The sequence below is a fragment of the Trachypithecus francoisi genome, unplaced genomic scaffold (assembly GCF_009764315.1).
Source record: "Trachypithecus francoisi isolate TF-2019V2 unplaced genomic scaffold, Tfra_2.0 Lachesis_group4, whole genome shotgun sequence".
Classification (NCBI taxonomy): Eukaryota; Metazoa; Chordata; class Mammalia; order Primates; family Cercopithecidae; genus Trachypithecus; species Trachypithecus francoisi.
This window is the reverse complement of record NW_022681469.1, coordinates 382,860-519,365: the sequence shown is the minus strand read 5'-3', so window position 1 is coordinate 519,365 and position 136,506 is coordinate 382,860. Positions and strand designations below refer to the sequence as shown.

General features: G+C 46.0%; 1 protein-coding gene across 12 annotated transcripts; it reads left to right on the top strand.

Moving 5' to 3' along the window:
• Nucleotides 1–27,063: 27,063 nt before the first annotated feature.
• WDR60 (WD repeat domain 60) lies at nucleotides 27,064–124,636 on the top strand. Of its 12 annotated transcripts, XM_033195092.1 has the most exons (27): nucleotides 27,064–27,278; nucleotides 38,774–38,910; nucleotides 39,284–39,337; nucleotides 40,678–41,098; nucleotides 45,187–45,269; nucleotides 45,851–46,198; nucleotides 58,195–58,250; nucleotides 60,650–60,704; nucleotides 64,444–64,512; nucleotides 75,058–75,135; nucleotides 75,691–75,910; nucleotides 79,292–79,394; nucleotides 85,408–85,537; nucleotides 87,571–87,682; nucleotides 88,816–88,904; nucleotides 91,296–91,425; nucleotides 94,846–95,018; nucleotides 96,256–96,418; nucleotides 98,897–99,010; nucleotides 99,112–99,173; nucleotides 99,703–99,754; nucleotides 103,293–103,353; nucleotides 106,865–106,964; nucleotides 107,156–107,287; nucleotides 119,437–119,660; nucleotides 123,098–123,324; nucleotides 123,957–124,636. In XM_033195092.1, exons 2-26 carry the CDS (start codon nucleotides 38,845–38,847, stop codon nucleotides 123,294–123,296), a joined length of 3,294 nt encoding a protein of 1,097 aa, XP_033050983.1. In that variant the 5' UTR covers nucleotides 27,064–27,278; nucleotides 38,774–38,844; the 3' UTR covers nucleotides 123,297–123,324; nucleotides 123,957–124,636. The 12 variants fall into 12 exon arrangements, with proteins under 12 accessions (XP_033050983.1, XP_033050982.1, XP_033050988.1 ...); XM_033195091.1 differs by lacking the exon at nucleotides 123,957–124,636 and having other exon boundaries at nucleotides 123,098–123,704; XM_033195097.1 differs by lacking the exons at nucleotides 38,774–38,910; nucleotides 123,957–124,636 and adding an exon at nucleotides 31,613–31,904 and having other exon boundaries at nucleotides 123,098–123,704.
• Nucleotides 124,637–136,506: the final 11,870 nt, after the last annotated feature.

The following is a 136,506-nucleotide window of genomic DNA, read 5'->3' as shown; positions in this document are numbered from 1 at the left end:
CAGGTAAAACATTGCAGAGTCTAAACGCTCAACTCCAGGCAAGGGCAGTAAACCCCAAGGAAGGGGTGGAAGTGGTTTCCCTTTTCTTACTCTTCACAGTCCCTGGTTTGCTGCAGCAGCAAATTATATTATGTAGATTGTAAATATGCGACCGGTTAGTGCTCCTAACACCACCTTTCATTCAAAGCTAAACCTCAACACAAAAGCAAGTAATTGCCTTGTTGACGCAGAAAGGAGCCTGTGCTTTTCTTTTGCAGCTTTCCTCTACTGGAAAATTGTAGGTTCACATCCTACAAAGACTTGCATAAATATAAGCCCCGTAAAAAATTCTGTAATCCCAGTACTTTGGGAGACGGAGAAGGGCGGATCACGAGGTCAGGAGATCAAAACCATCCTGGCTAACATGGTGAAACCCCGTCTCTACTAAAAAAAACAAGAAATTATCTCGGCATGGCGGCACGCACCTGTAGCCTCAGCTGCTCCGGAGGCTGAGGCAGGAGAATTGCTTGAACCCGGGAGGCGGAGGTTGCAGTGAGTCGAGATCTCGCCACTGCACTCCAGCCTGGGTGACAGAGTGAGACAACATCTCAAAAAAAAAAAAAAAATCCTGTGCCATGTGCCATCCAGTGGTTGACCCAAGGATGTAAACTAGACTGAAGAGAATTTCCCGTGTTGCATACCAGTCAGCCCGAGTGTCCTCAGCTTCTCTCTGTGTGAGTCCCGGGCTTCCAGCCCCTCCCTGTGATTAACTGCCTGCGGAAAGCAGATCCTAAGGCCCTACCACAGTTCAATCTTACAGGTGTCCAGTCTGACTGCAGGTCCAACTGGGCTCTTAGATTTTTGCTAACATTATAACCCCTCAATCTCCTGTGATCTTTCATGACCCCTCCATCCTTTCCTTCTTGTAACAAGAAAAAGTCTTGTAGACAAGGAAAAGTGCTGCTTTCTCTGGAGTGTCATTCCGAGTGCTCCGGTGCACAGCTGCGAAGTTCCAGCCTCCTGGTTTCAGAGGAAAGTGCTGTCTTCTGCTTAGGTTCAACTCTTCTTGCTTTTGGGTCCTCCCCAACACCTCTAAATATGTCTCATTGTGGAGGGTGGGAGCACGTGCTCTGCATCTCTTGCTTTTGGAGGTTATACCAGCAAATTAAATACACCGGGAACAGTGAAAGCCAGGTTTCTTGCTGTTGGAGAAGGTAAAAACATGGAAGAGGGATGGCTATAAAGAACACTGAGGGATTGGATTGGAACTGCAAGTGGTAGTATGAACTCGTTTTTAAAAATATATACAGATATTATAAAGATAGTTTTATGTTTGTGCATGCGTGTGTAGGTATATGTGCATATAAACACAGAAATATTTTCTAGTTCTGTCTGCTGAGTATCTAGACGCAATGGTACCCCAGTACCAATGATCACAATTGGCCCCTAGATCTTAAATTCTAAATAAAGTTTTCCAACAAAAGGAATCAGGACTCTTTGGAGAAATGGTTAATTTCAGGGCTGGAGTGAACGTACAAGATGATCCTGAATTATTTTGTTGTTCAAGGAAGTGAAGAAGTGCTCAAAGATTCACAGGAGATCAAAGGACATGGAAAGTAGCTGGAGGGAGTTCTTGCTGGTGAAATCTAGGACAATTTGAGCAACAAAACAAAGAATGATACTGGCAGATTACCACTGAGTGAGCAAAATAGTCCACACTGATGTAGATAAACCAGTGATGAATGCAGGGAAAATAGTGGAGAAGGGGAGGTTCTTCTTTATAGTAGAATGTGAACTAATAAATGGAGAAGGAATTATGAGAATGGAAATCATCATTTACCAATCACTATAGTGGGGTTGTTGCAGGAGTGAGCTATAAATGGAGGCTCAGGGGGGTAAGTGGAGATTTGATGAGGAATGAGAGTGGATATCTTTCTTCAGCATACTTTTCCATTACAAAGAGGAAAATTGAGACTTTCTGGTGGGGAACACCAGCAGACACCAGCATGGCCAGGTAATGTGGCACCTGTCACCAGTGGAGAAAAGTTGAAACTTTGAGTCCCTGTGTGGTGTGCTGAGAAGAGCACAGCAGCACGCCCGACACTTCTGCCAGAAACCACGGCCTCAGTCTAGCCTAGGGAATATCAGACAGACCCAGAAGGAAGGCCATTCTGTTTTCTTTATTACTGTCATGAGCCAGGAACAGTGGCTCACGCTTTGGGAGGCTGAGGCAGAAAGATCACTTGAGGCTGGGAGTTCAAGACCAGCCTGGGCAACGTAGTAAGACTCCATCTTTACAAAAAAAAAAAAAAAAAATCTTAAAATTGCCCTGGCATGGTGGCATGAGCCTGTAGTCCCAGCTACTGAGGAGGCTGAGGTAAGAGTATCGCTTGAGCCCAGGAATTCAAGGCTGCAGTGAGCTATGACTGCACCACTGCGGTCTAGCCTGAGTGACAGGGAAACCCTTTCTCAAATAAATAAATAAATAGTCATAAGAGACAGGATGAGACTAAGAATTGTTCCAGATCGTATGAGACTGAAGAGACATAACAACGCCTTGCCATGTATGTTCCTAGGAGGTCCCAGACATGGGACAAGAAGTGTGGGCACAGTTGGTGAAGCTTGGGTGGGATCTATGGGTTGGACAATGTGTTGATACTGATTTCTGCATTGGAACAACCCTTCCAACAACTCCTCCACCTAGTGGAGGTGATCCTTGTTTTTAGAGTATTTGGGGGGTGCCATGGTTTGAATGTGTCTTTTCCAAAATTCAGATGTTGAAACCGAATGGCCAAGGCCTGGTGTGGTAGCTCACTGGTAATCCCAGCACTTTGGGAGGCTGAGGCAGGAGGATCACTTGAGCCCAGGAATTCAAGACCAGCCTGGGCAACACAATGGGACCCCGTCTCTACAAAAAATTTAAAAATTATGTTGGCATGGTGGCATGTCCCTGTACTCCCAGCTATTCAGGAGGCTGAGGTGGGAGGATCACTTAAGCCCAGGAGATCAAGGCCGCAGTGAGCTCTGGTCACGTCACTGCACTCCAGCCTGAGCCACAGAGTGAGACCCTATCTCAGAAAAAAAAAAAAAAAAGAAAGGAAAAGATACTTAGTGGTCAGTGTGATGGTGTAAGGAGGTGAGGCCGTGAGGTGACTAGGCCATGAGGCTCCTCCCTGTGGATGGAGGTAGTGACCTTGCAGACGAGGTTTCTGGCCAAGTGAGCACTCAGCACTCCTCCCCTCACCAACAAGGTGCTGTCTTGGAAGCAGAGGAGCCCTCACTAGACATCAAACCTCTTGGTATCTTGATCTTGGATTTCCCAGCCTCCAGAATGGTAACAAATAAATTTCTGTTCTTTATAAATTACCCTATCTCAGGTACTTTGTTATAGCAGCATGTGGGTGCCGAGGCAAGAGACTGAAGGCACAAACTGTGTCAGTATAATAAAGAAAATAGAATAGTTATAATACAAATTAGATATAGAGATGATCATGGACATTATCAATCATTAGTATAAACATTATTAATCATTAGCTTTTACTATTTCTCTTTGTTGTATTACTCATATTACCAAGGAATAACTGGCGGGTATAGGGTCAGATACTGAAGGGACATTGTGAGAAGTGACCTAGAAGGCAAGAGGTGAGCTCTCTTGTCACGCCTGCATAAGGGCCGCTTGAGGGATCCTTGGTCAAGTCGTAACAACAGTGCCTGGGAAGGCACCTGTTACTTAGCAGACCGCAAAAGGGAGTCTCCTTTCCTTGGAGGAGTCGGGGAACACTCTGCTCCACCAGCTTCTTGTGGGAGGCTGGATATGATCCAGGCCTGGCCGCAGTCATCCGGAGGCCTGAACCCCTCCCTGTAGTGCTGTGCTTCAACGGTCACACTCCTTGTCCACCTACATGTCCCTCCCATACTCCTGGTTCCTCTTTGAAGTTCTTAGAAGATAGTAGAAGAAATAGTGAAAGTCTTAAAGTCTTTGATCTTTCTTATAAGTGCGTAGAAGAAAACGCTAACGTATGCTGCCTTCCCTCTCTGCTTCAGCTACCTAAAAGGGAAGGGCCCCCTGTCCTGTGATCACATGCCTTGCCTGACCTTATCAATCACTTGGACGACTCACCCTCCTTTCCCTGCCCTCTTGTCTTGTATTCATTAAATATCAGCACGCTCAGACATTGGGGGTCACTGCCAGTCTCCACGTCTTGTTGGTAGTGGTCCCCTGGACCCAGCTGTTTTCTCTTTATCTCCTTATGTCTTTATTTCCTACAATCTCTCGTCTCTGTACACGGGGAGAACACCCGCTAAGCCCTGTAGGGCTGGACCCTACAGCAGTGCAAAGTGGGCTAAGATAGGAAGTGATGAATAATCATATTTGAAGCTCTTTCTCAAATGATTCAGAAAAAGACTAATGATAATGAATGTCTGTGTGTAGTAGATGATAGAGAAAAGTGGAGCAATGTGTGAGGCTAGCAATGGGAATTTGGGTGGTGGAGATAAGAGAGTTTTGTTTTTGTTTGTTTGCTTGCTTTTTTTTTTTAAGATGGGGTCTTGCGGCCGGCCATGGTGGCTCATGCCTGTAATCCCCGCACTTCGTGAGGCCGAGGTAGGTGAATCACCTGAGGTCAGCAGTTCGAGACCAGCCTGGCCAACATATTGAAACCCTATTTCTACTAAAAATACAAAATTAGCTGGGTGTGGTGGTGTGTGCGTGTAATCCCAGCTACTCGGGAGGCTGAGGCAGGAGAACCACTTGAACCAGGGAGGCAGAGGTTGCAGTGAACAAAGATGGCGCCACTGCACTCCAGCCTGGGCAATGAGAGCAAAACTCCATCTCAAAAAAAAAAAAAAGATGAGGTCTTGCTGTGTTGCCCAGGCTGGTCTTGTACTCCTGGGTTCAGGCAGTCCTCCCACCTTGACCTCCCAAAGTTCTGGGATTTCAGGTGTGACTCACCACGCCCGGCCAGAGACAAGGGAGCTTTTTATACTTGCATATGTTCCCTAAGTTTGAAATTATTTCAAAATTTATTGTTAAAGCCCATATTTCAATCAAATGGCCAATTAAAAATGCATATTTGATTGAATCTCTTCCCTGCTTATAAAATATTTCCTTTTCTGAAGGTATGAAGTTAAAGCTCCTTAGTGTGACAGAGCTTTTCAAAATGTGACCGGACTTGTCTGGCCACAATTCCAGCCACTTTTTCCTATGTGGTGTCATGCTGCCAGTTATTCCCAAATCACTGGATATGGTTTGGATGTCTGTCCAAATCTCATGTCGAACTGTGATTCCCAATGTTGGAGGTGGGGTCTGGTGGGAGGTAATTGCATCATGGGAGCAGATCCCTCATGAATGCTTTTGCACCATCCCCTTGGTGTTGAGTGAGTTCTCGCTCAGTTAATTCACGTGAGATCAAGTTGTTTGAAAGAGTCTAGGACCTCTCCCTTCTCTCTCTTGCTCCCTCCCTCACTATGGGACATGCCTGATCCCACTCTACCTTCTGCCATGAGTAAAAGCTACCTGAGGTCTCACCAGAAGCTGAGCAGATGCTGGCACTATGCTTGTACAGTCTGCAAAACCCTGAGCCAATTAAACCTCTTTACTTTGTAAATTACCCAGCCTCAGGTATGTCTTTACAGTGACACAAAACGATCTAACATACCATCTCCGTGCCTGGACATTCTTCTTGTCCTGTTGGTAAACTGCTATTCACATTTCAAAGTCCAATGTGTGTGTGTCCACCTTCTGGACGGCTTTTGTGGTGTCTTCCTCACCACAGCAGTCATCTCTGTACCTTGTGCTCGTCACTGAAATCACCTTATATACTGAATACAGCTCCGCTTCTTTGGGCTTGTCTCTTTTTGGAGATGCTGGTCCTCAGGAGCCCCAGAGGCAGCCCTGTGCATATGAGGCGGATCCCCAGTATTCTTGGGGGAAGTTTGAATTTGATGGTACATATTAAAATCCCCAACTAAAGCCATATGTCAAGTCACAAGCTCCATTTTAGTTTTTATCAGTAATGAGGATGGTATTTTGCATGGCTTAGCAAATGCCAAATGCATGGGTCCTCTACTTGGATCTTCTCAGGTGAAGTCAGGGTGTTGGCTGAGCTTGTTCTCGTGGGAGCTCAGGATCCTCTCCTAGGCTCGTTTAGTGCATTGGCAGAGGTCAGTTCCCTACAGGGTTGTGGGACTGAGGTCCCACTTCATGCTGGCTCTTGGCCTTCCGTGTGGCCCTCCACAGGCCTCTCGCAACACGGCGTTTGCTTTGTCTTCTTCCAGGACGGCCCATGTGTTCTCTCTGACATGTTGGCTTTGTTTTTTTAAGATCAGGCCCACCAGGATCATCTCCCTTTTGACTAATTCAAAGCCAGCTGATTAGTAGACTAATCACAGGAGTGACAGCCCATCACATTCACAGGTTCTGCCCACCCTCAAGGAGAGAGGACTATCAAGAGTGTGAACCACAAGGGAGACTTCTACCTGCACTACCTCGTAATTGGTAGAGAGACGAGGAGCATTGACTGGCCTTCTGAAATTCCAAAAAGTAGTTCAATTATGGTTTTTCTGTAATAGTGGATAATTTATAAATTTATAAAACAGGGTTATAATTTTGTCATTCCATACATTTTCATCTTTCCTAAATGCTTATAATTCAGGTAATAATGTATAATCACCATAATAATACAATTATTAATAACTTTAATAACTGAGAGTCCATTCTCACATGGCTATAAAGAAAAACCTGAGATTGGGTAATAGATAAAGAAAAGAGGTTTAATTGGCTCACAGTTCCTCAGGCTGTACAGGAAGCATGGTGGCTTCTGCTTCTAGGGAGGCCTCAGGGAGCTTCCAGTCACGGCAGAAGGGAGAGTGGCAGTGGGCATCTTATGTGGCAGGAGGAGCAGCACCTAGAGAGAGGGGGAAGGAGCCACACTTTTAAACAACTAGGTCTCACGAGAACACGCTATCGTGACACAGTACCAAGGGAAGGGTGCTAAATGATTCATGAGAAACTGCCCTGTGGGCCAGTCACTGCCCACCAGGCCCCACCTCCAGCCCTGGGGATTGCAATTCAACATGGATTTGGGCAGGGACACACATTCCAACCGTGTCAATAACATTTACTGAGTGCTTGGTTTGCACTGGGCACCATGCTGGATTCTTTGAGTGCTCGGTTTGCGCTGGGCACCATGCTGGATTCTTTGAGTGCTTGGTTTGCACTGGGCACCATGCTGGATTCTTTGAGTGCTTGGTTTGCGCTGGGCACCATGCTGGATTCTTTGAGTGCTTGGTTTGCGCTGGGCACCATGCTGGATTCTTTGAGTGCTCGGTTTGCGCTGGGCACCATGCTGGATTCTTTACTGAGTGCTTGGTTTGCTCTGGGCACCATGCTGGATTCTTTACATAGTTACTCATGGAATCTTCACAGTTGCGCTACAGGGTGGCTCCCATTTTTATAGAAGAGGAAATAGAAGTACAATGTAGTCAAACAAATTGCCCAAATCACATAGCTACTGAGAGACCATCAGGGTTATGGACTCAGGCAGCTGGACTCCACTGCCAGTGTTAGGCCAGTTCGAGATCCTTCCACTTTGTGTAATCATCTTGCTTGTGTTAACATTGTAGGTAGGCTTCGTGCAGTACTGTGCATACAGACATTATGCTAATATAACTCTATAACACCTGACTGCAAAACCCAAAGAGGATGGGAGAGGAAGGTGGTTGCTTTTTTTTCTTTTTTTTAAAGAGATGGGGTTTCTGGCCGGGTGCAGTGGCTGGCGCCTGTAATCCCAGCACTTTGGGAGGCTGAGGCGGGCAGATCACGAGGTCAGATCAAGACCTTCCTGGCTAACACGGTGAAACCCCGTCTCTACTAAAAATACAAAAAAATTAACTGGGCGTGGTGGCAGGTGCCTATAGTCCCAGCTACTCGGGAGGCTGAGGCAGGAGAATGGCGTGAACCCGTGAGACGGAGCTTGCAGTCAGCCAAGATCTCACCACTGCACTCCAGTCTGGGCGACAGAGCGAGACTCTGCAAAAAAAAAAAAAAAAGAGAGAGAGAGAGAGAGAGATGGGGTCTTGCTCTATCACCCAGGCTGGAGTGCAGCCCCCACCTCAAACTTGGCTCACTGCAGCTTCAGCCTCAAACTTGGCTCACTGCAGCCCCAGCCTCTTGGGTTGATCCTCTTGCCTCATCCTGAGCAGCTGGAACTGCAGGCACATCTTACCACACCTGGCTAATTGAAAAGAAAGTTTTAGTGGAGACTGGTCTTACTCTGTCGCCTAGGCTGGTCTCGAACTCTTGTGCTCAAGCAATCCTCCTGCCTCAGCTTTCCAAAGTGCTGGGATTACAGATGTGAGCCACCTCATCCTGAGGTGGTTGACTTTTGTGACAAACTTGCTTGTTATTGTGAAAAAATGGTTTTTGGCCAGGCGCAATCCCAGCACTTTGGGAGGCTGAGGTGGGAGGATCAAGACCAGCCCCGGCAACGAGGTGAGACAGTGTCTACAAAAAAAGTCAGAAATTAAGAAAAAATGGTTTTGGCCGGGCGTGGTGCTCACGCCTATAATCCCAGCACTTTGGGAGGCCAAGGCAGGTGGATCCCTTGAGGTCAGGAGTTAAAGACCAGCCTGGCCAACATGGCAGAAACCCTGTCTCTAGGAAAAATACAAAATGTAGCCAGGCGTGGTGGTGGGTACCTGTAATCCCAGCTCCTCGGGAAGCTGAGGCAGGAGAATCGCTTGACCCAGAAGGCAGAGGTTGCAGTGAGCTGAGATCGCCACTGCACTCCACCCTGGGTGACAGAGCAAGACTCTGTCTAAAAAAAATGGTTTTGATTGTTTCTATCATAAATTATATATCATGCAATTATAAACTAGTTTATAGTCTGCTGAGGGAGATGGAAATTAGTGTTTAACATTATACAAAAGACGACCTGGGAGAACGCTCACACGTGAATCAGATATGGGCCCCAGTGGTGGAGGTTTTCAGTGGAGTGGTGCTGGGCTGACCCTCCGGAGACCAGTGGGCCTCGGCCCGTTGTGAGCTGCAGGGACACCTGCTCCAGGCCGACAAGAGCCTGTGCTGGGGCCATGTGGCCAGAAAGAGTGCCATGCTTTATCGGGAACCACAGCCAGCCCACAGGCTGGAGCAGAGAGCGATGCCCACGGAGGCCACAAACCTCCTGACTGTCCCGGGGTTTCACTCCCTCTCCGCCAGTCCATCCTGCAACATACAACCACAGCGTGCTTTTCCCATTTCAGTGACTTACACTTTAAATTTTAATCTTTGTATCACAACATTCCAGGTCCTTTACAAATGCGATCATGCCTACTTTTCAGCCTCATCTCCAATTGTCCCCCAACTCCCAGTCACAAAACACATGCCATGTACCATAGATTGTAGGCCTGCAAATATATGTATATATATATATATATTTGACAGAGTCTTGCTCCGTCACCCAGGCTGGAGTGCAGTGGTGCGATCTCAGCTCACTGCAACCTTCACCTCCCAGGTTCAAGCAATTCTCCCCCCTCACTCAGCCTCCTGAGTAACTGGGATTACAGGCGTGTGCTACCATGCCCAGCTAATTTTTGTGTTTTTGGTAGAGACGAGGTTTCACCGTGTTGGTCAGGCTAGTCTCAAACTCCTGACCTCAGGTGATTCTCCTGCCTCAGTCTTCCAAAGTGCTGGGATTACAGGCGTGAGCCACCACGCCTGGCCCCACATAGTATTTTATTTAGTTTTCTATCTCTAGCATTGTATCACTTCCTAGGGTATCAAATGAACTCCTTATGTCACCTAGTGAATAAAAATGAGGGAAGAAATACTATAAGGTGGAATGTAACTGATTGGGAAATGAGCTCTTCAGAAAATAATTGTTCTAGGTCCTTCTCTAGTCTTAAATCCATTTATTCAGCAAATATGGTGGAGCACAGTGAAAAAGAAGATAGTGTCTCAAAGCTCTGTGGATGTTGCTCATTTGGGAAACTCTAGGTTGCTCTGTTAGGCAGTGAGGGAGTGCCATAGAAGTGGGGTTGACATGAGGTTCACATTCTAGATGGCTGTCTGCTGCTGTGGGGAAGAATGTGCAGATTTAGGGTATAATTCGGAAGTCCTTTGATGGGAGCTTGTGACTGCCAGTGGAAGCTCAGGAAGCGGATCTTAAGAGCTAGACCTGGGGCATCCACGTTGTGTGTGACATTTCCAGATCCTGTGGCTGGCAGGTTTTTGTTTGTTTGTTTTTTGAGATGGAGTCTTGCTTGGTCACCCAGGTTAGAGTGAAGTGGCACGATCTCGACTCACTGCTAGCTCCACCTCCCAGGTTCAAGCGATTCTCCTGCCTCAGCCTCCTGAGTAGCTGGGACTACAGGCGCCCGCCACCATGCCCGGCTAACTTTTGTATTTTTGGTAGAGACGGGGTTTCACCACATTGGTGACGCTGGTCTCGAACTCCTGACCTTGTGATCCACCCGCCTTGGCCACTCACAGTGCTGGCATTACAGGCGTGAGCCACTGTGCCCGGTTGAGGCTGGCAGTTTTATTCCTCACATTCAACAAAGAGTAGGCAGTTCTTCTAGTGTCACCATTTCCTCAACTGACATAGTGTGACCTCCTGGTTAGGAAGGTGGGCTTTACCATCAGCCCGTCTACCTGCCTGAGTGACCTTGGGCAAGCTAATTAGCCTTTCTGGCCTGCAGTCTCCTCATACACTTATGGCATGAGAATTAAGCGAATTACCAAATGGCCAGCACTGAGTTTGGTGCCTTGCTTGGAGCGGTCACTAAGTAAATGATAGCTGTCACAGACATCATCTTTCCTGCCTTCCTTTTCGTTCATGTCAAGTGCTGACGAGTGGAAGTGAAGAAGGTCATAGTGACGTGTCTAACACCAGAGTGCAGGAAATGAGAAAGGCTTATTGGTTCTGCTCTTAATTTCTCTAAGACAAAGAGCTGAGTTATTGGCCTTTGTGTCTGAAGCGAGTAGAAAGATTTATAAAACTGTAAGCTGATTCATAGTAGTATTTGAGTTAAAATAGTGTCTGCAAAGCAGGCACCATATCGTGTATCTGTATTTTCTGTCTACAGGAAGACCATGGAATCAAAGCACAGAGTGCTAGTAGATGTCTACTCAGATGCTCCTTAACACAGGATTTGAGATTCTACTCTCTGTGAGGACAGTAAGTGGAATCTTCTCTAAGTAACACCCACATACTGGAGCAAATGCAGATTATATGAACAGCTAAGTATCAACAGGATCTGCACTCCACCTTGCTGAAGATTGGCTTTTTTTTTTTTTTTTTAGACGGAGTCTCGCTCTGTTGCCCAGGCTGGAGTGCAGTGGCACGATCTCAGCTCACTGCAGCCTCCACCTCCTGGGTTCAAGTGATTCTCCCACCTCAACCTCCTGGGTAGCTGGGACTAGAGGTGTGCGCCACCGTGCCCAGCTAATTTTTTTCTGAGACGGAGTTTCACTGTTGTTGCCCAGGCTGGGTTTCAGTGGCGTCATATCAACTCACTGCAACGTCCGCCTCTTGGGTTCAAGCAATTCTCCTGCCTCAGCCTCCTGAGTAGCAGGGATTTCAGGCACCCACCACAACGCCTAATTTTTTTTTTTTTTTTTTGTATTTTTAGTAGAGATGGGGTTTCACCATTTTGGCCAGGCTGGTCTCGAACTCCTAACCTCAAATGATCCACCCACCTCAACCTCCTAAAGTGCTGGGATTACAGGCGTGAGCCACTGCACCCAGCCTCATTTTTGTATTTTTTGTAGAGATGAGGTTTTGCTATATTGGTCAGGCTGGTCTTGAACTCCTGACCTCAGGTGATCCACCCACCTCGACCTCCCTAAGTGCTGGGATTACAGGCTGAGCCACCATGCCTGGCCAAGATTGGCTTTTGTGTTTAAGCTAAATTACAAACTAAAACGCAACAGAGGCATATCTCGGTAGATTTCGAGGTTTACTTTGCTGAGGTTGAAGACATGCCAGGGAAAAAGAGACACAAGTTACAGTAGGATCTGTGTCCTGTGCTTTTTCCAAAGAGGGTTTTGGGAACTTTAATATTTAAAGGGGAATGTGCAAGCAGGAGGGTTGGGAAAAAGGAAGGAGAAAGGAGAGAGGGTAGGCAGTGAGGCAGTGGTTACATTCCTGTGGGGCACTGGTCAGTGTGAATCTACTTTACATGTGAAAAGAAAGGAGTTGGGGGAAAGTCAATCATGCATTCTTCTCCAGCTCAGTGGATCTATATTTTGCATGAAATAAAGTAAGCATGTGAATTATAGCCATTGGTTTGGGAACAAAAAGAAGGCAGTCTCTCTCTCTCTCTCTCTCTCTCTCTCTCTCTCTCCTCTCTCTCTCTCTCTCTCTCGTTCTTCTTTCATCTTACAGGAAGTTTTTGCCTGACTCAGTTCCCAAGCTTAACTTTCCCCTTCGCATAGTGAGTTTGGGGTCCTGAGATTTTCCTTTCACAAAGGGAAATACATTTGAGATGTGGAATACTTGTCTTAATGTTTCTTTTCTCACCTGTCTTGTGTTCGTTAACCAAAATGAGTGACTGAGGCAATAATCTCAATCAATCTAGTTTACTAAGCCAGATCTGAAGGGCACCTTTGGGATCAATGTGGGTCACAGAGGCAGATGTGGTTACTGCCCCGAGAGGTTTTCAGGAGGTCTCTTGTTTACTCATTTCCTTAAAGGGGGAGAGCACGTGGGAATTGGGGTGGGTGGGTGATAAGGAAAATGGTCACATTCTTGTGAGACTTCATTTAGTGCTAGTAAATCTATGTTTCAAATGAGATAAGGTAAAAGTTTTAAGAAAAAAATGGAGTGGCCGGGCGCGGTCGCTCAAGCCTGTAATCCCAGCACTTTGGGAGGCCGAGACGGGCGGATCACGAGGTCAGGAGATCGAGACCATCCTGGCTAACACAGTGAAACCTCGTCTCTACTAAAAATACAAAAAACTAGCCAGGCGAGGTGGCGGGCGCCTGTAGTCCCAGCTACTCGGGAGGCTGAGGCAGGAGAATGGTGTGAACCCGGGAGGCGGAGCTTGCAGTGAGCTGAGATCCAGCCACTGTACTCCAGCCTGGGCGACAGAGCCAGACTCCGTCTCAAAAAAAAAAAAAAAAAAAAATGGAGTAAAGGAAGAATCAATTATGCGACCCTTTCTGGAGAGGTGGAGGAACAATTGCTCTCTTTTTTTTTTTTTTGAGATGGAGTTTCTCTCTTGTTGACCAGGCTGCAGTGCAGTGGTGCAGTCTCGGCTCACCACAACCTCCACTTACCAGCCTACCAGCTATTCTCCTGCCTCAGCCTCCCGAGTAGCTGGGATTACAGGCATGCACCACCACACCCAGCTAATTTTGTATTTTTAGTAGAGATGGAGTTTCTCCATGTTGGTCAGGCTGGTCTCGAACTCCTGGCCTCAGATGATCCACCTGCCTCAATTTCCCAAAGTGTTGGGATTACAGGCATGAGCCACCATGCCCAGCCCAATTGCTCTCGTTCTATCTTTGTTCTGCACCTGGGAAGATCAGCTTGTGTAAACCAAAAATAAAATTCTAAGGTCCCCCAACCATCTGGATGGACCTCTCCTCTTGGCCAAGGTCATTCCAAAGTTAACCTGAATAATTCTTTCTTTCTCTATTTTCTTTTTTTCTTGCTTTAAATCTGCTGTTACTTTTCTTCTGAGATAAAAATCACTGTTTGAAATGGAAGAACATTCCATGCTCATGGATAGGAAGAATCAATATCGTGAAGATGGCCATACTGCCAAGGTAATGTATAGATTCAATGCCATCCCCATCAAGCTACCAATGATTTTCTTCATAGAATGGGAGAAAACGACTTTAAAGTTCACATGGAACCATAAAAGAGCCTACATTGCCAAGACAATCCTAAGTCAAAAGAACAAAGCTGGAGGCATCACGCTACCTAACTTCAAACTATACTATAAGGCTACAGTAACCAAAACAGCATGGTAAAATAGACCAATGGAACAGAACAGAGCCCTCAGAAAGAATACCACACATCTACAACCATCTGATCTTTGACAAACCCAACAAAAACAAGAAATAGGGAAAGGATTCCCTATTTAATAAATGGTACTGGGAAAACTGGCTAGCCATATGTAGAAAGCTAAAACTGGATCCCTTCCTTACACCTTATACAAAAATTAATTCAAGAGGGATTAAAGACTTAAATATTAGACCTAAAACCATAAAAACCCTAGAAGAAAACCTAGGCAATACCATTCAGGACATAGGCATGGGCAGGACTTCATGTCTGAAACACCAAAAACAATGGCAACAAAAGCCAAAATTGACAAATGGGATCTAATTAAACTAAAGAGCTTCTGCACAGAAAAAGAAACTACCATCAGAGTGAACAGGCAACCTACAGAATGGGAGAAAATTTTTACAATCTACTCATCTGACAAAGAGCTAATATCCAGAATCTACAAAGAACTCAAACAAATATACAAGAAAAAAAAAAGGTCAAAAAGTGGGCAAAGGATATGAACAGACACTTCTCAAAAGAAGACATTTATGCAGCCAACAGACACATGAAAAAATGCTCATCATCACGAGCCATCAGAGAAATGCAAATCAAAACCACAATGAGATACCATCTCACACCAGTTAGAATGGCAATCATTAAAAAGTCAGGAAACAGTAAGTGCTGGAGAGGTTGTGGAGAAATAGGAACAGTTTTACACTGTTGGTGGGATTGTAAACTAGTTCAACCATTGTGGAAGACAGTGTGGCGATTCCTCAAGGCAGTAGAACTAGAAATACCATTTGACCCATCCATCCCATTACTGGATGTATACCCAAAGGATTATAAATCATGCTACTATAAAGACACATGCACACATATGTTTATTGTGGCACTATTCACAATAGCAAAGACTTGAAACCAACCCAAATGTCCATCAATGATAGACTGGATTAAGAAAATGTGGCACATATACACCATGGAATACTATGCAGCCATAAAAAAGGATCAGTTCATGTCATTGGAGGGACATGGATGAAGCTGGAAACCATCATTCTCAACACATATCGCAAGGACAAAAAACCAAACACTGCATGTTCTCACTCATAGCTGGGAATTGAACAAGGAGAACACTTGGACACAGGAAGGGGAATATCACCCACCAGGGCCTGTCATGGGGTGGGGGGAGGGGTGAGCGATAGCATGAGGAGATATACCTAATGTAAATGATGAGTTAATGGCTGCAGCAAACTAACATGGCACATGTATACATATGTAACAAACCTGCACGTTGTGCACAGGTACCCTAGAACTTAAAGTACAATTAAAAAAAATCACTGTTTGGATCTAACTGGTTTATTGTTGTTGTTTTCGTTGTTTTATAAACCAGTAAGTTTGTATTTATATCTCATGGCTAGAGTTCTGAAGTAAAAGCTATAGGTTTTTTTTTGTATGATGAGTGTGTTGTGTATTTTTGGCCACAAGATACCAAATTGGTTTAAAGGTAAAGAGTACTCGTAAATTAAATAGTAAGCCCAAATGCTTCTCAAGTTCGCATGACTTAAGTAAAATCTTTAATTGATAAGTTGGTTTTAAAATTGTTGGTAAAGTAATATTAGTAATGGAGGAACTGGCAACATTTTTGTTTGCATTTATTGATCAAGTGGTTTCATACTTAACCCTGCAGAATACTATAAGGAGTCAAAATTTGCCATAAGGGTTGTAAAACTCTAAATCAAGCCTAAAATAGAATGATTGTTGCTTGTGTAATTTTTGAAGGCATTTAACATTGTAGTTTTAATGAAAACAGCCAAATCTCAAGTTACTAGTAAAATGCCTATGTACTTAACCTTAACTTTATTGCTTAGGTAAATGCCTGCAATTCACAGGCTATACAGATGGTTTACAGGGAAATAACTTTAAATGATGACTATCACAGTTTTCATAAGTAATCTAGATAAACTATTAAATAAATTAATCAGGTAAATGTAACAGAACGAATGCTTGTAAACAAACTTGTCATAATTTATAATTTAAAGTTATATTAAATAATAAATATTAATTAAATGTCTGGGATTTCCAATTTAAAAATTATAGGAGAACATTAAAAAATGTGTTCTTATTAGATGGTGAATAATTTTTGTCTACTTCAAAGGTTATCTAAAGGTTACATATAAAACCATGTGGGCTGGGCGTGGTGGCTCATGCCTGTAGTTCCAGCACTCTGGGAGGCCAAGGCAGGCAGATCACTTGAGAGTAGGAGTTTGAGACCAGCCTGGGCAGCATAGTAAAATCCCATCTGTAGAAAAATACAAAAATTAGCTGGGCGTGGTGGTGCACACCTGTAGTCCCAACTGCTTGGGAGGCTGAGGCAGGAGAATCACTTGAACCTGGGAGACAGAAGTTGTAGTGAGCTGAGATTGCACCACTGCACTCCAGCCTGGGCAGCAGAGCAAAACTCCATCTCAAAAATAAATAAATAAAACAAAACAAGGTAAAAGGAACCAAGAAATAGGAGAGTTGTAAAGAAAGTTATAGGTATAAAGATGATTTTTTGGTAAGAAGATAAAAGAAAAGTAAGTTTTTATGAGAAAGAATCTTATATGGTGAATTTTTGTCCTAAAATGAAATGGTTGTTCAAGAAAGAGGGATATTTAAGACAAACCAGAAAGCTCAGCATGTTGTGAATGGTCTATGTAAGTAGCAATACAGTTAGCAAAAAAAGGAAAATTTAAAGTTATATAACTAAATTGACTATAATTAAAAGAAATTATAATAGTCTTTGTAGATATTGGATTCATTGAAATACACTTGTACAAAACTAAAGAATTGGTTAGAACAAGATTTTTTGAAAATACTGAATTACTCTTAATGCAAGAAGTCCTTAAGTTTTAAATTCTATAATCTGTTTCTCTTTGAAACATTCTTTGGATTGATGTCTCAGAAGCACAACTTCTACTGTACCCTGCTGCTTCAGCTCTTTTGAGAAGGCCTGGGATAGTAACTCTTTCCTTCTCCTTTTATTGGCTACTTTACCTTTTGTTGGCTTTTTAAAAATTAATAATCTAAGGTAAGGGAGAGAATTTTTGAAAACAGGCAAATGAAAAATCTTTTGGATCTTCCTTTATCTGTATGTCTGTAATATCTGTATGTTTATATGTGTCTTGTGAAAGTGATAGTTCACTACCAAACTATGTGAAAGAGTTCTCATTAATTGACTTAAAGAAAAGTAAGTGCTTATCAGACTCATAAAAGCTAGCTCTGATGCCTTTTTGTTCATGTCACTTTAGTAATATTTGGTAAAATTAATTTGGTAAATTTAATCTCAAAATTCTGTCCAGTAGTTTAAAATCTTAAAGTCATGTAATGTTAAATTAAGTAACCTCAGTTTTTTTCACTGGGAATTTGGGTTACTAAGAATTAAACTAGTAGCAGAGTAAGTGGTGTTTCTGGTGAAGTTTATACAAACACAAGGATGTGGCTTTTGCTAAAGAAAATGTATTTTTTTCTAGTTTAAAGACTATTTAAAAGTCACTTTATATAGTGACTCTTAAACCTTAAACTCTTTAATATTTCCTTTAAAATAAGGAAAAAATTATATAGATGAAACCAAATGGATACAGAAAAAAAAAAAGGCGTGGAATGAGAAACCTTTGCCTCCTGGGTGGCCATGTGGTCACACTTCTTAAGGAGCTGCAGCTGGGCTACATTCTGTTCCTGAAGGTAAAAGCTACCAGTGGGATTCAGAGACAGATCATACTCATACTCCCAGGGAGTTAGCTCACTGAATGCATAAGGAAATTCAAAATAATAAAAAGCAAAATATTCATCCTTTGGTTATTGTTTTCTGTAATAGCTAAAAGGAAAGTAAAACAGTGCTGGATTGGACCTTAACACTGGACCATGCTCCCATGTGGATCTGTCTCAGCTCAGTCACTAGCCTCAAAGCTACCCAGAAAAGGAAAAATTTAGCCAAGGCAACAAAAGTGACTTCTAAGACCTGTGGTTACTAAGAAGACAGTCAGTGTGGGGGAAGGGCAAAGTCAAGTAACTATTAAAACTAGAGGGTATGATGTAAAGGATTGTTCTATTTTTAGATTGGTATCATGAGCTTCTTGAGAAACATTATAATAGATTGTAAAAATAACTACTGTATTGGACAGTATCCAATGGACAGTATCTTTCGTTTTAAAGACAGATGTGGACAGTATCTTTAAATGCTACAGAATGAAAGAGCATGATTGGGTTGATGTAGGACCCACAGCTCCCTATTAAACAATCCCTGAGGGATATATGTGATCCAATTGCACAAGAGGTTATTCCTGAGAGAATGAACAGCCTAGTGGACTGGATAATTGTCACTGTAAAGTCTGTTTGCCCTGAGAAGGGAACTGCTCAACTCTCCCTATAAAATGCTAAGTGGAGCACCCTGGATGAAGCAGCTGATATGCTTTATATACAAACCATGTGGGACTGGATTTGTGATGACTGGGATATTCTCCCCCTGAATATGTCTATTACCCAGGTCATGGTAAATGTTGAGGGTAAAAGGGCCCATTTTATGTGGGCACCTTCGGTGATACTACTGCTTGAGAAGCCTTACCAAATTTTCTGTCCCCCATGAGTCTTACAGATGCTTGATTAAACATTAGGGCAGTTACAAAAAAAAAAAAAATGGGAAAGGCAAAAGAGAGTTAAAGGACTCGCCCCAGAAGGGTGGTGGAAATCTTTAGATGGTTTTTAAGAAATGAAATAGGGCCGGGCGCGGTGGCTCAAGCCTGTAATCCCAGCACTTTGGGAGGCCGAGATGGGGGGATCACGAGGTCAGGAGATCGAGACCATCCTGGCTAACACGGTGAAACCCCGTCTCTACTAACAAAAATCCAAAAATCTAGCCGGGCGAGGTGGCGGGCGCCTGTAGTCCCAGCTACTCGGGAGGCTGAGGCAGGAGAATGGCGTAAACCCGGGAGGCGGAGCTTGCAGTGAGCTGAAATCCGGCCACTGCACTCCAGCCCGGGTGACAGAGCAAGACTCCGTCTCAAAAAAAAAAAAAAAAAAAGAAATGAAATAAATAAAATGAAAACTGATGGGGTTAAAACAAAGGTCTTTATGACACCATCAAAAATTGGGTGGACCAAAGGGAACCCCTGCTATTCCCCAGCATGAAAGGGCCCCTCACAAGTTTTCTGTGTTTGACCCAGATTGGAGAAATTTCAAGAAAAATCAAAAGGCAAAGGTTATAATGAGAACGCTTACATTGAGGCATGTTAAGATGATTGACAAAGGGCCTGAGTCCTTTGATCAGCTCCCCGTTGGGAACCCAAATCCCTTTTTACTAGAAAAGGTAAAATGGTCTGTGGGTAGAGAAGAAAAGTTCCTGGCATGGGAACATAAACATGTACAGATTTATAGGACTATGAAATTTAAGATGTTTAAATAAGTTTTATGAAATGTAGTTGTGACTCTTACCTAAATGTCATATGAAAATGGATATTGTATCTGGCTGAGGGAAGTTTCCCCTATCTAGAAATATCAAACTGAAGGCATGTCAGTCTGCCCTTTGAGCAATGTTGATTGTATTACAGGATCTTTGGGGGTTTGATTTTCTGGCTAGAAACCTCTGTGACTGCTGTGCCTTTGCTCAAGATCTTTCCCTGCATCCGGGAAGAATGAGGTACACAGACAAGTGGAGGGTGAACAACACTAACATGAACTTTGTTGAGTGTAACAGCAGCTCAGAGGAGACACACAGTGGATAGCTCGTCTCTGTAGGCAGGTCATCTGTGTGGAGTCTTTAGTTCTTACAGAGAGGAGGCCCCGGAGAAGGCAGCTGTGCTCTGCGGCTGGTCGTCCTGATGTCCACAGCTCTCAGTGGAGAGGAGGCCCCGGAGAAGGCAGCTCTGCTCTGCGGCTGGTTGTCCTGATGTCCCCAGCTCTCAGTGGGGAGGAGGCTCTGGAGAGGGTGGTTCCTCTCTGCTGTCAGGTTGTCTCTCTGCAGCTCTCAACAGAGAGGGTACTCTTCTTCCTCCTCTGCCCTGCTGTGGCTGAGCCCAGGGCTTTTATGGACCTCAGAGGGGAGGAAGTGCATCCTGATTGGTCCATGGGTGGCCAAGGGCAGCCCCAAAGAGGCACATGAGCCCCCACTCTGGTGCGTAGGACTGGCAGCCTGGTCTCCAGCCTTCGGGTCCTCCCTGACCTAGAGGTGGGGCCTTACTGGGGGCCTGGCCCCTTTTGCCCAGCAATCAATCTGCCTCCCACTGCCATTCATGGCCCCAACCCCTGCTCAGAGATTGGAGTAGGCGCTAGGAGCAGAGAGAGGCCAGGCAGTGGGAGCAGACACCCCTGAGCCTGCAGAGATGGGGAGCGGGGAGAAGAGGTCTTTCCTGGGGCCCCTGAGGGTGCAGCCTACAGAGACACAGGGTCCTGCACCTGGGAGGGTGGCCACAGCTGCACCTGGGAGGTCCCACCCCACCAACTCAGAAGGGCCCAGGGCTCTTGCTTGTTCTCAGCTCCTACCTACTTCAGGAAGTGGGAGGCCCAGGTCTGCAAGTGCAGGTCCAGCTGCTGTAGCTGCACCTGGGAGGGCAGATCCTGTTTGTTCCCCGCCACTCCATGGCAAAAGCACAGGGAGGCACAAATCCACAGCCACAGTTTAGGAGGTTGTGGGAACACCCACAGAGCTCCCGTCCCAACTCAGAAGGGATGTGGCTCCAACCAGCTTCATGGAGTATGCAGCCCCAGCCAGGCCTCCCTGCTGCAGCTGCTGTGATGGCATCAGCCACTGCCATCAGTTGTACATGTTAAATGGGAAGTAGTAAGACTGCCCGAGCCCGCAGAACGTAGGGTAGAAGCTGGAGTTTTGCTTGGGACAAATCCTCCACTTCATAGCCCTCTGTGGAGCATTTACTGGGGCTTATAGCAGAAACCTATGGGCACTTCCCGATGACTCCTGGGCCTTTGGACTGGAGAGTTTCCACTTGCTATGGAATGTTAACTGAAGCTATCCCTATGCTAATAGGACTAATGGTGCCAAAAAAGGAGTTCCATAATAAAATAAAAATAGTTTGCATAGGATCTTGTTGCCTGGGGCTGCAAAGAGGAGATGCTCATGAGTAGGGAGCTGTTTTTCCCCAGGACTAACTGAGAAGCTGCTGGAATCTACGGAGCCGGATAAACAGCTCTCATCCAACAAGGGCTGCTTGCTCGTGAATGACAGTTTCCAGAGGAACAAATGACATCTTGTTTGGCAGTCTGCTGCTCTTGTTAAACAAGAGTCAAGGAAGTAATTTTCTTTTGAGTTATTTACAGTTTAGAGCAATTGGGTTTTGTGAACAAATTTACCTTTCTATCTGAGTTTGACTAAATTTGCAAGTTATTTGTGATTTTATGATACATTTAGTAAGAGCCTGGAGACACTGGTTATTTTACCAGGGCTTTGACTAGAATAACGTATTTTTGGCTGGGCATGGTGACTCACACCTTCAATCCCAGCATGTTGGGAGGCTGAGGCAGGTGAATTGTTTGAGCTCAGGAGTTCAAAACTAGCCTGGGCAACATGGCAAAACCCCGTCTCTACAAAAAGTACAAAAATTAGCTGAGTGTGGTGGTGGCGCCTGAAATCCCAGTTACTCAGGAGGCTGAGGCAGGAGAATTGCTTGAACCCAGGAGGCAGAGAGGTTGCAGTGAGCCAAGATCGTACCATTGTGCTCCAGTCTGGGTAACAAGAGCAAAACTGTCTCAAAAAAAAAAAAAAAAAAGAATAACGTATTTTTAGATAAAGTTCTAGCAAAGCCAACTTAAAAAGAGCCTTTATAGTCAATTGGTTCTTGCTGCACTTTATGCAAATAATCAGGCCAAGTGTAATAAGACTAAGACATATTTTTCCATAGAAATTGGTCTTACTATAATGTCTGTTAGAAGAGGAGAGCTAGAGAGAAATTGAGTCAAATGAAAAGTGTAACACTTGTTACTGATGACAGTCGTGACTTCTGTTTTTGAGTGCAGATTGAATCACGAATTATCTCTGGGCTGCAAGAATCCTCTAAACAACACCAGGCTATAATTTTTCTTCATATGTATAGTTGGTGCCCCAGCAGAATAGGTTCTTTTTTCTGTTCTAACACACAAATACCCTTTGATTGTCAAATTATTAATGTTATTTATCTCTTCTTGTTTTACCTCCAAGGAAGCCAGAATCATGGAATTCTGGAGAGATGTGGTACTGGCCCCTGGGCATTCCACTGTGCCTGCCTGGTTTTCATGGCCAATGCCCCGCTGCTAAGACTATACAAGCACCCTCTCTCTAGGACCAGGGACTTTAGCAGAATAGCTGGGTGCCTGAGATTGTAAGGGCTGGTTTTGTTTGTGTTTGTTTGTTTGTTTGTTTTGTTTTAATGGAGTTTTGCTCTTGTCGCCCAGGCTGGAATGCAGTGGCCTGATTTTGGCTCACTACAACCTCTGCCTCCTAGTTTCAAGCGTTTCTCCTGCCTCAGCCTCCTGAGTAGCTGGGATTGCAGGTGCCCGCCACCACACCTGGCTAATTTTGTTTTTTGAGTGGAGACGAGGTTTTACCATGTTGGCCAGCCTGGTCTGGAATTCCTGACCTTGTGATCTGCCCGCCTTGGCCTCCCAAAGTGTTGGGATTACAGGTGTGAGCCACCGCGCCCAGCCTGTAAGGGCTGGTTTTGAGGGAGAGAATTAGTTCAGACCGGCCAGCCGTGGTGGCTCATACCTGTAATCCCAGCACTTTGGGAGGCTGAGGTGGGTGGATCACAATGTCAGGAGTTTGAGACCAGCCTGGCCAACATGGTGAAACCCTGTCTCTACCAAAAATACAAAAATTAGCCAGGCATGGTGGAAGGGTGCCTGCAATCCCAGCTACTCAGGAGGCTGAGGCAGGAGAATCGCTTGAACCCTGGAGGCAGAGGTTGCAGTGAGCTGAGATCGTGCCCCTACACTCCAGCCTGGGGGACCAGAGTGAGACTTCATCTCAAAAAAAAAAATAAAATAAAAATTAAAAAGTTTATCAGCTGTTATAGGACAGATTACTAAAGGACCATAAAAAGCATTGCAGCACAACAAAAGTCTCTAAAAATCCTTAGCTTAACAGGTTTTATCAATGCTTATGTTCTGTATAGCTGATTACTGTAAGTCTATAACTAAAACCAAGATTACAGTAGTTCAGTCAGGTTTGTACCTGTGCCCTTGGCTTTTTGTTGGCTTTTTACTTAAATTTTTAAGGGTTAATGAATGCTTGTCTGTGTCCATTCCCATTTGGCCTAGAACATTTTAATTGGCTACAAGTCTTTTGACTCTAAGTCTCTTGGCAATAGGGTGTCCTATCAAGAGACAGGACAGATCCAGGGCAGGCCGCCATGTCACCCTGGCAATGCTATGGAACAAAATAAAAGCTCGGTGGCCACTGGTGTTGCCTCTGACAAATGTTGGCCACAGGGGAGGATGTAAACCAAAAATAAAATTCTAAGACCCCCCCCAACCATCCGAATGGACCACTCCTCCTTGGCCAAGGGCATTCCAAACTTAACCTGAAGACTAGTTCAGGACATGATGGAAAGAGGGAGACGGACATGCCTCATGATACCCTCCTCCCTTTTTGAATCACAGATGGAACGGGGTTAAGTCTGGTAAGAAGCATTTACAATCGATTCTCTCTGAAGCCTGCTACCCAGAGGCCTCATCTGCATGTGGTGATCAAGGTTTTCTTGGTCTCCACAACCTGTGGTAACCCATACATTCCTTTCTATTTATTTATTTATTTATTTATTTATTGAGACAGAGTCTCGGCTCACTGCAAGCTCTGCCTCCCAGGTTCACGCCATTCTCCTGCCTCAGCCTCCTGAGTAGCTGGGACTACAGGCACCCACCACCATGCCCAGCTAATTTTTTGTATTCTTAGTAGAGACGGGGTTTTACTGTGTTAGCCAGGATGGTCTCCATCTCATGACCTCGTGATCCACCCACCTTGGCCTCCCAAAGTGCTGGGATTACAGGCATGAGCCACTGTGCCTGGTCTTTTCTATTGATAATAACTCTTTCAACTAACTGCCAATCAGAGACTTTTGAATCAGACTGTGACTTTGAAGATGCCATACTGTCCCACCTTCTTGTCCCCCCTTTCCAGATGAACCAATGTACATCTTAGATGTATTGATTGATGTCTCATGTCTCCTTAAAACTGTATAAAACCGACTTGTACCCTGAACACCTTGGCCACATGTCCTCAGGCTCTCCTGGGGCTGTGTCATGGGCCATTGGTCACTCATATTTGGCCCAGGATAAATCTCTCCAAGTATTTTACTGAGTTGACTCTTTTTGTCCACACTTGTAATCTACTTTATCAGTGTGAAGTTGAACAGTCTTTCGTTTTAGACCTTAGTTTTTATGAGCTGCACTTGTAACCGCCCAACAGGTACTCCTTGCCTGCTGCTCAGACAGAGCTGATTTATTAAGATAGGGAATTGCAATGGAGAGAGAGTTTAATTCATGCAGAGCCAGCTGTATGGGAGACCAGTTTTTGTTTGTTTGTTTGTTTTGTCTTTTTTGAGATGGAGTTTTGGTCTTGTTCCCCAGGCTGGAGTGCAATGGCGCAATCTCGGCTCACCACAACCTCCCCTTCCCGGGTTCAAGAGATTCTCCTGCCTCAGCCCCCGAGTAGCTGGGATTACAGGCATGTGCCACCATGCCTGGCTAAGTTTGTATTTTTAGTAGAGATGGAGTTTCTTCATGTTGATCAGGCTGGTCTCGAACTCCTGACCTCAGGTGATCTGCCTGCCTCAGCCTCCCACAGTGCTGGGATTACAGGCATGAGCCACCACGCCCGGCCCAGAGTTTTGTTAGTGCTCAAATCAGTGTCCCCCAAAATTTGAGGATTGGAGTTTTAAGGATCATTTAGTGGGTGGGGGGGTTGAGAAGTGGGGAGCGCTGATAGGTAGGATTGGAGATGAAATCGGGCAGTCGAAGCTGTCTTCTTGTGCTGAGTCAGTTCCTGAGTGGGGGCCACAAGACCAGATGAGCCAATTTATCCATCTGGGTTACACCAGCCGACCCATTGAGTACAGGGACTGAAAATGTCTCAGGCACCAATCTTAGGTTTTACAATAGTGATGTTATCCATAGGAGTCATTGGGGAGGTTTAGAATCTTGTGGCCTTTAGCTGCAGGACTCCTAAACCATAATTTCTAATCTCATGGCTAATTTGTTAGTCCTCCAAAGGCCATCTAGTCCCCAGCAAGAAGGGGGTTTGCATCATTCTCAGCAAACTATCACAAGAACAGAAAACCAAACACCACATGTTCTCAGTCATAAGTGGGAGTTGAATAATGAGAACACATGGATACAGGGAGGGGAACATCACACATAGGGCCTGTCGGGGGTTGGGGGGATAGGAGAGGGAGAGCATTAGGAGAAATACCTAATGTAGATGATGGGTTGATGGGTGCAGCAAACCACCATGGCACATGTATACCTATGTAACAAACCTTCACGTTCTGCACATGTACCCCAAATTTAAAGTATAATAAAAAACAGAAAAAGAAGGGGTTCATTTTGGGAAAGGCTGTTATCTTTCTTTCAAAGTTAAACTATCCTACAACCAGGAATGGACAAGGACAGCTTGGAGGTTACAAGCAAGATGGAGTCAGGTCAGATCTCTTTCACTGTCATAATTTTCTCAGTTCTAATTCTTGCAGAGGTGGTTTCAGACTTAAACTGTAGATCTAAAGTTACAATTGGCATGTCTTTATTTAAAGGAGGACACACATCTTGAAAGGTTTCCAGGCCAGCAAAACATTTACGCCTGGGAGACTTGTGGCGGCCGAGGTGCCCCGCCCTGCCTTCATGGGGGCCTGGCTGGCAGGAGCCTTGCAGCTTGCGAAGCAACAGCCGTGCATTTGGAAGAGGGTGTTGGGTGACTCGGCTTGTAACCACCCAAGGGGTTCACCTTGCCCGCTGCCTAGGCAGAGCTGATCAAGATAGGGGAATTGCAATAGAGAAAGAGTAATTCACGCAGAGCTGGCTGTGCAGGAGACTAGAGTTTTATTATTACTCAAATCGGTCTCCTCAAGCATTGAAGCATTCAGGGATCAGAATTTTCAAGGGTAACTTGGGTTGGGGTAAACCAGTGAGCCAGGAGTGCTGATTGGTCAGAGATGAAATCATAGGGAGTCAAAGCTGTCTTCTTGCCCTCATCAGTTCCTGGGTGAGGGGCCACAAGGTCAGATGAGCCAGTTTATTGATCTGGGTGGTGCCAGCTGATCCATGAAGTTCAGGGTCTGCAAAATATCTCAAACACTGATCTTAGGAGCAGTTTAGGGAGGGTCAGAATATTGTAGCCTCCACCTGCATGACTTCTAAACCATAATTTCTAATCTCGTGGCTAACATCAGTCCTACAAAGGCAATCAAGTTCCCAGACAAGAAGAAGGCCTGCTTTGGGAAAGGATTGTTACCGTCTGTGTTTATAAACTATAAACTAAGTTTCTCCCGAAGTTAGTTCAGCCCACTGCCAGGAAGGAACAAGCACATCTTGGAGGTTAAAAGCAAGGTGCTGTGGGTTGAGTTACATCTCTTTCACTGTCTTAGTCATAATTTTGGAAAGGCGGTTTCAGGCTTTCAGGCCCAACTTTCCCTTTGGCTGAAGGAGTTCAGGGGTCCTGAGATTTTTTGATTTTCCCTTACGTGTTGTATAAAAATAGTCTGTCAACGTTGAGTCCTGCCTACCTTACTGCTTGTTTTTCTCAAAAGACGACATATGGGAATATAATCGGTTAAGTGTAAAGCCTTATTCAAATGTAAAGCTCTTCCCAAGATCTGCTCTCCCTTTTTATCTTCCCCGACTGTCGGTCCGGTCCCGCGGGAATCCGGGGCGGGTTGGGGCGAGACGAGAGCCCCGGCACCCCAAGTCAGGGTACTGCACCTGCCCCTTGGGGAGACCAACGACCGCTCGGTCCTCTGCTGCTCCTGCCTGGCGGTTGCTAGGAGCCCAGGAAGCGCAGGCGCATTGGGAGGGGCCGCGGACCCGCCGAGCAGCGACCACTCGGCCTTCTCCTGCTCCTGCCTGCCAGGTGTTAAAATGCCGGGAATGCGCAGGCGCACTGTGAGAGACCGCAGGGCACGCTGGGCAGGGCCGCTCGGCCCTCTGCTGCTCCCGCCTGCCGGTTGCTAGGCGTTGGGACGCGCCTCCCGAAGTGTGCGGGGCTACAGGTGGCCTCCTTGGGGTGGGCCGCGCCTGGCCGGGGCCGAGGACACCGCGGCTGCCCGGGGCCTGCGAGAAGCAATGGAACCCGGAAAGGTCGGTGGGGCGCTGGGTCTGGGCGAGGGGTGGTGGAGCTTCGCGGACTCCGCCGAGCGTCGCTAGCAGCGCCGCCGCCGCCCTCCCTCTGCGCAGCGGTTCTCTTGACCGGGCCGGGGCTTCCCGGAGGAGCCGCGGTGCCTCCGAGGCAGGAAGGCATATGGAGGCGCAGCTGGCCGTTGGGGCGAGGGCTGGCCGGTCTCCGGGCTCCCGGCGGTCGGGAGAGGCGGTGTGTGCAGCCTCAGCCCTGCGGTCGCCGCCGCGGCCGGTCTCTCGCGCCCAGCGTGGGGGCGGCCTCGGCCCCTGCTGCGGGGCCGGGGTGGCGGAGGAGCCACGTTTAAAATTTTATTCAATTTTAGCTGATTTAAGTTTAAATATGACTTGTCACAGTTTAAGAGGTTGAGAGTGCAGCCTGGGTGCCTGAGTTTGAATTCCGGCTTTTGTTTTTACTTGTATGACCTTGGCAAAATTACTTAACAGCTCTTGTTTCCTAGTTCATTCAGTGGGCACAATAATAACGGCAGCATTATAGGGTGTTTAAGAAGATTAAGTGAGATATTATGTGTAAAAGTGCATAGACTAAACCAATGCCTGCTTTCATTAACACTCAATAAATGTTAGATATTACTGTATTATTCTGTTGTGTATTGATTCCCCACCAAAAGATGAATAATTTAGTTTGCATACATTTTCTTCTACCTTCACTCCTATTATTTTTCCCCTATCACTTACCTTTATGTGTTGAATAATATTCCTTAATTTGTATTTTCTGTTACATCAACCTTAGGGTGTTTTGTTGTTGTTGTTGTTGTTTTGAGACGGAGTCTCACTCTGTCACCAGCCTGGAGTGCAGTGGCGCGAACTTGGCTCACTGCAACCTCCGCCTCCAGGGTTCAAGCGATTCTCCTGCCTCAGCCTCCTGAGTAGCTGGGATTACAGGCGTGCGCCAGCACGCCCAGCTAATTTTTTGTATTTTTAGTAGAGATGAGGTTTCACCATGTTGGCCAGGATGGTCTCGATCTCCTGACTTCGGTTTTTTTTTTTTTTTTTTTTTTAAGATAATTCCCCTCTGTCGCCCAGGCTGGAGTACAGTGGCCCGATCTCTGCTTACTGCAACCTCCAACTCCCGGGTTCTAGCGATTTTCCTGCCTCAGCCTCCCGAGTAGCTGGGATTACAGACATGCGCCACCATGCCTGGCTAATTTTTGTATTTTTAGTAGAGATGGGCTTTCTCCATGTTGGTCAGGCTGGTCTCGAACTCCCGACCTCAGGTGATCCGCCTGCCTTGGCCTCCCAAAGTGCTGGGATTACAGGCGTGAGCCATCACGCCCAGCCAACCTTAGATAATATTTTTTAACTTTCCCCTAGTTAAGATTAGGAAGCTACTGCCCTACACTCTACATTTCTCCCTAAACCCACTAATTTCCTGACCCTGTCTGGTGTCAGGGTCAAAGGGGTCATCTTTTCTTACATTCAGTTAATGTACCACAATGGTTTTTGCTTCATATTTGGACCATGTCTTTCTTAAATGGCCCTATTTGCCTTTTTTTTTTCTTTTTGGCAAAAAAGAACATATGCTGTTTAAAATTTTTAAACCCTAGGATGTCTTCTAGCTTATTAATGTCATATCTGTTTAATGAAATCCTCTTAAAAGAAATTCTTCTAAGAGCTCACTATGTTCTCATCAGGACAAACTGTTTTCTAGACCTGCACAGAGCTATGACCTGGGAGTTCTTTCTCATTGTGCTTCCGGGTTAGGCCTACTGTTTCTTGGATCAAGTGTCTTCCTCTTTTTTGAAATCTCCCTGCTTTTTCCAATGGAGTATATCCTCACATACCTTTTTCTTTTCTTTTTTCTGAGACAGAGTCTTGCTGTTTCACCCAGGCTGGAGTGCAGTGGCGTGCTCATGGCTCACTGCAGCCTCCACGTCTCAGGCTCAAGCGGCGTTCTTGCCTCGGCCTCCCAAAGTGCTGGGACTACAGGTGTGAGCCACCATGCCTGGCCTATCGCATACCTTTTTAGACAAGAGTATATGTGGGAAGAAAACTGTATGCCCTAAGAATATCCTTATTATACTGATAGATTGTTTAAGAGTTTGGCTCAGCATAGAATTCTAAGAGCGAAATAATTTCCCAGAACTTTGAAGATGGTATACTTTTTGTCTTCTAGCAGTGTGTTTGACTGATGAGATATCTTTGTGAGTAACATTTTCTTTCTCTCCAGAAGATTTAGGATCTTTATCTGTGATGTTCTGAATATGGATGTAGTTTGTTATAGATCTTTTTCCATTTGTTATTTTTGACATTTGACCATCACTTGGGGTTTTATTCTGATACATATTTAATGAATAAACTTCTTTTTTTTTTGAAACAGTCTCGCTCTGTTGCCCACGCTGGAGTGCAATGGCATGATCTCAGCTCACTGCAACCTCCACCTCCCAGGTTCAAGTGATCCTCTTGTCTCAGCCTCCCAGGTAGCTGGGATTACAGATGTGTGCCATCATGCCCAGCTAATTTTTGTATTTTTAGCAGAGACAGGATTTCATCATGTTGGCCAGGCTGGTCTTGATCCGCCTGCCTCGGCCTCTCAAAGTGCTGGGATTATAGGCATGAGCCACTGTGCCCGGTCAGTAAATAAACATTTTTAAAGTAGCAAAAACAACAGAACCTCAGAGCTGGATATTTCATGGCAACTAATCAATTCCTGTAATAGGTTCTCAATTGCAAATCGGTCTTTAACTTTTTAGAAAGTTAACCCATGGGTCATTATAATCTAATTATATATCTATTATGCTGTGATAGAGAATTAATTAGTATAGTCTATTTCATAAGGTAAGGGGAAGGATAAAGTTTTCATGAGACTGTTGGAATACAATTGTATTGGATTATTTTGGTATTAGAGTTTTTTTTTTTGTTTTGTTTTTTGTTTTTTTTTGAGATGAAGTCTTGCTCTTGTCCCCCAGGCTGAAGTGCAGTGGCGTGATCTCAGCTCACTCCAATCTCCGCCTCCTGGGTTCAAGCAATTCTCCTGCCTCAGCCTCGCAAGTAGCTGAGATTACTACAGGCACGTGCCACTATGCTGGGCTGATGTTTTTTGTATTTTTAGTAGAGACAGTTTCACCATGTTGGCTAGGCTTGTCTGGAACTCTTGACCTCAGGTGATTCGCCTGCCTCAGTCTCCCAAAGTGCTGGGATGACAGGCGTGACCCACCTTGCCCAGCTGGTATTACAGCTTTTAGTACACACCAAGCTTTTCTTCAGTTTGTTTCATGGTGCTTAGCTGCTCACATAATTGATATCATGAATATAAATAGTTTTATGTTCTTTATTTGTACTGAGATCATACCAAGTTTCAGTATGTCGTAGCTGTTGAAAAAAACTTAATGGTGTCTTTGCAGGCTTTATACCTGCCTGCATGGTGACAATTTTCTTTAATATTAGCTCTTTAAAAACTCTTTAATTTATCTTACTTACAATGCATATGACTATTAATTTTTATGGTCAATGAAAATTTTAGAAATTTCTAAGTTTTTTTGTTACATACCAAACAATTGATAGGTAATGTGTGTTTATTGTTATGAAATTTATTTATCATAGCTTGAAAAATGTAAACATGTATGTTTGTGTTTTAGGTTATTCTTAGTTTAAAATAAATTTCTACCCTTTTTATTTTGATGTGAGATATGTACTAGTGATGTGAACTGTTTACGTACAGTGCAATGCCGTTTCATTCTGTTTTTAGAAAGGCTGAATGTTTTAGAGGAGATAGGGTGGGATTTCCAAGGCTGGTCCTCACTAATCCGCTTGTGGGGTTCCTCCTGAGAACCGCAGAGACTCTGGCGTGAACTCTCCATTCAAAGCCCTGTGCTGATTCTTGACGAAAGTTTAACACGGCTCCTAGCAGCCTAAGGCTCAACTCTGGGACAGCCCAGCTCAGGGTTGTCTGGAAGAGCTCAGGGCTATCAGAATAATTTACTGTTTTAGCCAACAACTGAGGATAAGTCCCTGACATCCTTTTTAAAGAGAGTTTAAAAGGTCTTAAATTATGAATCCTTCTCTGTCCCTTTGAGATGTCTCTAAATCTGCAATTCAGGAGTGTCTTTGAAAAGAGCAGAAAGGACAGGAGGGCCTCTGTTCCGGTCTCTCTGGGAAGATAGAATCCTAACTACTGTAATTATATCAGCTAGCAGACACAGCGAGCCGAATCTCAGTTACACTGACCAGCCTTTGTAATTTTTCACTTGAGCTCCCCTAGTCCAGGTTCTCCCCTAAAACACTCGCTCACCTCAGTGCAAACAGAAATGGAGCTCAGCTGTTTCCTGTCCTGCTTGCAGTTACAGAATGAAATCTGTTTCACCACTCCAACGTCTGGCATCCCGTTACCCACACTTCTCATCTGTCAGCCAAGTCTAGAAAGGAATCAGCCTGAGGTCAGCTCTGTCTACAAAGTAGACTCAGCGCAGTCCGCATTTTAGGCATCTGCCGCTTTGACATAGCAGCTCGCAAATGGGACTTGAATCTGCAAATACATGCATACCGAAAACACGGGTGCTCCCTGCAGCCACATTTGTCACACAGAGTGCGGAGTGTTAGAAACAGCCGGTGTGGTCACCAGCCAGGGCCTAGGTGGGTGAATTACGGTGACTGTAGGGAATAACCTTGAATTCAGCGATGGAAACTGATCATCCTAGTTTTCTTAGTTTCCGTTTTCTTGGGAGCACTTTTCCTACCAGGGAGCGTCAGTTACACAGTCAGGTAATAGAGTGAAGACCTGGATAGGCTGCATTTCATAATTTGGCCCTAAGTAATTTGATAACTTAAAAATTATAGTGTAAAGAATTTTGAAAAAAAACGAGGACAGCAAAAGGTAAATTATGTCTCAGTCCTAAAGGTGGGAGCCAGCCTTGCACTCTGGGTCTTTTAGCGTGGTCCCTAGTTTGGTGCGTTGCCATACCTGGTGAGTGAAGCACACTGCTCTGGCCGTTAGTGGCCCTGCTCATTCCAGTCTGTAAGTCTGAGAATTCACGTTGGTGTCGTTAACCTAAAGAAAATTCAGGCAAAATTAATTATAGAGACGATCAGGGCCACAGCCTGGGAAATACTGGCAGGTGCTCCAGAGAACAGAGGAGAGGCTCGAGTGTTGAAAGAGAAAAGGGCAAATCAGCAGAGGGGAGGATTACAAAATACTTTGTCAAGAATTCCCATTGGTTTACAGAAGTGACATTGATTATTGATGATTGATTGGTTATACATCACTGAACTGTAGGTTATGAGTTCTGGTGTCCAGTGTATGACATTGGTAGGTTAATTTATGGCTATTGGCCAGGTGTGGCGGCTCATGTCTCTAATCCTGGTACTTTGGGAGGCTGAGGTGGGAAGACTGTTTGAGGATAGGAGTCCAAGGCCAGCTTGGGCAACATAGCAAGACCCTATCTCTGAAGAAAAAAAAAAAAGCCTGGGCATTGTGTGCTATTCTGTGGCCCCAGCTGCTCAGGAGGCTGAGGTGGGAGGATTGCTTGAGCACAGGAGGTCGAGGCTGTAGTGAGCTGTGATAGCACCACTGCAATCCAGCCTGGGTGGCAGAATGAGACCCTTTCTCTAATAAGAATAATAGTAATATGGCTGTTGGTGGTGATGCTGAGTCAAGAGATCATAAAGCAGGCGGCTTATTTAGCTCCAGGTGTGGGGTGGGGAGAGCGGGTGGTCATTAGTTCCGGGTGTAGGGTGGGAGCGGGACGTCCTTAGCTCTGGGTGTTGGGGGAGAAGCGGGACACCCTTAGCTCCGGGTGTGGGGTGGGGAGAGCGGGTGGTCCTTAGTTCCGGGTGTAGGGGGGGAGCGGGACGTCCTTAGCTCCGGTGTGGGGTGGGAGCCGGACGTCCTTAGCTTTGGGTGTTGGGGGGGAAGCGGGACGTCCTTAGCTCCGGGTGTTAAGGGGGGGAGCGGGACGTCCTTAGCTCCGGGTGTTGCGGGGGGAAGCGGGACGTCCTTAGCTCCGGGTGTTGGGGGGGGAGCGGGACGTCCTTAGCTCCGGGTGTTGGGGGGGGAGCGGGACGTCCTTAGCTCCGGGTGTTGGGGGGGGAGCGGGACGTCCTTAGCTCCGGGTGTTAAGGGGGGAAGCGGGACGTCCTTAGCTCCGGGTGTTGGGGGGGGAGCGGGACGTCCTTAGCTCCGGTGTTGGGGGGGGAGCGGGACGTCCTTAGCTCCGGGTGTTGGGGGTGGGAGCGGGACGTCCTTAGCTCCGGGTGTTGGGGGGGGAGCGGGACGTCCTTATTTCCGGGTGTTGGGGGGGGGAAGCGGGACGTCCTTAGCTCCGGGTGTTGGGGGGGGAGCGGGACGTCGTTAGCTCCGGGTGTGGCGGGGAGTGAGACGTCACCACTGTCACATTTCAGTGACTCTGGATCTAAACATTTAAAGGAGCTCACATTCCTCAGATTAGTTTCTTTTCTTTCTCAGTGTCATGCAGGAAACAGGATGACGATGTCTGTGGACGTCAGTGCTATACCACTGGGTCCATGTAGGTGAATGTCACAGGGCTGGGCCGCCGTGTCTTCGTCGTGTAGGGACTCAGGCTGGATGGTGCCTTTGCTGCTTTGCACAGAGCTAGTGGTCATCCTGAAGGTCCAGAATGGATTTATGGTGGTGGCACTGGAAGGAAGAATGGATTTAGAAACATGTTAGAAGCAGAAATAGTGGCATCTGGTGACGCTTTCATCTGTTTATTTTTTAATAGAGATGGAGTCTCGCTGTGTCACCTGGGCTGGAGTGCAGTGGTGTTATCACAGCTCACTGCAGCCTTGACCTCCTGGGCTCCAGTGATCCTCCCATCTTAGCCTCCTGAGTAGCTGGGACTACGGTTGAACCACCGTGCTTGGCTGAATGTTCTTTTTTTAATAGAGATGGGGTCTTGCTGTGTTGCCCTGGCTGGTCTTGAACTCCTGGACTCAAGTAATCTTCCCACCTCAGCCTAGTAAAGTGCTAGGATTACAGGTGTGAGCCACCATGAAACCTGGCCCAAAATAACTTCCTTTAAACATTTCTTAATGTGTAATTAACTAGTTCAAATCAGTATTTAATTTTAACCTCTGACGAGTGCTTTCTAAAAGAGGAGGCTGGGTTGGAAAGCAAGGGGAGAAGCCCACTGTCCACAGGTGGCTGCAGATGCCAGTGGCACCTTCTTGCTGGAGTCCACCCAGCTGTCGGAGGTTATGTGGCAGGAGCAGTGAGCGTCAGGTCCAGGGGTTTCTGCTCTTTGGCTTACAGAGCGTGGAAGCCCGCACACCCACTTGGAGTGTGGGTCTGATGAGATGGCACAGGGGTGGAGTTTGATTTCCATCTGGGCCATGAGTGTCCTCCCTGCAAGTGATGTTTTGGCTCCACCACCTCTGATGGTGCACCTTGGAGGTGATTTCAGCCCAGGTTTACTTCTCCTTGGATTTCAGGATGAGATGAGAGTGGGGAAAAGAATTCCCTTAAAGCCCTGCATTGAGGGGAAGGGGAGTTAAATCAGTTTGATCTGTTTTGTTCGGGAGGCAAATCAAAGGGATGTAAACATTGTTCAGGGTTCTTACTGTACAGTTCTTAAAAGAGTTTTGTTATGAAAAGGTTCTGATGATTTAGTTGATGTGAATCAAGCGTAAATCGAGGGACAGAGGCCCTGGGGAGTTGGTGCTAGGCAGCCCCTTAACTCCTGTTTGCTCGCCATGTGCACGAAGGATGCCGGCCCAGGACACATGCTTGCAGATGCTGAAGACCGCAGGCTCCAGTTCTCATCCACTAGTGTGTGGGCTGAATCATGCTGATGGCTTTGTTGCCTAGCTCTCCTGATGTCTCGCCCTGTCCCCAGCTTGAGATTTGTTCTGATGGGAGTACTGGGGAACTTTGCCCATCGGTTCCATACTTGAAGAGTTGATTTTAAGCATGGATTGCTGGACTGCTCCATAGGGCAGAGTCTGAGGGCTGGTCAAGTTGGTCTATAAAAGGCCTTGGCAGAAGCATGTGGTTTACATGTGGCAAGTGGGGACCAACAGCACCGGAGCAGGGAAGCTGTAAATCGTTGTTGAACAATTTGAAACTCTAGAGAGGGAGACAGCATGGATAGAAAACTTGAGGGTAAACAGTCCATATTAGCTGAGTTTTAAGTGCTCCAAAGTAGTCAGCATTCTGTGCATTTAAGAAAATGGCCGTTTTTTTTCTTCCTGAAAACTAGAGAGACCAAAGAAAAATCCTGTGATCTCTGTGAGAGACCTCTTGTCTTGAGGGTTTTTAACTTTATCCGCATCAGTAATGTTAACAGCCATTAAGAAACCCCACTGGATGGGTTTGTGACATACTTACTTTTCACATTCTGAGCTGGTGGCCTTGTGCCTTCCCAGTGTCCCCTGAATGTCCTCAGCATCCCCTGTGTGTGGCACCCATGTCTCGTGGTTGAACTGTCCCCTAATGTTCTAGGTGTCCCTTCTCTGTGGTGCCCACGTCCCCTGGTTGGACTGCCCCTTCATGTCCTGGGATCCCCTCTCTGTGGCACCCACGTCTCCTGGGTCTCCTTGTTGGACTGTCCCTGAGTATCCTGGGCGTCCCCTCTCCGGTCACTCGTGTCCTGGGTTCCATTCAGCCCTTTTGTAGGTCCTATATTAAACCTTTCTGTAGAAGTTAACTTTAAATAAAAAGAGTTGGCCAGGCACGGTGGCTCACACCTGCAATCCCAGCACTTTGGGAGGCTGAGGTAGGCGGATCACCTGAGGTCGGGAGTTCGAAACCAGCCTGACCAACATAGAGAAACCCCATCTCTACTAACATTATGAAACTTAGCCGTGCGTGGTGGCGGGCGCCTGTAATCCCAGCTACTCGGGAGGCTGAGGCATGAGAATTGCTTGAACCTAGGAAGTGGAGGTTGCAGTGAGCTGAGATCATGCCACTGCACTCTAACCTGGGTGACAGAGTGGGTCAAAAAAAATTATTTAATATATTTATGAGGTATTACAGCTTTTTTTGTTTGCCCTAATTTTCCCATGACCAGGAAGAATTTTAGTGGCTTGCCCATGAAAAGTTTCCATTTTTCATTTGGACTAAATCTGTTTTTTTTTGAAACAAACTCCCAAATGCTTCCTGTATTTGTACCTTTAAGGAAGTATTTCTCCAAGGGAAGAATTAGATAGTTATGGTATATTCTCTGCAGGAAATCATCCTTGACTGCTTTTGCTTAGCTGAAGTTAGGTTTATCATCAAGCTCTGTTGTACCAGGGTTGTGGGGTTGTGGGGTTGTACCCTGTGTTGTTGGAGTATTTTACTGTGGTGTGGTGATACGCAGTTAGGGTTAGCATGAAGCTCTGTTGTACTGGGGTTGTAGGGTTGTACCCTATGTTGTTGGAGTGTTACTGTGGCGTGGTGATAAATGGGTAGGTTTTACCGGGGTCGTAAGGTTGTAGCCTGTGTTGTTGGAGTGTGTTACTGTGGCATGGTGAGAAGTGGTTAGGTTTGGCATGAAGCTCTGTTGTAGTGGGGTTGTAGGGTTGTACCCTGTGTTGTTCGAGTGTTACTGTGGCGTGGTGAGAAGTGGGTTTTACTGGAGTTGTAGGGTTGTACCCTATGTTGTTGGAGTGTTACTGTGGCGTGGTAATAAGCACCTGTGTGTTCTGCACTGAGGTTCTGCTCAGGCCTCAGTGCAGCTGTGGAGCGGGAGCAGCACAGAAGAAGGAGCTGTGGCTGCACTGGCAAAGCTCATGCTCCCCTCAGGGAGACCAGCATGGATCTTGTCGGAATCACCATCTCGAGGGTTGCCAGGAGGCGGTGGTGCAGTGTGACAGGAGGCGCCCCAGCTGGGGGCGAGGGTGCAGAAGGGGAGTCCCAACCTTGCCTTAGAGCACAGTCAGCCCTTCCTGTCCTCCGGTTCCTGTGGGTCGGGGTTTGGGGGTGGCATGGGGGGACGTTAGGGTGCAGTCCTCACGCTCTCTGAAGGTTGGGTTGGGCTTAGGGGCCCTTCTGAGGTGTGGGCTGGTGCCGGCCTCTGCCTGGGCCTCCCCAGGAGTGCTTGGGCATCCTTGTGCTATGGCAGCTGCGTCTCCCAGGGTGTGCAGTGAGAGCAAGTGGGCGCCACAGCCAGGTGGAAGCTCTGGAAGGGACCCTGAGCAGGAAGGCACACAGCTAGGCCTCCACCCCGCCCTCCTCATCAGAAGTGTGGCCGGGCGGGCGGCTTGAGCTCAGCAGTTTGGGCAACGTGGCGGAACTCTGTCTCTACAAAATACAAATATTAGCCAGGTGTCATCCCAGCTATTTGGGAGGATGACTTGAGCCAAGATTGCGCCACTGCACTCCAGCCTGGGTGACGGAACCAGACCCTGTCAGAAAAACAAAAAGACGACGATGAAGAAGAGTGTGACATAGAATCTGGCCCACATTCACCGGAAGGGGAATCGGCTTGACTTGTAAAAGAAGGGTTGTTGAAGAGTCAGTGGAAATGTTTTAAGACCACGGCACCTTGTTATTTTAGTATTCCCCCTCAGATTCTTAGAACGGTTGGATACCTGGTGAGCCGGCTGCCTGGATGCCTCCTTTCCCGGCACACACAGTGTGGATTCTCTGACGGCTGGTGGTGAGGCACTGCGACGTGCTCAGCAGTGCTGCTGACAGAGGACTAAGACAGGCCTTCCTTTCCGGAAGGTGAGGACTTAGCTGGAGGGATGTCATCACTCTTGAAAGGTGGATTATCCAGCGAGGAGCAAACGCTTTCGTGGTAGAGAACAGCAAACATGAGAGGAGTTGGATGGCATTTTTGGGCCTGGGGCCTTTTTTGGGTTTTATCTGCGCAGCCCCGGCTCTGCAGCAGTGCTCGGTGTGTGTGAGGAGCTTGGTGTTTATTTGCTGAATACAAGTACAGGGCCCGTGAGGGCCAGAGAGACAGGTGAGCTTGGGGGCCCACCGGTTACCCAGTGCAGCAGACGGGTGTGACCGGGTGTCCTCAGGGATGGGCAGGCTTTCCCTGGCGACTGTTGAGCGTTCACTCCACAGGGATCGGTTCTGTTCCTGACGTGTGTTGGCGCTTGGCAGGACTCCAGAGCTGAAAGCTGCTGAGCCTCGCGATGCCTCACTGTGCTCATTAGAAAAATGGAGCTGATAGCCTTCTTAGTAGGGTTATGAGAGTGAAATATTGTGCTTGACTCAGGATAGCATGTGGTACGCACCAGATGCTAAACTCATTTCTGTCTGTCATACATCCCAGCTGCTGTTGCTGTGTAAAGGGCCGTGGTGTGAGACAACAGCCGCCGTCTAATTTTCTCACATACTCTGTGGATCAGGAGAGCTCACAGCAGCAGGCTTAGTTCTGTCGCTGATACCTGGGGCCTCGGCTGGGGAGACTCGAGGTTCGGGAGGTGGTGACTCATGGGGGGCGGCGGGAGCTGTGCCTCTCACGCACCTGCCCTGGGGTTGGCTGTGAGGGACCCTCCGGGCTGTGGCATCCGCAGGGGCCTCTCCCCAGGGCTGCTTCTCTTCCTCACAGGGGAGTATCTGGATCTGTGGCCCAGGAGGACCAGGTGGAAACCCATTGTCCTGGGAGGCCCACGATGCCTTATGTCCTGGTTGAGCCCAGCAGCCGCGGAAGGAGCACAGACTCCTTCTGTGCGCAGCAGTTGGGACGTGAGTCTGTTGTGGCTGTTTTTGGAAAATACAGTCTGACACAAGATATTTTAAACCCACAGAATATTTGTCCTTCCTCTGTTGTTCAACTGCTGTTGTAACTTGTTTTCACTTTTATTTTGTAATATTTAATAGTTTTTGAAGTAGCCAAAGGGATACATTTTATAATAATGTGTCATTTTAGACTAGTGAATAATTTTTAAAAATCTGTATTTCTGTTACCTTTTATTCCAGGAAGTAGAGAGTATTTTCTGGCATGTCAAGAATTAACTGCCATTGATTTAAATGGCCTAATGGAAAAGCTGCTCACTAGAGCACAGGCAATTAATTATTTTAAACTTTAAACCTTCTAACTTTATACTTTTCTATTTAGAGAAGAACCAAAGATGATACCTGGAAAGCAGATGACCTCAGAAAACATCTCCGGGTAATGACTGTAAAGATTTGGATTGGGGTCTGTGAGGGACTCGTGTGGTTTTCTTGGATCCACTTTACCTGGTACACAACACTGTGTAACTTTGGTTACGTGTGCCTCACTGCAGAAGTACTTTCAACTCAGAGGTGAAGGCGTGCAGCTCACAATCCCTCCGGAATGTTTGTTAAGCCAGGTGGACCCTCCCACCGCTCGTGGGGCCCTGCCATGTCTCAGGAGCCTCTGCACTGCTCCGGGATGGGGGTGCTGGCTTCAGGGGCTGCAGCGGTGGGGTGGGGAGAGGGGCTGTGGGACGGCGGTGAGAGGGGGAGAGGGGCTCTGGGACGGCGGTGGGGTTGGGGGAGGGGCTCTGGGACGGCGGTGGGGTGGGGAGAGGAGCTTTGGGACGGAGAGAGTCCTCGTTTGTATGGGGCCCAGGTGGTTTGTGTCTTAGCAACTTTAAAACACAGCTTCGGTATCTCTCTTTTAACACATGTAGTATTTTATTTATTTATTTTTAATTAATTTTACTCTATGTTTTAGAGATGGGGTCTTACCCTTTTACCCAGGCCAGAGGGGAGTGGTGAAATCATAGCTCACTGCAACCTTGACCTTCTGGGCCTAAGCTGTCCTCCCGCCTCAGTCTCTCGAGTAGCTGGGACTACAGACATGAACCACCAGGCCTGCTACTTTTTAAATTTTTTAATTTTTGGGGTAAGATGCGGATCTTGCTGTGTTGCTCGGGCTAGCCTTGAACTCCTGGCCTCAGGCAATCCTTCTGCCTCAGCCTCCCAAAGTGCTGGGATAGTAGGTGTGAGGTACCATGCCTGGCCCTACTTATTTTTTTTTAATTTTACTTTATTTTTCACATTTAGGGGTTATAGGTGCAGGTTTCTTAAATGCGTATCTTGCGGAGTGGTGAAGTCTGGGCCATTAGTGCACCTGACACCTGAATTGTACCTGACACCCGAATTGTACCTGTCACCCAAATTGTACCTGTCACCCGAATTGTACCTGTCACCCGAATAGTGACCATTATACCCAATAGGTAATTTTTCACCCTCTGATACACATAGTATTTTAGATTTGATTTGCCGATAAATGTGAATGTCCATGATATCAGGGGTGTGGGTGGGCAGTTGTAGAAATCTAAGCTTGACTCCATGTCCTTTAGTGTTCTAAGAACCTCCATGCAGGCCCTGACCCGTCTAGGATTGGGAACAGATTGGAAAGCAGCTGAATGCAAATATGTTTTAAGGTCCTTCAGCTCTATGTGCTTCTCACATTCAGGTATTAAAAGTCTAATGGAAATCTGCCTTCCTGGTCACGGAGGACCCTTTGTTCTATTGTTTTAGGCCATCCAGTCAGGCGGTTCCAAGGAAGAAAAGAAGCACAGAGAGAAGAAGCTGCGTAAGGAGTCTGAGATGGACCTTCCTGAACATAAGGAGCCGAGGTGCAGGGATACCGACCAGAATGCCAGGAGCAGAGACAGGGCGGCTGAAGTCCACACTGCTAAGGAGAGTCCTCGTGGGGAGAGGGACAGAGACAGACAGAGGGAGAGGAGAAGAGACGTAAAAGACCGGGAGAAAGAAAAGCTGAAGGAGAAACATCGAGAGGCAGAAAAGTCTCACAGCAGAGGAAATGACAGGGAAAAAGGAAGAGACAGAAGGGCCCAGAAGGAAGAGCCCCGGCCGACCGCAGCCCACCACAACCTGCTGGGCCAGCAGACACATGACCGGCAGCTCCTGGAGCGGGCGGAGAGGAAAGGCCGCTCAGGTGGGTCCCCGTTTGCCTTCCTGCAGGGCTGTTTCGCTGCTGGTGACAGGTTGATAGCTCACTCCCTCCCCTCTCTCCCTCCCTCCCCTTCCTCCCCTCTCTCCCCTCCCTCCCCTCTCTCCCCTCCCTCCCTCTCTCCCCTCCTCCCCTCTCTCCCTCCCCTCCCTCCCTCCCATCTCTCCCCTCCCATCTCTCCCCTCCCTCCCCTCCCTCTCTCCCTTCCCTCCCCTCCTCCTCCCTCCCCTCTCTCCCCTCCCTCCCTCTCTCCCTTCCCTTCCCTCCCCTCCCTCCCTCCCCTCTCTCCCCTCCCTCACTCCCTTCCCTCCCTCTCTCGCTCCCCTCCCTCTCTCCGTCCCTTCCCTCCCCTCCCTCCCTCCCTCTCTCCCCTCCCTCACTCCCTTCCCTCCCTCTCTCGCTCCCCTCCCTCTCTCCCCTCCTTCCCTCCCCTCCCTCCCCTCCCTCACTCCCTCCCCTCCCTCCCACCCCTTCCCCTCCCTCCCCCCCTCTCTCTCCGTGTCTCCCTCCTTCCCTCCTTCCCCTTTCCTTTTTTTTCTGGTCAGGGTCTTGCTCTGCCCCCAGGCTAGAGTGCAGTGGTGCCATCACAGCTCATGGCAGCCTCAGCTTCCTGGGCTCAAGTGATCCTCCCACCACAGCCTCCCAAAGCATTGGCATTACAGACGACAGCCACTGTGCCCAGCTGGCTCTATTTGTTTTAAAAGTTCTTGCTGTTTGGGACATTTTCCTCTTTTGAAATGTTCATTCATTATTTTTGTTTTCTCTCATAGTTTTCACAAATGTTTTATCTTTGAAGTCAGATATTCTCTCTCTTGTGGGGTGTGTGTGTACTTTTTATCATTGTTGCCTTTTGGTATTTTAAAAACTCATTCAGGCCAGGTGTGGTGGGTCATACCTGTAATCCCAGCGCTTTGGGAGGCTGAGGTGGGAGGATTGCTCCAGCCCAGGATTTTGAGACCAGCTTGGGCAACATAGGGAGACTCCATCACTACAAAAAATAAAAAAGTTAGCTGTGTGTGGTGGTGCTTGCCTGTAGTTCTAGCTATTTGGTAGGCTGAGGTGGGAGGATCCCTTGAGCCCAGGAGGTTGAGGCTGCAGTAAGCTATGATTGTGTCACAGCCTGGGCAACAGAGTGAGACCCTGTCTCAAAAGAAAAAACGAAAACTCAAAAAACCATTTAGCTAGCCAGGCGTGGTGGCTCACGCCTGTAATCCCACACTGTGGGAGGCCAAGGTGGGTGGAACACCTGAGGTCAGGAGTTCGAAACCAGTCTGGCCAACATGGTGAAATCCCATCTCTACTAAAAATACAAAAAATTTAGCCAGGCATGGTAGCATGCGCCTGTAATCCCAGCTACTCAGGAGGCTGAGGCAGGGAAATTGCTTGAACCAGGGAGGTGGAGGTTACAGTGAGCAGAGATTGTGCCACTGCACTTCAGACAGAGCCTAATTAATTTTAACAGTAGCTGTCCTACTATTTAATGTTCGTTTCAAAATGATTGTTTTTGACGTTTTTGGTATTTATTTGCGGTAACATCTTTTGTTCTCAGATCACCCTTTTTTTGGCTACCTGCTCGTTTTTTCAATGTGGTGTTGAAAGGAATTGTACTGGAAAGACTTTTGAAAACTGATTGCAGACTAGACTCTCTCAAGTTCTTTCCTCTGTATGTCTCTTCTCTGTATGTCCTTTCTTTCCGTACCGCCCATCTGTGCAGTGTGGCCTTTATCCAGGACTGGGTCCCCAGCCCTCTTCTCCAGCAACCCCTTGCCCTTGCTGGCTGGATCTAGTCTCATGGTTTTCAATACTGTTTGTCTCTGTCCTCGTTTCCAAGTTTTTACCCCCAGCTGGGCATTGTCCCTGAATTCCAGGCTTGTGTATCCCCTGTGTTTTGATGTCTAATAGATAACACAAACGCAGTGTACCCCACACGGAGCTTCCGGTAGCCCCTCCACACCGGCTGCGCTGCAGGCTTGCCCATCTCAGTCGATAGCACCTGCATCCTCGCGTCCTGAGGTCAGAAGACCTGGGACGTATCCCGATGCCCCGCTTTCTCTTCCAGTCTCTCGGAGAGTCCTGGGGTTTCCACCTTGAAAATTACCTGAAACGGGGCTCTCCCTCTGTAGCCCAGACTCCTAGAGGTGTGCTCAGTGCGTGGTAAATGCCTTTTTTTTTTTTTCTGAGGAGTCTCGCTCTGTCGCTCAGGCTGGAGTGCAGTGTTGCAGTCTCTGCTCACTGCATCCTCTGTCTCCTGGGTTCAAGCAGTTCTCTTCCTCACCCTCCCGAGTAGCTGAGATTACAGGCGCACACCACCACGCCCAGCTGATTTTTGTATTTTTAGTAGAGACGGGGTTTCATCATGTTGGCCAGGCTGTTCTTGAACTCCTGACCTCGTGATCCACCTGCCTCGGCCTCCCAGAGTGCTTGGATGACAGGCGTGAGCCACCGCGCCCGGCCTGGTAAATGCTTTTTGAATGAATGCACTTTGCCTCAGTGATCTTTGAAAGTTTAACTTTGCCCTGATCTTTTGAAGTGTCCACTCTCTGAATTTTACATCTGATGCCTTTTTTTGTGTGCAGATTCAGAAGTGAAAGTCCAGCTTTCCTTGTTGGATGATGCTTTGGTGTCATCCGTACCTGCCTGGCTCTCTTTGCCCCCGTCTCTCTTGCAGGTCACGCTGGGCCTTGGTGCTTCAGCCTCCCCAGCCCAGGATGGATGCTGTAGCCTGGTGCCCTGGGGGTCCTTGTTTATTCAGGGGCCTCTGACTTCCTTGGTCCCCTCAGCAGTGGGGGTGTCAGGAGGTATGGGGGCTGCTCTGGGTCCTCAGTGCAATCCAGGAGGGCAGGCATTTCCCTGGAGCTCACATTTGGCTAAAGTGTTTGGCTGACTGGGCTCGTTCTCCTGTTCAGACTAAGCTCTGCTTCTGCATGATGCGCAGAAACCCTGAAGCTATATGAGTTTGGTCTGGTGCCCTCTTGAATTTCCAAGGGTTACTCAGACATTTGCCTGGTTGCTTCAGCAGCAAACTGAGCGAGGCAAGAAGTCTCTCTGTTCCTTAGTGTTCGAGTCTGTCCTCATCCTGCTATAAAGAAACACCTGAGGCTGGGGAATTTATAAAGAAAAGAGGTTTAACTGGCTCACAGTTGTGCAGGCGTACAGGAAGCGTGGCTGCGAGGCCACAGGAGACTCACAGTCCTGGGGGAAGGTGAAGGGAAGCGGTCATGTCTTACAGGGCTGGAGCAGGAGGAAGGGAGGGAGCGGGGAGGCGCCGCGGAGGAGAGCGAGAGTGGGGAGGCGCCGCGGAGAGAGGGAGCGGGGAGGCGCCGCGGAGAGAGCGAGAGCGGGGAGGCGCCGCGGAGGGAGCGGGAGCGGGGAGGCGCCGCGGAGGGAGCGGGAGCGGGGAGGCGCCGCGGCGGGAGCGGGAGCGGGGAGGCGCCGCGGAGGGAGAGGGAGCGGGGAGGCGCCGCGGAGGGAGCGGGAGCGGGGAGGCGCCGCGGAGGGAGCGGGAGCGGGAGCGGAGCGGGAGCGGGGAGGCGCCGCGGAGGGAGCGGGAGCGGGAGCGGGAGCGGGGAGGCGCCGCGGAGGGAGCGGGAGCGGGAGCGGGAGCGGGAGCGGGGAGGCGCCGCGGAGGGAGCGGGAGTGGGGAGGCGCCGCGGAGGGAGAGAGCGGGGAGGCGCCGCGGAGGGAGTGGGGAGGTGCCACGCACTTTTAAACAACCAGATCTTGTGAGAACTCAGTATCACAAGAACAACACCGGGGGAAATTCACCCCCATGATCCAGTCACCTCCCACCAGGTCTCACCTTCAGCACTGGGGACTACATTTCAGCATGAGATTTGGGTGGGGACGCAGATCCAAACCATATCACTTAGATTGCCATTTTCATCTCCTTCTTCTTTTTAAATTTGATACTAGAACTCTTCATTCTTGAATTGGAGACGTGTTTTAGTTGAAGAATTTTTTAAATACTTATTAATAAGCATAAAATGTGCAATACCATCCGTAGCAAGATGTTAAAAGAGCTTTTTGATGTGCTAACATTTGGGAGTATTAAAAATATGTTTTACTTCTTGTAGTAAGTAAAGTAAGAAGTGGAGAGAAAGATGAAGACTCTGAAAGAGGAGATGAAGACAGAGAAAGAAGATACCGAGAAAGAAAGGTATACGAAGCAAGGCCTGGGGAAAGGTTTTCCAAACGTTGCCAAGTAAAGGATATTTTAAACATTATTGTTAGAAGCATTTTTAGAAAATGTCCTAAGCCAGGATTTCAGGCCTGGAAAAGGCCTCCAGCACTGTGTGTAGTCAGTTTCTTTCTCCCCATGGTCGAATGTGTTTTTCTGATTCTGTATAAAATGGTGTAGTGTCTGCATATAACCTACGCACATCCTCCTGGATGCTTTAAATCATCTCCAGATTACTTAAAATCCCTAATGCAATATAAATGAGATGTAAATAGTTTTTATTGTTTAGGGTGTAATGACAAGCAAAAAGTCTGCATATGTTTAATACAGACATGATTTTCTTTGAATGTGTTTGATCCGTGGTTGGTTGGATCTGTTGTTGCGGAACCCACTGAGAGAGAGGCCGGCTGCACTTCTGTTTGATGTGCTCCTGTGTTTCTCAGCTTGTTGGTTTGATCTGTGGTTGATTGGATCTGTTGTTGTGGAACCCACGGAGAGGGAGGCCGTCTGCGCTCCTGTTTGACGTGCTCCTGTGTTTCTCAGCTTGTTGTGTTTTACAGCTGCAGTACGGAGACAGCAAGGACAACCCTCTCAAGTACTGGCTTTATAAAGAAGAAGGTGACAGGAGACACAGGAAGCCCAGAGAGCCAGATCGAGACAAGAAACACCGAGAAAAAAGCAGCACGAGGGAAAAAAGAGAGAAATATTCCAAAGAGAAAAGTAATTCATTCTCTGAAAAAGGGGAAGAAAGACATAAAGAAAAGCGACACAAAGAAGGCCTTCATTTTGATGATGAGAGGCACCGAAGCAGCGTGGATAGAAAAGAGAGATCAGCAAAAGACGAGCACAAGAAAAGGGAATCCAAGGTACCCCTTCCGATGCTTCGTTGCCTTCACAGCCGCCACAGGGTCAGCGCTCTCAGAGGAGGCTTATCGGGTCGTGTTGCCAAAGTTGAGATTTGTGGCCCGGTAGTAGTAATTTAGGAGAAATGCGACTCAGGTCTTGATGATGTGGTTAGTACAGACAGATTACTAATCTCCTAAGAAATGTGATGTCAATATTTTGATTATATTCTGAATGTACTTTTAACAGATACTTGGAAATCTATCATAAAATTTTTAAAATCTGGCTGGACGTGGTGGCTCATGCCTGTAATCCCAGCACTTTGGGAGGCCAAGGTGCGGATCACCTGAGGTCAGGAGTTCGAGACCAGCCTGACCAACATGGTGAAACCCCATCTCTACTAAAAATAAAAAAATTAGCAGGGCATGGTGGCATGTGCCTGTAATCTCAGCTACTCTGGAGGCTGAGGGAGGAGAATTGCTGGAACTCGGGAAGGAGAATCGCTGGAACCCAGGAGACATAGGTTGCAGTGAGCTGAGATCACACCACCGCACTCCAGCCTGGGTGATGGAGCGAGACTCTATCTCTCAAAAAAAAAAAAATTTGAAATTTAACATTGAAAAGGAAGCTGGTAGGTTTTAAAGTGGAAATTAAGTGAATAATTAGCAAACGTTTCAACCAGAATTGGTATAAGTTTGCAAAAAAAGCAAAACAAGACAGAACAAAAATGTAAAAGCATTGACTGCAGAGGATCCAATTTCCCTCTCAGGCCTGTGGGTTTCATCCCTGTACTTAGGATTTTCCTGGAGGTGTTTTAGCACCTTTTGTTCTCAGCATGCTTTTTGCTGCTCTGTTTTTACAGAATCTGAAGCTAATATGATTTTGTTTACCTGTTTCTTGGTGATGCTTCCTTTAAGATGGAAGCGAAATCTTTGCAAGGGTCAGATGGTACCTGAGGCTAGGGGAGAGTCACACCTTGAGGAAACGCATGTAGAGCTGGCGACCACTGCAGTGTTTGCTGTAAAATGCAAAAGCCAGTGGGTTAGAACTGGGAGCCCTTAGGACGAGAAGCAGTCGTGTTACGAGCAGAAGCCGTCTGGCTCCCGGCCATCTCAGCCACTCTTGCGCTGTCCTGCCTGGGGTCTGAGTCCTTTAACCTCCCTTGCCTTTGCCCCGAGGGCCTTTCCTCACTGAGACCCCACTGTCTCCCGCAGCCCACACTCTCCGTGTGTATCAGGGCGTTGGCCACGTTTCTTAGCAGGTTTGAGGCGGTGCCGGTTCTGCTACCCGCGTCTGCAGTGTGGAAAGCCCGTGGACTCCCTCAGTCAGCCACACTGAAGGTTAGATGAGAAGCAGCTCCTTGAGGACAGATATAAATTTTTTTGTTTTTTATTTATTTATATTTATTTATTTATTTTGAGACGGAGTCTCGCTCTGTCGCCCAGGCTGGAGTGCAGTGGTGCGATCTTGGCTCATTGCAAGTTCCGCCTCCTGGGTTCACGCCATTCTCCTGCCTCAGCCTCCTGAGTAGCTGGGACTGCAGGCGCCCGCCACTGTGTCTGGCTAATTTTTTGTATTTTTAGTAGAAATGGGGTTTCACTGTGTTAGCCAGGATGGTCTCGATCTCCTGACCTCGTGATCCGCCCACCTCGGCCTCCCAAAGTGCTGGGATTACAGGTGTGAGCCACCGCGCCCGATCATTTTTTTTGTTTTTAAATCTCTTTCCTTAGATCAAAACTTCATCATTTTCTCTCAACGTTGTATTATGAACATTTTCAAACATACAGCAAAGTCGACATAATTTTCCAGTGAACACTCACATACCCACAACTCAGACTCCACCACTCACCTTTTATTGAACTTGGCTCTTCTCCATTACCTAGATCACATTTAACTACTGGAAGTGACTTAGGTTACATGTGCTTAGTTCCACCCAGAAATGCCTTTCTGGACATAGATTTGGCTTCTATTAAAGGTGGATGAGAAAAATGGTCTATAAAGAACATTATCCTGTACCTTTGTAAAACCACCGCCTTCAAATTAGTCCCAGAAGAAAGATTATTCAGATGACTGACATTTTCTTTTTAAGACAAGTTGTTCCTATCTGAGTGGCTTGTGTGCTGGGCACGGTTCTAGGTGCTGAGGATACAGCTGTGAACAAAACAAAAATTACTGTTCTTATCGTGCTTATGTTGGAGAAGCCATAGGATAAAGAATTACCAAAAAAAAAAAAAATCAAATCTCAGACAGGTGTGGTGGCTTACACCTGGAGTCCTACTACTCAGCAGGTGGGAGGATCTCTTGAGCCCAGGAGTTCAAGACCAGTCTGAAAAATAGAGTGAGACTCCATCTCTACCAAAATAAAAATAAAAAATTAGCCAGGCACGGTGGCACATGCCTGTAGTCCCAGCTACTACGGAGGCTGAGGTGAGACGATCACTTGAGCCGAGGAGGTCAAGGCTGCAGTGAGCTGTGATCTCACCACTGCAGTCCAACCTGAGCTGTGCTCTCACCACTGCAGTCCAACCCGGGTGGTCAAGGCTGCAGTGAGCTGTGATCTCACCACTGCAGTCCAACCTGAGCTGTGCTCTCACCACTGCAGTCCAATCTGAGCTGTGCTCTCACCACTGCAGTCCAACCCGGGTGGTCAAGGCTGCAGTGAGCTGTGATCTCACCACTGCAGTCCAACCTGAGCTGTGCTCTCACCACTGCAGTCCAACCCGGGTGGTCAAGGCTGCAGTGAGCTGTGATCTCACCACTGCAGTCCAACCTGAGCTGTGCTCTCACCACTGCAGTCCAACCTGAGCTGTGATCTTACCACTGCAGTCCAACCTGAGCTGTGCTCTCACCACTGCAGTCCAACCTGAGCTGTGATCTCACCACTGCAGTCCAACCTGAGCTGTGATCTCACCACTGCAGTCCAACCTGAGCTGTGATCTCACCACTGCAGTCCAACCTGAGCTGTGCTCTCACCACTGCAGTCCAACCTGAGCTGTGATCTCACCACTGCAGTCCAACCTGAGCTGTGCTCTCACCACTGCAGTCCAACCTGGGTGGTCAAGGCTGCAGTGAGCTGTGCTCTCACCACTGCAGTCCAACCTGGGTGGTACAGTAAGACCTTGTCTTAAAAGATAAAAGAGGCCAGGCACGCTGGCTCACACCTATAATCCCAGCACTTTGGGAGACCAAGACAGGTAGATCACTTGAGGTCAGGAGTTCGAGACCAGCCTGGCCAACATAGCAAAACCCCATCTCTAGTAAAAAAAAAAAAAAAAAAAATTATCCAGGTGTTGTGGTGTGTGCCTGTAATCTCAGCTACTCAGGAGGCTGAGGCAGGAGAATTGCTTCAACCTGGGAGGAAGAGGTTACAGTTCGCTGAGATCATGCCACTGCACCCCAGTCCGAGAGGCAGAGTGCGTCTTCGTCTCAAAAAAAAAAAAAAGAAAAAGGAAAAGAAATGAACAGATACACGATATAACTTCAGGAACGGTGATTGAGCATTGTATAATTAAAATTTTCCTTTGCATTGACTTTTAGAAATTCAAAACTTTTGAGTGCTTTTGATACTCAAGATGAGTATCAACTCAGATGTTCTTCAGCTGAGTACTCTGTGAACCTGCTGCTCGATGTAATTATCCTGTGGTTACCATAAAGTGCAAGGGGTGCTGTTAGTGATTATGCCAGGACAACAAATAGAAACTGGGACTGTTTCAACAACAAATAGAAACAGGGATAGATGTTCTCTGTGATTGTCTCTCACTTTCTCTATATGATATTTTTTTCTGTTTTTTTTTTTTTTTTTTTTGAGACTGAGTCTCACTGTATTGCCCAGGCCGGAGTGCAGTGGTATGATCTTGGCTCACTGCAGCCTCCACCTCCCAGGTTCAAGTGATTCTCCTGCCTTAGCCTCCTGAGTAGCTGGGATTACAGGCGTGCACCTAATTTTTTTTTTTTTTTTGTATTTTTAGTAGAGTTTCACCATGTTGGCTAGGCTGGCCTCAAACTCCTGACCTCAGGTGATCCGCCTTTCTTGGCCTGCCAAAGTGCTGGGATTACAGGTGTGAGCCACGGTGCCCAGCCTCTATATGATTTTTGATCCGTGATTTTAATTAGAATTATGTAACTTTTATTGTAAGCTTTCTCCAGTTATCAGAGATACAAAGGGTATGAGTAAGTACAATAAATATACAAAATGTTCTTCTAAGCTTCCTGACAACAATGACTTCTTTATTAGAAGAATCCAGTGGCCTCATTATCCTATCTGCCACACTTTTATCCTTTTATTTATTTTTTCTTTTTTTTCTTTTTTATTATACTTTAAGTTCTAGGGTACATGTGCACAACGTGCAGATTTGTTACATATGTATACATGTGCCATGTTGGTGTGCTGCACCCATTAACTTGTCATTTACATTAGGTATATCTCCTAATGCTATCCCTCCCCCAGACCCCCACCCCACAACAGGCCCCAGTGTGTGATGTTCCCCTTCCTGTGTCCAAGTGATCTCATTGTTCAGTTCCCACCTATGAGTGAGAACATGTGGTGTTTGGTTTTCTGTTCTTGTGACAGTTTGCTGAGAATGATGGTTTCTAGCTGCATCCATGTCCCTACAAAGGACATGAACGCATCCTTTTTTATGGCTGCATAGTATTCCATGGTGTATATGTGCCACATTTTCTTAATCCAGTCTGTCATTGATGGACATTTGGTTTCGTTCCAAGTCTTTGCTATTGTGAATAGTGCCACAGTAAACATACATGTGCATGTGTCTTTATAGCAGCATGATTTAGAATCCTTTGGGTATATACCCAGTAATGGGATGGATGGGTCAAATGGTATTTCTAGTTCTAGATCCTTGAGGAATCGCCACACTGTCTTCCACAGTGGTTGAACTAGTTTACAGTCCCACCAACAGTGTAAAAGTGTTTCTATTTCTCCACATCCTCTCCAGCACTTATTGTTTCCTGACTTTTTAATGATCACCATTCTAACTGGTGTGAGATGGTATCTCATTGTGGTTTTGATTTGCATTTCTCTGATGGCTCGTGATGATGAGCATTTTTTCATGTGTCTGTTGGCTGCATAAATGTCTTCTTTTGAGAAGTGTCTGTTCATATCCTTTGCCCACTTTTTGATGGGGTTGTTTGTTTTTTTCTTGTAAATTTGTTTGAGTTCTTTGTAGATTCTGGATATTAGCCCTTTGTCAGATGAGTAGATTGTAAAAATTTTCTCCCATTCTGTAGGTTGCCTGTTCACTCTGATGGTAGTTTCTTTTTCTGTGCAGAAGCTCTTTAGTTTAATTAGATCCCATTTGTCAATTTTGGCTTTTGTTGCCATTGCTTTTGGTGTTTTAGACATGAAGTCCTTGCCCATGCCTGTGTCCTGAATGGTATTGCCTAGGTTTTCTTCCAAGGTTTTTATGGTTTTAGGTCTAACATTTAAGTCTCTAATCCCTCTTGAATTAATTTTTGTATAAGGTGTAAGGAAGGGATCCAGTTTCAGCTGTCTACTTACGGCTAGCCAGTTTTCCCAGCACCATTTATTAAATAGGGAATCCTTTCCCCATTTCTTGTTTTTGTCACGTTTGTCAAAGATCAGATGGTTATGGATGTGTGGTATTATTTCTGAGGGCTCTGTTCTATTCCATTGGTCTATGTCTCTGTTTTGGTACCAGTACCATGCTGTTTTGATTACTGTAGCCTTGTAGTGTAGTTTGAAGTCAGGTAGCATGATGCCTCCAGCTTTGCTCTTTTGGCTTAGGACTGTCTTGGCAATGCGGGCTCTTTTTTGGTTCCATATGAACTTTAAAGTAGTTTTTTTCCAATTCTGTGAAGAAAGTCATTGGAAGCTTAATGGGGATGGCATTGAATCTATAAATTACCTTGGTTAGTATGGCCATTTTCATGATATTGATTCTTCCTATCCATGAGCATGGAATGTTCTTCCATTTGTTTGTGTCCTCTTTTATTTCATTGAGCAGTGGTTTGTAGTTCTCCTTGAAGAGGCCCTTCACATCCCTTGTAAGTTGGATTCCTAGGTATTTTATTCTCTTTGAAGCAATTGTGAATGGGATTTCACTCATGATTTGGCTCTCTGTTTGTCTAATTGGTGTATAAGAATGCTAGTGACTTTTGCGCATTGATTGTGTATCCTGAGACTTTGCTGAAGTTGCTTATCAGCTTAAGGAGATTTTGGGCTGAGACGATGGGGTTTTCTAAATATATAATCATGTCATCTGCAAACAGGGACAATTTGACTACCTCTTTTCCTAATTGAATACACTTTATTTTTTTCTCTTGCCTGATTGCCCTGGCCAGAACTTCCAACACTATGTTGAATAGGAGTGGTGAGAGAGGGCATCCCTGTCTTGTGCCAATTTTCAAGGGGAATGCTTCCAGTTTTTGCCCATTCAGTATGATATTGGCTGTGGGTTTGTCATAAATAGCTCTTATTATTTTGAGATATGTTCCATCATTACCGAATTTGAGAGTTTTCTAGCATGAAGGGCTGTTGAATTTTGTCAAAGGCCTTTTCTGCATCTATTGAGATAATCATGTGATTTTTGTCTTTGGTTCTGTTTATATGCTGGATTACGTTTATTGATTTGCATATGTTGAACCAGCCTTTCATCCCAGGGATGAAGTCCACTTGATCATGGTGGATAAACTTTTTGATGTGCTGCTGGATTCGGTTTGCCAGTATTTTATTGAGGATTTTTGCATCCATGTTCATCAGCGATATTGGTCTAAAATTTTCTTTTTTTGTTGTGTCTCTGCCAGGCTTTGGTATCAGGATGATGTTGGCCTCATAAAATGAGTTAGGGAGGATTCTCTCTTTTCCTGTTGGTTGGAATAATTTCAGAAGGAATGATACCAGCTCTTCCTTGTATCTCTGGTAGAATTCAGCTATGAATCCATCTGGTCCTGGACTTTTTTTGGTTGGTAGGCTATTAATTATTGCCTCAATTTCAGAGCCTGTTATTGGTCTATTCAGGTCTTCCTGGTTTAGTCTTGGGAGAGTGTAAGTGTCCAGGAATTTATCCATTTCTTCTAGGTTTTCTAGTTTATTTGCGTAGAGGTGTTTATAGTATTCTCTGATGGTAGTTTGTATTTCTGTGGGGTGGGTGGTGATATCCCCTTTATCATTTTTTATTGCATCTATTTGATTCTTCTCTCTTTTCTTCTTTATTAGTCTTGCTAGTGGTCTATCCATTTTGTTGATCTTTTCAAAAAACCAGCTCCTGGATTCACTGATATTTTGAAGCATTTTTTTTTGTCTCTATCTCCTTTAGTTCTGCTCTGATCTTAGTTATTTCTTGCCTTCTGCCAGCTTTTGAATGTGTTTGCTCTTGCTTCTCTAGTTCTTTTATTTTATTTTATTTTATTTTATTTTTTTTGAGATGGAGTCTCGCTCTGTCGCCCAGGCTGGAGTGCAGTGGCCGGATCTCAGCTCACTGCAAGCTCCGCCTCCCGGGTTCACGCCATTCTCCTGCCTCAGCCTCCCGAGTAGCTGGGACTACAGGCGCCCGCCACCTCGCCCGGCTAGTTTTTTTGTATTTTTTAGTAGAGACGGGGTTTCACTGTGTTAGTCAGGATGGTCTCGATCTCCTGACCTCGTGATCCGCCCATCTCGGCCTCCCAAAGTGCTGGGATTACAGGCTTGAGCCACCGCGCCCGGCCTCTAGTTCTTTTAATTGTGATGTTAGGGTGTCAATTTTAGATCTTTCCTGCTTTCTCTTGTGGGCATTTAGTGCTATAAATTTTCCTCTACACCCTGCTTTAAATGTGTCCCAGAGATTCTGGTATGTTGTATCTTTGTTCTCATTGGTTTCAAAGAACATCTTTATTTCTGCCTTCATTTCGTTGTGTACCCAGTAGTCATTCAGGAGCAGGTTGTTCAGTTTCCATGTAGTTGAGTGGTATTGATTGAGTTTCTTAGTCCTGAGTTCTAGTTTGATTGCACTGTGGTCTGAGAGACAGTTTGTTATAGTTTCTGTTCTTTTACATTTGCTGAGGAGTGCTTTACTTCCAACTGTGTGGTCAATTTTGGAATAAGTGCGATGTGGTGCTGAGAAGAATGTAGATTCTGTTGATTTGGGGTGGAGAGTTCTGTAGATGTCTATTAGGTTTGCTTGGTGCAGAGATGAGTTCAATTCCTGGATATCCTTGTTAACTTTCTGTCTCGTTGATCTGTCTAACATTGACAGTGGAGTGTTAAAGTCTCCCATTATTATTGTGTGGGAGTCTAAGTCTCTTTGTAAGTCTCTAAGGACTTGCTTTATGAATCTGGGTGCTCCTGTATTGGGTGCATATATATTTAGGATAGTAAGCTCTTCTTGAATTGATCCCTTTACCATTATGTAATGGCCTTCTTTGTCTCTTTTGATCTTTGTTGGTTTAAAGTCTGTTTTATCAGAGACTAGGATTGCAAACCCTGCCTTTTTTTGTTTTCCATTTGCTTGGTACATCTTCCTCCATCCCTTTATTTTGAGCCTATGTGTGTCTCTGCATGTGAGATGGGTCTCCTGAATACAGCACACTGATGAGTCTTGACTATTTATCCAATTTGCCAGTCTGTGTCTTTTAATTGGAGCATATAGCCCATTTATATTTAAGGTTAATATTGTTATGTGTGAACTTGATCCTGTCATTATGATGTTAGCTCGTTATTTTGCTCATTAGTTGATGCAGTTTCTTCCGAGCATCGATGGTCTTTACATTTTGGCATGTTTTTGCAGTGACTGGTACTGGTTGTTCCTTTCCATGTTTAGGGCTTCCTTCAGGAGCTCTTGTAGGGCAGGCCTGGTGGTGACAGAATCTCTCAGCATTTGCTTGTCTGTAAAGGATTTTATTTCTTCTTCACTTAGGAAACTTAGTTTGGCTGGATATGAAATTCTGGGTTGAAAATTCTTTTCTTTAAGAATGTTGAATATTGGCCCCCACTCTCTTCTGGCCTGGAGAGGTTCTGCCGAGAGATCCGCTGTTAGTCTGATGGGCTTCCCTTTGTGGGTAACCCGACCTTTCTCTCTGGATGCCCTTAACATTTTTTCCTTCATTTCAACTTTGGTGAATCTGACAATTACGTGTCTTGGAGTTGCACTTCTCAAGGAGTATCTTTGTGGCGTTCTCTGTATTTCCTGAATTTGAATGTTGGCTTGCCTTGCTAGGTTGGGGAAGTTCTCCTGGATAATATCCTGCAGAGTGTTTTCCAACTTGGTTCCATTCTCCCCGTCACTTTCAGGTTCACCAGTCAGACGTAGATTTGGTCTTTTCACATAGTCCCATATTTCTTAGAGGCTTTGTTCATTTCTTTTTACTCTTTTTTCTCTAAACTTCTCGCTTCATTCATTCATTTGATCTTCAGTCACTGATACCCTTTCTTCCAGTTGATCGAGTCGGTTATGGAAGCTTGTGCATTATCACGTAGTTCTTGTGTCATGGTTTTCATCTCTATCAGGTCGTTTAAGGACTTGCCTGCATTGGTTATTCTAGTTAGCCATTCGTCAAATCTTTTTTCAGGGTTTTTAGTTTCTTTTCCATGGGTTTGAACTTCCTCCTTTAGCTCGGAGAAGTTTCATCGTCTGAAGTCTTCTCCAACTCATCAAAGTCATTCTCTTTCCAGCTTTGTTCCGTTGCTGTCGAGGAGATGCATTCCTTTGGAGGGGGAGAGGCACTGTGATTTTTAGAATTTCCAACTTTTCTGTACTGCTTTTTCCCCGTCTTTGTGGTTTTTATCTACATTTGGTCATTGATGATAGTGACATACAGATAGGGTTTTGGTGTGGATGTCCATTCTGTTTGTTAGTTTTCCATCTAACAGTCAGGACCCTCAGCTGCAGGTCTGTTGGAGTTTACTGGAGGTCCACTCCAGACCCTGTTTGCCTGGGTATCAGCAGCGGAGGCTGCAGAGGAGTGAATATTGCTTTGCTGTCTGATCGTTCCTCTGGAAGCTTCGTCTGAGAGATGTATCCGGCTGTGTGAGGTGTGAGGTGTCAGTCTGCCCCTAGTGGGGGATGTCTCCCAGTTAGGCTAGTCGGGTCAGGGACCCACTTGAGCAGACAGTCTGTCCATTCTCAGATCTCAAACTCCGTGCTGGGAAGACCACTACTCTTGAAAGCTGTCAGATGGGGACATTTACATCTGCAGAGGTTTCTGCTGCCTTTTGTTTGGCTATGCCCTGTCTCCAGAGGTGGAGTCTACAGGCCGGCCTCCTTGAGCTGTGGTGTTCCAGCTTCCTGGCAGCCTTGTTTACCTACTTAAGCCTCAGCAATGGCAGGTGCCCCTCTCCCAGCCTCGCTGCCACCTTGCAGTTAGATCTCAGACTGCTGTGCTAGCAATGAAGGAGGCTCCGTGGGCATGGGACCCTCTGAGCCAGGCACAGGATATAATCTTCTGGTGTACCCTTTGCTGAGACCCTTGGTAAAGCGCAGTATTAGGGTGGAAGTGACCCAATTTTCCAATTTTCTTGTGTGTCTCGGTTTCCCTTGACTAGGAAAGGGAATTCCCTTCCCCATTGTGCTTCCCAAGTAAGGCGATGCCTTGCCCTGCTTCGGCTCTCACTGGTTGGGCTGCACCCACTGTCCAACACGCCCCAGTGAGATGAACCCGGTACCTCAGTTGGAAATGCGGAAATCACCCGTCTTCCATGTTGCTCTCACTGGGAGCTGGAGGCTGGAGCTGTTCCTATTCGGCCATCTTGGCGCGGATCCCCTCACCTTTACCCTTTTAAAAAACAATTTTTTTTTTTTTTTTTTTGAGACAGATTCTTGCTCTGTTTTCCAGGCTGGAGTGCAGTGGTGTGATCTCCGCTCACTGCAAGCTCCACCTCCTGGGTTCACGTCAGTCTCCTGCCTCAGCCTCCTGAGTAGCTGGGACTACAGGTGCCCGCCACCACTTTTGTATTTTTAGTAGAGACGGGGTTTCACTGTGTTAGCCAGGATGGTCTCCATCTCCTGACCTCGTGATCTGCCCACCTTGGCCTCCCAAAGTTCTGGGATTACAGGCGTGAGCCACCATGCCCGGCAAAAGCAATTTTTTTAGAGATGGGTTCTAGCTGTGTTGCCTGGGCTGATCTTGAACTCCTGGCTTCAAGCTACCACAGCCTGCCAAACGGGTGTGATTAGGATGTGAACCACCATGCCTGCCATACTTTCATCCTTTTCAAGATTGGATCATCTCCTTTCTGCTCCTGGAAGTAGTGGATTCAAATGATCACTCGTAAATACCTTTTCCAGCCCAGGACTCTCCTGTCCAGAGTGTTAGTACAGAGAGACTATGTGATGAGGCCACAGGAGTTAGACGACAACGTGTTGAGCTTTGTCTCAGCTCTGCCATTTGCAGGCCATCTGGGTGAGCAGCATTGCCTGCCTCCCTGTGTGGTAGGTGCTGAGGTCATCACAGGACGCGTCTCCTGGCCCCACGTGCAGTCTGACTGGCTGCTGTCACCACAGCCAGGGCCCCCAGTGCTGTGCGCTGCTTGCCCACCACCCAGGTCTGACTCTTATCATTAACTTGATGACTTTTTTTTTCTTCCCTTTTTATATCTAGTCAGTAAATCATAATTGTTCTGATTAATTTTGTAAAGTTTTTTTTTTTTGAGATGATGTCTCGCTCTGTTGCCCAGGCTGGAGTGCAGTGGCGTGATCTCGGCTCACTGCAGCCTCCGCCTCCTGAGTACCTGGGACTACAGGTGTGCACCACCACGCCCAGCTGATTTTTGTATTTTTAGTAGAAACGGGATTTTTCCGTGTTGGTCAGGCTGGTCTCTAACTCCCAACCTCAGGTGATCCACGTGCCTTGGCCTCCCAAAGTGCTGGGATCACAGGCGTGAGCCGCTTCACCTGGCATAATCACCTTTTATAGATATTTCATCCATTTTCTTTACATTTAATTATCTAATGTACTAAAAATAGCTGGCAAAATAGTTATTTTAAAAGAACTTGTGGTGTAGATGCTATTGTTAAATTTTCAATCTGTTCTTGTTTTATGGGGTTTACTAATTATGCTTACTTCATTCCCATATGCTCATGAATGGTTATGGGATTATTCTTTTGTTTGATAGAACGGTGAACACAGAAATCGAGGTGCAAGCTCAAAAAGAGATGGGACCAGCAGCCAGTAAGGATTGCGTGCCCTGTGGTCGACCTTGACGTGTGCCGCTCTCGTGGAATGCTTCAGGGAACTTTCTTACTGGCTCCAGTGATGGCCAGTCCGTGGGAATCAGTTATAGATACACTTCATTTTCTCTAGATTTTACCCCTTAGCCCCTCCAAATGGGTTGATATGTTTTAGGAATACTAGAGGAGCTTGGAAACTTAATATGAAATTATTAGCTTCTTATTTTGCCTTTTAAATTAATTATATTTATTTTTATTTTTTCCGTTTTAATATTATTGTTTCTATTTGTTGCCTCAGGATCTGTTTTTGTCCTTTTTAACATTTGCTCATGCAAAATTAGAAAATTGGTACTGACTCTGGTGAGAACAATTCACTTGGGAGCCTCTTCATATGCAGGAGGGCGTGCTCCCTGCCTGAAGCTAACGATCCACAGCTGGGCGGTTTCGCCCCTTTCCAGACCTGAGCAAACTGTTCTGGTTCACAGCCACTAAAAGCAGGACATGCCGGCAAGTCCCCTCTGCCCATTGTTTGTCGCTTGTGAACACCCGGGAGGGAACATTCCACCCTGAGGCCTTCCTTGGCAGAGACCCCCAGAGCTGGGGGTGGGGGTCAGTCTTGTTTGGAATTTCCTGTCTACCTTTTAGTTGCAGTGTTGGGTGGCCTTTCGCTAAAGCGATGATGATAATTCCTGTGTCATGTGGGTTTTGCGAAGATTATAGATTAGTTGAAGTTTCTGTATAAACTCTTTTTTTTTTTTTTTGAGACAGAGTCTCACTTTGTCACCACGGCTGGAGTGCAGTGGCACGATCTTGGCTCACTGCAACCTCCGCCTCCCAGGTTCAAGCTGTTCTTCTGCCTCAGCCTCCTGAGTAACTGGAACTACAGGCGCACACCACCACGCCCAGCTAATTTTTGTATTTTTGGTAGAGATGGGGTTTTGCCATGTTGGCTAGGCTGGTATCAAACTCCTGGCCTCAAGTGAGCCACCCGCCTTGGCCTCCCAAAGTCTGGGATTACAGGCGTGAGCCACCGTGCCTGGCCTAATTTAGCTCATATGTAAGCCCTAAACTTTAATTTGTTCTTTCTCACAATCATATTTTGTAATCCTTTTTCAAAGATTAGAAAACCCAGGTTAAATGTCTTACCCAAATTTTTACAAGTTTGGGCAAAGCTAACACTTAAACCTCGGGTGTCAGTTCCTGGATTTTATACTGCATGTCCACTAGAAGGCACAAGAAGACTTTTTTGCTCAATTCAGTACTTTTGTTAAACCACATGGTATATTGGTATGAATGAAAGTTTAAAAATTGAGAATCAGTTTGATATTTTGCACATCTTTATTTTAGGTCCTAACTAACATGAAATGTGATTTAAAGATAAAACATATTTCAAGATACATCTTTCTTTTAGAAATATCTTTTATATTTGTATTATATATTATATATTTTATTTTATATTTAATATAAAATAGTATTTCAGATAGACCAATAAAATTATAGAAAATTTCTAGAACTCTGTGTTTTGAGACGGAGTCTTGCTCTGTTGCCTAGGCTGGAGTGCAGCGGCATGATCTTGGCTAACTGTAACCTCCACCTCCCTGGTTCAAGCAATTCCGCTGCCTCAGCCTCCCAAGTAGCTGGGATTACAGGCACATACCACCATGACTGGCTAATTTTTTTGTATTTTTAGTAGAGATGGAGTTTCACCGTGTTTGCCAGACTGGTCCCGAGCTCTTGACCTCAGGCAGTCTGCCCACCTCGGCCTCACAAAGTGCTGGGATTACAGACGTGAGCCCCGCGCCCGGCCAAGAACTCCTAAAGAATGTAGATTTGCACTCACACACAAGTTTGTTAAAACATGTAATTTCTTCTCTGGAAGATATTTTCCGTCTTGAATTATTGCTAAAAGAGTAAGAATGCTAGGAAGACTTTAACATTTATTGCTCTAATAAAACATGCTTTGCTAACCTGCAACGTGTTTTTTTTTTTTAATTATTTTTTGAGAAAGGGTCTTGCTCTATCGCCCAGGCTGGAGTGCAGTGGCACAGTCATGGCTCGCTGCAGCCTCAAACTCCTGGGCTCAAGCAATCCTCCTGCCTCAGCCTCCCAAGTAGCTGAGACTAAGGCATGTGCCACCATGCCAGGCTAATTTTTTATTTTTGTAGAGATGGGGTCTACTCTGTCACCCAGGCTGGTCCCAAACTCCTGGCCTTAAGCGATCCTCCTGCCCCAGGCTCCCAAATAGCTGGGATTACAGGTGCAAGTCATTGCCCCTGGTTATAGTAGTTCTTAATCATATCAAAGTATTGTTAAGAACTTTCACTGATATGGAAAATGTTTTATTTTTTAAAAGCCCTCATTTAAAAGTAAATTTTAATTTTGATTATGTTTGCTTTCCAGGCATGCTGAGAATTTAGTAAGGAATCACGGGAAAGATAAAGATTCAAGACGGAAGGTAAGGCAGTCTCCACTGAGAATACATCGATTTTATGGTACATTCAGATTAGCCATCATCTTAGTTTGGGCTTCCCCTTGAAAGCAGAGGCTGAGACAGGGCTCATTTGCAGATGGTTTATTTGAGTGGTGATTCCAGAAGGCACACTAGAGACTTACTTTAGGCTAGAAGACACAAATAGGTTGAAAGTAAAAAGCTGGACAAAGAGAATCTGTCAAACAGCAGCTATGAGAGGGCTGGACTGGCTATACTAATATCAGATAAAACAGATTTTGAGACAGAAGGTGTTACTAGAGATAGACATTTCAGAATGACCAAATAATTAGTTCAGCAAGGAGATGTAACAATTGTAAATGAATATTTACCTAACAAGAGGGCCCCAAAACACAAGCAGTAAAACCTGACAGAATTGAAGGGAGAAATAGACAATTCACAATAATAGGAACTTTAGCACCCCACTTTCAGTCACAGATAGGACAATATTTTATGGTAACAAATTAGGTAATTTAGATGAAAGGACAAATTCCTAGAGACTATCAGTTACTAAAACTGCTAGAAGCAATAGCCTGAACTGACCTATAGTAAGTCAAGAAATTGCGTTTGTGTTAAGAATCTCCCCACAAAGTAGCTCAGGCTCTGATGGCTTCTCTGGCAAATTCTACCAAGCACATGTTATTAATAGACACTTGTGACTAACACACACGCGTAATCCCTCTCCTTGCATAATTGTTTCCATGTGTTAAGCTACCCTGTGACACGTATTTATGCACCAGGAGAATTGTACCCTGTGCTGAGCTTGTCACTTAGCACGTCAGCGTTTCTCCACAGTCTTCATTATCTCCACCATCTCCATTAGTATCATAAGAGTAGCCTTCATAACGATTACTTAGTAACTAAAATAGCACACTGTGGAGTTAGGGTTATTGTCAAACCATTTTCCTCTTTTTGTTTTGTTATTACAGATAATGTGGCAAGCATATTTTGAATTTTATGAATTATTTCTGGAGAATAATTTTTTCTTTTTTGGTAGTTATCTGAAACCCATGACCTTGAGATAATCATATTTAACAATTTTGTGCCATATATGTATATATATGTTGAGTTGGAGTCTTGCTCTGTCTCCCAGGCTGGAGTGCAGTGGCGCGATCTCAGCTCACCTCAACCTCCGCCTCCTGGGTTCAAGTGATTCGTGCCTCAGCCTTCTGAGTAGCTGGGATCGCAGGCATGCGCCACCGCACCCAGCTAATTTTTGTTTTTTTAGTAGAGACAGGGTTTCACCATGTTGGCCAGGCTGATCTTGAACTCCTGACCTCAGGTGATCTACCTGCTTCGGCCTCCCAAAGTGCTGGGATTACAGGCAGGAGCCACCGTGCTCAGCCTTCGTGCCATATTTGTATGAATTACTTTATTCTATATCCGTACACAAACATAATTTTACATAAATTAGGTCATACAGCACCTGTTGTTCTGACGTGGATGTTTTATTTATTTAATTTTGGTGGTGGTGGTGGTGGGATTGCTTATTATCTGGCTATAGCCACACATTTACCACAGGAAAAAAAGACCTACAAATATTTCTCATATAATCTTTTATAATCATATATTGGTATGTATATTTGGGAATTTGGAAGCCAGTTTTAAACATTTACACACACACACACACAAACACACACACAGCCCTCCTGTTTTTCCTAGTTCATTGTGGAAATCCCTCCAGTTTGGATGTTACAGATCTACTGTGTTATTTTTGTGAATACATTTCTTGAAGTGGAATTGTGGAATTATTGGATGAAAACCTATAGATTTATTTTCCTATTTTTTTCATGTTTCCCAATTTTTTCTCTAAGCTCCAGGTTGGCATTGTTTACTAGAGTTATAACGTGAGCCACTTTATAATTTTAGATTTTATTTTTTATTTTTATTTAAAAAAATATGCCAGATGTTCGAGACCAGCCTGGGCAACATAGGAAGTCCTCAACTGTATAAAAACAACAACAACAACAGAAAATTTAAAAAGGCCAGGCATGGTGGCTGAGGCCTGTAACCCCAGCACTTTGGGAGGCCAAGGCAGAGGCATCACCTGAGGTCAGGAGTTCGAGACCAGCCTGGCCAACGTGGTGAAACTCCATCTCTACTCAAAATGCAAAAATCAGCCAGGCGTGGTGGTAGACTCCTATAATCCCAGCTACTTGGGAGGCTGAGGCAGGAGAATTGCTTGAACCCAGGAGGTGGAAATTGCAGTGAGCCGAGATTGCATCACTGCACTCCAGCCTGGGCCACAGAGCGAGACTCCGTCTCAAAAAAAAAAAAAAAAATAGAGGTGGGGTCTTGCAATGTTGCCCAGACTGGTCTCGCACTTCTGGGCTCAGGTGATCCTCCTGCCTCAGCTTCCTAAAGTACTGGGATTACAGGTGCGAGCCACCACACCTGGCCTATAATTTTACGTTTTCTTATAAACATACAAAAGGAACATGAAATTAATTTTATAACATCTTATATAATCCAATAAATCTAAAATAGTATCCATGCAACCTGTAATCAGTATAAAAATTATCAATGAGGTAACCAATGGAATATTTTACATTCTTTTTTTTTTCTTTTCCAGAGGAGTAAAATACATGATGTGTTTTTTTCTAGAAAAATTTCAGTTGATTGTGAACGTATTTAACAGCTTGTTTTGGCTCTGATTAGATCCACATTTTACAGCAGCAACACTGAATTTATCTTGATTCAATCCTTCAGCATTTATGGAGTGCCCACTATGTGCCAGAATAGTTTTCTGGACACATGGAAAGTTCTTTTTCTGTTTTCTTCGTGAATAATACATTATGTTGTCACCAGTTTTAGACACTGCCTAGTTTTGGGTAGTCACTTGTGTTTTTGTGAGACTGAGTTTCGCTCTTGTCGCCCAGGCTGGAGTGCAGTGGTGCGATCTCAGCTCACCACAACCTCTGCCTTCTGGGTTCAAGAGATTATCCTGCCTCAGCCTCCCAAGTAGCTGGGATTGCAGGTGCCTGCCACCCTGCCTGGCTCATTTTTGTTATTTTTAGTAGAGACAGGATTTCACCGTGTTGGCTAGGCTGGTCTCAAACTCCTGACCTCAGGTGATCTGAGTAGTGACTTCTAAGTGCATAGATCTTCCTAGCGTCGTTGACAAAGGTGACATTTGCAAGGCTTTTTCTTCATCACATACAGGGATCCGGGCTTCTTGTGTGTCCTTTCATCCGGTCCTCTCACTGCTGCTGTGAAGCAGATGCCGTAATTCTGATTTTTCAGAAGAGAAAGCTGAGGCACAGAGGGTTGAAGATACTTGCTCTAAGCTCTAAGTCACACAGTTTGTCAGCCACCAGGCTGGGACCCGCATTCCAGAGCGTTAAGTTTCGCAGTCTGTGCACCTGTGGAATCTCACCTGTGTCCTGGCTGCTGCGGGCCGGTGGGCTCTGCGGGGAGCTGCGTGGCATGCGTGTCTCCCGGAATCTCACCTGTGTCCTGTCTGCTGAGGGCTGGTGGGCTCTGTGGGGAGCTGCGTGACATGCGTGTCTCCTGGAATCTCACCTGTGTCCTGGCTGCTGAGGGCCGGTGGGCTCTGTGGGGAGCTGCGTGGCGTGCGTGTCTCCCGGAATCTCACCTGTGTCCTGGCTGCTGAGGGCTGGCGGGCTCTGTGGGGAGCTGCGTGGCGTGTGTGTCTCCTGGAATCTCACCTGTGTCCTGGCTGATGGGACTGTTCTCTCTCCATTAGCGTGGCCACGAGGAAGGCTCTTCCGTGTGGTGGAAGCTGGACCAGAGGCCAGGAGGCGAGGAAACTGTGGTAAGGAGAGTACTTCGTCTTATAGTTTTGCAATCCTGTCTCAGCACAGATTTCCACTCACATTTCCTTGCTTTCCTGTCAGCATTTTACTAGTGTAATTATTGTCCCTTCCAGACAGCAGAACATGAGCATGAAGGGACAGATGAGATTTTCATATGAAATTCACACTTGGAGTTGTTTGAAGTCCTTGGTCTTGTTGAAAGCCATCTGGGTTGTGGGGGTCAAGGAATGTAACTGGGTTGTGTGCACACTGTCAGGTACTCAAGCCTCTTTCTTCCTGGAAGAGGAGAGGATTTTGCAAAGAAATTGGAGGGAAGAGGTTTAGGGTGAATGAACAGACAGCCTTCTCGTTGTTGTTCTGTGTAAGTTGAAGAAAGTGAGGAGATTTGAAGACACCGAATAGAGAAATCACAAAAGACATGATCCAGGCCATGATTGCTGAGAATTATACAAGGTTATAAATAATTTTCAGAATATATATGCAAAACCAGAGAGATCAAGGAATTATAAGTATCCTCATGAGGGAAGACTTGTGGACGGGGCCTGTGAAGGACGTAGTGCAGAGCTTGATGGAGAGCACGTGGGGCTCTCCTTGGGCGGGTGAACTCCCGGTGTTGGGGATTTCTTGTGCCTTTTCAGGGGTGTGTCCCCCAGTGTGGTTGTAGCTCTGCACAGAAGTGGCGGTGTCTGCCCCATTCCCCACTGTCTCCTCACCTGGCTGAGTACCTGGCCCACACTAAGTGTGTTGTAAGTGTTTGCAGAGTGGATGAATTGTAGTTTCAAAATCCTGGCCAGACATAGGACATGACTAAGAGCCACTGGGTCTGCTGAGTTGAGCAAGAATAAGAAATGTGATGCTATTTGTTTTCATTTAAAATTCTGTTTTTGTTCTTTTTGTCAGTCAGCAGGTGTTGTATTTATTGATACAATAAATGTATATATTATTTAATATAATGTACAATGACTTTATATGATAATGTGCCAAGAGGACCTTATTTATTTTTTATAAGACTTTATTATTTTTTATTTTATATTTATTTTGAGACGGGCTCGCTCTGTTGCCCAGGCTGGGCACAATCATAGCTCAATGCAGCCTCAGACTCTTGGGCTCAAGTGATTCTCCTGACTCAGCCTTTCGAGTAGTTGGGACCATAGGCATAAGACACTACTCTTGGCTAAGACTTTATTTTTTTTTAGAGCAGTTTTAAGTTTCCATCAAAATTGAGAGGAAGGGGCTAGGCGTAGGCTCACCCCTGTAATCCCAGTACTTTGGGAGGCCGAGGTGGGCAGATCACCTGAGGTCAGGAGTTCGAGACCAACCTGGCCAACATGGAGAAACCCCATCTACTAAAAATACAAAATTAGTGGGGTGTGGTGGCGGGCGCCTATAATCCCAGCTACTCGGGAGGCTGAGGCAGGAGAATTGCTTGAACCCAGGAGATGCGGGTTGCAGTGAGCTGAAATTGAGCCATTGTACTCAGGCCTGGGCAACAAGAGCAAAACTCCATCTCAAAAACAAAAAATTTGACAGGAAGATACAAAGATTTCCCATATACTCCCTCACCCCCGCACATGAATAGCCTTCCCCATTATCAACATACCCTGGCAGAGTGAAGCCTACATCGATGTGTCATTATCATCGAAGTCCAAGATTTATGTTAGGGTTCACTCTTGGCCTTAAACATTCTGTGGGTTTGGGCAAATGGGCCGTGATGTGGATCCACCACAGGGCATCATGCAGAGTGGTTGCACTGCCCTAAAAACCCCTGTGCTCCGACTGTTCATCCCTCCCTTCCCCCTTATTCGTGGTAATCACTGATCTTGTCTGTGTCTGTATAGCTTTGCCCTTTCCAGAGTGTCTTATACAGCCACTCCTCAACGTATGACAGGGTTACATCCCAGTAAACCCATAATAAGTTGAAAGTATCATGATTTGAAAATGCATTTAATATGCCTAAACTACCAAAGCTTAGCCCAGCCTACTTTTAATGTGCTCCAAACACTTACCCTACAGTTAGCAAAATCATTTGACACAAAACCTATTTTGTAATAAGGTGTTTAATATCTCATAAAATGTATTGACTGCAGCACACTGTAGAGTGTTGGTTGTTCAGCCTCTTGGTCATGTGGCTGCCTGGGAGGTGTGACTGCCGCTGCTGCCAGCATCATAACAGTATCGTACCACATATCATACTGCATATTGTACTGCATGTCACACCGCATATCGTACTGTATATCACAGTGCATAGCCTACTGCATATTGTACCGTATATTGTACCGCATGTCACACCATATATCATACCGTATATCATAGTGCATATCCTACCGCATATCCTACCGCATATCCTACCGCATATTGTACTGCATGTCACACTGCATATCGTACCTTATATCACAGTGCATATCCTACCGCATGTCGTACCGCATGTCACACCGTATATCATACCATATATCATAGTGCATATCCTACCGCATATTGTACCACATGTCACACCATATATCATACCGTATATCATAGTGCATATCCTACCACATATCATACCACATGTTGTACCACATGTCACACTGTATATCATACCATGTATCATAATGCATATCCTACCACATATTGTTTTGCATATTGTACCACATGTCACACCGTATAGCATACCGTATATCATAGTGCGTATCCTACCACGTATCGTACTGCATATTGTACTGCATGTCACACCGCATATCGTACCATATATCACAGTGCATATCCTACCTCATATTGTACCACGTGTCACACTATATATCATACCATATATCATAGTGCATATCGTACCGCATATTGTACCGCATGTCACACCGTATATCATACTGTATATCATAGTACATATCGTACCGCATATTGTACTGCATGTCACACCGCATATCGTACCATATATCACAGTGCATATCCTACCTCATATTGTACCGCGTGTCACACCATATATCATACCGTATATCATAGTACATATCGTACTGCATATTGTACCGCATGTCACACTCTATATCATACCATATATCATAGTGCATAGCCTAACACGTATCGTACTGCGTATCGTACTGCATGTCACACCGTATATCATGGTGCATATCCTACCGCATATCCTTCTGCATATCATACTGCATGTCGCTAGTCCAGGAAAAAAACAAAATTCAAAGTACAGTTTCCACTCACTGCGTTTTACTTTCGCACCATTGTAAAGTAAAAAAAAAAAAATCGTATGTTGAGTCATTGTAAGTTGCAGATTGTCTGTGGTTGGAATCATACTGTTTGTGACCTTTTCCGGATTGACTTCTTTCACTTAGCGTACGCATTTTAAGGTTCGTCTATGTCACTTCAAGGCTTAATAACTCATTTCTCCTAGTGCTGAATAATATCCATTGTAGGGATATACTGCAGGCTACCCACTCACTAACTGGAGGACATCTTGGTTGCTTCCAGGTTTTGGCAAGTATGAATAAATCTGCTATAAACGTCTGTGTGCAAGTTTTTGTGTGACCATGTTTCCAGCTCTACTGGGTATCTGCCAAGGAGTGTGATTGCTGGATCATATGATAAGAGTATGTTTCGTTTTGTTAGTAAATTGTCAAGCTGTCCTCCTCAGTGGCCGTAGGATTTTATTTTCCCCAGCAGTGAGTGAGAGTTCCTGTAGCTCCACATCCTCCCCTGCGTTTGGTGTTGTGGGTGTTCTGGTTAGGTGGGTAGTGGTATCTCACCGTCCTTTTAATTTGCATTTTCCTGGTGACGTATGATGTGGAGCATCTTTTCATATATTTGTTTGCCATCTGTATATCTTGTTTAGTGGGATGTCTGCTAAGGTCTTCAACCCATTTTTTTAATTGTTGAGTTTTAGGAGTTCTGTATGTATTTTGGATAACACTCCTTTATCAGTTGTCTTTTGCAAATATTTTCTCTCAGTCTGTGACATCTCTCATTCCTGTTGACATTGTCTCTTACAGAAGTTTTCAATTTTAATGAAGTCCAGCTTATCAATTTTTTCTTTCATGGATTATGCTTTTGGTGTTGTATCTAAAAAGTCATCTCCATACCTAAAGTCATCTAGATTTGTCCTATGCTATTTCCTAAGAGTTTATAGTTTTGCATTTTACACTTAAGTCTGTGATCCGTTTTGAGTGTGTTTTCTTGTAGGGTGTAAGGTCTTTGTCTAGGTCATCGTGTGACTGTTTATTTGTTCCAGAACCATTTTTTGCAGAGACTATCTTTCATTCATTGTACTGTATTGCCATTGCTCCCTTTTCAAACATCAGTTGACATATTTATGTGGGTCTACTTCTGGGCTCTTGGTTCTGTTGCATTCATCTATTTGTCCAGTGTTTTCACCAGCACACACTGTCTTGATTGCTATAGCTTTGTAGTGGGTCTTGACATCAGGTCATGTCAGTTCTCCAACTTGTTCTCCTTCAATGTTGTGTTGATTATTCTGGATCTTCCACCTCTACATGTAACTTTAGAGCTGGTTTGTCAATATTCATACAATTCTGAAACTTTGATTGAGATTGCATGGAATCTATAGGTCAAGGTGGGAAAAACGGACATCTTGACAGATTTGAGCCTTATTTGCGAACATGGAATATCTCTCCATTTATTTAGTTCTTTGTTTTTGCTTAGCAGAGCTTTATAGTTTTCCTCATAGAGATCTTGTACTTGTTTTGTTAGATTTATACCTATTTGAGTTTTGAGGGTGCTAATATAAGTAATAATGTGTTTTTAATTTCAGATTCTACTTGTTCCTTACTGGTATATAGGAAAGAGATTGACTTTTGTGTACTCACCCTATGTTCTGTGACCTTGCTGTAATTGCTTATTATTTCCAGTCGGTTTTTTTTGTTATTGTTGTTCAGTTCTTTCAGATTTTCTGCACAGACCATCATATTATCTGTGAAGAAATTTTAATTTATTCCTTCCCAATCAGTATACTTTTTATTTCCTTTTCTTATTTCATTAGTTAGAACTTCCAGCATGATGCTGACAAGGAGTGGTGAGATGATACATTCTTTTGTTTTCAATCGTAGTGGGAAAACTTTGAGTTTCTCACTTAGGTATGATATTGGCTGTATTTTTTTTGTAGATGTTCTTTATCAAGTTGAGGAAATTTCTCTCTATGCCTAGTTTACTAAGAGTTTTATCATTAATGGTTGTTGGATTGTGTCAAATGTTTTTTCTCCATTTGTGGATATGATCTCATGATTTTTCTCTTTTAGCCTGTTGATTTGATAAGTTACATTAATTGATCCCTGAATGTTGAACCAGGCTTGCATACCTGGGATAAATGCCAGCTGATTGTGGCGTATGATTCTTTTTATTTTTTATCTTTTATTTTTTTGAGGCAGGGTGTTACTCTGTCGCTCAGAGTGAAGTGCAGTAGAGTGATCACGGCTCATTGTAGCCTCAACCTCTCATGCTCAAGCAGTCTTACCACCTCAGCCTCCTGAGTAGCTGGAACTACAGGCATGAGCCGCCATGCCCAGCTAGTTTTTAAATTTTTTGTAGAGGCAGGGTCTTAAGATCTCACCCAGGCTGGTCTTGAACTCCTGGGCTCAAGTGATCTTACTGCCTTGGCCTCCCAAAGTGCTGGGATTACAGGTGTGAGCCACTGTGCCTGGCCCTGTGTGATTCTTTGTATACATTGTTGGCTTCGATTTGGTACAATTTTGTTGCAGATTTTTGCATCTGTATTCATGAATGATATTGTTCTGTAGTTTTTTTTTTTTTATCTTGTAATATCTTTATCTGAATCATACTGGCCTCATACAATGATTAAGGAAGTATTCTTTCTGCCTCTGTCCCCTGAAAGAGAGTGTAAGGAATTGTATAATTTCTTTTTTTTTTTTCTTTGAGACAGAGTCTTGCTCTGTCTCCCAGGCTAAAGTGCAGTGGTGTGATCTTGGCTCGCTGCAACCTCCGTCTCCTGGATGCAAGCGATCCTCCTGACTCAGCCTCCCGAGTAGCTGGGACTACAGGTGCCTGCCACCACACCCAGTTAATTTTTGTATTTTTAGTAGAGACGGGGTTTCAGCATGTTGGCCAGGCTAGAATCTCCTGACCTCAGGTGATTCACCCATCTCAGATCTGACTGCCTTGGCCTCCCAAAGTGCTGGGATTACAGCTGTGAGCCACTGTGCCCAGGTAAGAATTGTATAATTTCTTTATTAAATATTTGGTAGAATTCACCAGTGCTAGTGCTTTCTAGCACTAGCTGGGCCTTGTGTTTTCTTTTTTAGAAGGTTATTAATTATTGACTCGATTTCTTTAAGAGGTATAGGCCTATTAAATTCTCTCTTCTGGTGTGAGTTTTAGCAACTGTGTCTTTCATGAAACTGGCCCATTGTACTAGGTCATCAAATTTATGGGCATAGAGCTGTTCGTGGTATTACCAGATTATCCTTTTAACGTCATGGGATCTGCAGTGATGTCCCTTTTTACTTTTCGGATGCTGATAATTTGGGTCTGCTCTTTTTTTCCCTTAGTTAGCTTGGCCTGGAAGTGTACTGATTTATCAATATTTTCAAAAAAGCCAGCTTTTGATTTCATTGATTTTTCTCTGTTGATTTCCTATTTTTAATTTTATTGATTTCTGCTCTAATATTTCTTTTTTCTGCTTACTTCAGATTTAATTTACTCTTATTTTTCTAGTTAATCCAAGCTTGAAGCTTAGATGATTGATTTTAGATCTTTCTTCTTTTCTAATATATGCATTCAACACTATAAATTGCCCTCTAAGCACTGCTTTTGTTTGCATTCCACAAATTCCATTAAGTTTGTTTTCATTTTTATTTAGTTCAAAATGCTTTTACATTTCTGAGATTTGTTTTGGAGCCTCTGTGTTATTTAGATATGCGTTGTTTAATCTTCATATATTGTGGAATTTTCCAGTTATTTTTCTGTTACTGATTTCTAATGTGATTCCATTGTGCTCTTTGAGAGCAGATGTATAATTTCTGTTCTTTTATATTTGTTAAGATGTGTTTTATGGCCCAGAATGTGGGCTATCATGGTGAATGTTATATGCAAGCTTGATAAGAATGTGTATTCTGCTGCTGTTGGGTGAAGGAGTCTAAAGCTGACCCTTATACCCAGTTCACTGATAGTGCCGTGGAGTTCAGCTATATTCTTACTCATTTTCTGCCTGTTGATCTGTCCATTTCTGATAGGGAGATGTTGAAGTCTCCAGCTATTTCTTCTTGCAGTTCTATTAGTTTTTGACTTAAATAGTTTGACACTCTGTTGTTAGGCATATACATATTAAGGATTGTTATGTATTTCATTAAAGACGTAAAATTGACATCTTTATCATTGTGTAATGCCCTTTATTCATGTTGAGTCTCTTTACTTTGAAGTCTGCTGTGTCAGAAATTAATATAAAAACTTTTGCTTTCTTTTGATTAGTGTGAGCATGGTATATTTTCTTCATTTGGGTTTCTTGAAGACGATAAGTAGGTGGATCTTGCTTTTTGATCCTCTCTGACAATCTCTGTCTTGTGATTGGTACATGTAGATCATTGATGTTCAAATGATTATTGATATATTGGATTAGTGTCTACCATATTTGTCACTATTTTTTATTTGTTGTCCTTGTTATTTGTTCCTGTTTTTGTCTTTCATTCTTTTCTTGCCTTTTGTGGTTTTAATGGAACTTTTATGATTCTATTTTCTCTCCTATCTTAGCATATCAGTTAAGGTTCTTTTTTTTTTTTTAACTTTTTAAAGTGGTTTTAATACATTTACAATCAATCCAAGTCCACTTTTAAATAAGACTGTACCACTCCCATTCCTTGTATCCTTGCTGTCGTTCATTTTACTTGTGTATAAGCCGACATAAGCATGTTATCCCTTGGTATTGGCACAGAATTGGTTGGTTCTTGGACCCCTGTGGATACCAAAATCTGCAAACGCTCAAGTTCCTTAAATAAAATGGCATAGGATTTGCATATAACCTATGCATGTTCTTCCATGTACTTTAAGTCATCTCTAGATTGTTTATAAAACCTAATACAATGTAAATGCTATGTAAATTGTTGTTATACTGTATTTTAAAATTTGTATTATTTTTTATTTTTATTTTTCCAAATATTTTTGGTTTGTGGTTGGTTGAATCCATGGATGTAGAACCCACAGATAAGGAGGGCTAACTATACATATGCGTACACACACACACACACACACACACGAATAAATACCTAAGCTTATGTGATTGAAACATTTTCGTTACTATTATTCTGAACAAACTGTTCAGATCAATTAAGAAATAGAAAAGGAAGAGTTGTTTCCCTTTATTTATTTTTTCTTCCATGCTTTTCTTTTTTTTATGTTGACCCAAGTTTCTGACCTATATTATTTTCTTTCTGATGTGGTTTGGCTGTGTCCCCACCCAAATCTCAACTTGAATTGTATCTCCCGGAATTCCCACGTTGTGGGAGGGACCCAGGGGGAGGTAATTGAATCATGGGGCCTGGTCTTTCCCGTGCTATTCTTGTGATAGTGAATAAGTTTCATGAGATATGATGGGTTTATCAGGGATTTACACTTTTGCCTCTTCCTCATTTTCTCTTGCTGCCGCCATGTAAGAAGTGCCTTTTGCCTCCTGCCATGATTCTGAGGCCTCCCCAGCCATGTGGAACTGCAAGTCCAATTAAACCTCTTTTTCTTCCCAGTCTCGGATATGTCTTTATCAGCAGCGTGAAAACGGACTAATACACCTTCTTTCTGAAGAACTTCTTTTTATGTTGCTTGCAAGACAGGTCTACTGGCAACAAAATCCCTCAATTTTGTTTGAAAGTCTTTATTTCTCCTTCACTTTGGAAGGATAATTTTGTAGAGTATATGTGTAATTTTGGGCTGGTGAGTATTTGTCTCTCAGTACTTTAAACATTTCTCTATGCTGTCTTCTTGCTTCATGATATCTGAGAAGTTGAATGTAATTCTTTTTTTTTGAGATGGAGTTTCACTCTCGTTGCCCAGGCTGTAGTGCAATGGTGTGATCTCAGCTCACTGCAGCCTCTGCCTCCCAGGTTCAAGTGATTCTCCTGCTTCAGCCTTCTGAGTAGCTGGGATTATAGGCGAGCACTACCGTGCCCAGCTAATTTTTGTGTTTTTGTAGAGATGGGGTTTCACCATATTGGTCAGGCTAGTCTCAAACTCCTGACCTCAGAAGATCCACCTGCCTCGGCCTCCCAAAGTGCAGGGATTATAGGTGTGAGCCGCCATGCCCGGCCTGTAATTCTTATCTATGTTCCTCAGTAAAGTTTTTTTTTCCCCCCATCTGGCTTCTTTCAGGATTTTGTCCTTACCTGTGATTTTCTGTAGTTTTAATATAATATGGCTAGGTGTAGATTTTTTGACATTGATCTTGGTGTTCTGTGAGCTTCCTGGATGTGTGGTTTGGTGTCTGACATCAATTTGGAGAAATTCTCAGTCATTATTTTATCAAACATTCTGTTCCTTTCTCTCTTCTTTTGCCATCCCCATTACACACGTGAATACCTTTTGCAGTTGTCCCACAGTTCTTGGATATTTTGTTCTGTTTTTTTTTTTTTTTCCTTCCCGCTTTTTGTTCTCTTTGCTGTTGAGTTTTGGGGGTTTCTATTGAGGTATCATCGAGCACAGAGACTTTTTTCTTCAGCTGTGTCCAGTTTACTAGTGAGCCCATCAAAGTTGTTCTTCACTTCTGTTTCTGTTGTTTTTGACCTCAAACTTTCCGTTCTGGTTCTTTCTTAGGCTTTCCATCTCTCTGCTTGCGTGCTATGAACTTTATCTATTAGAGCTCTTAGGAAGTTACTCAGTTGTTTTAAGTTCCTGTTCTGACAATTCCAACATCCCTGCCATGTCTGGAACTGGTGCTTGCTCTGTCTCTTCAAACCGTATTTTCTGCTTTCTAGTATGCCTTGTAATTTCTTCTTGATTGTGCAGTGGCGCTATCTTGGCTCACTGCAGCCTCTGCCCCCCAGGCTCAAGCAGTCCTCTCACCTCCATCTCCGGAGTAGCTGGGACCATAGGTGCACACCACCATGCCCAGCTAATTGTGTATATGTTTGGTAGAGATGAGGTTTCGCCATGTGGCCCACGCTGGTCTCCAACTCCTGAGTTCAAGTAATCTGCCTGCCTTGACCTCCCAGAGTGCTGGGATTAAAGGTGTGAGCCACAGTGCCTGGCCTGTTTCTCTGTCTTTAACGGTGTAGATAAGCAGTGCACTATTCAGCAGGGAATATATTCACGGATAAGAAATGGATTGCTGCACGTTTGAAGTTCATTTTTAAAACACTTAAACAAATTTTAGCCACCAGAATTATAGAGGTTTCCCGAAAAGGATGTTTACTATATTCTCTTTTTGATCCTACCTATAAGTTAGCAAGGGTATTTCTTAAAGGAATTTAACATTATATTGGTTTTAAAAATACTTAGAGTTTCAAATTAGCAACATCACATGAATCTCAGAAAACATATGTTTTCCCAGCCTGTTTGCAATATTCAAGTTTATGATTGAATTTTTTGGTTTCATGTTTGATTTTTACCTCTAGGAAATGGAAAAGGAAGAAACTGATTTAGAACATGCTAGAGCTGATGCATATATAGCCAGTTGTGAAGATGATTTTGAAGTATGTATAAAAGTTAAAACTTTCCTTAGCTTAAAAATCATTTATTCTTAAAAGTCAGCTTATATATAGTAAATTTGATGCCCTTTTTATTCTTTTTATTAATCCTAATACTCAGTATCTGTCTAGGTTTGATTTAGGTCAAGCTGTTACCTATAAAATGCTTGTTATACTTCTACTAATACTTACCAATATGATGTAATTAAATGATTTTATAATTTAACTCATATTTAAGTGCACTGCATAAAAAAGTGTGTATGTAGGTATCTATAAAAATACATACACTTTCACATTCTCAGTACAAGTGTTTGCACGTGATGGTAATTGATAGGTCTTCTGTATATGGTTCTGTATTGTGATTTATTTTTAGAGAAATAAAGGTAGCAGTTTGTATAGATGTATCTTCAAAAACATTAAAGTCAGGGAACTATAAATATCTTAGCTGTAATAAGGACATTGTCTGTTTTAAGTTATAAGCTGTCATGTTTTGTTCAGTATGAGTGATAACGTAAAGTCAGTTTGTCTTAAAGCGTTGCAAAAGATTGTTACTGTTTGCAGGACTACGAAGATGACTTTGAGGTTTGTGATGATGATGATGATGAAAGCAGTAATGAACCTGAGTCAAGAGAAAAAATGGAAGAACTTCCTCTAGCTCAAAAAAAGGAAATACAAGAAATTCAAAGAGCCATTAATGCAGAAAATGAAAGGATTGGCGAGTTATCTTTGAAACTGTTTCAGAAGCAAAGTAGAACAGAATTTGAAAAGGAGCCCAGGACAGGTAAACAAATCAATGCTACTAATAGTGTCCATGCTCTTGGGGCTCTGTGTACTGAGCCCTCACAGATGCCGTCACACACAGGCCTGCTCTAATAAGGTGGGCAGAGAAGTAACATCTTCCACATGCTGGTGGTGCTGTGCCCTTGCAATTACCACATAGGAGGCCCCCCGAAGACTTGAGCACGAGCACATCAAGAATTCTCTTACACAGAGAAGTTGCACATCACTTTCTGCTCAGCGCCCAGGCCTTAGGTTAGCTAAGGGTGCTGTGGCCCCACTCAGTGAGCACTGATGCTCCTGTTCTCCAGAGGGAGCTGAGGATACTGTGGCCCTCCTCAGTGGGCAGCCTGGCTTGTGTTTTCTTTGCAACCAGCGTTTTATCCATCTGTGAGCACATGCTCTTATTTTTCCTGATGATGTGCTCGTTGAGTTTCCACAGAGGAATCATCATGGTTTTCCCTGGAGGTGTGGCAGTGTCCGCCAGTGAGTGCCTTCATGAGGCATGTGGTGACTGAGGGTTTGAGGTGCCTGTCAAGTCTTGGGACACAGTCGGACTGAGCCTGACACGAAGCATGCTCTTGATTCATTCTTTTTTCCTACAAGGACCTTTTAAAATTAAATTTAGAAATGTATTTTTTCTCCAAATTCTTAGCATCAGGATATAATGTTACTTGTAAGAGTAGGAATTAATGTTTCAAATCGCTTTAAAGGACAACTGTGACTTTCTGATAAAACATCGGCACTGAGGGTAAAATAGGATAATGTTAAAATATTATTTGATGACATACTACTTTAAATTATCTAGTAAAATATTCAGTAATAGATAAAGTTAATTATAGTTAGTAATTAATATGATGCACTAATACAAATGAAGGTTTTGCAGAATGATTCTTTGTCTCACATTTTGTGCCTGCTACAGAGATGGCAGAAATCAGCTGGGCAGTGCTAATAGAGCGTTCTTTAAACTTATAGCAAAAGGGCACCTGTCCTGGTAAAGGTAAGGATCTGCTCCTTCTTCAGCCCTATTGCCCAGCTGAGGCTCAGGGACTGTTTCCCTCAGTTGCCCATGGAGTAGCACTGCACACAGGGAGGGTCTGTGTGCCACCAACACACAGGATTTCCTGACAGCATTAAAGCTCGTCTGCTCTGGAGTTGCTGAGAAGTGAGCAGGATTTTATTCTTAACATTACTGGTTTTCTTAGCAGATCTTTGAATAACCTTTTCTTGTTACTCATTTTCTACATTTATGCTTAGTGTTATTTCTTCATTAGCCTCATTTACAAGATTAGAATTTACAACTCTCAATATGAGAGATTATTTTTGGCGTATTTCTTATCTGAAGGAGTTATTCACTGCCATATACATTGCTCCAGGTAAAGCTGGAGCTGCTTTCTTGGCCCTGTTTCATGTTGAGCTGGCACCGGTGGACGGTTGTAAAGGCTAGCACAGCACTGATGTCATGGTCTGTGCTGAAGCAGGAATCACGGAGCCATGCTGACCCTGGGATTTCAGATAACTGACTAGCTGTGTGATCTTGGGCAGTTACTTAACCTCTCTGTGCCTCATTTTTCCTTAACTGAAATGAGCCTCAGACTTTCTTTAGGGTTGTTGTGAAGATTAAACAAGCTAAACATGGAAGGTGCTTAAAGGAGTGGCAGGCATGTTCTGAGTGCTAAGCACCATCCGCTGCTGTTCTGTGGAATTCATCAAGCAGCCGGTACTGTTTTGTTTCTGTGTCCTCCTTGGCTATACCCTGCTGCACCCTGTGGTGCTTGGACTACTTGGTTATAAACTGCACACCTTATCCTTTTTTGGGGCAGTAGGAAACCATTTGGTAAATAACTTTTTCCCATGCATTGAAGTTACACCATGGTGTTGGAAAGCCTATGTACACTTCCAAAAGGTGAATGGTCCACTTGGTCAGTGAAGGAGTCTTTGCTGAGCGCTGACGCCTTGCACAGAGGTGTGGGCTGTGCTCCAGGGATGTCTTTGTTCAAGTCTTAATTCTGTAACTTTAAACGTTTTCTCATTTTTAAAAACAGCCACATCTTATAATGTCTGTGTGGTGCTTTGTAATTGTTCATAAACGTGGCCTGCTGTGGTCCTTATCACATCCTGTACGACAGATGTCCGACAATAAGGGACCTGAGATGCAGAGGTGAAGTATCCCATGGTCATGAAGCAAGTAGCGGGCAGTGCTGGGATTGAGGGATTGAGCTCAGGCCCCTGACCCAGACAGGCATCCTCCAGAGCCACACCCTCTGCATCACTGGCCTGCAAGCTTTGTTGTGAAGATCAGATGAGATAATGTGTGGGAAAGGTCTATGAGAGTTTCATGAAACTGTAGGACAAGTGCAAACCGACATCCAAAAGGAATGAAAAGACAGTAAGATGCAGTAGAAATAAATATACAAACAAATATGCAGATAAGTATGTACAGGAAGCCATAGAAATCCTTAGGGGGAAAGAGGTGGATTGAGGAATGGTTTGTGTCCATTACTAAGGATTATGGATGGAGTTGTTTGTTCTTGTCTTTCTTTCTTCCTTTTTTTTTTTTTCCCCCTGAGACAGAGTCTCACTGTTTCCCATGCTGGAGTACAGTGGCGTGATCTCTGCTCAGGGCAACCTCCATTTCCTGGATGCAAGCGATTCCTCTGCTTCAGCCTCCCGAGCAGCTGGGACTACAGGCACCCTCCACCACACCTGGCTGATTTTTGTATTTTTAGTAGAGATGGGGTTTTGCCACGTTGGCCAGGCTGGTCTGGAACTCCAGCCCTCAAGTGATCCGCCTGCCTGGGCCTCCCAGAGGGCTGGGATTACAGGCATGAGCCATCACACCTGGCCAGGTTGTTCAATCTTATATAATATGAACCTTTTCCATCAGCCTGACAATTTGATAATCTAGTCACATCTTCAGAAATTTTAGAAATTCTTCTGAGGAAGCTCATGCCTGCATTCTCTTTTGTTTTGTGCCCTTTGACATATTAAGTAATGATTCAATATTCATTTGCACTTGTTTCTGTTTTTTAGCAATTTTGTATGTCCTTGTTCCACTTCCCTTACTAAAAGATAATCTGGTTTTTCTTGCAGAATGGGCCTAGAACTGCATCTTTTGTACATTCTTAAGTATTTCTAAACCTCTTTAAACGTGTGAGTGATACATACAACAGATTATCAGTGAATTTTGCTTTGTTATCTGAAACTTTTAGATGAAATAAGCAAGAGAGGTCTCTTAAATGCTTATGGAAGATGTTTGTCGTTAGTTGAAGGGTTTATTGACCATAATTATTATATACGCCTATAATTGTTTTACTCCGGATATTTTTTTGCTTGGAAGACATATTTCAGTGTTGCAAAAATAGTGTTTTTCTCCCTCATACAGATACAAACAGTTCCCCTTCCAGAGCCTCCGTTTGTGGAATTTTTGTGGATTTTGCCTCAGCTTCACACCGTCAAAAGAGTCGGACTCAGGCCCTTAAGCAAAAGTAGGTGTATTGGGAAAGCAGCCAAAGGGGCTCAGGGTTTTAGCATACTTTCTTTCACATACTTTTAACAAATCGAGTTTTCAGTTGCATTTTTACTACTGTGTTTTGGGGTATATGACTTAATTTGTACTACGCTTCTCTTTGTGTTGGTGTCTTATTTAATTTGTGCTACGCTTCTCTTTGTGTTGGTGTCTTATAGTTTAGTAGAGCAGGTGTGTGAGCTGCCACGCACCATGTGCTGATGCTGGATGTTTGTCCTTACGTTTGTGGTGGACACTTGGAGCTACCCTGGGAATAAATGGAGAAATGTGTAAAATTTAGAAATCTGTAAAAGATATATTTTCAAGTCAGGGGTCTATTGTGCTAAGCCCAAATATGACTGAGGAGTAAATGAAAAAAATAAAGATTTTTTTTTTGAGACAGAGTTTTATTCTTGTTGCCCAGGCTGAAGTGCAATGGTGCAATCTCAGCTCACTGCAACCTCTGCCTCCCAGGTTCAAGTGATTCTCCTGCCTCAGGCTCCTGAGTAGCTGGGATTATAGGCGCCTGCCACCACGCCTGGCTAATTTTGTGTTTTTAGTAGAGACAGGGTTTCTCCATGTTGGTCAGGCTGGTCTCGAACTCCTGACCTCAGGTGATCCGCCTGCCTCGGCCTCCCAAAGTGCTGGGATTACAGGAATGAGCCACCGTGCCTGGCTAAAAAATAAAGATTTTTAAAAGTGGGTTTAAAATCTCTTTATCACCTGGCTTAGTTCATGGCCTTAATAAGTACTCAATAACTATTTACTAAATGAAAAAATCAATCATTAATAATAAAAGTGGCTGGGCATGGTGGTATATGCCTATAATCCCAGCACTTTGAGCACAGGAGTTCAAGACTGGGTCTGAGCAACATAGTGAGACGCACCTATGGTCCCAGCTCCTGGGGGGTGCTGAGGTAGGAGATAGCTTGAGTCTGACAGGTCGAGGCTGCACTGAGCCGTGACTGCACCATTGCCCTCTAGCCTGGGTGGCAGAGTGAGACCCTGTCTCAAAATAGAAAAAAAAAATAGTAATAAAGGTAACAGTTTTCACAGCAGTTTTGCTGCCCTTATATTTTGGGTCTCCTGTGGAGGTAGCAAAACTAGTTTCTGGCCCCATGTCTTTTTTTTTTTTTTTTTTAACCTGATTCAAGTTCTCAGAAAAGTACATATGGTTTAATGCAATTTTTATAAACCCTGAAATAAAGCTACACAGTATGTTGTTTAGACTCATATAAATATGAGATAAAATTATATTTTGAAAAACAAGAAAATGATAACCACAAAATTCAGTCTAGTAATTGTTGTGGGCAGTGGGGGATCTGGGAATGTGTCAGGGAGGAGCCACTAAATAGATGCAGGTCATTGGTTGCCTTCCCTCCCTTTCCCTTTCCCTTTCCTTTTCCCTTTCCCTTTCCCTTCCCTTTTCTTTATTTTACGTCTTCTACTTTTGAGACAGGATCTCGCTCTGGCACCCAGGTTAGAATGCCGTGTCATGATCTTGGTTCACTGCAGCCTTGACCTCCTGGGCTCAGGTGACCCTCCACCTCAGCCTCCCGAGTAGCTGGGATTACAGGTGTGCACCACCACACCCAGCTAATTTTTATTTTTTTTTATGTAGAGACGGGGTCTCGCCATGTTGCCCAGGCTGGTCTTGAACTCCTGGGCTCAAGCAGTCCACCCACCTCAGCCTCCCAAAGTACTGGGATTACAGGTGTGAGCCACCGTGCCTGGCTGATAATCTAGTAATTGGTAGTTTTCTAGTTAGGTAGGTCCTAGGACCTGTTAACTAGATTGATACATAGTGTACAAGTAGATTATATGGATTATTTTGAATCAAAAATTATATTAAATATTTCAAAAGAAACATTTAAGAGATGAAAGGCTGAAACATAAAGGGATTGATGATAAATAAAAGTAAAAAAGTTTTTGAGAAAAACGTAGGAGTCCACACTTTATAGGAGTGTGGGTGAATTCTGGCATTTGTGTGTTGTAAGGAAATACAGAGACGAAAAATAGTATAGAGGAACTTTTACTACTAGATATACATTTAGTAAATCAACTTGAAATTTGAGGGAAAACAGATACCTGCTTCACACTATACCCAAGATATATTCCAAATTGATTTTTTTAAAAATGAAAAAAAAGAGCATAGATAGTGTAAGTGCTTATTTCAGTGATAAGAAAGGACTTTCTAAGAATAAAAAGAATAAAAATGAAAAAATAAAAATTACTGGAATGTACCTCAAAAATTAAATTTCTGTAAGGTACAATTGTCCATAAATTTGACAAAATTTAAAGGTAATTAACCAATTGGGAAAATATATTTGTAAAATAGAGACTTATTATCCCTAATGCATAAAATGTTTTTATAATTTAATAAGCAAAGTTAAATAGCCCTAGTTAAAAATGGGCATAGATCATGTAAGACTCGAGATCCAGTTACGAAAACAAAAACTAATTTGGGCATTAAACAGAAGGATGTGACACAGGGAGTGAATTCCATAGGTGTTGGAAGAGCTGAGCTTCAGCAGGGCCCAGGAGCAGCTCAGAGATTTGCCGCAGCAGGAGCCACCACTTCCCCTGAGCCGGAGAGGCTGGGCAGTCGGCAGTCGGGAGCCAGAGCTATGGCCGGCCTGCTGGAGCCACAGGAAAAACCTGTCAGTGGCTCAAGGTAGAGAGGTAGGGAGAAAAGTAATGTGTTTGCCTATTTTCTCTTACATTATTTCCCCAGTCTCTCACCAGATGGTCCCAGGGTGGTAAAGGACACAGAGAGAATTCACATCAGAGAAAAATTAGGCTGTCAGTAAATGTGTGAAAATATATCCTGTCAGAGAAAAGTATATTGAAACAATGGGATAAATTTTTCTTTTATGGAATAGGCAAGGTATTAAAAAATGATAATACTTAGGCCAGGCATAGTGGCTCATGCCTGTAATCCCAGCACTTTTGGAAGGTGGAGGTGGGCGGATCACCTGAGGTAAGGAGTTCGAGACCAGCCTGGCCAACATGGTGACACCCCGTCTCTACCAAAAATACAAAAATTAGCCGTGTATGGTGGCACATGCCTGTAATCCTAGCCACTCAGGAGGCTGAGGCAGGAGAATTGCTTGAACCTGGGAGGTGGAGGTTGCAGCAAGCTGAGATTGCATTACTGCACCACAGCCTGGGCGACAGAGCAAGACTCCCTCTCAAAAAAAAAAAAAAAGATAATACCTCAGTACTGATGAGAATGTAGAGAAAAAGCTTGCTTGAAACAAACTGGTACAACCTCTGCATAGGCAGCTTTCTGTCAGGTATGAAATATAGCTATCAAAATGATGGACACTCTTGAGGATATAATGTCATGAAAAATGCTCCAGTGATACGAGAAAAGCATCTTAAAAAAGAATATGGAAGGAGTCCTACTTTCTTGATGGAATAACTTGTATCAGAGAAATCCTTCAGCTAAAGCAACTATAAAAGTTGGATTTAAAACAACAAAAACACCCCAGCTGATTAAATATATCGGGAGCAACCAAGGCCGCTGGGCCCTGAAGAGCCGAGGTCCTGGAGAGAAGGGACACACGCAGGCGATCCCTGTTTCCACTCAGGTTTGCATCTTGATTTCTCAAGACAATAGAGTGAAGTAGAAAGAGATGGCCTGGAGCATGCGACGTTTGCACAGGGTCGAGGGCACGAAAATGGAAGTTGAGGGCCTTCCAGTGGGAGAATTTCTGATAAAACATCCCAGGCTTTGGTTGACCCTCCTGCAGGCCTGTGCTCTAGGAAGCAGGGCAGACCTGGTGGAGTGTGAGGAGAAGGAAGGGGGGAGGAGGAGGAGCAGAGAGCAGACCCAGTGGCCGAGGCACCTGGATGTTGGGCGGCTCGTTCACTCGCTCATTCACTGTGCATTCATTGAGCACCGGCTGTGTGGAGATCACGGTAAAGAAACAAAAATCTCTGCCCTTGCGAGTTTATATCCCAGTGAGGAGTAACCCCAGTCACACTAATGTTAGGGTGAAACTTTAGAAAGGAGAAACCAGAACAGGCGATTGAAAAGGAACCGTTTGTGAAGCAAGAGGAAGCCACGTGGGTGCGGCAGTTCGGGGCCTGTGGGCGGAGGGCGATTGGCTGTGTCAGGCCTGTGGGCCAAAGGCGATTGGAGGACGATGGGTTGTGTCAGGCCTGTGGGCAGAGGGCGATTGGCTGTGTCAGGCCCATGGGCTGAGGGCAATTGGCTGTGTCAGGCCTGTGGGTGGAGCAGGATTGGCTGTCAGGCCTGTGGGCTGAGGGCGATCCTCTGTGTCAGACCTGTGGGAGCGCAATTGGCTGCGTTAGGCCCATAGGCCGAGGGCTATTGGCTATGTCAGGCCTGTGGGCCGAGTGCAATTGGCTGTGTTCGGGCTGTGGGTGGTGGGCCATTGGCTGTGTCACGCCTGTGGGCTGAGGGCGATTGGTTGTGTCAGGCCTGTGGGCCAAGGGCAATTGGAGGATGATGGGCTGTGTCAGGCCTGTGGGCAGAGGGCGATTGGCTGTGTCAGGCCTGTGGGTGGAGCAGGATTGGCTGTGTCAGGCCTGTGGGCTGAGGGCGATTGGAGGGCAATCCGCTGTGTCAGACCTGTGGGAGCCTGGTTGACTGTGTCAGGCCTGTGGGCCGAGTATGATTGGCTGTGTCAGGCCTGCGGGTGGAGGGCCATTGGCTGTGTCAGGCCTGCGGGTGGAGGGCCATTGGCTGTGTCAGGCCTGTGGGCCGAGTATGATTGGCTGTGTCAGGCCTGCGGGTGAAGGGCCATTGGCTGTGTCAGGCCTGTGTGCGGATGGTGATTGGCTGTGTCAGGCCTGTGGGCGGCGTGCGATTGGCTGTGTCAGGCCTGCTGGTGGAGGGCCATTGGCTGTGTCAGGCCTGTGGGCGGAGGGCGATTGGAGGACGATTGACTGTGTCAGGCCTGCGGGCAGAGGGCGATTGACTGTGTCAGGCTTGCGGGTGGGGGGCCATTGGCTGTGTCAGGCCTGTGTGCGGAGGGTGATTGGCTGTGTCAGTCCTGTGGGCCAAGGGTGATTGGCTGTGTCAGGCCTACGGGCAGAGGGCGATTGGCTGTGTCAGGCCTGTGGGCGGAGGGCGATTGGAGGACTATTGACTGTGTCAGGCCTGCGGGCAGAGGGCGATTGACTGTGTCAGGCCTGCGGGTGGAGGGCCATTGGCTGTGTCAGGCCTGTGTGCGGAGGGTGATTGGCTGTGTCAGGCCTGTGGGCCGAGTGCGATTGGCTGCATCAGGCCTGCGGGCGGAGGGCGATTGACTGTGTCAGTCCTGTGGGCCAAGGGTGATTGGCTGTGTCAGGCCTGTGGGCAGAGGACGATTGGTTGTGTCAGGCCTGTGGGCAAGGGCCATTGGCTGTGTGTGTAGTTGGCTGTGTCAGGCCTGTGGGCGAGAGCCTTTGGCAGTGTCAGGCCTGTGGGTGGAACGGGATTGGCTGTGACAGGCCTGTGGGCGGAGGGCGATTGGAGTGCGATTGACTGTGTTAGGTGCTGCCTGCAGTTCAAGTCCTGGGGGAAGCACAGAGGTTGGCTGTGGCCTGGAGAAGAGCGTGGCCCAAAACCCTTACTGGCCGCGTGGTTTGACCATGGCGCAGGTGATGGGACAGTCAGAATGTCAACTCCTGAAGTCAAATGAATTGGTGCTTACGAACATCCCAGGCATACATGTTGTGTGACTAGACTTTGTGTTAGCTCAGGCGTACGCATTAGAATGGTCACACATCAGGTTCTTAACACACAACGAAGCAGTCGGGGAGCAGGATCACCAGATGCCAGGGTCACATGCCGGATTCCCACGACTGTCTACTACTCAGTTATTTTTAACTGTTAAATATCTCAGACTCACCTCAGACTGAAGCTAGATTTCTGACAATAACATGCGTTTAACTCTCTTAAGTTTACTTCTGTTCTCCCTACACTTCCCCACGTATATTATTCAAGTTAAGTTTTGTCTTGTTTCCAATTTATTTCAAAGGATGCGAAGTACAAAACTGCTTCGGCTCATTGACTTAGATTTTTCATTTACTTTCTGGCTCTTGGATCTACCACCAGTAAATGAATATGACATGTATATCAGAAACTTTGGGAAAAAAAATACCAAGCAGGTAAGTATGAGATATGTTAACTAAGTGATAAAATGCAAGTAAAGTCTAATAGGATAACTTTGTGTCTTCCTGAATATTGTTCTGCAATATTAGAACCTGGGGATGGTCTGTGAAGGATACAAGCTTAAGGAACATGGGGACCCATCTTCACATGGAGCCCATTCACCCGAGAGGCCAGGCACAGGCAAAGCCAGAGGTACTCCAGAGCCTTCAGGAGTGCCTGAAGGAGCTCCGGTGGGTGATCTGCTCAGAATAGGGACAGAATGGCTGCTGTCCTGACCTTGGAGTGAAGCTTTATGCTGTGCAAATGTTTTATTTATTTATTTATTTAGAGACAGAGTCTCACTCTGTTGCCCAGGCTGGAGTGCAATGGAGTGATCTTGACTCACTGCAAACTCTACCTCCTGGGTTCAAGTGATTCTCTTGCCTCAGCCTCCCAAGTAATTGGGATTACAGATGTGAACCATCACGCCCAGGTAATTTTTATATTTTTAGTAGAGACGGAGTTTCACCATGTTGGCCGGGCTGGTCTTGAACCCTGGCCTCAAGTGATCCGCCTGCCTTGGCCTCCCAAAGTTCTGGAATTACAGGTGTGAGCCTCTGTGCCCAATCTATTTATTGATTTATATTTTTATTTTTTTTATTTGTATAAATTGAGGTAGTACAAGTGCAGTTTTGTTATATGGATCTGTTGCATAGTGGCAAAGGCAAATGTTTTATTTAAAGTCTAGCAAAGTGTCAAGTTTGGATTTGTTTCTTGTGTTCCAGGTGAGTGTATAGCAGTCCTACTTCTCTGTTTAAAATTCTTATAATTGAAGAATTTCAATGTATGCAGTACTTCTGAAGGTTTTTATAATGTGGACTCACTTAAAATTTTTTTCAATTTAATTTATTTATTAGAGACAAGGTACTGATTTATTTATTAGAGACACCCCCAGGCTGGAGTATAGTGGATGTTCACAGGCATGATCAATGATCACAGGACACTGCAGGCTCAGCTTCCCCCATCGCTGGGACTGCAGGCCTGTGCCACCATGCCTAGCTTTCGACTCGCTCTAATTCAGATTATACCTGTTGGATTCTGGGACTCTCTCCTCTCATGGGTCTCTCAGGGTGCCCTGGTGTGTGCCATTCCTGCTCCCTCTCTGCCTTATCTGCCTGTCTCTTCCTCAGTTTCCAAGGCCCGTTTTCTGGGTGAACCCTTCCTAGTGACTTATACTGAATTCTTTCTCCTGTTCCAGAGTTCCTACAATTTACTATTTCATGCAATTTTGTACTTCCCTGTAGTATTTCCAATCATTAATTCATTATGTAATGGTCTCACTTCACAACAAGGTTCTAAAGCTTTTGAAGTCAGATGTCCTATCTCACATTTTTCTTACATTCCTGATACGGGTACCACCAATCTTAACATTGTCTAGTTGGTGCACTCAATAAAATCCTTTTAAAAGGAGGAAGGTCACGGGATGAAGCTGAAGAAGCTGATGGCTTTTAAAATTTTTAAATTTAAAAATTTTTGTTTAAGAAACAGGGTCTTGCTCTGCCACCCAGGCTGGATGGAGTGCAGTAGCAAGATCATAGCTCACTGCAGCCTTGAGCTCCTGGGACACTGACAATATTAATCCTAGTTTCACAGCTGATTCACTCTGACCTTAAGTAGGTTGTTTATCTTTGGTGGTTTTCCTCATCACAAAGCTGTTAGTAACGAAACTGACTTCACTGAAGCATGTACCTTTCGAAATAAATATGTGGTTTTGAAAAATCAGTATGTTCTAAGAAAATAGGATGTGGGCAGGTGAGGTGGCAGTGTTTTCAGACTAAAGGGAAATCGTTTGGTGAGACTTTCTGAACACACTTTTGAAAATTAGACATGTATATATCTATATCGAATGTTTAAGCACAGTTGTCTTTGCATGATTGTTCTTTATGCTTTGATACTTAATACATGACTCTCATTATGAACTTATTTCAGTAATGACAAATTGCTCTGAAATTGAAACCAATGTTAATTTTGGCATATTTTTGTTTTTAAGGCATATGTTCAGTGTAACGAAGATAATGTTGAAAGAGACATTCAAACGGAGGAAATAGAGACCAGGGAAGTGTGGACCCAGCACCCAGGAGAAAGTACCGTTGTATCTGGAGGTAACATCTTGCTCTTGAGTGTTGACCATTGACTCTCTTTACATTCTTTTTTGTTTTATTTTTACTTATTCCCTTTCTGGTTCACTCTCATTTTGTCTTTCTCTTCTGTATGGTTGTTAGCATGTGACAATAGCAGTACCCAATTTTCTTTTAAAGAAACACTAACCACCAGTCACAGAGCTGCTGAACTACAAGGGGAAGGAGACCTGCTCCTGAGGCCCGGTCCGCGCCATTGCCAGGATTTATGACAGATTTTATTCCTATGTAGAGGGAGAGATTCCACATTCCAAACAACCACTGTGTCGCTGGATCTTTGGAACACATTGTGCTTTTAACTTGGGGGAAGCCTGTTCTCATGAATATAGAATTTTTATATTTTAAGTGCAGTTGACAAAAATGTTCCATCAATTTAGATGGAAGGTTCCTAGAATGTATAGTTTCTGCTAAGTACTCTGGAGTGATGTACATGTTGAATACTTTACTGGTTTTTCTCAAGGAATTGCCTCTGTATGTCAGGGATGTATATTATCCCCTTTTCTCAGGTAAGCCTCACCTTGAGAAAGTAATATACCTAAACTTACATGATAATTCAATTGATTCCTTTGAATTTTGTTTTGTTTTGTTTTGTTTTGTTTTGAGATGAAGTCTTGCTCTGTCACCCAGGCTGGAGTGCAGTGGCACGATCTGAGCTCCCTGCAACCTCCACCTCTCGGGTTCAAGTGATTCTCCTGCCTCAGCCTCCCAAGTAGCTGGGACTACAGGCACCTGCTATCACGCCTGGCTAATTTTTGTATTTTTTAGTAGAGATGGGGTTTCACCATGTTGGCCAGGCCGGTCTTTGAGCTCAGATGATCTACCTGCCTCAGCCGCCCAAAGTGCTGGGATTATAGGCGTGAGCCAGCATGCCTGGCCTGAATGTTTTTCTAAATACATTACAGACTTCTATGAAACAATATGCAGTTGTTTTGGGGAGTTAATAGTAGTAAATCTAGAGAGTATAGCGTGAAGTTTTCTGCCTTTTCCTTCTAGGACTCTTAATGTTGATTTGTTACGCCTGTTTGAACTCTAAGATGTGTAATGCATGACTGTTTTAGAGTCAACTTCGTTGATTTTATATAACCTGTTTTTTTTAGGCAGTGAACAAAGAGATATCTCTGATGCTGTAGTTATGCCAAAGATTGATACTCCAAGGTTATGTAGCTTTCTGCGGGCGGCTTGTCAGGTATGCTCAACCTATACTATGTTGTGTTCTCTGTGTAAGTGCTTTAAGTTTCATTCTGTATAGAAACATAGGAGCTTTTAAGATCTTAAAAGTCTTTGTAGCTTGGATAAATCAGAATCAGTTATTCATTTTCAGGTATTATTTTCTTAAAAATTATCAGTGGTACATTCATAAAGCCCTTGTGGGCAGAATGACACTGGGTAAATGTATATCACTAAAGTACTATGTATGTATTTGGATTGTGAATTTTATTATTAATTTCTTACATTTTAAAACAACTATAGACTAACGAGCAGACATGAAGTTGGCAAGGCAAGCATAAATCTAGGGTATTTGAAAATAATAAACTTCGGATTTTATAAGCTGATTTATAAACGGAAACAATTTTTAAATCCATACAAAGAGACATGAAACAGTCCTGTGAAGCTGCAGGTACTTTAGTGGTTATCACCTCATGGCCGTGCGTCTCGTCTGACCCCCCTGCCCACTCCACCACCCAACCCATCGGTTATTTTGAAACAAATCTCAATCATCTAACTTTGCCTCCAAATAGAGTTCAGTATGAATCTCAAAAAGCAGAGAATGTCTAAAAGAGTAATTAGTAATAACTTATAATGCAGTCAGCTGTGAAGTCGGCATTCATATTTCCCCAGCTGTCTCATCACTTTCTTGTATGTAAGCTCAGCACTTGAGTCTACTGCAGCACTGAAGAGTGGAACATTGTGAAACCTTGACACGCTGATTGAGATTAAGGATGATCGTGAAACCTCGACGTGCTGGTTGACACTAAGGATGATTGTGAAACCTCAACACACTGTTGAGATGAAGGATGTTTGTGAAACCTCGACATGCTGGTTGAGATTAAGGATGATTGTGAAACCTCGACATGCTGGTTGACATTATGGATGATTCTCAGACAGTAATCTGAGCACGTGGTGGTCATGTAGTCACTCTGTTGCAATTATGTAGGAATCTATGGTTTACGAAATATTATGATTTTACACAATTTATGATTTGTATCATATTTTGTTTTAGTGTAAATTCTAAGTGTTCTAGTTCTAAGTTCTAGTGTAAGTTCTCATCTCTAAGATGAGAAAGCGCTTGGGTGCAAGGTGAGGTGGATAGGGAAGGAGGGAGGACAGAGGGTGACCAGCCTGGGGCCATCCCTGGACTTACAGCTCTCCTGTCTGGTCTGTGGCCTGGACACACTCCTGCAGGTCCTCAGTAAACACTCCCTGCTTTCTTCATTCCCGTCTGGTGTTTTCTCACAAGACACTTCCTGTCTCCTCACACAGATCCTATCAAGTCTCATTAAACACTCCCTGCCCTCCACACTCCATCCTTTATCTCTCACTCAACACTCCCTGCCCTCCACACTCCACCCTCCACCTCTCACTCAACACTCTTTTTCTTGCCCATTCCCATCCTGTCATTTCTCACTTCAAATCTCCTGCCTTCCATACTCTCTTCCCGTCAGTTCTCATTAACATTTTCTTCCTTCTTCCCACCCATCTTGTCAGTCCTCACTACACATTCCCTTTCTGACACGAATCCTATCAATTCTCACTCAGTGTTTCCTGCCTCCCGCCCTCCTGTTCTGTCAGTTCACATGAAACATTCTCTGCCTTCCTCACTCCCATATGTTGGCTTTCCCTGTCTGTTTCTGCCTTCCTCACTCCCACACAGTCAGCTCTCACTCAGCATTTCCCATCTCCCGCTCTCCCATATTCTGTCAGTTCTCACTCAGTATTCCCAGCCGTCCTGACCCTGAGTGTTTGGGTCACGTTAGTTCCCACTGAATACTTCCTGGCCTGTTTTTACTACGCAGCCCCCTCTTCCTCACACAAATCCTGTCGCTTCTCACTGAACTCTCTGCCTTCCTCACTTTCCTTCTGTTAGTTCTCAGGAACATTTCTAGTTCTTTTTCCATCAATCCTGTTGTGTCTCCCAGTCTCTCTCTGCCCCGTCAAATCCTAAGGATGCTCCTGGAACGAAGACAGTGTTTTACCACCCACTCTGGCTGTTTACCGAAACCCGGTGAGAGAGACTGGGTGGGTGCATGACTGTTCTTTACGCTGCTTTGTTCATTTATAAATGCTGGATATCCAGCCCTTTCTCCTACTGTGATTTTTAGCAGTGTGTGTGGCATGAAAAACAACATTCAGGGAAAATGATGGTTCTCTTGTGGAGTTTGTTTTAGTTAATCTTATTGTATTAGTTTTCAGTATTGTGCATAAAGGGCCATATCGTTTTTCTTGTAGTTATGATAGTGTCGTGGATCTAAGCAGTTATTTGCAGCTATGGATAAGATGAAAAGGTAATTTTTTTTTTTTGGGAAAAGATAATCCTTTGTAAAGTTTTTATTAAAGACGACTCACTTATGTCTGACAGGTGATGGCTGTTTTGCTGGAAGAGGATCGCTTGGCAGCTGAACCCAGCTGGAATCTTAGGGCTCAAGACAGGGCCCTGTATTTTAGTGACAGCTCATCTCAGCTGAACACCAGCCTGCCATTCCTTCAAAGTAAGAGGCTGTTCTCAAATATGGTTTTAAATCTAGTGACTAAACATTCATGTTGAAATAATAATTTGTAGTATTACATTTTATTTTAATGTGATGGGGTTTACTGTACATAAAATTGAGAAAGACTGAGTTTCTGCAGAATTCAAAAGTGAGTGGTTAGTTTTTCCCCCTTAAGTGTGTATGTTAAATTTGTGATTAAGGATTTTAATAAGATGAATAGAAGAAGGATCCACAGTAATTTAAACAAGTGAGATTGTTTAAATGAATGGGAACTGAGATTTTCTATGTGTTTGAAATCCTATTTTCTTTTCTCTTCCAGTTATTCAGTTTCTTTTCTTTTCTTGAGATAGAGTAGAAGAAATAGTTGGACGAGCATGAGAGAGTGTTCAGGTCAAAATTGTGTTAATAGTTTAGACATAGATACGAGTAAGATGCTTAACATTTAGTGTAGATAGAATTAGATTTTTAGGTTGATCCGCGGTTATGGAACTTAAAACGGGAAGCAAAGCCCAGGATCTCAAACAGAAAGTGCAGTTGCATGTAACTGTTTAATCAGTTCAGACAAACTGCATTTGCAAGACCAAATTTAAATTTCTTGAGCTAGTAACCCTCTTTATCTCTGAAAAAGTGGCTGTTGGGTACCAGAGAGCAGCCATGGTCCTGGTTTTTGTGGAGAACCGGCAGGGGCGGTGTGTGTGGCCATCCGCTTGGCAGCAAGTGCAGGGGTGCTGCAGGGCAAACGTGCTTCAGGGCATGTGTGAGGCCAGAGCAGTTGGTGCCACTGTTCTAGGCATTTCTTCCATCCTGCCTGCTATGCAGAGATTTCAGTTTAACAAAAATGGCATTGTTAATTTAGCAAGTCTTCACATTCTTTGAGAGGGTTTTTTTTCCTGTTAGAAAAATAATAAATCTCTGTACCTGTGTAATTCAACACATTGGCATCCACACTCCCATACCCAGCACACACCAAGAAGGGAACCGAGTATATGCGGCCCCCAGAGAACTGACGCTGAACAGTGACAGCAGGTGCATGAGAGCGGCAATGGCGCCATGGCCTCTGTTGGAGAACACATAAAGTGTGTGTGTACTACAGCGCTGCGGCCTCTGTTGGAGAACACGTGATGTGCATGTGTGTACCGCAGCATGCAGCCTTTGTTGGAGAACACATGAAGTGTGTGTGCATACCACAGTGCACAACCTCTGTTGGGGAACACGTGAAGTGTGTGTGTGTGTGTACCACAGCGCGGCCTTCATCAGGAACACGTGAAGTGTGTATGTGTGCTGCAGCACGTGGCCTCCATTGGGAACACGTGAAGTGTGTGTGCGTACGGTAGCGCCAGGCTTCTGTCGGGGAACACGTGAAGTATGCGTGCATACCACAGTGCGCGACTTCCGTCGGGAACACGTGAAGTATGCGTGCATACCACAGTGCGTGACTTCTGTCGGGAACACGTGAAGTATGCGTGCATACCACAGTGCGCGACTTCTGTCGGGGAACACGTGAAGTGTGTGTTAGTACTGCAGCACACAGCCTCCCTGACGGCAGCCTCCGTTGGGGAACATGTGAAGTGTGTGTGTGTACTGCACTTCCCACATGTTCAAGGAGCAGCGGGTCTTGTTTGCTTATTTTTGTGTTTTGGTAAAATGAATATTGAGATAGCAGAAGGAACATGAGACTCCAAGAGAAGCACGAGACGGAATGTGTGGGCTGTCTCACCCTGCAAATCCAGGATTTGACTCACATTAGATTCTGTTCTGTGATCAGATGTAGAGATCCTTCAGCCTTCCTAAGGTCCACCCAGTACCCTCATCACTATTAAAACACGCAGCAGAATGACGCAGCCAGCGGGTCGTCCTCATCACTATTAAAACACGCGGCAGAATGACGCAGCCAGCGGGTCGTCCTCATCACTATTAAAACACGCGGCAGAATGACGCAGCCAGCGGGTCGTCCTCATCACTATTAAAACACGCGGCAGAATGACGCAGCCAGCGGGTCGTCCTCATCACTATTAAAACACGCGGCAGAATGATGCAGCCAGCGGGTCGTTCATCTGACGAGCGTTCCATAGGGGGTGCCATGCCCTGGACACTGTCGGGGAGCTGCAGTTCAGCAGTGAGTAGGATGACAGCAACTCTGCCCTCCTGAACTTGTGTTTCGGCGGGTCAAGTAGACTCTGCACTGGCTTAACAGGTCAACATACAGTCTATCCGAGAGGGTTAAGTTCTAAGGAGAAAAATAAAGACAGTTCTGATAGAGGAGGCCTCACTGTGAGTGGAAACCGGACAGAGATGAGAGAGGGGCCACAAGGAGATGGGAACTTCTGGAAGAGGGGCCACATGCACACAGGCCTGAGGGGTGGGCACACCTGTGCCTTGGGGAGAAGCGAGGAGACCACGGTGGCCAGCGGGAGGTGAGGTCGGGGCAGCGATGGGTCAGGCCTTGGTTGCCATCATAGTTCCGCTGTAACAGGTGATACACGTTCCTAAAAGTCTCTACCCTATGAAAGATTGCCAACAAAAACCAGAGGGCGTAGGAGAAAACAGGGTCAGGTCACAGCACTCGAGAACCTCATCCCACTAAAAACATCTGTTAAATACGGCACCTGGAAGAAGACGCTTGCTGGTGGAAGTGGCCCCAGAAGGCTGCAGCTGTGAGCGATTGTGATGAGGTAGAAAGGGTTCCCTGGAATCAGAGGGGACGTTGTGACCCAGGTGTGGATGGTGTGGGTAGCAGGATGTGAAGTGTGGGGCTGAGAGGTTTGTGGCGTGTGCGTGTGGCCGGGGTTGGCCGGGTACTGCTTTCCACATTGACTTGGCGCCTGCCAGTGGCGCGGTCCAGTTCTTTGACTGAAGTTGTCGCCAGTCATGGACTTCCCATCCTTCTGTTTCATGAACTCCATCTCCATCTTCTGCTGATGTGTGGGAGGCGCTGGCATGGCCAGCAGTGGCAACAGTAATGCCTTGGAGTGCAGTCCCTCGCCAGGTGGAGCAGCGTCTGGAACGGCGCTCAGTCCCACGCAGCCTTTGAGGAGAGCAGTGTGCCACGTGGTGTTCCAGTGCTAAAACCCCTGCAGCTGGTGTATTAGCAATGTTCTGAAGCAGAGGGGTGGCCAGGCTCACTCCAGTGCCTCCCAGCTCTGAGATCCTGACTCCTGGCAGCTGGTTTCTGTGTGAGTCGTTAGTGGAGCCACAGGTGTCTTCGGCTGCATGCTACCACGTTTTAGCCGGACTGTGAGGTCAGCTTGGACAGAGTGTTCGGGCACAGGCTGTGGCCATTCATCAAAACCTATGTTTCGTGTATGTTTGTTTTGAAAGGACCGTGGTTGTTTCTTCACGAAGCTGAATTTTTTTTTTTGAGTATTCGGAAGTGTGTTCATTTAGCTCACTAAAATGTGAACGTATTTTTCTTCTCCCTAGATCGAAAAGTATCCTCCTTGCACGCCTCCCGAGTTCAGAGGCAGATGGTGGTCTCCGTTCACGACTTACCCGAGAAGGCCTTTGCGCCCTTGCTGGACAGCAAATACGTCCTCTGTGTGTGGGATATTTGGCAGCCTTCAGGGCCACAGAAGGTTCTGATATGTGAGTCCCAGGTACAGCTCAGGAGGAGAGTCGCGCATTTGATGGGAGGATGGGCGGTGGACAGAGCGTAAAGGTGCAGGCGGGTAGAGGCATGGGGAGAGGCGCAGGGACAGGAGGTGGGTAGGAACTTATGGGCCATTCTCTGTCTCTCACCGCTGGCTTCAGCTGTGCTGTAGGTACAGCGAGACGCGTGAGTGTGCTTATTTTGACTCTGGAAATTCGTAGTTCAAACTGAGCAAACGAGAATTTTCACAGAGCACCCCTTTAGGTCACCTGAGAGTCAGGAGATGGAGGTAGTTATAGGCTGAATGAAAATACTGGCCGCGCTGGGCACAGCTCTGGGGCCTGGATGCCCGTTTTTCTGTCTTGCGCTGTTTCGGTCCTGCGTGTTTCAGGTTTCTCAGACTGCGTTGAGGTTTCTTTCTTTTTTTTTCTTTTTTGAGACGGAGTCTCGCTCTGTCGCCCAGGCTGGAGTGCAGTGGCGGGATCTCCGCTCACTGCAAGCTCCGCCTCCCGGGTTTACGCCATTCTCCTGCCTCAGCCTCCCGAGTAGCTGGGACTACAGGCGCCCGCCACCTCGCCTGGCTAGTTTTTTGTATTTTTTTAGTAGAGACGGGGTTTCACTGTGTTCGCCAGGATGGTCTCGATGTCCTGACCTTGTGATCCACCCGGTTTCTTAGACTGTGTTGAAGTGTGCTGTCGCTCAGAGTCCTTCCGGAGGCTTCCCATTCATCGCCTAGGAGGCTGGCACTGAGGCTTGAGCAAGCGTCTGTGCGGTGAGGGGTCGGGGCTGCCTCTCTGTGTTTGGGAAAATGTGCATTTGTATTTTCCTAGTTATGTATTCCCTGGCCTCAAAACCATTGATTTCCACAAAAACTGTAGCGAAACTGTTGAAATTGTAACTTTTGCAATGCAAGATATAAATAAAATGGCGCAGGAAGTTCAGCTGATTGAGTTGAGTGGACGGGCTCCCTGGCAGGCTTTGTGTGACCAGATGAGTGTCAGCACCTTGCATTTGTGATCATAACAAGCCTACGGGGTTGGTTTCTCATCCCTGTTTTCCATTTCAGGAACCTGACAAGCCACCTTTTATTTCTGCGCAGGAGTTCATGTTCTGCTTACCGTGTCCTGCACGTGACTCCCGTGCAAAGTGAAACATGGTCAGACACCTCACTCAGTAAATGCAGCTTCTGTGAGCGTGCTTCTCATATTCTTCAGTCATTGGCTTTCTGTGCATTTGTCTTTTAGGTCACGTGTTGCTGCTTGAGCCCTTGCAAAGCATTTTTACTGTTTGCCGGAACAGCGCACGGCTCAGTCGTCGTCTGGGATTTGAGAGAAGACGCAAGGTTGCATCACTCTATGAAGCTGAGCGATGGTTTCTGGACATTCCGGACGGCCACGTTTTCCACCGGTCAGTGTCATCCACCTGCCAATTGTGTGTCTTCTAAAAAAGCCACACAGATTTGAGGAACAAAGCTTTACATGGATTTGCATTTACTTACTCACATTGTCCCAGAGGTTGGGGTCTGACTCATGGGCAAAAGAGGCATTTGATAAATATAAAAAACAAAAATCAATTCCAGGCATGATTATGCAGTGGCCAAGAATGACTCGAATTTCCTTTCTTATTAAATTTGTGGATTCCAAAAAATCCTCAATGACATTACCTTTAGTGTTAAAGTAGCTTGAGGCATCTTGGCACGTGTGTTCTCCAGGGCAGAGGTAACTCACAGTCACGCGAGCAAAGCCAGTCACCCTGAGTGCTGCCAGGAACCAGCACAACTGGGCCTCCCTGAGCCTCGGCTTGACTCGGGTGGACGTTCATACCACGCCGTGCCCAGACACCACAGCAGGCACCCGGCATAAGTGTTTCCTGTGTTCTGGGACTCGCCCTAGTGCATAGCATACATCGTCTCATTTAATTCCCCTGATAGCCCTGAGTCCCAGCTCCACGGGAAGATGCAGCATTCATCTGAGGTCACGCTGACCACATGGCGGGGCCTGCCCTCGGACCCCACGCCACGCCCTGCACCACCTCCTCCCATAGGGGCTGGGGTGCTGTGGACTGAAGGTGCAGGCCGAGCTCATCACCCCTCTGTGTGGCTTTCTTATCATAGATATGTTGCGTGTCTGTCTGTGTTTGACATGTGTCTCTGTACATTGTACATAAGAGAGGCACTTTTTAAATTCCCCAACCATGAATTGTGCCCCTCTGTGTGGGGCAATATTACACTGTTAAGACTGTTTGAATTTATAGGTAACTTAGGGATTGCAATGCTATTTTAAAAGATACCTTTTAAATAAATAATCTTCGCCTTTTCTAACTGCTGCTGCTATTACTAAAAAGTTTTTGAATGCAGCACCATTTTCAAAAACAGTAAACCTCTAGATTGTACATGCAAATAAATTATTCCATTAACATGAATCCTTTTTTTTTTTGAGATGGATCTGGCTCTGTAGCCCAGGCTGGAATACAGTGGTGTGATCTTAGCTCACTGCAATTTCTGCCTCCTGGGTTCAAGCGATTCTCCTGCCTCAGCCTCCTGAGTATCTGGAATTACAGGTGCCCACCACCAATGCCTGGCTAATTTCTTTGTTTTTAGTAGAGACGGGGTTTCTCCATGTTGGTCAGGCTGGTCTTGAACTCCTGACTTCAGGTGATCTGCCTGCCTCGGCCGCCCAAAGTGCTGGGATTACAGGCGTGAGCCACCGCGCCTGGCCTTGTCTTTGAAATATTATCACTAAAACCTACAAAGTTTTAAATAAACTCTCAGTAGTGAGGAGCTGTGGAACTTCCAATTCAGACCGTGAGTCAGAGGAACCAAATTCTCGCCCGACAGACCAGCCCTTTCCTCAGTCGAGCCATCAGCGCTTCATCTGGGTCCTTGCCCTTAAACACCCTGTAATTTCTTCTTAATTTCTGAGATGATTTTGTCTTTTTCTTCAGTTTTTTTCCTGAGTTCAATCCCAATTCTCATTTCATTTCTTGCTTTCTTGGGTCCAATTCTGTTCTTGATTTCTGATTCCCGGTGTTTTTTTCTTGTTCGTTGTTTTGATGTTTCCAGATGCCCTTTGAGGATATGTGATTCCATTTGGAACGCTGAGTTTGTGTCTTTTGCCTTTTGCCTTGTGCTTGTTTTTAGGAGGGAGAATTTTCATCAGCTGAAATGCTTTGATTACTTTTTTTTCTGTTTTCTTCTTATAGTAGCTTTCGATGGAGTTTGGCTTTTTTCTGCTCATAGGCATTCTGTAGATGGATAGTTTAAGTCAGTGAGCTTTGCTTTATTGATTCGTGACAGGTATCTTTTTAGTGGGCTTCTGCCTCAAGGTGGTAGGTGGGGTGGGTTTGCTGTTCCTTTGGTTTTGCAAACGCCTGGATTTCCCTCTTCTGGCAGTTGTCGGGTGTGTGCGGAGGTCACCTCCCTTTCCTGGTCACATTCCCCTTCCCATCAGCCATGCTGCTCTGACCTCTGCCTCCCAGCTCCTTCCCCTCAGTTGCTTGAGTGACTCCCAGGATCTGGCCTCACAGAGACTTTCTCTGTCTGAGTTTTCTTTCGGGCTGTGTGGCATGCTGTCTTTGGGTGGTGGGCTTTAGCTTTCTTCCTGCCCTCCAGACCCAGAGACCCACAGGGCCAGTGAGCTCTGTGGGAACTGACGCTTTCTTACTGGAGAGCGGGGGCTGGGGCCCTTGTGTCCTGGGAATGTGAAAGTTGTGGTCCTGTGTCAGTCGTGTGTGGTCCATGTTGGTCCTGGGGTGTTTTGGGAAGATGTGTGGAGAGAGTCAGATCTGTGAGGCCCAGAAGCACCTCATGTTTGTCCATGTGTGATGCCAGCTGCATTCCTGCAACTTATTACTTACACGTGGGTGCTGTGGGCTTTTGAACTCCAGATGGAATCCTTACCTCAGTAAACCACCAGAGCCCTCTTCAAGCAGTAGAACCTATCTCAGCGTCCGTCCACAAGAAGCAGAGCTTTGTGCTTTCGCCCTTTTCGACTCAGGAAGGTATGTGATTCTTCACTTTCTTAAAATCCTTAATCACTAGTTGTGAAATGTGGTTTCCTTACGTAAAGCTGTTTCTTTCTTTTTGTTTCTGTTTTCATCAGAAATGTCAGGTTTGTCCTTCCACATCGCTTCCTTGGATGAGAGTGGGGTTCTCAATGTGTGGGTGAGTAGTGGCCCGGGCCGGGCACACGCGGGGCCTGAGTGAGGTGGTCTGGGTGGAGGTGGCACCTGAACGGCGCAGGGGGCAAGGCCCAGTTAGCTATGGTGGGAAATGGAGAGCAAGACGGCTTGCTGGTCCTGAGCAGAAGGGATGCGGAAGGTCACACATGGCAGGTTTGGGCCCTTTCGTGACAGCGAAATAGGAATCTCACACAGGGCTTTGGGAACGTGGAATGCGAGTGGGCAGGGAACAAAATGTTAGGGCCAAGGTCACTGACGCTGGATCGGCTTGTCCTGGAGGATGCGCCAAGACTGTTGATTAAGTCACCAAGTGAAGAGAACATGAGGAGATCAAAGCAAAGGAGTCAGCTTGTAGAGCATTAGTTCTGAGGCTAAAGATCAGTGTCTTCTTCTGGAGCAGTTATGTTGTAGTTCCTAATGTAGCACTCCATCTTAATTAGAGCTACGCTTTGCTTAGGTTGTGTCGTAATTATAAAATGTATCAATATTCATTTTCAATATTCTATTTTTAGGTGGTTGTTGAATTACCAAAGGCAGACATCGCAGGTTCAGTAAGTGATTTAGGTAACTATTAAGTAAAAAAATGAACTTTAGTGTTTTCTAAAATGAATAGAGATTAAAGGCACTGATAAGTGTGGCCAGGCGCAGTGGCTCACGCCTGCTGGGAGAGGCTGAGGCGGGAGGATCGCTTGAGCCCAGGAGTTTGAGACCAGCCTGGGCCACATAGCAAGACTCCGTCTCTACCAAAAAATTCAAAAATTGGCTGGGCGTGGTGGTGCACACCTGTAGTCCTAGCTGCTTGGTAGGCTCCAGTGGGAGGACTGCTTGAGCCTAGGAGTTTGAGGCTGCAGTGAGCCATGATCGTGCCACTGCTCTCCAGCCTGCGTGATGGAGTGAGACCTTGTTTCTCTGTTGTTGTTTTTTTTTTAAAAATACCAATAACTGCTTTGAAAGATATAAATTACTACCTGAAAAATGAAAATTAAAGTTGTATGTCATATAACCTTATCAGCTGTTGAACAAGTGTCTCAATTAACTAGAATAATCAAATGATATTCTGAATGATTTTTTTTTTTTTTTTTTTTTGAGACAGAGTCTTGCTCTGTCGCCCAGGCTGGTACAGTGGTGTGATCGTGGCTCACTGCAACCTCTGCCTCCTGGGTTCAAGCAGTTCTCCTGCCTCAACCTCCAAAGTAGCTGGGACTACAGGTGTGCACCACCAGGCGCAGCTAATATTTGTATTTTTAGTAGAGACAGGGTTTCACCATGTTGGTCAGGCTGGTCTCAAACTCCTGACTTCAGGTGATCCACCTGCCTTGGCCTCCCAAAGTGCTGGGATTACAGGTGTGCACCACCACGTCCAGCCTCTGAGTGAATGTTTTGATTTTAGTAGGGTTTAATGAGTTCTGTTTACAACTGAGTACCATTCAGTTCTGTCAGACAAGTCAAGGACAGCTGTGTTCTGCAGCTGTTTCCTACGTATTTCAAGCGTCCGAGTCTTTCAGTGCACATTCATTTTGGGGCTTCTTCCTTTCAGTTTTGGATTTACAACCCCAGGGCGTATTAGGAACACTGGATGCTGCCCCTGAGGGCCCTTAGACTGGATCCCAGGATGGCAAAGGTCCCCGGGTCTGGGCAGAGCAGAAGCGACTTGAAGCAAAGCTAACACCACCCCTCACAGTTGGCTGCTCTTGATGCTATGGAGTACGATCTTCAGTTCCACAAAGGGCTCAGAAGTGACAGAGTAATTCAGTCCTGTGTGCTCTGTGGCTGGGATTAGCCCATGTTTTGATCTCAACTTCCTTCTCACCTCATTGGCCTCCCACCACCCAGTTTGTAATGATGAGCCCCCCTTCCACCTTGCTTGTGTCAGGGGTGTTTTCCTGTGTAGATCTGGCAAAAAATAATACGAATGAGACCGGCTTTGTTGCTAACCTCTTGAGATTAGGGAAGAGGGCGCTTTGGGCCTTGGAGCAAATGCTGTGTGCTCTGTATTCACACGTCTGTGGTGGCCCTTACAAACTGACTCTTGATTCTGACTTCAGTAAAAATAAGACAGTCGTGGCGTTCATTTCACTGGTAAATGCTTTAGAGGTGGAATCACCATGTTTCTCAATGTGTTCTTCATGCGGCACCCTCTCTGCTCTGTGTTGTCCACTCCAGGCTGCCCCTAGAATCCCAGAGCGTCAGAGCTGGGGAGCCTGGCAGGGGTCCTGGTGCCTCCTCAAAGTACGCAGGTCACGGGGTGGGTTAGTGATGGGGTGAGACCCACACAGTCGGTCTCAGCACCAGCCCCCTCTTCACACCCAGGGTTCTGCCCCAAGTACCCAGAACTCTTGTGACCTTGAGAGTTTGCCTTGAGGCTGGTTGTACCATTAACATGTTATGTGATCAAGGTATTTGTCAAACAATTACGGATGGTACTGAGGAGATCATTTCTGTCCATAGGTGATAATCTGGCTATGGAGACAAAATCATTTTGCATAAAAAGTATTTGCATACAAATGTTTTGTGGTACATGATAGTCATATAAAGAATATCCTGGGGTGGTGAGTATTTCATTTAAAAATATTGCTGTCTAGAAACATCCTTTCTTCACTGAACCACTTACCAAAATTGCTACCATGTTCCAGCCTTGCCTTTAGGAAGGGAGGATGTTCAGACCAGCCCATTGTTCACGGTGGCTGCCAGCTCTTTGTGTAGGCATTGGATGGGTGGCTGTTGGAGAGCTGAAGTCTCAGAAGGAGGCAGCCAGCATCTTTTTATGAAACGTTCTCTGCTTAAGCAAGGTCCAGTCCTAGGTGCTAGGAGACCTGGGCGAAGACCCCAGTCCGGGAGAGGGCGACTTGTGGTGGACTTCCTGGAGCGGAGGCCCAGCAATAGGGCCCGGCCAGAAAGGCTGCCTGTGGGCAATGGTGTGTAGGGGCCAGTGGAAGGGCCTGGTCAGAAAGGCTGCCCGTGGGCGATGGTGTGTAGGGGCCAGTGGGAGGGCCTGGTCAGAAAGGCTGCCCGTGGGCAATGGTGTGTAGGGGCCCAGCCGGAAAGGGCCTGGCCGGAAAGTCTGCCCGTGGGTGGTGGTGTGTAGGGGCCCAGCTGGAAAGGACCTGGCTGGAAAGGCTGCCTGTGGGCTGTGGCATGTAGGGGCCAGTGGGAGGACCCGGCCAGAAAAGCTGCCCACGGCCGGTGGTGTGGGAGCCGAGATGCCAGGTGGGGGGCGTGCCAGGAAGTTTCACATTTGTGAATGGCAGCGTTGACCCTTCTTCACTGTGGTTGTGACTGATACGCAGCAGCTACAGGGACCCGGTCCAGCTGCAGGTTGGGTTTATTTCTATCTGCTTTTAATTCACCTGCCCCCAGAGTTCTAGGCAATGCCTTACCCAGAATTTGGGTTTTAACATCCATAGATTTCTAGTTTTTCTCCTTGTGGTAGTTTTAGAGGGAAAGTGATATTGGGAGCAGACACAGGAGGCAAAACCAGTGGATGGCCAAGGAGCCAGAGCTGTAGCCATGAATGCTTTCAGGGAAGGAAAAGGAAAACAGTCAGGCCTCAGAGCCGAGGCTCTGTGTTGTTTGAGAAGGAAGCTGGAGAACCTGCTGGAACAGAGAGAGAGGCCAGACACACTTGGCTGAGGAGCCACTCTGCCTCCTGTACGTTCTGCCCGGAGACCAGCAGATTTCTGAGTCTCTGGGATGGTGGAAGGAAAGGTCCTGCAACTTTCCTGTAGGCGTCGGAGCCTCGGTAGACATTCACAGGACAACGCTGTGATCTAAGGCTTCTTTAGTGTATATACATTCATACACATGTACGGATTGCTTACTGCCCTTATTTTATCAGATCTAAAGATATAAAGGCTCCCAGATCATGGTTCTACAATCTTTCTTCCCATAAGACTTTGAACTGCGAATTCTTGATTCTTCTCCTAAGGGAGTATACATGAACCTCACCCAGAGGACAGAACGGATGCTGTGTATTGATTTGCATTTGATATTATTTCATAACACAGATATTTAAGCAATGAAAAATGATTCCAGGCAACTATAACTAGATTTTAATTTAGCTTCTATTGAAAGGTGCGTTGATTTTGGTTCATCTTTTTTTTAGGTCTAATGCCTGGAGGGAGGGTCAAGCTGGTACATAGTGCTCTGATCCAGTTGGGTGACAGGTAAGATGTGAGGGAAAACGCTTCACTATTTCACAAAGACCTAGAAGGAAAATAACACTGGGGAATTGCATATATGATAAATGGTGAGCTTTTGCGATGAAGACGTCCATTTTTTCACATTTTTTTTTTTTTTTTACTGTTTTATTAGTCTATTATTTTTATTTTTCTATTTTTTTGAGATGGAGTTTCGCTCTTGTTGCCCCGGCTGGAGTGCGGTGGCGCAATCTCGGCTCACTGCAACCTCTGCCTCCCTGGTTCAAGCGATTCTCCTGCCTCAGCCTCCTGAGTAGCTGGGATTACAGGTGCCCGCCACCATGCCCAGCTAATTTTTGTATTTTTAGTAGAGACAGGATTTCATCGTACTGATCAGGCTGGTCTCAAACTCCTGACCTCAGGTGATTGACGTGCCTCGGCCTCCCAAAGTGCTAGGATTACAGGTGTGAACCAGCACACCTGGCCTTGTTAGTCTATTATTAATGAGTGAATGTAGTAGATGCAGCTTCCAGGTGTAGAGCTAACGTTTTGTCTTTAAGTAGAGGTTATTTTCTGTCTTTTAAATTGGTCCTATTTAACTATTCTTCAGTTTTCATGCAGCCCCAAACTTAAAGTTTCAGGAACCAGAAACATTGGTAAAAAGTTTTATTCAGAGATTTAGATTTCTGCTTTTACTCACATAACTTAATAAGACATAAAAATTCTTCACAAATGTACAAATATTGTTTGTGGTATTTATATGTTTTATGTTAATTTATTTCTTAAAGTATCTTTTCTTATTGTTTACTGCACTCGGGTCAACTATCAACATGTGAATTACCCTTGAAAAATGTTTGGGCCTGGTTCTTCCTAATCAGAAAACCTGTGGGTTGTGTTAATGAATTCATGCATGCTTGGAGACTTTAAATCAACTACAGTTGTAATTAGTAATTACAACTAATTATGAAAGAGAGTTATATTTTAAAAAGTCATTTACTGTATTGCAGAGCCAAACGTACATGGTTCCTAAGCGAGCCCCTGACCCCTGCAGCCTCTGCAGTTCCCCTGTGGAGTTTCTTTACGACTTTTTATCTCTGCTAGGGTCCTTACCGCTTTATACTGTGCATTGTATATATCTTTAACTATCAGCTTCTCATGTACTTAACTGCACACACACTCTTTGAAGGAAAGTGTGTAATGTATCCGACGTTTGGGTTTTTTCATACCCAAAAACTCCTAGCAGTGTCTTCCTGAGATCCATGCATAATAAATGTTCCCTCAGACTCTGTTCAACCAACCATATTGAGCTTATTCTGTGTGCCTGGCTTTGCAGCACTAGAGGGGAGCATCTTCCCTCAAGGTGCTCCGAGAAGGGGGCAGACGAGTAAACGCTATGTGATTGCAGCGGGGGCTCCCTGCTTTCCCAGGAAGACGGCTCTGCCGTGGAGTTCAGAGTGAGGATACTTCTCAGGGAGTTCCTTGGGCTCACTGCCTGGGAAAGGGCGGGGAGGAGGCAGAATGGGGCTGAGGGGAGGAGCTGAGCTGTGAGACAGGCCCCACAGCCGACTCCCTAGGAGCTGGGAGTTCTGAGCTAGAATGGCCTCCCAGAATCATGTGGCTGGGCCTTTACACCTCATATCCCGTCAGTCACTGAGCATGAGTGTGCCCGGGAGGTCATTGCCTGCGGGGAAGCAGGTCCCGCGGCTCTGCCTGCACCACCCCTGCAGCTGGGCCCCATCCACCAGGGTCATCGTGCAGAGGACGAAGTGTGGTGTCAGAATGTGCACAGGGCTCGTGGGAGCTCAAAGGATGGAGGCAGCTTGGGGGATGGAGTGCAATGGGGACATCTTGAGGAGGCAAAGACTGAGCTGGGCCTTTGAGATGGAGTTAGATGGTCAGAGGGAGCAGCACCTAGGGGTGCCCAGAGGCACATTTGGAGCTGTCAGTGGGTCTGATGTTGAGGGAGACAGGTGAGGCAGGCCCTAACGAGTCTGTCTGCTGTGCTAAAGGGTGTGGACATTAGCGTAAAGGTGGTCACGAGCCATTGCAGGATGTTGAGCCGAGGAGTGGTCCATCTTGTCTGTGATGTAGATGGCTCAGTGTGGTAGCAGTGTAAGTTGGGAACAGAGGAAGGGAGGCTGGAGTCAGGGAGAGCCGTTAGGTGGCTTCTGGAGTGACTGACGTGAACTACCAGGATCTGAACAAAGGCAGCAATCACAGGTATAGAGGCTAAAGGGGTAGAACTTAAAAAACCAGCAGCTCATCAGTCATAGGAGCAGTGGGAGGGAGGAGCCTAGGTTGGCCTCTGGCTCCACCAGCATGTCTGGTTGGTGACTGGGCACCACTTGCTAGGTGAGAATAAGAGTGGGGAGGGGTGGGAGCAGCCCAATGTGGTCCAGTGAGGACAGGCTGAGCTTGTGGTGCCCGTGGAGATGCCCAGGAACCAGGGGCCTCCATAGCAGAAACCCCAGATGGAAGCAAGGATTTGGGAGTCATCAACTAAGAGGTGACATTTGCAGTCCTGAATGTGGACGGAAAGAGAAAATTGGAAAGGAGGCTGATAGCACGGCCACATGCTGACTTTGATGATGTGGGTGTGGCAGATGGAGCAATTGTGGGCATCTCTCTGTTACAAATACATAGGCCATATAAAGGAAAAAATAAAACTAAGTATAGTTTTTAAAAGGAAAGGAAAATCTCTAAATGCCATAAACAGGAGAGAGCTTAAAGTTAGTGTCATAAGCTTTTGAGCTGCTGTGTGATGGCTTGGAGGCTGGGTGTGAAGCCCAGGCTATCTCAGACCTTCTGAGCTGTCTCTGGGGCTTGAGCCTATGCAGAAACAGGTGATGCATTGGGTTTGCCTGAGGCAAGGAGGTAGAACTGAGACCCCTGCACTGCTCCTGCAGTGATAGGGAAATTCAGAAAGCCTCACCACAGCCAAGAGAAGACAGAGGAGCTTGGAAGAGCTTGAAATCCTAAACTGGAGTATATGTATGGGAACCTACAAGCTGAGATGTTAACATCACAGTTCTAAACCAGTGGCCTCAGTGGGTTCATAGTTAAAGTAGACACAAAACCGCCTGGTGGGTAAATATAGTTTGCAAGTGGGGGATCACAGGATTCTCATGAGAAGCAGTCTGCTGCAGATGAGTTCACAACTACAAGCATGAAGAAACAGTGTACCTTGGTGCAAAAAGTAGGAGTCACACACTTAAGAACTTGAGACAGTTGTACAGTCTAAAGGATATTTCTAGAAATGAAACTGTGACCTCTGAAATTTACAACCAAGTGAGTGGTTACATAGCCGATTAGATACAGCTGAAGAAAGAGTTAGTGAACAGAAAGATAAACCTGAACAAATTATCAAGAGTGTAGTAGCAGAAAAAAATGGAAACAAAGAGTGGCTAAACCAGAGGAAAGTGACATGGCCTGTTATACATCGAATGATGTATCGTAGTGCAAATCGGTGCTAATACTATCTTATTTTTAAAGTTTGAAAACAATCCATCTGTTCATCTTTGTTGCTTTATTTTTTTAGTCTTTCCCATAAAGGTAATGAATTTTGGAGGACTACACAAACACTGAATGTTAAATTTCTGCCTTCAGATCCTAATCACTTTATTGTTGGCACAGACGTGGTGAGTAGTATTTTAAATTTAATTCTATTACTCATTTTCCTTGTTTTCCTGAGTTACCTGATAAATATCTTGATTTAGGATTAACTTACTCTTTGCTTTTATAAAGTTTAAATTTAGTTTGAGGAACAGTAACTATATCCAATCTTGTATCTAATGCACTTCTTCGTCACTCTTGGACTTCTTTTTCACAGGGTCTCATAAGCCATGGCACAAGACAAGATTTGAGAGTGGCTCCCAAACTATTCAAACCTCAGCAACGTGGTATAAGGCCAGTAAAAGTTAATGTCATTGATTTTTCACCATTTGGAGAACCAATATTTTTGGTAAGAAAGTTTGTTTTTTAAAGCACCAATTCTGTTTTTCTTTTTCTGAGACAGGCTCTTGCTCTGTCATCCAGGCTGGAGTGCAGTGGTGTGATCGTAGCTCACTACATCCTTGAACTCCTGGGCTCAAGTGACCCTCCCACCTCAGCCTCCCAAGTAGCTGGGACCACAGGTGCATGCCACTACACCTGGCTAATTAAAAAATATATATTTTTTTGTAGAGACGAGGTCTCCCTGGGTTGCCTAGGCTTACCAATTCTTTTTAATGGTACTCTGCCTATTTGGGCAGCATAACACTTGCAGTTGATCCACTGGAAAATTTTAAAAGTTGATCATTTACTGGACCACTAATTGATCATTTATGGGGTGTCAGTGGTTTAGAAAGGAGAAACATGAAATTATTAACAAAGTTTAAAAACAAAACCTATGTAGAAATTAAACTCTCAAGTAATACTTGTTTCAATTACAAGTTAGTTAGAATTCAACAGAAGAATATCAAATACCAAAACCTATGCTACAGCCAAAAATGTGAAGAAATTCTTAGTGTGAGAATTTTTGCCTGTGTTCTTTTACTGTTTAACACAATAGAAATTAATGTTCAGAGTCTTTAACCTGAAAGTCCAGGGATGGCCATCGGGAGGGCAGCAATCCCCGCACTGCACTCATGCTGCAGGAAATGGTGTGCGGGTGCGAGCTGCTTGCTCTCTTTCCTTCCAGGGCCTGGTGTCAGCCCAGCTCACCCTAGTCACAATTGTCCTGTAGACTCCAAGGTCAGTTTATGGGTTGGTTGGGGTAAGATAGGACAGAAGGCAAAATATGAAACAACTTTATACATGATTAAATGTGACAGTTAACAAGAGTTATACAATAGTCAAGGCATTAAATTATAGCTCAGATATCTCCTTCTCTCACTGGTATTTACAGATTTCCCTGTACTTGAGATTGAGGGAAAGATGGTTATTTATTCACACTACTCTTGTAGTACTTAAAACATTATAAATTATGTTTATATGTCAGTCATGTAAACTGTGAGGTTGTTGAGGGTGGAGATGGTATTTCATGTATCTTTGTATTTCCAAAGACAGCATTTAGCTGCTAAGTAATATCCCCCTGTGGCTGTTGAGAGCCTAGAATGTGGCCAGGCAAGGCTGGGATGTGCTGGAGGTGTGAAATACACATCAAATTTTGAAGAATTAGTGTGAATAAAAGAATGTAAAATGTGTCTCATTAGGCCAGGCATGGTGGCTCACACCTGCAATCCCGGCGCTTTGGGAGGCTGAAGCAGGTCGATCACCTGAGGTTGGGAGTTCGAGACCAGCCTGACCAACATGGAGAAGCCCCATCTCTACTAAAAATACAAAGTTATCTGGGCATGGTGGCTCATGCCTGTAATCCCAGCACTTTGGGCGTCCCAGGCAGGTGGATCACCTGAGGTAGGGGTTCAAAACCATCCTGGTCAACATGGCAAAACCCCTCTCTACTAAAAATACAAAATTAGCCCGGCATGGTGGCGCATGCCTGTAATCCCAGCTACTCGGGAGGCTGAGGCAGAAGAATCACTTTAACCCAGGAGGCGGAGGTTGTGGTGAGCCGAGATAGTGCCATTGTACTCCAGCCTGGGCAACAGAAGCAAAACTCCATCTAAACACAAAAAAGTCTCATTAACAATTTTGTTGTTGGCGACTTCCAGTGTGGAGCTCTTGAGCTTTTTATGACTTCTCTTCCCATAAAAAACTAAAACCAAATACAAAGTACCAAGATCTTTACCAGTAAGAACTTAGAGCTCAAGTGTGAAGACAACACAGTTCCTGGGGCCACAGAGAGTAGAAAAGCTCCAAGCAAATGGGAGGAGAACTCGGCTTCCATATCCACAATGTCCCTTCCCCCTTATTTGGCCTGGCACTAAGTGCATGGAAAATCTCCCCTTAACTCATGGTTTCTATCTGGAGAAAGTAAAAGTGAGGTGGACAACCAGTTTCTCTACTTTCTTGGGTGCCCTGTCCCTGCCTTGGCCCATGGAGAGCATCCCGAGTGCCCAAAGGGAGAAATAGCCCTGAGGCCACCCAGAAACAAAGCTGGGAGGCGAGACTACTGTCCCCAGCCCTGGAAACTCTGCACCTTAGCCAAAGGAGGCACACAATCAGACTGGCCACTCACAATACCATGCTCCAGAAGGTTTGTTCCACAGGTCTTCTGAACACGAACCCTGACACTGTCAGGACAAACCATTTGAGGCCTCCCTCATTTGGGACAGGCCTCCCTCAATCACTAAATACAGCTAAGGTGAACCTCGTCTTAAGGTGACACCTATAGCTGAAAAGGAGGCAGCAACCTAGCAGTGAAGATTTGCTAAGTAAATATATTCAATAAAAACCAAAACAAGCTGGACAGAGAAAACTGGAATAAGTAATCCTGCAATGCAAAGGCACAGACATACACCCACAAGAAACAGCAGCAAACAGGGAACCATGATGTCCCCAAAAGGACAAAACAAAAATCCAGTGACTGACCTAATGAAGCAGTGATTTGTGAGCTCTCTAAGAATTCAGAAGAGCAATTTTAAGGAAACTCTGTGATCTCCAAGACAACACTGAAAAGCAAATCAGAAATTTATCAGAGAAATTTAACAAAGAGATTGAAATAATTTAAAAATCAAACAAATCTTGGAACCGAGAAACATATTTGCTGAACTGAAGAAATTCATTATAGGCTCTCAGCAGCAGAGTAGATTAAGCAGAGGAATGAATTGGTGAGCTCAAAACAGGCTATTTGAAAATACACAATCAGGGCTAGGTGCGGTGACCCATGCCTGTAATCCCAGCATTTGGGAGGCCAAGGAAGGAGGATCTCTTGAGCCAGCCTGAGCAACATAGGGAGACCCTATCTCTATAAGAAAATTTAAAAATTTGCCAAGAATGGTGGCATGTGGAGGCAAATGGAGGCTGAGGCAGTAGGATCACTTGAGCCTGGAAGGCCAAGGCTGCAGTGAGCCCTGATTGTGCCATTGCCCTCCAGCCTGGGTGACAGAGCGAATGCTGTTTCTAAAAAGAAAAAAGAAAGGAAATATACAATCAGAGGAGAAAAAAAGAACGAAAAGGAATGAAGACTACCTACAAGACAGAGAAAATAATAACCACAAAAGACCAAATCTAAGAATTATTGGTATTCAATAGGGAGCTAGCAAGGGTTAGAAAGTGTATTCCAAGAAATGATAACAAAAAACTTTCCAAAACTTCATAGGGAGGTCAATATCCAGGTATAGGAAGGTCAGTGAACATCAAACAGATTCAACCCAAATAAGATTACCACAAGGCATTGAATAATCAAAGGTCAAGGAGAAAGAGAAGATCCTAAAAGCAGTGAGAGATAAGAAGCAAATAACATATAAAGGAGTTCCGGTTCCTCTGGCAACAGACATCTCAATGGAAACCATACAGGCCAGGAGGGAGGAGAGTGACATTTTCAAAGTGCTAAATGAAAAACACTGCCATCCAAGAATACTGTGTCCAGCAAAACTGTCATTCAAATATGAGGGAGGGTTAAAGTCTTTCCCAGATATAGAAAAGCTGAGAGAATTCACCATCCTCAGACCCATCTTGCAAGAAATGCTAAAGGGAGGCTGGGCATGGTGGCTCATGCCTGTAATCACAGCACTTTGAAGGTCAAAGTGGGTGGATCACTTGAGGTCAGGAGTTCGAGACCAGCCTGGCCAACTTGATGAAATATGTCTCTATTAAAAATACAAAAATTAGCCAGATGTGACGGCAGGCTCCTGTAATCCCAGCTACTCAGGAAGTTAAGGCAGGAGAATCGTTTGAACATGGGAGGCAGAGGTTGCAGTGAGCTGAGATTGTGCCACTGCACTCCAGTCTGGGCGATAAAGTGAAACTCTGTCTCAAAAAAAAAACAAAAAAACTAAAGGGAGTTTTTCAACCTGAAAGAAAAAAAAAAAAAATACTAACATGTAAAAAAACAAACAAAAAGCTTATCAAGGTATAAAACCCCTTCATATAATTAAATACATGGACAAACCCAGAATACTGTATTACTGTATTTGTACAATATGCTCATAACTCTAGTATGAAGCCCAAAAGACCTATTAAAAACAATAATAGCTATAGCAACTTCTTAAGATATAAATAATTTAAAAATATATAAATCGAGACAACTGAAGGTCAAAATGTGAGAGGGTTAAAGTGTAGAATTTTTTGTTTGGTGTTTCCTTTGTTTTTATTTCTTTATTTGTATTCTAAGATAAGTTGTTATCTCTTTAAAATAACTTGTTTTAGGGCTGGGTGCGCTGGCTTATGCCTATAATCCCAGCACTTTGGGAGACTGAGGTGGGAAGATTGCTTGAGTCTGGGAGTTTGAGACCAGTTTGGGCAACATAGTGAGACCTCATCTCTGCAAAAAAAAAAAAAACCCAAACAAACAAACACACACAAAAAACAGTCAGCTGGGTATAGCGGGGCCCATGCCCACCTGTAGTCCCAGCTAGCTACTTGGGAGGCTGACAAGGGAGGGTTGATTGATTGAGCCTGAGAGGTCAAAGCTGCAGTGAGCTGTGATCTTGCCACTGCACTTCAGTCTAGGTCACAGAATGAGATCCCATCTCAATAATTAAGTACATAAGCACAATGCAAAAACCTGTAATAGCTTCATTCAAAACAAAAAGCAAATTAGAACATACTAGCAGAAGGAAGGAAGACAGGCAGAATGGAACAAAGGAAGAGAGGAGTCTTAAGCAGAAATCAAGCAACAAAATGGCAGTAGAATGTTCTCACTTAGCCATGATATCACTGAATGTAAATGGTCTCAATTCTCCAATTAAAAGGCATAGAATGGCTGAATGGATAAAGAAACAAGACCCAACTATATGCTGCCTTCAAGAAACTCACTTCACCTATAAAGACACACTCACACTAAAAGTGAAAGGGTGGAAAAAGATACTCCATGCAACTAAAAACTGAAGAAGAGCAAGAGTGGCTATACTCATATCAAATAAATTAGACTATGAATCAAAGACTGTAAAAAGTGACAAAGAGGGGTCTATATATAATGATAATGGGTCAGTTTACTATATAATAATATAGGGGTCAATTCAGCAAGAGGATATAACAGTTACAAGTATCTATGTACCCAACACCAGAGCTCCCAGATATAGAAAGCAAAGATGAATAGATCAAAAACAGAAATAGACTGTAATGCAATAATAGTAGGGTACTTCAGCACCCCACTCTCAGTAATGGACAGATTACCCAGACAGAAAATCAACAAAGAAACATCAGAGTTAAACTACACAATAGACTAGTGGTCCCCAACATTTTTGGCACCAGGGACTGGTTTTTGTGGAAGACAATTTTTCCCTGAACCAGGGGTTTGGGAGATGGTTTCAGGATGAAACTGTTCCACCTCAGATCATCAGGCATTAGATTCTCATAAGGAGACTGCAGCCTAGATCCCTCACATACACAGTTCACAATAGGATGCATGCTCCTGTGAATCTGGTGCTGCCGCTGATCTGACAGGAGGTGGAGCTCAGGTGGTAATGCGCACTCGCCTGCTCCTCACTTCTTGCTGTGCGACTTGGTTCGTAACAGGCCGTGGTCTGGTACTGGTCCATGGCCCGGAGGTTGGGGACCCCTGCACTAGACCAAATAGGCCTAACATTTACAGAATATTCCTCTGAACTGCTGCAGAATACACATTGTTTACACTAGCACATGAGACATCATCCAGAATACCTCATATCTTAGGCCCCAAACAAGCCCATACAAATTCAGAAGAATAGAGATCATATTGAGTATCTTTTATGATTACTATGGAATAAAACTAGAGATCAATAACAGGAGGAACCTTGGAAAATACACAAACACATGGAAATTAAACATCTTCCTGAATGTCCAGTGGGTCAATTAAGAAATTAAGAAGGAAATTTAAAAATTTATTGAAACAAATGAAAATGGGAATGCAACATATCAAAATCTATGGGGTATGGCAAAAGCAGTACTAAGAGAGAAGTTTATAGTAATAAATGCCTACATCCAAAAAAGTGGAAAGACTTCAAATAAGCAATATAACAATGCATCTCAAGGAAGGAGAAGAGCAAGAACAAACCAAACTCAAAATTAGTGGAAGGAAAGAAATAGTAAAGTTCAGAGCAGAAATAAATTGAGACAAAGAAATTACAGAAGATCAATGAAATGAAAAGTTGGGTTTTGAAAGATAAGCAAAATTGACAAATTTTTAGCTAGAATAACTAAGAAAAAAGAGGGAAGACCCAAATAAAATCAGAAACCAAAAAGGAGATACAACAACTGAACCCTCAGAAATACAAATAATCGTTAGAGACTATTATGAACAGCTGTAAGCCAACAAATTGGAAAACCTAGAAGAAATGGATAAATTATTGGACACATGCAACCTACCAACATTGAACCACGAAGAAATAGAAAACTTCAGTAAATCAATAATGATTGATTAGATTGAAGCTGTAATAAAAAGTCTTCCATCAAGAAAAGCCCAGGACCTGATGGCCTCATTACTGAATCCTACCAAACAAATAAAGAACTAATACCGATGCTTCCCAAACTATCAAAAAAATTGGAAACGTTCTATAAGGCCAGCATTACCCTGATGCCAAAACCAGACAAGGACACAACAGAAAATGAAAACTACAGGCCAATATCCCTGATGAGCATAGATGCAAAAATCCTCAACAAAATACTAGCAAACCAAATGCCACAAGACGTTAAAAAGATCCATTCACCATGATCAAATGGGATTCATCCCAGGGATGCAAAGATGGTTCCAAATACGCAAATGAATAAATATGAGACATCACATTAACAAAATCAAAACCAAAAAGGATATCATTTCAGTAGATGCTGAAAAAGCATTTGATAACAGTCAGCATCCCTTTATGATAAAAGCCCTCATCAAAATGGACATAGAAGGAACATACCACAAAATATTAATAATGAAGGCTGTTTAGGACAAACCTATGGCTAACATCATACTGAGTGGAAAAGAATTGTAAGCCTTTCCTCTAAAGGCTGGAACAAGACAACGGTGCCCACTTTTACCACTCTCATTCAATAAAGCACTGGAAGTCCTGGCCAGGGCAGTTAGGCAAGAGAAGGAAATAAAAAGCATCCAAACTGGAAGAAGTCAGATTAGCCTTGTTTGCAGACAGCATGACCTTTTCCTAGAAAAACCTACACTCCACCAAAAAAAAAAACTGTTAGAACTGATACATGAATTCAGTAAAGTTGCAGGATACAAAATTGATATACAAAGATAAGTAGCATGTATGTATGCCAACAGCAAACAATCTGAAAAAGAAATCAAGAAAGCAGTCTCCTTTACAGTAGCAACAAAACTGTAAAATGCCTAGGAATCAATCTAACCAAAGATGTGAAAGCTCTGTACAAGGAAAACTAGAACTCTGATGACATAAATGGAAGAGGACACAGAAAACGGGAAGACATTGCATGCTCATGGCTTGGAAGAATTCATATTATTAAAGTGACAGTGCTGCCCAAAGCAATTTACAGAGTCAGTGCAATCCTTATCAAAATACCAATGAAATTCCTCACAAAAATAAACCCTAATATGTATGTGGAATCAATAAAGATCCTGAATAGCCAAAGCAATCCTCAGCAAAAAGAACAAGGCTGGAGGCCAAAGCAGACAGTTGAGATTACATCTTGCTAAAAGGCTTCTGAAGAGTGAAGGAAACAAAAATATTTGCAAATTATTTATCTGACGTGGGATTCATAACCAGAATATATAAGGAGCTCAAATAATAGCAAAAAATAAATAATCCGATTTTAAAATGAGCAAAAGATCTGAACAGACATTTCTCAAAAGAAAACATACACATGGTCAACAGGAATATGAATAAATGCTCCACATCACTAATCACAGGAATGCAGGTCAAAACCACAACATGACATCACCTCACCACAGTTAAACTGGCTCATATCAAAAAGACAGAGAGCCCTCATACACTGCTGCTGGGAATGTAAATTAGTACAGCCATTACGAAAACAGTATGGAGGTTCCTCAAAAAACTAAAAATAGAACCACCGTATTATCCGGGAATTCCACTACTGGATATATCCACAAGAATGAAAATAAATGCATCAAAGAGATATTTGCACTCTTACATTTAGTGTGGCACTATTCACAATAGCCAAGATATGGAGTCAACCTAAGTGCCCATCAGTGGATGAATGGATAAGGAAAACGTGGTATATACACAATGGGATATTACTCAGGTGTAAAAAAGAATGAAGCCCTGTCATTTGCAGCAGTGTGGATGGAGCTAGAGGCCATTATGTGAAATGAAATAAGGCACAGAAAGACAAATACCACATGTTCTCACTCACATACAGCAGCTGAAACAGTGAATCTCATGAAGACAGAGTGTGGCATGGTGGCTACCAGAAGTCAGGAAAGCGGGGAGCTAGTATGGCTGAAAAGAAAACTAAGTATATAAATGTATTTATTACCCCCGAACTGTGCACTTAAAATTATAAAGATGGTAAATTACTGATCTCAATAAAAAACAGAATAATTTTGTTGTTGATTGCATTTTGAAGTAACATTTTACCTTTTTTGTTTTTTAAATTTTTAGAGACAGGGTCTTGCTCTGTTGCCCAGGTTGGAAGTGCAGTGACGTGATCATAGCTCACTACAACCTCAATCTCCCAGGCTTAAGCAATCCTCTCACCCTCCCGCCTTAGCCTTCTGAGTAGCTGGGACTACAGGTGCATGCCACCATGCCCAGCATTTTTTTTTGTTTTTGTTTGTTTGTTTTTTACCTTTTTAATGTGGCTGCTGGATTTTTCTCTCTTCCTTTCTTTCTTTTTTTTTTTTTTACTTTTGAGACAGGGTCCTCTTCTGTCACCCAAGCAGTGGCACGATCTCAGCTCACTACAACCTCCACCTCCCGGGTTCAAGTGATTCTCCTGCCTCAGCCTCCTGAGTAGCTGGAATTACAGGTGCCCCCCACCACACCTGGCTAATGAGAATTTTAAATTACATATGTGCTTCCTATTTGTGGTTCTCATTATATTTCTATTGGATAGTAATCTATGTGGTCCAGACCCTGCCTCTGTGACTAAAGCATACACATTATCAGTAAATCTTATATTTTGGGAAGATGCATGAAAGAACAATGTTTCCAAAGGACTCTTGTATCCTGGTGTTCCTGAGTCTGGAGGCGTAGGAGGCCTCCAGAGGTGTCTGGGCCGGCCTCTGGAAGGTTCTGCCCTGGCCTGTTTCTACACCCTCCCAAGAGGACCTCCACCCACACACTGGAGGCACTGGGTCACCTGCATGCAGCTCAGCTTTCTGAAAAAAATAGAACCTCTGCTTTCTGAAAGTCTTATCTGCCCATGTGGAACAAATCATTTCATGTGGTTATTGGATAGATATATATTTTTTTTTTTTTGAGATGGAGTCGCTCTGTCGCCCAGGCTGGAGTGCAGTGGTGCGATCTCGGCTCACTGCAACCTCCGACTCCCTGGTTCAAGCGATTCTCCTGTCTCAGCCTCCCGAGTAGCTGGGATTACAGGTATGAGCCACCATGCCTAGCTAATTTTTGTATTTTCAGTAGAGGCGGAGTTTCACCACTTGGGTCAGGCTGATCTTGAACTCCTGACATTGTGGTCCAGCCCCCTCGGCCTCCCAAAGTGCTGGAATTACAGGCGTGAGCCACTGCACCCAGCCTGAATGGACTTTTTTTAAAAAAAACTTTTATTCTGACACAGTTTCAGGCTTACAGAGAAGTTACACAAGCAGTTCAAAGGCATCCTGCGCACCCTCTGCAGTACCACGTGGGCTTCCTTCTCTCTGGGTGTTCATGTATTTTCACCGTCTGAGGGGAAGTTGCAGACATGGTACTCCATCCCTAAACAGTTCAGCGTGCGTTTCCTAAAAGCAAGAACATCCCCACATAGCTGTTGTGGTCACAGTCACCAGGGAGTTCACACTGGTACAAAGCTGCTATCGAATCTGCAGATGGAGGGAGATGGCATGGATTGTCTGGTAATGTCCTTTGTAAGAAAAACCATGTCCCAGGTCATGTGTCTCATTCAGTGGTTTGTCTCTTTAAACTCCCTTGATCTGGATGTCAAAGACTGAATTCCTCCGTCTTTCATGACCTTGACATTTTTGAAGGGCACAGGCCAGTTACTTTGTAGAATGTTCTTGAGCCTGAGCTTGTCTGAGGTTTTGGTCAGTCACAGTCAGACGCAGCTTTTTCGTGCTTGGCTAGAGGAGCTCAGGGTGATGTGTGTCCTTGGGACACCCATGACGTCAGTTTGTACCATCCCACATAGCACTAATTCTGACCATGTGGAACTACCGTGGTCCCACTGATGCAGTGTCTCATGGGGAGATACCCTGACACTTTGTACACGTCTCAAAACTCCTTAGATTTTCACCGCCAGTTTGGGCATCCATGGATGAATCTCGCCTGAATTGATTATTAGGATGATTGGCAAGTAGTGATTTTCCAGCCCACCGTTAATTTTACATGTACTAGTTGGCTTTCTACTGTTGGGGAAGACTTTTCCTTTCTCTGTATATGGATGGATGTGTCTATTTACTACATGTTGTGCACACGTTGCTTTTTACTTTATTCAGTAGGCCATAATCATTTACTACCAGTATTTATTTTGCTGCTCAAATTTTCTGGGTTAGGTCGGTGGCTGTCCTTCGAGCTGCCTCTTTATCCTTTTGGTGTCATCCTGTGAGCCCTGATCCAGCCACTTCTCCTCAGAGTTCTGGCTCTTATGAGTGGAGGAAAGTATCTAGAAACCAAGATCCGGGCAGTAAGAAGTGTTTGACATACTTCTGGGCCTGCTCAGAGACACGGCACACGGAATACCTGCTTTTATCTGTAAACCACATAGGCAGGCATCACACACTGTGAGTTTGCACCCTTGTCTCCAACACCAGGTTAACAAACGGTCCCCCCAGCCTCCCTCCTCCACGGCAGTGCCTGCCTCTCAGACAGTGTGTTATTAGGATGATTGATCTGGTGGATGCTTCCTGCACTTTATCCGTTCACATGATCACTCTCGGAATACACAGAGCTCTTCGTGCCTGGGGAGATGAAGGCCACTGAGGAGCCGGTGTTCCGGGCTCTGCTTGGGCTTCAGGTATAAAGTGCACCATTTCCTGGGGTGTTCAGAAATTGTGTGGTCTGGTTCCTGCCCTTCCTTTCTGTGTGGTTATGTTACTTATTTGGAATGTAGGTTTTTAAATTTATTTGTTTATATTTCATTTTAGAATTTTACTCCCATTCTTGATTTTTTCTTTTTTTTCGAATATGGGAAAGATAAAATATATTTAGTAAAAAGGAATTAATCTTCTCTTTAAAAGCTAAAAATTTGGTCTTTTGTTAAAGCAGTTGTTTAATTTTATGAAAACTTCAATCCAAGGGAAGTATATAACCATATTATAGACACAAATGTATGTAGTTTTGTAAAAGGTGCCATATTTTCATGGAGCCAATCTTAATGGCCCATGCTTGAATCACTGATACTCAACTTTGTTAAAAATAAATACGTGTTTATATATTCACTGAGTCTGTTGATTATTGGCCATTTTGGAAGAGAAACACAAAGCGTGTCAGAGTCAGGTGAGTGCTCACCTTTGTAATTTGTGAGGAGAGATTCAATATTATGATTTTATGTTTGGAAAACAACAAATTAATATTTTTGCGGTACAAACTAAAGAAAACCAGTCCTCTGAAAAATTTCTCTGGCTGCTGAGATCAAGTTAAGAAAAAAGCAAAAAAGAGGCTTGGCATGATGGCTCACACCTGTACTCCCAGCACTTTGGGAGGCCAATGTAGGAGGATCACTTGAGGCCAGGAGTTCGAGACCAACTTGGGCAACATAGTGAAACCTCATCTCTACGAACGATATAGAAGCCAGGTGTAGTGGTGCATGCATGTAGTCTCAGCTACTCAGGAGGCCGAGGCAGGGGGATTGATTGAGCCCAGGAGGTCGAGGCTGCCGTGAGCTGTGATTGTGCCACGGCACTTCAGGCTGGGTGACAGAGCGAGACTCTGTCTCAAAAAAAGAAAGGAAAAGACCATGCTCAGCAGTGTTCATCCTTCCTGGTCACAGGCTGGCTGTTCGGACGGAAGCATCAGGCTGCACCAGCTGAGCTCTGCGTTTCCGCTCCTGCAGTGGGACAGCAGCACAGACAGCCATGCAGTCACCGGCCTGCAGTGGTCCCCGACCAGGCCTGCCGTGTTCCTGGTGCAGGATGACACGTCCAACATCTACATCTGGGACCTCCTCCAGAGCGATCTGGGTCCTGTTGCCAAACAGCAGCTCTCCCCCAACAGGCAAGTGGGGAAGTTCTGGACCAGCTGTTGGTTGCAGGGGGTGCCTTGGCCACAGGTGCCACTTGCGGTCTTTCTTTTGATTTTTGCATGAGGCTGCTACATTTTAAGATGTGACCATACGTAAATTTAAATAATATGTTTAGTTAAAAATTTAAAAATATTGTTTTTGAGAGCGGTGTTGGGTTCACAGAAAGTTGAGTGGAAGGCAGAGATTTCTAGCCCCTGTCCCACATCCCGGCTGGAGGTGCGTGAGGTGGAACCATGGACCTGCCTCCACACCACCACCACTGAGTCCACAGTTTACATGAGGGTTCACTCTTGGATTGTGCATTTAAATAATATTTTTAAAACCACTTTAAAGTGTGATTATTTTATATTTAGCACAAGGTAGTCTATTGGATTAACAGATTAATCGTGCAGTATTTCCCCATCATTAGTATTCTGTGAGTAAGAAATGATAGTTTGTGAGAGCTTCTTAGTTATGTTCCTTTGCCAGTCTTACGAACTATAAGTTTGTAATGTCTGAACGACGTACTAGGTGTTCCCCTAGTGTCTAAAGGGGGAAAGGGGGATAGTGCGTGGAATTAACGATCCACGTGATGCCACACTAAAGCCATTCCGGCCCAGGCCCCTCAAGGGGCTCCCAGCTCACAGCCAGACCAGCGCAGCCGGGGCAGGCACATCAGTTCACGTGAGGTCACTGATGGAATTAAGACAGACGCACTCCCGTCGACACCACTGTTAGGTAGTTCTTTGTTGCTTTGTTTGTTTCACAGCAGAAGTGTTCACGAAAACTTGCATCATGAGGCACTCTCCCTGGGCCCTGCTTGTCTGTTCACCTGTGTTTTTTTCTTGAGATTTTACATTTCTCTTTAATAAATCCTCCTACTGTGAGGGTTCATGTTGACCTGGGGAGAGAAATCCCACAGCCCTTTTGTAAAGGAAAGGTAAGAGTTTAGTAGAATGTTGGGGGTATCCCAGTGAGATCTGAATGAAATTAAGAATTGCATTTATGTAGTTTGATTCCTAGGTTTACTTACATTATTCTGATTATTAAAAAATTATACTAAAATCCAGGCTGTAACTTGCAGATAACGACACAACACACCTGCAGTTTATTATTCCAGAAAGTGTGTTTGTGCCTGCATTACAGGATAAACACGTTTACCCAGCACCGACTTGCTTGGTGCCTGAGGCTCCGCGCCCTGAGATCTCTCACTCCCTGGTGGGCAAGACAGACAATGAGCAGAGTTAACGAGGGGCTCCCAAAATGTGCTGGAAAATGTGCTGTGAAGGCAGATGATGAGGAAGAGGTCACGAGCGAGGCTGTCAGGGCTGAGGGGGGCAGGCAGTGACCTAGGAAATGGGATCTGGGTGGGGGCGGCAGGACCTGGGCAGGGGTGGGTGACACACCCCGAGGTGGGCCGTGCTGCCGTGGCGGGGTCTGGAGGGTCTGGGCACAGGAGCCCCAGCTCTGTGTGTGACGGGCTCCAAGCCTGGCTCCCAGCGGAGAGCATATTTGCTGTCATTAGCAGGTTAGGGACCCTCCGTTCTGGAGCCTCATCTTAAGGGCATCACGGCTTTCCATGAAGGAGAACGTGCTAGGGACCCTGGCTTCAGTCTCCATCTGAGACCCCAGTGACTGGCTGCCCTGGGGAGCTCCCCTAACCCCTCAGCAGTGCCGGATGCCTGGGTCAACCCTGTCCATCTCTCAGGAAGGAGGTGGCAGCCGGGCCCACGTTCCTCCACTTCCCACACAGGAAAAGGCTTTGGAAGGAGGTGGCATTCTCGCCTCCTGTTGGGCAGCCAGAGGTACCTGACACAGAAAGTTACTTTTCTCTGGTTAGAGAAGCAGAACAAGAAGAAACGGATAGTTTGAAAGGAAGGAGTTTCCATACAAGCAATGATTTAACACTTTTAGAGTTACGTTACAATCTCTGACAAGGACTCACTGTTGCCTGTGGTTGAGAAGCAGGTTGGCCGTGGGGAACAGGCAGGGGCCCTCGAGGCCAGCACAGGAGGTGGCAGGAGCCTGGTGATGGCTCAGCGTTGGGCCGAACTTTCGCTTTTGTCCTCTGTCCTCTTTGCTTGGATTCTGTCTGCCTTAACAAATCTGAAGGACGTTTAGAAGAACTGACGGGTGCGCGTACTGTGTTTACACGTCTGTCGCAGCTGTGGTTTTAAAGCATCTAGACCTAGTTCACCCAGGGACTGTTTTAGTTGCCCAGTGTCAGGGAAGCCTTTGGTGTCCACCGTCCGTTACTGATGTTTTCAGGTTTGCAGCTAAACATCACCCCTGCTTCACACACGCAACTGAGCAGCGGTGTTCAGGTATCCGCTGGTGAAGATCTGAGTGGCTTGTAGTTCCTCATGGTCTGCTCCTTTTGGGTGTCACGAGGCTTCGTTCCCACACTCTGCTGCCCCACGTCCTGGGGAGTGAGCAGGGAGGGGGTGCACCCAGGTAGCTGTCAGATTGGATGTGCTTTTCCCCCATGTAGTGACAAGGGCAGGGACCCCACCCCCATCATCATCAGGCACAGCCGGGATCCTGGCAGGTCCCTGGGCGATGGCATCAAGCTGGATCTCAAAGGACAAGTGGGAATGAAGCAAAGATAGGCAGGGAATCTGCCAGAGGCACAGGGAGACGGGTTTCCCCAGCGAGGCCTGGAGCTGCAGGTGCCGGGAGCATGAGCGGGAGGCCCAGGGCCACAAGGAGAGACTGGGCGTGTTCCTGCCAGCTACAGGAGGGGATTTGAGTGGGGGCCAGGTGGACAGCGGAGGTGTATCTTTGGGTCTCTGTCAGCCTCGGGAGGGGATTATAGCTGGGGCCTGGTAAGGGAGCTTGTGGTCATCAGAGTGAGATGAGGACGGCCTCATCGTGGGGGAGGGGCCCCTGAGAGTGAGACTGGGGAGGCAGGGTGGCCCCAGGTCTCGTGCTCAGGCAATGGGTAGGTGATGGAGGTGCTGGTCCCGTGGAGGTCAGGAGTGGAGGGGTCTGGGGCTCCTGGGTGAGTCTGGGCTGGAAACGCAGACTTGTGAGCCCTGACACTTAGCTGTGGGTGAGATCTGGGGAGGCCAGAGACCGAGGATGAGGCTCTGATGGGTGGGCCTGCCTGGGCTGCTGATGCCCCCACTTTCTCCAGGGACCTGCCTGGGGGCTGCTGACTCCTGGCCTGAGGAGAGAGCAGGCACCCTGAGAGAGTGCAGCACGTGCTCATCACTTCGCTCTGCGAAGGTCCATCCGGCAGGCCTCTGACATGCAGAAATGCGTTTTCACACGTTTATTTCTGGTCTAGCTTTCGTTTTGGCTATTGATATTTTTAGAATTTCTTATCCGTTTCACTCTTCCCATGGAAGGTAGATATTTTGAAGACTCAGACATAACCGAATGTCCCTTTGTATGCACTGACCCTCTGCTTCTGTGCCCCTCCCTGTAGGCTGGTGGCCATGGCTGCGGTGGGTGAGCCCGAGAAGGCTGGTGGCAGCTTCCTGGCCCTGGTGCTGGCCAGGGCCTCCGGCTCCATCGACATCCAGCACCTGAAGAGGCAGTGGGCGGCCCCAGAGCGGGATGAGCGCAACAGACTGCGTCTGCTTTTGCAGGAGGCCCTGTGGCAAGAGGGAAAATCACACAAGTAGCAGGTGTTGCTGAGAGGACAGCGTTTTGGTAATGGCCCAAATTTAAAAGACATAAGATGGATAATTTTACTGTGCAAGTATATTTATGTATATAGACTAGGTATATTCTGTATAAATTTATTTTACAAGAATATTTCTTTGGTATTCCAAGTAAATAAATGACTACTTTTGAATGGAAACAAAGAAAATTCTAGCATTTACGAAACTTCCAGGGGAGCGTAGAGCCACATCCAGGGTGCTCTTTTCTGAGAGTATTTCAAGTTATTTTTAGAACAGTTTAAAATATTGTCACATTACTACTAGATTTTAAACAGTCTACCATGAAAATGTATCTTAATGAACTATTTTCTTATGCATAAAATATATGTACACATGTCTAAATTAAAAGGAATTACTCCACTGAAATGACCTCTGCCAACGGTGTTTTCTTAAAATTCTTGAGCACCTTCTTTTGGGATTATTGGAATGTCATATTTCCAGAGCAAGTCAGACACATTTTCCATTAGTACTAAAAGTTGTCCTTGTGTGGAAATCATACAAGTAAATGAACTCCCTTGAATTTTGTAGCTCAGGTAGACCAGGAATCATGCTGCTGTAACAGAATGCCCTAGGCTGGGCAATTTATCAGCAACAGAAATCTGCACCTCCTGTTTTCTGCAGGTGGAATTCAGCATCAAGGCGCCCCAGGTTTCGTGTCTGGTCAGCTGCCCTTGGCTTCCCACAGCACCTCGTGGCTGTGCCCTCGCATGGCAGCGGAGGACAGAAAGGCTCCGGGGCCTTCAGCCTCTCTGGCGACAGCACCGATCCATTCACCAGGGCTCTGCCTCTCAAAGAGCCCCACCCCTTAACATGATCACCCTTGTGCTTAAGTGCCAGGCTTTGAATGTTGGAGGGACACACACATTCAAACCATAGCACAGAGACAGGAGAGTCCTGGGGTGAGGACAGAAAAATCCCAGAATGTGTCACAAACACCCATCCCTTTGCCCTGTCACCCTCCTGAAATGTTCCCAGCACCGTTGGCCATCAGTGGGTCTGTGAGGCGAACGGATGGGCACAGTTAGGTCTTCTCACTGGGTCACAAGATCCCCTCCCCTCACCTGGCCAGAACTGGAGCGTCTTAGACCTGGAAGGTATCTGGGAGGGACCCACCAGGCCGGCTGTGACACCCAGACACAGCCCCCTTTCCCCAGCAGCAGGGCTGCACATCTCACATGGGCCTCTCTCCAGCCACCCGAGCGAGCAACCGCCAGCCTTTCTTTGCTTTTTCATTGTTGATTTGAAATTGTTGACCGGGCATGGTGGCTCACACCTGTAATCCCAGCACTTCAGGAGGCCTAGGCAGGTGGATCACGAGCTCAGGAGTTTGAGACCAGCCTGGCCAACATGGTGAAATCCCTTGTCTACTAAAAATACAAAAATGAGCTGGGCGAGGTGGCGGGTACCTGTAATCCCAGCTACTCAGGAGGCTGAGGCAAGAGAATTGCTTGAATCTGGGAGGTGGAGGTTGCGGTGAGCTGAGGTCATGGCCCCACACTCCAGCCTGGGCAACAGAGCGAGACTCTATTGCAAAAGCAAAACAAAACAAAACAAACAAACAAACAAAAAACCAGTCAGAACCCTACATGCTTGTTAAGAAGACAGCTGAGACAGAGTAACATAGACAGTGACCGTCCCTTCCTGTCCAGTCCCATCCCAGGAAGGCTCCGTTGTGTGCTGGAATCCTGGTTTCCTAGGGTCCCTGTGGATGGATGGCAGTGAGATGCTGCCAGGGTTGGTCTGCCATCCCCACTGGCCCACACATACCCCCTCTCTGTCCCATGGGCACACGGACTTTGTCTCGTTGGCTGCTGAGTCCCAGGTGCCTGCTACAGCGCCCGCTGTGTCAGTAGAGGCTTAGCCAATTCTTGTTAAACAAATGGCTGGAATTTGTTCATCTTCCGTCTGCATCTTCATGGAACTCAGGGTCACAGTCACCTGGGGAAGGAAGTGGACAGGCATGCGACCTCTCTCTGCATCTTCATGGAACTCAGGGTCACAGTTGCGTGGGGAAGGAAGTGGGGTGGGCACATGGCCTCTCGAGTCCACACCCATTCACCATCCTTGCTGCTGTTTTGCAATCCGCTTGATAAATGGTCTAGAAGTTTTGAGATTGAGGTAAGTTCTTAGCCTCAGATTCTATCTTATTTAAAGTTAGAATGAATATTTGTCCCTCCTTTTCTTTGGGCCTCTTCTGGGTTTTGGTGTCCGCGAATTCTCGGATATCGTCTGCAGTTCACAGTTCATACTCTGTCCTGACTCCTTTGTAACCTGGGAGGCAGTCTGCTTGGGCCCATGTCTCTGAAACTGCTCAGTAAATCAGCTCAATGGAATCCAGGGAGCTCTGTTCGGTTCCTGAGTTTTGTGCCCAGTCACAGTGCTGCGGCTTTAGGAAGAGCTCCTGAGAGAGGACCGTCTGTGGCTCAGTTACACCCTCCTGACGTGAGCCCCCTCCCTGCTGGGGACTCACTCCCTCTGCTGAAGCCCTTGTTCGTCCTCTGCCAGGGCCCAGGAGGTGCAGCTTGACGGAGGCCAGGGGCGGGACGAGGCCCAGCTCTCCCTGGCTGTCCACGTCTGACATGCTGCCTCGGAAGCGCCTCTGGCCACTGGGCGGCTCTGCCCTGCGGCTGGTCGACCTGTGCAGCTTCCGCCCCACAATGTCCTTGAATGAGCCCTTCCCAGGCTCCTAACCATTGGGTGTTTTCTGAGCCATATAGAAATGTGAAGTTCATGAAGAAAGAAAAATCCAAAAGGGCCAGTGATCTGCCCTCAGCCTCATCCCCAGGGAGGAGCCGGCCCCATGTTTTATCCCTCCCGGTGCAGCCTGCCCTGGCGCTGCTGATGCCTCCAGGATCTTCCAGAGGAAGGTGAGACAGGCAACAGGATAGAGTAATCGCAGCCTCTAAAAAACACGTTTCACAGCAGATTAGGAAAACAAATGTGGCAAGAGGAGGGTCAACAGTGCAGGAGGCGATTCCTTCCCACTGTGCACTTCCCGCCTGACTTTACGGCAAGGCCCCTTGTGCACGGGGGTCTCCAAGCCCACCCTGGTGCCTGACTGCACGTAGGCTTAGCGCTTTCTTCCAAGTCAGACAGCAGTAATTTAATTTTCTCTTTTTCAGTCATGTTTTTGTTATTTAGAAAACATTTTTCTTTCAACATTTGCCACATCAGTAGAAGTAAAATAAAACGTTCCTTTTCTCATGTGTGGTCATTTGTGTAATGACGCCTCGCTTGCTGCACTGCACTGAGCTCTTGAGGACGGAGGCACTTCTGTTTTCTCACACTCATCACCCCTGGGCGCCTCGGACACAGAAGGTGCTCAGTGAACGGTGGCGTGGGGGACGGCTGAGTGGCAGTTGTGTCTGCGGGGCAGAGTCATATCAGAATGTACAAGCATTACTGGATATGCACTTTCATTCCTGGAAGCTGCAGTCTGGTCCCTCAATGACCCTATGCCCTCCACAATTATTTGCAAAATTCCATTTGACATAAACTGGAGTCAAGAGGGGGTCCGGTCGCAGCTGTGGTTTACCCAGTGACATTCCCATTCCCAGGTATGGTAAAAGCCCAACTAGGAAATTTAAGTTTTGGGGCCTCACAATAAAATGGCAGATGGTTAACAGCACCAGCTCTTCCAAATCTCACTAAAACCCTCAGGAAGACACAAAGAGGAGACACGGCCTCCTACTAAAGGTGGTTCCGCTCATCTCGGAGTGACTCCGAATGAACAGATGGCTGGTCCAGAGAACAAGGCACAGAACCGGGCAGCCTCTGTGCCCTGAGGCCCGCGTCTGCCCCCGAGAGAGCAGCTCCTCCAGGCAGTGGGTGCTGCCTTGGGCGACAGCACTGCCGTCCATCAGCACCTCTGGCCTCCCATCCTCTTGGCGACCCAACACCAGGAACACCGCGCAGGAGGTGAAATTCTAAAACATAACTTCGCCAGAAATAATCTCTGAAGATACAGAGATTAGCATAGTCACACACAGTGCTGACTGGAGAAGTAGCCTTTTTAAAATAGTTTATTTAGAATATCTGAGAGAGAGTGAAGCCCGGGAGAGAAGATGCTGTTGTAGCTGAGCTGATCTGTCCTGGAAAAGCACCTGCCTGTGCAGGCCTGTAGACAGTCCCCACTCGCTCCAGGGTGTGGATGAGAGGAAGGGTGCACCTGGCCCTGGCCCCACTCCAGTGTGTAGACGAGAGTGAGGGTCCATCCGGCCCTGCTTGTTGGCAACTAGTCTGGAAATGACCTCATGACGGCAGAGTCGGTGCCGCAGAACGAATCGAATCGGCGCACAGTAAGCAAAGGCAGGAGGGGCGTGGCCAGAGCCACACAGACGGCGCAGTTCAGCAGAGCAGGGGGTGCAGGGGGCGCAGGGGGTGCAGGGGGCGCAGGGGGTGCAGGGGGCGCAGGGGGTGCAGGGGGTGCAGGGGGTGCAGTTCAGCAGAGCAGGGGGCGCAGGGGGCGCAGGGGGTGCAGGGGGCGCAGGGGGTGCAGGGGGTGCAGGGGGCGCAGTTCAGCAGAGCAGGGGGTGCAGGGGGCGCAGGGGGCGCAGTTCAGCAGAGCAGGGGGCGCAGGGGGCGCAGGGGGCACAGGGGGCGCAGTTCAGCAGAGCAGGGGGTGCAGGGGGCGCAGGGGGCACAGGGGGCGCAGTTCAGCAGAGCAGGGGGTGCAGGGGGCGCAGGGGGCACAGGGGGCGCAGTTCAGCAGAGCAGGGGGTGCAGGGGGTGCAGGGGGCGCAGTTCAGCAGAGCAGGGGGTGCAGGGGGCGCAGGGGGCGCAGGGGGCGCAGCTTCTGGGAAACGAGCCGAAAGCTAGAGGAGAGCACGGGAGCAGCATCAAAGGCCAGGAGAACGGGGCGAAGCACAGAAGCAAGGACGCTTAAGAACCAAAGAAATGCCTTTCGTTTTCCCTTTTTTTTGTTTGTTTGCCTTTCGCGTAAGTTGAGCGTTTTTAAAACTTTATTTGGTTTTGAGACAGAGTCTCACTCTGGTGTGATCTTGGCTCACTGCAGCCTCTGCCTCCTGGGTTCAAGTGATTCTCGTGCTCCAGCCTCCCAAGGAGCTGGGATGACAGGCGTGCACCACCACACTCGGCTGATTTTTGTATTTTTAATGGAGATGGGGTTTTGCCATGTTGGCCAGGCTGGTTCTTGCACTCCTGACCTCAACTGATCTGCCCACCTTGGCCTCCCAAAGTGCTGGGATTCCAGGTATGAGCCACTGTGCCCGCCTCTCTATGATTCCAAGTGTGATACACTGCACCTGGCCCAGCCTCTATGTGATTCCAGGTGTGAGCCACCATGCCCAGCCTCTATGTGATTCCAGGTGTGAGCACTGCACCCGGCCTCTGTAGGATTCCAGGTGTGAGCACCGTGCCTGGCCTGTATATGATTCCAGTTGTGAGCTACTGCACCCGGCCCAGCCCATCTGATCTTGCATGTTGTCCATGTTTTCCATCACAGCCTTTAATGTATCATAGTTATTTTAAATCCCCTGTCAAATAGTTCCAACATCTGAGTCATATCTGTGTCTTGTTCTGATGGTTGTTTTGTCTCTTGAAAATGTGATTTTATTCTTGCTTCTTTCTGTGCTACTTGAGCATTTTGGTTGAATGCTGGACCTGTCTTATGGACAGTAGAGAGGGAGGTAAATCATTGTCTTTTATTTTTTGGCCTGGAAGTGGCTGTGGCTTTCCTTCTATTTGGCAGGGACCCCGCCCCCATCATCAGGCACAGCTGGGATCCTGGCATGTCCCTGGGTGATGGCACCAAGCCAGGTCTCAAAGGACAAGTGGGAGTGAAGCAAAGATGGGCAGGGAGTCTGCAAGAGGCACAGAGAGAGGGGATGCCCAGCCAGGCCTCGAGCTGCAGGTGCTCGGAGTGTGAGCCGGAGGCCCAGAGCCACAAGTAGAGACTGGGCGTGTTCCCACCAGCCACAGGAGGGTGCCAGAGCCCCAGGGCATGCTGGCCTCTGTCCTGGCACCTGTGTGGAAGGCGCACAGTTTGGGGAGCGCTTGGGTACTGAGAGGTGTCAGGTGAGAGGGCAGGGAGCAGAGAAGTGGACTGGTGGTTCTTCCCAGGCTCCTCTGAGTCCTCCCTAACTCCCCTTGGGGGCTCACCTGGCATTGGGGCTGCCTGAGGTCGAGCTGGCACTGGTTCTGAGGAGCTGAAGGAGCGTATTCTTCTCCAGTGGGAAGCTCCTCCTGCATCCCTCGTCCAGGGCCTGGCCTTCACCCTGGGTGCTGTGCCTCGGGGCACGTGAGGGTTTCCAGGGAGTTTCAGGGGGATGTGTTCTGGAGCCTCTGTATTCACACCCCTGGGAATAGAATTGCCCTGGGGTGAGGCATCCTCCAGACCTGCCTTTCCTTCTGCAAAGCTCTCACCATCACCAAACCTCACGGGGAATCACCGCCCACGGTGGGTGTGAAACTTGGGGGGCCCAAAGCCATGGCACATGGCAAGGTCGCGGTGGAAATCCATGTGGACCAGCAGAAGAAGAGCCCCAAGGGGCTTGCGAGGAGGGCACGGTAAACACGCATGCTGGCACCTGTGGGATGCGCTAGAGTCACACATTGTGGGGGACGGGAATCCTCCAGGTGGGCAGGTTCCACCCGCCTGCCGTCCAGAGTAGTTTCTGAGGACGTTCCCCAGCGAGCGCGGGAGGAGCAGCTCCCACCCCAGTGCGTCCAAAGGGTCCCCAGAAAAAGCGGACATCCCACCTACCTGAATTGGTATTTTTCGTTTTTCTTCTCCATGGCTAAGGGGGTGCAAGAAGCTTCCTAGGTCTGGGTTAGAGGAGGCCTCTTCTGTGGCTGAGATGGGGTCTCCAATGCCAGTTGGATTTTTCACTCCTTAAGGAGGTGGTTTTGGTGGGCTCTTTACAGCCTATGACAGCAAAAGCAGAAAAGTAAACTAGATACTTAAAATCCCAAGGGAATAAAAAGGAGCCTTGAACGGTGGACAGGGAGAAAAGGAGGGTGAACCCCCAGCCGCAACGTAAGACAGAATCCACACCTTCGTATTGCACAGCTTGGGCTCAGCCTGCAGGGGCTCTCCTCAGCACCCTGCAGGACCCACCGCACCTTCCACCTCCCAGGCTGTGCCCGCTTGAAACTCTGTGGGCCTCAGCACACACTGTGAACTCAGCTGTGAGTTCCCCACAGCTCTCCCCACACACCACTTTTTAATGTCCTGCCCAGTTCCTGTAAGCTCCAGAGCTTGTGACCTCCAAAGTGTGCGGTGATCACAGAATAAACACAGCCCCGTGGGGAGCCGCAGAGCTGGAGAAGCAGGAGGGGTGGGAAGGTCAAAGGCAAGAGAGGCGAGAAGTGGAAATGTGTGTCCTCAGCCTGGTGTCACCCTGGGGGTTGGGCGCTCTGGCAGGTACGGTGGAGCTAAGGAAGGAGACCACTACTACTCCTGCTGCCCTCCTCCCCCCACCTTGCCTAGTTCAAAGACAGGAGAAAAGAGAGAGAGAAACAAAAGTAAGATAAATAGCCAGACAACCTTGGCACCACCACCCAATCCTAGGAGTTAAACAAAGTAATAATAGTAACATCAACCCCTGGCCTAAACTACTTGTGTTATCTGTAAATTCCAGACACTGAATGAAAAAAGCATTGTAAAACTTTCTGTTCTGTTAGCTGATGCCTATAGCCCCCAGTCACGTTTCCCACGCTTGCTCCATTTATCACGACCATTTCATGTGGACCCCTTAAAGTTGTAAGCCTTTAAAAAGGCCAAATATTTCTTTCTCGGGGAGCTCGGCTCTTAAGACACGAGTCTGCCAACGCTCCCGGCCGAATAAAAAACCTCTTCCTTCTTTAATCCGGTGTCTGAGGAGTTTTGTCTGCGGCTCGTCCTGCTACAGAGCCTCGCCTCTAAACCGTCTTGCAGATTTTTCTGTAATATTGGAATAGGCCTTACTCACGGTTGTGCTTGCCCAATTTGGCCTGTCACTGGATTTGTGAAGTGGCCTTGAGGCAATGGCTTAAGTAATTTTTTAAGTCTATTTTTCTCTCATGTGAGAGTCTAGACCTGGAGGCAGCCAGAAGTGGCCGGCAGCAGCAGAGAGAGCTTTCCTGGGACACAGCCACGTGCCCTTGTCTCCATCTTGTCTGTGGCTGTGGCTGTAGGATCCACAAGGCTAAAATCCTCATAATCTGGCCCCGTGCAGAACACGTGTCCAGCACGACCCCGAATCAGGGACTGGCCGGGAGCGTGTTGTGTGGGGACCCAGGCCTCCTCCCTTCGTCTGGAAGCAGCTGTCCTCCGTGCACAGAGCTGATGCTGCGATACCCGAACTTGTATGAACTTGACTCTCTCTTAGCTGAAAAACCTGGGCGGACTCCATTCGGCTCCTTCATTTGCAAGACATTAAGGGTTCCTCACCCACCCCTTCCTCGAGGACTTAACTCGTGCAAGCTGACTCTCAGCACATCAAAGAGTGCAATTAACTGATGAGGCGCCGTGGCAAGCTAATCGCTCGGGCGAGAGTACCGTAAAGCCCCCGCGTTTGTGTCCAGAGCCCCCACACCTATCACCTTGTGATGAATTGAAAGCCTCTGGACCTGGAACTGTTTGTTTTCCTGTAACCATTTGTCTTTTCAACTTTTTTTTTTTTTTTTGCCTGTTTTACTTCTGTAAGATTGCTTCAGCTCAATCCCCCCTCCCCTCTTTAAACCAAAGTATAAAAGAAAATCTAGCCCCTTCTTCGGGGCCGAGAGAATTTTGAGCTGTCTCTTGGTCGCCGGCTAATAAAGGACTCCTGAATTAGTCTCAAAGTGTGGCGTTTCTCTCTAAGTCGCCTGGTTACAACACCACCACCATTCCTGGAGGGGCCACCTCTGGAAGGCCGCTGGCCACCACGTCCACAGTTAAAGCAGCAGGCAGAGACAGCGTGGTGCTGAGGCTGCCAGGGAGGCTGGAAGTGGGTCTGTAAGTGCCGGGGCCTGTGCTGTCGTGGGAGGGGACCTGTGTCGGGAACCTGCCGTCAAGCCAGGACGAGAGCGCTCCCATCCTGAGCAAACTGCTTTTTCCTTTTTGCTTAGGCTGTGATGTCACGAAGCAAATGAAGAGGCGAGAAGGTGACAGGGCTTGGAGCCGGAACCTCAGCGTGATGCCCAGATCTGTGGAGCAGCCCTGTCCCCAGGCAAGTTGCTGCTTCAGATCCCAGTGCCCAGTGGGGACTATGTGTGCCCTGCTTACCTCCCAGCCTGTGGTGTAGGTGAGACGGTGTGAGTGGAAAAGGCAACACAGGTGTGAAGTTTTAGGAAAATGTTAGGCCTGACTCCTAGGGCTGTGGGCAGCCGCCCAGGCTCTTCCTCTGTGCAGCTGCGGGCTGAGCTGTCCCTCTCTGTGGCTTCAGCAAGTGTGGCTGGACCAGGACGGGCACGGGCAGGGCTCCCGTGAGCTGCTGTCCACACTCTCCCAGCATCGGGCTCCTTGGCGATGGCCAAGTTCTTTGTCGATCTCTGTCCTCTCCAGCCCTGAACTGGGTCCTGAACACCCTATTGTCTGCTTATGTATTTTGCTACTGCTGCCGGCCTGCGTCCTACCGTGCTCTCCATCACTTTAATCACACTCAGTGAAGAGTTTTGCCATTTTCTCTGAATCTAAGAAATCAATGCTGTTGTACATAGGCATTCAAAATGCATGTTCTTCTTGTCTTCCTCATGTCATCCAGACTCACCACACGTCATTTTGGAGGACGCCTTCCTTTCCGGATTCTGTCCTCTGCAGCGCTGGCCTCAGGCTCCAGGTCCCAGCTGCTGGGGCTGCTGTGGGGCCGATTCTCACAGGACTGAACCCACTGCTGCCCAGCCCCTGGGAAGTCTGTTGTGGATAGACTACTTCTTGGTTTGTTTTGTTCCTATACATTAGAAATATAGACTCATATTCATGGAGAATTAACCAAAAAACCTACCACGTAGCTCCTGAACAGAATATGAAAGTGGGTAGCAGCTGGAGGAGAGTGTTTGTGGTCCCCAGCGCGGGGTCCCTGCCGGAGGACGCATCCCTCCCACGTGCCATGGGCCATGCGGAATCAGCTGCTCTTCCTCCCTAATCTCAGCTATTCCAGCTGGGCTGCAGCCGCACGCATGGAGCTCACCGGAGGTCACCTGGTGAGCCTCTGCGATTACCTGCTGCAGACGCTGAGGCCTGGAGTCCCTGAGCCTTGAGCCTCCCAGGGAGCAAATGCACTCGGCACTCCCGAGGTCCACCACTCACTCGGTAACAGCGCTCCCAGGGAAAGAGCAGCGCTGGGCATGTCACTTTTTACACAAGGGCTGTTTAGCCACGTGCTGTATCAGACACAGGGGATCCCTCCCTGCCTGGGGGCTTTAAATGCCACGCACTCAGGCAGCCCTTCCTGGCGTGTCAGCCACCGCCCTCCAGTGTCTGTGGGCCCCTGAGGGCCCCTCGGCCTTCCGCTCCCAGGAGCACCTCAAGTGCCTCAATTTACTCACTATCTGGTGAGCCATGAGACAGCCCTCAAATCGACAGTGTCCATCCGGCATTTAGTGATTCCAGTGACACTTTGGGAGGGGCCCATGGCCCTCACCGGCCTCCTGCCGTCTGCCCCCACTTCCCTCCTGTCTTCTCAGAAGCAAAGGCCTCCCTCCATTGGAGAGCCTTGCACCAGCAGGCCTCTGCGGCACAGGCCTCGGTGTCCTTCTATTCACCGATTAACAGACAGAGCTGGCCCCTCCCTGAAGGGACCCTGAGCCCTTTTTCTCTGGGAGCTTCCAAGTCACAACCAAAGCTCCTAAGCCGCCTCCACATCCTCAGTCTCTCCAACCTTCCTTAGTCTCTTCTCCAAGTCATTCCTGAAAACCTTGTCGTCCTTGGCACCCTCAGGACGGGGTGTAACGGGGAGGAACGCCGGCCACCACCAGGCACCGTTGGGTTTCTGTTTCTCTTGCAGTTCCGCGTATTTCTTACAGGGAATTGCCCTGGAGTTAACAGCTCTTGTCAAAGTCAGCAGCAAGCTCTGGCAGCTGCTCGCGGTTGAAATGTGGTCTTTGCTTTCTGTGAACCTGTCACACAGCTTCTTCCATTCTGAGAATTCTGTGACGTGTTTTCAGAGATGTGGAAATTTTTACCCTCTTTATTTTTATTGTCTGGCACACGACAGGCAGTCAATTGCACGCCCAAAAACGTACTTTAATGCATCAGACTGAAGACATTCTGAAGCCACTTAGTCATAACTGGGGATGGAGGTGGTGGTTAACGTTCCACTGTGTGTGGAGCCGGACGTGCAGGAATTCCAGCAGCCAGACAAGGGGGCGGGTGTTCGCGGAGAGGGTGTGGTCTGCACCTGCCCGTCAGCCACAGCCACGCCCTAGGTCGCTGAGAGGGTGTGGTTGCTCCTGCCCGTCAGCCACAGCCACGCCCTAGGTCGCGGAGAGGGTGTGGTCTGCACCTGCCGGTCAGCCACAGCCACGCCCCCACGTGGTTTTCCTTGGTGTTGCTTATGAGGTGCATGTTGATGCCAGAAATGTCAAAGCAGCAAAGCTGTGGCTGAAAAGCAGGCAGAGGTCTGTGCCGCGTGGAAGGCTCTGCAGCGCCCGCCCGACACGTGGCGTTCCAGCCACCTACCGACCGGAGATCTGAAAGGGGCGCGTTCTCTCCTCCTCACCGTGGCCAGGGTCCTGCTCCGTGCGCGGATCAGCTGCTGGTGTCTGCGGGAATACGGGCCCCTGGACCACTGCGGAGCAGAACTGATGCCCGTCCTGGCATCTCCCCGTTTTTGTCTCTTGCTGACTTGTTCGGTATCTTGGCTTCACACACTAGAAAGCTCACAATAGTTCAGGGATGGGGTTTAAATACATCTGAATCCCACCTCCCCGTAAACTACACATTAGTTCAATAGAATGAGTTTCTAGTTTTCAGCCAGAAAGGCTACCTTTGCCTCTTGAATAAACTTTTACAGATAAAACTCCTCCTGTAACACTTGCTCAGAATTTAATTTTGCCACAGCAGGAAAATTCAATCCTGCCGTCTGGGCAGGTCCTCCCACGTGCCTGCCGAATCGTGCGGGGCGGTGCAGCTGTGACACTGCAGCCTCCGTGCCCTCCAGGAGAGCAACCCCCAGAGGAAGTGAGGCGGGGACACGTTGGGGAGCACAGGCTGCTGAGCCAGAGCCTGAGCACAGTGGGAGCCGAGAGCATCCGGTGGGCTTAAGGGTTCTTCGGACTCAACGCCTGTAACTTACACCTGCCCACACCAGGCACAACACAAACTTCTGGTCAACCCAGGAGGAGCAGTGCAATGCTGTCGTACATGGGAGACGCAGTGAGGATGAATTAAGCCCTTTTCTCTGTGGCCGACCCCACCGGGTTCCTCCGCAGGGGACAGTGCCTTGAGCTGCAGCACAGCCCATTCCAGGGGAGGGGGCCAAAGCTCGGTGCCCACAGGGCCCAACCTCAGTTAGAGCAGAAATTTGCTGGGAGAGCCCCTCCTGCTCCTACAACAGCCGTGAGGCTGCCTTGTGCTTTGTTTGTTTTGAGATAAGGTCTTGCTCAATTGCCCAGGCTGGAGTTCAGTGGCATGATCAAGGTTCACTGCAGCATCAGCCTCCTGGGCTCAAGCCATCCTCCTGCCCCAGCTTCCAGAGTAGCTGGGACTACAGATACCAGCCACCATGTTTGCTAATTTTTTATTTTTATTTTTTTTTGTAGAGACAGGGTCTTGCTATGTTGCCCAAGCTGGTCTAGATCTTCTGGCCTCAAGCAATCCTCTGGCCTCAGCCTCCCAAGGCACAGCCACCTTGTTCTCTTAGGAGCCTTGAAGGCCTGGGTCTTGACGTTGGCCCTCGGAGGTGGCTGTTACCTTCCCTGCTTTACAAAGAAGGGACACAGCTGATCAGCAGTCACAGAACTGAGCAAGGTCAGCCAGTGTGGCTCTTTCAAAAAGCCCAGCCTGCCTCTCTGATGTAAATAAGCACAAAAATGACGGTGCAATTTATGCAAATGCTGTTTGGAGAAGGGTTCCCTTCGAGTGCTGGGAGCACAGTGCTTTCTCCCAGGGCCACCCCGCGCCAGGGGCCCTGGGCGCGTCACCTCCCTGGGATGCTCCTTCAGCAGCAGGAGCACTGGCTGGGCCCCTCTGAACGCTCCTGTGAGGACGTTCCTTGGGGAATCACTTGGAAGTGCTTTCAGCTCAGCC

Bases quoted from the DNA above. Each gene is read 5' to 3' on its own strand.
- WDR60 (XM_033195092.1), top strand. From the start codon at position 38,845: ATGTCCTGGTTGAGCCCAGCAGCCGCGGAAGGAGCACAGACTCCTTCT. The intron at 58,251-60,649 runs GTAAGGATTGCG...TTTGCTTTCCAG, and splicing joins AGAGATGGGACCAGCAGCCA to GCATGCTGAGAATTTAGTAA. The intron at 99,174-99,702 runs GTGAGTAGTGGC...TTCTATTTTTAG, and splicing joins GTGGGGTTCTCAATGTGTGG to GTGGTTGTTGAATTACCAAA.